Source organism: Talpa occidentalis, unplaced genomic scaffold, assembly GCF_014898055.3.
Source record: "Talpa occidentalis isolate TD23 unplaced genomic scaffold, MPIMG_talOcc4v2.1 talOcc4.3, whole genome shotgun sequence".
Taxonomy (NCBI): Eukaryota; Metazoa; Chordata; class Mammalia; order Eulipotyphla; family Talpidae; genus Talpa; species Talpa occidentalis.
The window spans coordinates 54643854-54765749 of NW_023603184.1; the positions used below are offsets into that span (position 1 = coordinate 54643854).

At 52.2% G+C, this 121896-nt stretch overlaps 3 protein-coding genes across 6 annotated transcripts; 2 read left to right on the top strand and 1 right to left on the bottom strand.

The window, feature by feature from the left end:
• Positions 1 to 6597: 6597 nt before the first annotated feature.
• On the top strand, positions 6598 to 92974 carry MYO7B (myosin VIIB). Of its 4 annotated transcripts, none has more exons than XM_037523132.2 (48): positions 6598 to 6699; positions 16463 to 16504; positions 24598 to 24711; positions 25775 to 25927; positions 27352 to 27536; positions 37098 to 37219; positions 39840 to 39982; positions 41672 to 41785; positions 42561 to 42714; positions 43683 to 43759; positions 44860 to 44979; positions 45254 to 45396; positions 47777 to 47987; positions 48501 to 48636; positions 51583 to 51746; positions 53286 to 53423; positions 56689 to 56841; positions 57410 to 57508; positions 59191 to 59285; positions 63825 to 63909; positions 65222 to 65440; positions 66524 to 66694; positions 67552 to 67770; positions 67912 to 68079; positions 70078 to 70149; positions 70284 to 70411; positions 74785 to 74911; positions 76180 to 76299; positions 76539 to 76712; positions 77366 to 77593; positions 78545 to 78712; positions 81157 to 81274; positions 81371 to 81497; positions 82328 to 82494; positions 83489 to 83670; positions 84504 to 84634; positions 84887 to 85041; positions 85237 to 85390; positions 85824 to 85979; positions 86945 to 87050; positions 88155 to 88268; positions 88536 to 88623; positions 89227 to 89333; positions 89852 to 90037; positions 90278 to 90394; positions 90585 to 90668; positions 90856 to 90975; positions 91323 to 92972. In XM_037523132.2, exons 2-48 carry the CDS (start codon positions 16487 to 16489, stop codon positions 91416 to 91418), a joined length of 6426 nt encoding a protein of 2141 aa, XP_037379029.1. In that variant the 5' UTR covers positions 6598 to 6699; positions 16463 to 16486; the 3' UTR covers positions 91419 to 92972. The 4 variants fall into 4 exon arrangements, with proteins under 4 accessions (XP_037379029.1, XP_054555586.1, XP_054555585.1 ...); XM_054699611.1 differs by lacking the exon at positions 6598 to 6699 and adding an exon at positions 8191 to 8215; XM_054699610.1 differs by lacking the exon at positions 6598 to 6699 and adding an exon at positions 8247 to 8430.
• On the bottom strand, positions 92091 to 118272 carry LIMS2 (LIM zinc finger domain containing 2). The gene is made up of 10 exons (XM_037523130.2): positions 118222 to 118272; positions 107143 to 107302; positions 104920 to 104986; positions 104601 to 104721; positions 95603 to 95752; positions 94824 to 94974; positions 94320 to 94412; positions 93658 to 93706; positions 93428 to 93503; positions 92091 to 93295 (listed from the first exon to the last, which is right to left on the bottom strand). The coding sequence occupies exons 1-10, from the start codon at positions 118230 to 118232 to the stop codon at positions 93148 to 93150; spliced, it is 1026 nt and encodes a 341-aa protein (XP_037379027.1). The 5' UTR covers positions 118233 to 118272; the 3' UTR covers positions 92091 to 93147.
• On the top strand, positions 100937 to 102257 carry GPR17 (G protein-coupled receptor 17). Its single transcript, XM_037523131.1, has 2 exons — positions 100937 to 100942; positions 101058 to 102257. Exon 2 carries the CDS (start codon positions 101090 to 101092, stop codon positions 102107 to 102109), a length of 1020 nt encoding a protein of 339 aa, XP_037379028.1. The 5' UTR covers positions 100937 to 100942; positions 101058 to 101089; the 3' UTR covers positions 102110 to 102257.
• Positions 118273 to 121896: the final 3624 nt, after the last annotated feature.

Here is a 121896-nt window from a genome sequence, read left to right on the forward strand (position 1 = left end):
TGGGGGTGGAGTCCACAAAGCCTGTGTGGAGTTTGCTCAGGACACCCTTTCCCTCTAACAATTCCCCCCTTTTACATCTGTGCCACCATAGATATGGTGGAATAAAAAATTAAAAGGGGGGATTGTAACAGGGTGGTCCCCAGGAAAGGGGTTGGTTCCAGGTTCCCTGCCCCACCTAAATGGAGGGTGGAGCTGAGCAGGGAGAGGAGAAGCTGCAGAGGACACTGAGGAAGGAAGGAGCAGGATGGAGCCAGAAGGAGACCTGGAGGAGGCGCATGGAGCCGAGAGACACGTGAAGAAACTGCACTTGTCTTTTGGTCGTGGACTGGGTGACACAGATGTGGGTGAGACCCGTGGGGCGGTGACAATGGCAGCTTTTACCTTGATTTTGATTTTGCTCTTTTCCTTCCTGGCTTGTCTGGTTGTTTCTGACCCTTTTCTGTGGGTCCCCACTGGAAGATGCTTTGGACTTGTGGCAGGCTTTGGGGCCTTGCTCTGGGTCAATCCTGCTTGAGTGGACTTTTACCCATGAGGGGACGGGTAACATTGGGGGCCTGATTTAGAAACTACATTCTTTGCCTTTCCTGTATTGTTTCCTAATTGTATTAAAGTTCCTTTCCATTAAAGTCTCATGTTTTGTGTTGATGCGGCAGATGGCAGAACCCATTTAGAGCAGGCAGGTTTGCGGGTTTGGGCTGCCCCTCTCCCTGCCCTGTAACAGAAGCAGCTACAGAAAATGGACCTCCTCCCTTCAACTCCCCAAAAGATTTTGGGCCGGATATGGTCAGGGGGGGAATGATGGAGGACAAGAATAGAAAAAACTAAACGAGGTGCACAAGACTAGAAACCTGGCTCACACAAGGAGGTGGGGGCAGAAGAGATTAGCATAGCCATCAGTACTAGTATCCCAGCAGGCAGTGACACTAGCATCCCAGGCATGGTCTAAAGATATGGAGATTGAGCCCAACAGTCCCCAAGGTAAAGATATGGAGATTGAGCCCACTGTAGAATCTCGGTTCCCTTTCAAATTCTACAGTTATCCAAAATTAGCAACCAACTGACAGCTCACAAGGAGTGACCCCTCCCAAACAGAAGGACACTACATCAGTGCAGTCTCTATATGGGCTGGGGCAGCACTCCCACTGCCCATCTGTGCCTATGCAGGTGCCTGTTTTCACCAACTCTGTCCCTCTGCAGGGCAGCAGCCTCCTGCCTGCCCATGACCTGCCAAGGCTGCCTGCCAGCAACCATGCAGGCCTCTCAGCAAACCTGTCCCTTTGGGGAGGCTCTTCCTACCCGCTTGTATCATCCAAATGTCTTTAACTGTTTTATCCCTTCCCTAATAAACTTGCACTTTAAATATAATGACTGTCTCTGTCTCGTGGAGAAACTCGCCTGGGAAACTCACTGCGTGTCTCTGAAATGGGAACTCTGGGGATACCTTTCCAGAATGAACCCCAAGGACTCGCACTCCAAACCCACTGACTCCAAAAATGACAACAGCTGCTGCTCTTTCTTCTTTCTTCAGGGGCCAAGAAGAGTTTTTCCCTTTTTTTTTGGAGGTTGGAACAAAGTCTTCTTCTTTCTTTGGAGGCTGGAACAGTGCCCCCTCAACTCCCTCAAGCCCTGCCTTATATCCTCTTTCGGAGTGCCCCATCTACAAGTCTGGCTGGACAGTTTTTCAATTCTGTAGCTGATTGTACCATTTAGCACTAATAAGCTCAGAGCTCATACCTGATAGGTACATTTTATCATCCTGGCACCACGTATTAAAAAGGAGGTTGCTGGGGTCTGAGGAACTGTTACAGGGCAGGCAGAGGGGCACAGATGGCTCTGTCCTAAATTTCATTGGGTGCCAAATCTGTTACAGGGCAGGGAGAGGGGCACCCCAGACCCCGCAGGGAGAGGAGCACCCCAGACCCCCAAACCTGCCTGCTCTAAATAGGTTCTGCCATCTGTTGCATCAACACAAAACATATGAGACTTTAATGAAAAGGAACTTTAACACAATTAGGAAACAATGCAGGAAAGGCAAAGAATCTAGTTTCTAAATCAAGCACCCAAAGTAACCCGTCCCCTCATGGGCAAAAGTCCACTCATGCAGGATTGGCCCAGAGCAAGGCCCAAAAGCTGCCCCAAGTCCAAAGCACCTTCCAGTGGGGACCCACAGAAGAGGGTCAGAAACAACCAGACAAGTCTAGGAGGAAAAGAGAAAAATCAAAATCAAGGTAAAAGCTGCCATCGTCACCTCCCCATGGGTCTCTCACCCACATCTGTGTCACCCAGTCCACGACCAAAGGGCAAGTGCAGTTTCTTCACGTGTCTCTCGGCTCCATGTGTCTCCTCCAGGTCTCCTTCTGGCTCCATCCTGCTCCTTCCTTCTCAGTCTCCTCTGCAGCTTCTATCTCTCCCTGCTTAGCTCCACCCTCCATTTGGGTGGGGCAGGGAGCCTAGAACCTCCCCCTTTCTTGAGGACCACCCTGTTACAGAACCACAGCCGGAACCAACCTGTGCAGCAGCAGGATGAGAGACCACCTATTGGTGCTGCAGTTCCTGCTGCTGAGGCAGGGTTCTGGTTTCATTAAGACTGTGTATATCCCTTTAAATTAGTGTTTTTGCACCTTTTGGATAAACACTAAGGAATGAAATTGCTACAACCTATGGTAGAACTATTTTTAGTATTTTTGAGGGAACTTTTACTGTTTTTTCCATCAGGGCTGCACCAGTAGAGTAAGAGGGCTCTTTTTCTTCACACCTTCACCAACATTTGTTGATTCTGCTCTTCTTGATATGAGCCATTCTTTTCTTTTTTTTTTTTTAAGATTTATTTATTTATTTTATTTTAATTTTAATTTTTTTTAATTTTTATATTTCCCATACAATTGCACCCCCCTTACTTGGCCCCAATCCCTCCTTTCCCCACCCCCCCATAGTGTGTCTCTGGTTTATAGTTGTTTGTTGATTTTGATTTTTTCTTTCTTATAGTTATTCTTTTTCCTGGTCCCTTATTTAGGTTTTCTAAGTTCCTGCTGTGAGTGAGATCATCTGGTATTTTTCTTTTTCTTTTTCTTTCTGGCTTATTTTGCTGAGCATGATCCCTTCCAGCGCCATCCATGTTGCTGCAAAGTGCATGAGTTTATCTTTTTTGATTGCTGAGTAATATTCCATGGTGTATATGTACCACATCTTCTTGATCCAGTCATCTATTTTTGGGCATTTGGGTTGTTTCCAAAGCTTAGCTATTGTAAACAGTGCTGCTATAAACATAGGGGTGCAGGTGCCCCTATGGAATTAATGTTTCTGTATCCTTTGGGTAAATACCTAGGAGTGGAATTGCTGGATCATATGGAAGCTCTATCTTTAGTAGGTTGAGGAATCTCCACACAGCTCTCCATAGTGGTTGGACCAGTTTGCACTCCCACCAACAGTGCACAAGAGTTCCTTTGTCTCCACATCCTCGCCAACATTTGTTGTTGCTAGTTTTTTTAATATGTGCCATTCTCACTGGTGTCAGGTGGTATCTCATTGTAGTTTTGATTTGCATTTCCCTGATTACAAGTGATGTTGAACATTTTTCATATGCCTGTTGGCCATTTGCATTTCCTCTTCAGAGAAGTGTCTTTTTAGCTTGTCTGCCCATTTTTTGACGGGATTATTTTCTTTGTTTTTGTTGAGTCTTATCAGCTCTTTGTAGGTTTTTGTGATCAGTCCTTTATCATTAGTGTTGTGTGCAAAAATGTTCTCCCAGTCAGTGGGGTTTCTCTTTGTTTTTGTTATTGTCTCTTTTGCTGTGCAGAAGCTCTCTAATTTGATGTAGTCCCAGCTGTTTATCTTTGCCTTCACTATCACTGCTTTGGGTGATGTGTCTGTAAAGATGTCTTTGAGGTGCATGTCATGTAGTGCATATGAGCCATTCTTAAGGGAATGAAGTGATATATCATTGTGGTTTTGATTTGCATTTCCCTCATGCTAAGTGATGAATGTCTTCTTTGGAAAAGTACCTTTTTAGCTCTTCTGCCCATTTTTGGATTGGGCTCTTTGTTTTCTTTTTATTGAGTTGTATGAGTTCTTTGTTCTTTGTAGATGTTGAAAAGTAAGAAACATGTTTTTAATTAGTTAATTTATTTTTAAAGATGTATTTTATTTATTTATGCATACAAGAGCTGGGGTACTGGCCAGAAGTGGGGGGTGAGAAGATTCACCAGTGACAGAGTGGGGAGCAGAGCAGGCAGATTGACTGAAATACACTGCTGAGGGGAGCAGCGGGTGAGTCAAGAGAGGTCTGCTGTGCCAAATGGGTATCTCCCTGGCCAAGGATTGAACTCATACTGCAGTGGCTGCCAATAGCTTCATAGTACTGAGACTTAACCCCTTGAGCCACCAGGAAGGCCCAGAAACATTCTTTAAAGGTTAGCAGAATATTACACCTTGAGAAGGATTGTGACAGTTGACAGTTTTGTTCCCAGGTGTGAAAGAGCCTGCTCTACCTGCCCCCAGCTGTTCTTCCTGACTTCCAAGGTTTGGGATTCCTCAGCAAGCTCCAGGAGGGCTTCCCCTAGGGTATCCCCTCTGGGCCTGCAAACTCATGTCAAACGCTTGCTGTCATATACTGGGAAAGAGGGCTGAATCTGGCGCTTGAAAAGTTAACAACAAAGCATTCATTGCCTCTTGTTTCAATAAGTTCTTTTCCAGAATCTTTCTATATGACATAATATAAACAAAGTTGTGAGCATAGATTTGTTCATTGCAGCGCTATGAGGACAGCACAGGACTTAGTGGATGGTGTCCATCCAGTGGCAATGACAGCAGGAATAAGGAACTTATCTAGGATGGACTGTTGTGCTACCTTTAAAGACTTGGGGCTAATGTTTGGTACTGTGTGAAAAATGCTTACAATTTAAGGTTGAATGTAAAAACAAGTGGGAGATGCGCTTGTCATTATCTAAGATATGTTTCTATTAAAGTCTACTGAACTGGCTCTGGATAGAGAAATCTTAAAAATTGTTTTGTTCTATGTGGATGTTCTATGTGGATGTTATTTTTTTTTTTTTTAAGATTTATTTATTTATTTATACAAGCACTGGGTACAGTCAGAAGCACGGGAGGGTAAGAGGATTCACCAGAGCCAGAGCAGGGAACAGAACAGGCAGACTGACGAAGTACACTGTGAGGGGAGCAGCGGGTGCAGCAGGAGAGGTCTGTCGTGCCATGTGGGACCCTCGCCAGCGGCAGGGGATCGAACCAGCGCTGTAGAGGCTGCAGGCAGCTTCGCAGCCCAGCACTGTGCCACGAGGGGAGGCCTTGTGGCTGGTATTTTGCAGGAGTGCATTGGAAGAGGGCCATGGAGGACCCAGGCTGGTTCGGGAAACCCCAGAGTAGGTGGCTGTTTCTGGGTGCTGCCAGGAGCAGCCGTGGCAACCCTCTAGGAGAGAAATGGCGCATTTCTAAGCCAGAGAAGCCAAGTGACTTTTGAAGTCCCAAAACAAGTGTTGGTTCAGAAACTGCAAGAAATGTTTGGAGGGGCAGAGTTTAGTGGAAGTGGGCAGTGCTGGGGTGAAGGAGGTGAGGTGGGGGTTTCACAGAAAGGCTCAGAACACCTAGCTTCCTTAAAGGGGTGCGGCACTGAATCCAGTCCCAGCTTACTCCCCTGACTTTATCATAGAGGTTTGGTTGTAAGAAACAGGAACTCCAGGCTATCTAGACAAAAGGAGCCACGAGCAGAGGAAGCTGGGGGTTCCCTGGAGCCCACCGCAGGAGGCACAGGAGCTCGGCCTCACTCTGAACTCCATGGGCCCCGTCTCATGCTCCTCTGCCCGTTTCTCTCTCTTGGCTCTCATCTTCCAAAGAGGCCCAAGGCCAGGGTTTCTTCCCCGGCTTAGCCTCAACATTGTCTGAAAGGTGATAGCTGGTTCCCACATTTCTGCTGCCAGGCCCCATGGACCGCCTACATCCTGGGAAAGGGACAGAACCCACTGATTCCTGCTGGACCAACCACAGGATCTCTGAGCCCTCTCTTTGTGTAAGGAAAGGATGTGGCTGAGTAGTATCTCCTATGTACCCATTTCCCCCCACCCATCTTCAAAGCTCTTCATGAATGGGCTTTCCTTGCCCTCATGTTTACCTCCAGGGAACCCCCCTCCAGTGCGGCCTCTCCTAGGGGCTGCGGCCTGCAGCCCCCTCTCCTCCCAGGACCTTACTACCTTCCCATGTGGCTATTAGCTCTGTTACAAGGCTCCCCGACTCCCCTATGTGTCCACTGTGTGTGTGCCCCCAAGTAGGACAGGGGTGCTTTGGAGCTCCCACTATGGGCTTCCCGAGGGTCCCCATGGTGCCTGGGAAGATGCCGGGCTCCCAGCATGCTCAGCTGCTTGTCACCATGGGGGACTGGTGGCCAGCAACATGTGTGTAGAGCACAGACCCTGATGGCCTCTGGGAACTCTCTGCCGAAGAGACTAGGGCTAAAGGTTAGACAGCTGAGGCTCTGCTCACTGGACCCTAAGGAGCAATGCGGGAGTGGATGTGCCTGGAGCCCAAGGCCAAAGTCCCGTAATAAATTACATGGGCCCTGCCTACTCAGCCATTTCCGCTTCCGGCCTTCCGGCCTCTCCTCTCCCTCACTCTCCTACCTCCCAGAGCCTCCTTCCCCTGCTCCTTCAGAGAGGAGGGTGAGGGTGTCAGCAAGACCCCGGTGCTAACAAGGTAAGAGAGCACTGGGGCCTTCTCTGCCCCGCAGATGCCCTGGCCTCCCATCTGACAGCTAGGTGAATGGGCGGAGCCAGCTCCTGCTGGGGAGGAGAGTCGCTGTGCAGAAGGTGGGTTGGGAGGCCCTGAGCTGGGCAGGTGCTGCGGGCTAATCTGGAAAGAAGTAGGGAGAGGCCTGTGACATAGAGAGCTGGAGATCCCCTTCAGGAGCCTGAAAGCCCCAGGGAGAGAATGAGTCCATCAGGCTGTGGCCTGCCTGGGTGCCCCCCACCCTGCTCCCAGAAGGGGAGGGGCGGAGGAGGAGGGGACCAGGCCCTCTGCTGTAGGAGGGCAGACTTACTGCTGGAACTGGGGCTGCAGACCTTTCCTTCAGCAGGTGGATCCTGGGCGGGAGAGCGGCCTGGGTGCTGGCGGCTGGGTGCTTGGTGGGTGTCAGCTGTGTCACATGGCCGTCTGGTGGGCAGCACGCTGCTGTTATTGCCTCCATTGTATGGCCAGGGAAGCAGGACTCCCTGAATGTTGAGGCGCCCACGAGGAAGCAGAGCAGGACTGGACTCCAAAGCGCAGGCTTGCCTGCCTGACCCGCTCACCTGCCGCCTGGCCTCAAAGCCCCTCCTTGGGTTGTTGGGGAAAAGGGTAACAGAGGGGAGAGACACCCCTGTGGTTTGTCAGGTGGCGGACATCTACCTTCACATCACAGAGTAGGGAAATTTGAGACACAGACATGGGGTGGAAGGTGGTACCGGCGAAGGTCAGCAGCAACACTTGTGTTTTTTCCCCAGCTCCCCACTCCCCACCCGCTTTCAATATCCTCTTACCCATTCCTCCTCCACGCCAGTTCAGCGATGCCCCAGGAATGCGTGTTCGTGGTGTGGCCTGGGTAGCCCGCGCAGCACACTGACCGCCAGTGACTCGGTCATGCGGACCCGCCTCAGCACTGGACAAGGGGCCTGAGCTAAGAAGTCAGGTCACCCCCAAGAGGCAGGAACTTGCAAATATCCAAAGGGCTCCCTCTCAGTGGCCTTCCTGGGGTAGGGGAAAGAGTTGCTTCCATCCACCCCACGGCAGGCGGCGTCCATTAACCCACCCATTCCTTCCCCAACTCGTTCAACCCCCACTCGCTCATACACCCACCCATTCATCCCACCCCCTCTCCATGCATCCCGCCCACCCGCTGATCTGCTCACCCACTCACCCATTCAGCACGCATGGCCCGAGACCCTGCTGTGGCAAAGGCACAGCCTCTCTTGAGTTTCCCACAATATGGGGGACACACACAATGGCACATAAAGCAGCTGTGGGTGCTGAGGAAGAAAATTAAAGCCGCATGTGAGGATGTCTGTGCCACTGCCGGTGTGTTTGTTCCTTCCAAACTCATACAAAATCCAGAGACAGTGGGGTAAGAGAGAATTGGGGTATTTCAGGAATGCCTGAAATTCAGGGCCTCCTGGGGCGGGGGCGGGGGTGGGGGGGCTGGTGGTGGAAGAGGTGCCTCAAGAGACATGCTGAAAAGGTAGGCAGGTTATGATCCGGAAGGACTCTGAAAGCCGTAACATGGGGCCTACTCTCCCCTGTGCAGAGCAATGACGTGGAGGTGGTCTTTTCTTTCTCCTCCTTTTTTTTTTTTAATCATTCAGAGATTACATGGTTTGTAGAATGGAGGGTGATTTTTGGAGAGACCAGAAGCAAATCCCTCTGGGAGGCTTCCATTTTCCCTAGGGAAGGAAGGTAAGAGACTAAGGGATGGACAGGAAGGAGAAAATCTCAAGTTTTTCCTTTCTTTTATGTCTTTTATCTGGGTTTGGTAATAGGATAATGCTGGCAACACAGAATGAGTTAGGAAGTGTTCTCTCTGCTTCTGTTTCTCGAAAGATATTATAGAGAATTGGTATCATTTCTTCCTGAAATGTTTGGTAGAATTTACTGGTAAAACTATCTGGGCCTGGTGTTTTCTTTTTGAAAGGTTATTAATTATTGATTCACTTTCTCTAATAGATAAAAGCCCATTTTATTTGTCTATTTTTCCTTTGTGAGTTTTGGTAGATGTTGTCTTCAATTGGTCCATTTCATCTAAGTTACCATATTTGTAAGCGTAGCGTTGTTCTTAATAGTCCGTTATTATCCGTTTAACCGCCATGGTTTCAGATCAATTACGCATGGGATGTCTCTGTTTCATTTTTGATATTAGAAAATTGTGTCTTCTTTCTTTTTTTCTTGACTAGACAGGCTAGAAGTTATTCGTTTTATTTATGTTTTCAAAGAAACAAATGTTGGTTTCATTGATTTCTTTATTGATATCCTGTTTTCAATTTCATTGATTTCTGCTTTAATTTTTATTCTTTTCTTCTTTTTACTTTATGTTTCTATTGTTCTAGTTCCCTGAGGTGGGAGCTTAGATTATTAAGTTTAAATTTTTCTTCTTTTTCATTATAGATATGCAGACACTGTTATAATTTCCCCTCTAGGCACTCTTTTTACTGCATTCCACAAATTTGGAAAGACTGCATTTTCATTTTCATTTTGCTGAAAACACAATTTTTTCTTGAGACTCTGTCTTTGACTCATATGTTATTTAGAAATGTGTTTTTAAATCTCCAAATGCTTTGGGATTTCCCAGCTATTTTGATTTATAATAATTCCTTCATGGTGTGAGAGAAAACATTTTATGATTTCTATTCTTTTAAAGTTGTTCAGATGTGTTATGGCCCCCAATGTGGTCTGTCTTGGTAAATGTTTTATTTGAATTTGAGAAGAATGTATGCTGCTGTTGTTGGATGATGTATTCTGTAACAGTCAGTTAGATCCATTTGATTAATAATGCTGTTGAATTCAACTATGTCCTTACTAATTTTCTGCCTGTCACAGTTGCTGATAGAGGAGTGTTTAAATCTCCAACTATAATAACAGAGTCATCTTTCATCCTGCTAGTCCTACCAGGTTTTGCCTCGTGTATTGTGATGTTCTGTTGTTATATGCATACGTGTTAAGTATTGTTACACATTTTTAAAGAATTGACCCTGTTGTTAATATGCAATGCCCCTCCTTATTCCTAACAATGAGGTTTCTTTTGTCTAAAATTAGGATAAGTACTCCAGCTTCCTCGTGATTAGTGTTATCATGACATAACTTTCTGTATGTCTTAACTTCTAACCTACTTATGTATTTATGTGGTGTTTCATAGACAGCATGTAGTTGGAAACCTCGAATTTTTAATACATAAAATATTCACATTATTTGGAGATGAGATAAGAGGCCGACACAATAATTGCTACTTTCATTCATTAAAATAAACAATGCAAGGAAGGAACTGTTTGGCGATGAGGGAGATGAGTTGCTATAATCACACTGTGTTTGATGTGTCAAAGACACATCTGCTGAAAATATAGAAAGTAATAGACTTTGGTGGGTTTGGAACCCAGGTTAGAAGTGAGGGTTGGATAAATTAAGTTGGGAGTCAGTGGTGCTTTGATCCGGGCAGTGGCCCTGGGGGAAGAGGAGAATGCATAGGGAGAGTATGCAAGCTAAAGAGAATCCTAAGAAGGCTACCAGATAAGTGAGAATCAATTTCAAAGACAGACTCCAAATGGCTTTATTCAAATAAAGTACTAAAAGGCAGAGATAGAATTTCTGTCTTTTGTTTTCTTATCTGCCAACTTCTTTCTCTCATACCAGCTATTTTCAGGACACTAGAACAATAGCCCCCCTGGCAGTTCGGGAATTACATTTCATAAGTTTGAGACTAGAGAAGAAAACCAGTACCAGTCCAATTCAAAGCATTCCAAGGAATGAGTTACACCTTTTGAAGGGAGGATACTCTGTGGACATATTTAAACAGTAACTGATACAGCAAAGGCCCATAGAAGGTCAGAGAGAGTGTGGCTGGAAAGCTTGGTGTGGGGCCGTTCAGGACCCTTCCTCTGCACAGTCCCCTAAGTGCTCACAGGTCTAGGGAAGGTAGAGAGCTGGCACAGCAGAAATGTTGATTTCTCTTCTTTTTGGTGACCCAGGTCATGCAGGTGTTCTGCAGAGTGAGTGGTGTGTGTGTCCATTGAAATAAAGTTGTTTTGTTTTGTTTTGTTTGTTTTGAGAAAGAGCTGAGTGGATCTGAGGAAGGGTCCCTGGGCATTTCTGAAGTCCCAGGGCAGGCGAAGCCTTGAAACTGCCTGGCTTTGGCCAGGTGGCTCCTTTGCATCAGGTCGTGGGGACCATGCCTGTCTATGCTCAGGCTGGGGCTGAATTTCACAAGGTTGGGGAAGGAATGGGTGGGTGAATGGACGCCACTTGCCATGGGGTGGATGGAAACAACTCTTTCCCCTATCCCAGGAAGGCAGGTAAGGCCACTGAGGGGGAGTCCTTGGGATATTTGCAAATTCCTGCCTCTTGGAGGTGACTCAGGCCCCTTATCCAGTGCTGAGGCGGGTCTGTGTGACAGAGTCCCTGGTGGGCAGTATGCTGCGCTGGGTCCCAAGACCACACCACGAACACACACTCCTGGGGCATCGCTGAACTGGAGTGAGAGGGGGAGTGGGCAAGAGGATACTGCATCTGTCAAGTGGAGATGGGGCTCACAAGAGAGTAAGGGACCAGGGGGCCGCGTGCTACATAGCCGATGGTGTTTATTTTTGTATCCCATCGTTGGGCATTCATCCAACCACTTTGTTCATAGTTTCCAAGTTGATTGGGATAGGAATGAAGCTAGGACACAGGCGACAGATGGGGGCGAAATGGAGGGACTGAGGGGTCATGATGAAATGAGGGAACAGTTGCTGATGGGGGACCCTGTGGTGCTGGGCTGGCATGGGGCCATGAGTGGCAGTTGCAGGACATGGCTTCTGGAGAGGAGTAGTTCTGGGACACGGGGAAACCAGGGCCAGCCATGGGGGAATTGGAGGTCACTGGAGTCGGGATGTCAGCAGAGTGGGAGTCCAAGACATGTGACAGGTCACCCCTTGGGACAAGGCAGGACAGTCAAGGGGCATCTAGAGAGGTTGGATATCATGAGTGATGGGGCAGAGCTGGGGACATTGGGTGGCCTTGAATCTCTTCCTGAAGTGGAGAAGCGAGAGGCAGAGACAGGGCGTGCCCCTCTGTCTTTTCCCATCACCGCCTCCCCTGGTTATCTGAGGAGGGAGGTGGACACACTTTGCCTTGAAGAAACTGCCTGGGAGCCAAGATTTTATCAAGGGCTATACTTTGCACTTTTCACAGACTCTTTCCCTTTCCCAGAGCAGAGGAAGGAGGGCAAAGAGCACGGAGTCTGGAGTTAGGCACCAGTCCCTTTTCCATTTCCCAGTGGAATGACTTGGGCAACATCTCAGCATTTCTCAGCTTCCAGAGTCCCACCAAAATGGGGACGGCAGCGTTTTCTGTCAGGATAGTGTCTGCTGCTCAGGAGTCATCCCCCAGCAGTGAGTGAGTTGTTGGATTGTGGAGGCTCCCATCTCAAAAGTGAACAAGCAGATTCCAAAGTCACGCCCAACTGACTCCTCTGGCTGCAGGTATCCTGTGGATGCACAGTCGCCAGGCCTCTTCCCAGAACAGGGGGACCGGAATCTGCCACAGTTCTGTCAGAAGCCTGAGTACCTGGGCATGACAATCCCTTGGGGACCTCAGGGCCAGGAACACCAAACAAACCATTCAGAGGCTCCTGTACGTCTCTGACCTCACAGTGGTCTGACAAAACCCGAGTCATTCCTACTTCAGCCAAGAGCAGGCTAAGTCACCCCAGGCCCTACCCCCGCTCACAGCCATGCCTACTGCGGCCATGCCAGCTGAGGCCTGGTGGCCAGGGCCCCTGATCATCAATGGTGGGGGCTGGGTTGTAGCCTTCAAGAACACCCTTCCGAGAGATCGTCAGACTGTCCCCCATGAGTCCTAGTAAGGGTTCTTCCCACCTGTCTCAGCAAAGCAGCCAGCCAGGAGAGAATATTGTGCTTTTGGGGTTCTAAGCAAGCACGGGGCAGGTTCATTGTGGATTGGGATGGACAGACTAAGGAGTCCTGCGCCCTAGGTGGATTTTCCGGCTTTCATGCTCTCTTGGGGAAGCAGGTGCACAGACACAGCAGGCAGGGGGGCTGCCGAGCAAAGAGGTAGGCACAGGCCAGGCCGGGGGCTGGGAGGCACCTGTGAATCTTTCCTGGTGTCTCTCTGGCGTTCTCTCTTGGTCTTGCCTCTCTGTAGTCACTCGCCCTCTCCTAGCTGTCCTTATAACCCTGGCCTCTAGGCTCATGTGTGCACATTTACACATGTCCACACCCACATTCCAGGTGTCCACAATCAGGCACGCATGCCCTGTGCCCAAGTGCCTTCTGCATTAACACGATCAAGGCCATAGGTGATGGCCACAGAGGCTAGTGGCTCAAAAAGCCTGATTAATTTATTTACCCTACAGAGGTTCAGGAGAAAAATGTAATCTTAGGCGTTAAAAAGGAATCTACAGTCTGATTATTGTTTTTTACATTGTAGGTACTCAACAAATTCTGGGAGATTTAGCTTGTTGGTAAACATACAAATGTCCAAGAACTAAACAGAAACTAGAATGAGAAAATCCTTTATCTAACAGAGCAAGGTGGTAAGAAGATTCTGTCACAGTCACCTGCCATCTACACCCAATCTTCTCTTACCTCCCCTCTTCGTCTGCTCAACCTAAGCATGTTGACCCCAAGACCATTTGCACATTCTCCCCCACCTTTGCTAAAGTGGCAACATGCTTCTTTCCACTGTGCATTCTCACTCACCTGCCAAATCACATCCTTTCCAAGGGCTTATTGTTTCATTGAACAAATATTTATGGGCCCCCGCCCAGGGGCAGGTCCGCATTCTACTCAGGGAGCACAGAAGTGAACCCAATACAGCTGTACCCTCCTCACACTGCTGAGCAATGCAGGGCGGGCAAGGCGCAGTGGCCTGGAACAGGGGACTAAGGCAGGCAGGCGCAGGCATGTGGGTTTCCTACTTTGGGTGGGGCCCTGACCTCCCTCAGCCACTGGCAGCTGATCAGTCCTTCTATATGCTCCCAAAGCCCCCCCCCCCACCCCGAAGCAGCCTGGTGCTGGGGACAGGTTGAAAGGAGGAAGATTCAGATTGGACTTCCCACTGTGCTCATTAACTGGGGCACCTTTCCCACATATGAAGTGGGGGAACACCTGCATTTTGGGGTGCCGTGAGGTCTAGATAAACATGTTCCATGTCTGTACCAGTGAGATTAAATGTGCATTTCTGATGACAAGGACCATGTCTTTTTTTTTTTAAATAATAAATTTTATTTTTATATTCCCCCATACAATTGCAAACCCCCCATTCTGACCCCAATCCCTCCCCTCCCGCCCCCCGCCCCCAAAAAAGTGTCTGGTTCATAGTTTTTGTTGATTTTGATTTTCACTTTCTTATAGTTATTCATTTTCCTGGTCCCTTATTTAAATTTTCTAGATTGCTGCTATGAGTGAGACCATCCGGTATTTTTCTTTTTCTTTCTGGCTTATTTCGCTGAGCATGATCCCTTCCAGCGCCATCCATGTTGCTGCAAATTGCATGTGTTTATCTTTTTTGAATGCTGAGTAATATTCCATGGTATATATGTACCACATCTTCTTGATCCAGTCATCTATTTTTGGGCATTTGGGTTGTTTCCAAAGCTTACCTATTGTAAACAGTGCTGCTATAAACATAGGGGTGCAGGTGTTCTTTGGAATTGATGTTTCTGTGTCCTTTGGGTAAATACCTAGGAGTGGAATTGCTGGATCATATGGAAGCTCTATCTTTAGTAGGTTGAGGAATCTCCACACAGCTCTCCATAGTGGTTGGACCAGTTTGCACTCCCACCAACAGTGCACAAGAGTTCCTTTTTCTCCACACCCTCGCCAACATTTGTTGTTGCTAGTTTTTTTAATATGTGCCATTCTCACTGGTGTAAGATGGTATCTCATGGTAGTTTTGATTTGCATTTCCCTGATTACAAGTGATGTTGAACATTTTTTCATATGCCTGTTGGCCATTTGCATTTCCTCTTCAGAGAAGTTTCTTTTTAGCTCTTCTGCCCATTTTTTGACTGGATTGTTTTCTTTGTTGTTGTTGAGTCTCATCAACTCTTTGCAGATTTTTGTGATCAGTCCTTTATCATTAGTGTTGTGTGCAAAAATGTTCTCCCAATCAGGGGGGCTTTTCTTTGTTTTGGTTATTGTTTCTCTTGCTGTGCAGAAGCTCTTTAATTTGATGTAGTCCCATTTGTTTATCTTTGCCTTCACTGTCACTGCTTTGGGTGATGTGTCTGTAAAGATGTCTTTGATGTGCAAATCACGTAGTGTTTCGCCTATATTTCCTTCTATATATTTTATGGTTTCAGGTCTTATGTCTAGTTCTTTAATCCATTTTGAGTTGATTTTTGTGTATGGTGTGAGGTAGTGGTCAAGCTTCATTCTTTTGCATGTAGCAACCCAGTTTTCCCAGCACCATTTATTGAACAAACTTTCTTTGCTCCAATGCATAGTCTTTGCTCCTTTGTCAAAGATTAGTTGATCATAAATCTGTGGGTTTATTTCTGGATTTTTCATTCAATTCCATTGGTCTGTATGTCTGTTCTTGTTCCAATACCATGCAGTTTTGATGATTATGGCTTTGTAGTAGAGTTTGAAGTCTTCAAGTGTGATGCCTCCATTCCCTTCTTTTTTTTTTTTCAGGAGAGCTTTGGCTATTCGGGGTTTTTTGTGATTCCATATGAATTTCATCAATAATTCTTCTATTTCTTTGAAGAATTACATTGAAATTTTGATTGGAATAGCATTGAATCTGTAGATTGCTTTTGGTAGGATGGCCATTTTAATAATGTTTATTCTTCCAATCCATGAGCAGGGGATGTTTTTCCATTTCTTTGTGTCTTCTTCTATTTCTTTTAACAGTGTTTTATAGTTTTCTTTGTATAGGAAGGACCATGTCTTAAGTGTGTTTGGAACCATCCCTGTTCCCAAAGTTGAGCTCAGTGTATTGAGTGCAAAGGAGTCCATGACAAAAATGACATAGGATGAAAGAAGCTGAGAAAGCATCTTCTCACGCTTGGGATGGGACTGACTCATCTATTCATTCTTTTTTTTTTTAAAGATTTATTCAGGGCCTCCCCTGGTGGTGCAGAGGTTGAGCACTGGGCTGGGAAGCTGCCCGCAGCCTCTATAGTGCCGGTTCGATCGCAGCCACTGGCGAGGGTCCCACATGGCGTGCAGACCTCTCTTGCCGCCTGCTGCTCCCCTCAGCAGTGTACTTCGGTCCTTCTGCCTGCTCTGCTCCCCGCTCTGGCTCTGGTGAATTCTCTCACCCTCCCGCGCTTCTGACTGTACCCAATGCTTGTATAAATAAATAAATAAATCTTTAAAAAAAAAAAGATTTATTCATTTATGCATACAAGAACTGGGGTAAGGCCAGAGGTGCGGGCGTGAGAAGATTCACCAGAGACAGAGTGGGGAACAGAACAGGCAGACTGGCTGAAACACACTGCTGAAGGGAGCGGCGGGTGAGACAGGAGAGGTCTGCTGCACCATGTGGGTTGCTCCCTAGCTGGCCGGGGATCGAACTCGTGCTGCAGAGGCTGCAGATTGCTTCATAGTGCGGTGCTTAACCCCTTGCACTGCCAGGGAGGCCCTATTAATTCTTTAAAGAGTAGTTTCTTGAGCCAGGAACTGTGCTGGGCACTGGGATGTGCACACACATGGCCCTGCCCCAGTGCACCAACTCAAGGCCCCGAGGACTGACCTCTGTTTCTCTCTGCACACAGGTCGTGAGCAGCTGCTGCCTCGAGATGTCAGTCTTCAGGCTGGTAAGAGCTATTTCCACTTAGGGATTATTCCTGGGAACTGCCAAGAGCTGAGTCAAACCACTCCCAAGGAAAGAAGCAATGCTGCTCTACAAGGAAAATACCCGAAATGGGGAGTTTGAGAATAAGACAGGTTAATTATTTAAAGAAAATTAGTTTGGCCAACCTCTGGGCCCTGGCAGAGGGGCAGCACGCTGACAGTCATTCCTCACTTATATTCAGGGATTCAATGTCTCAACAAAGGGATTTCTCCTTTGTCACCTTCTCATGGCAACTGCAGGGAATGCAGCCAGAGAGATTGAGAAGCAGACACTGAGCCCCAACACAGTCTCCCTGCAGCCCAGCAAAAGTCTGTTAAGTGCCTGCTGTGTCTCAGAAGTCTCCCTGTGGGAAGGGAACAGATTCCATTTACTGCTGAGTCAAAAAACACTGGGGTGCTGCTCTGTCCTGCTTGGTGGAGGGGGTGGTCAGGGGCAGAAATCAACTTCTAGGCAACCCAGGTGGTGCATGCATGACAAAGGACAAGCAAAGCTCCAGGGCTGGGGGAGCCCAGGGGTGAACTCTCAAACCAGCTTGGGGTCCTTCCTGCCCTTCCCCTCCAGAATTCCAAGTCAAATGTAAGAAAACCAGACAGCACTGCCAAATCCTCTTTAATATGAAAATGCCCCAAACATTCGTCAATTATTCTATTGTGCAAAACCACAAAGTGACCGTGGTTTCCTTCTGGATCCACTGTGCGGGGTGGTGGGGGTGGGCAGCATCCCCCGATGAGCCAGCACCTTGCCTTGGGCGCTATGAGAGAACCCTCCAAGTATCTGATGTACAGAATGGGCAGCCTGGGTAGGTTTCTCAATTACAGAATTGATTTAAATCTGTTTTAGGCTTTACTAAATCATAAACATTAGAACATGGCACCACTTTGGAGCATGAAGTTTTAAGGTACAACAGGGCTTATTTCACAAGGGAATATACCCATGGGATGCTGTAGCTCCAGGTGTCCTTACCCCACCCCACCCCCCAATGCCAATAACTTTAATCAGAATTTAGAAATCCTTGGGATAATACTACTCTCAGTGGTAACTGCAGGTCTGCTCTAAGCTTGCATGTTTCTTGAGAGGAGACTGATTGCCTTGTTCTTCCGTGAGCTACCCACTGAGTCTGTGCTGGCACTATTCAGGCTCCTCACTTACCCACATCACGTTCCAACTTCATGCCAGCCTGGTGACGGTGCCCCTTTCAGCAGATGAGGCAGCTCACAGAATATACAGTCAGGATTAAAACCGTGGCCTTCTATTAGTCAGCTCAGGCAAAGGCCACAGGCAGGATGGTTTAACCAACAGACATTTATTTTCTCACAGTTTTGGATTTTGGAAGTTGACAATCAAGGTCAGGAGAGCTGGCATGAGGTCTCCTCCTGGCTCGCAAAGGTCCACGTCCTCACTGTGTCCTCTTACTGCCTTCCTTCTGTGCAGAAAGCCCTGTGCCTCTCAGAAGATCAACAGTCCTACCAGATTAGGGCCCACCCATTTGATCTGATCTCATCTTAATTAACACCTTAAAGGCCCTGGCCCCAAAACACTGGGGTTAGGGTTTCAGTATATGAGTTTGGAGGGATACAAGTTGTCACAGGGCAGGGTAAGGGCACTCCAGAACCCCCAAACCTGCCCACTCTGCCATCCACCTCAAGACAAATATATTCTAGTGCATAAGACCTTAATTGGAAAGGAACTTTAATACAATTAGTGTACAACAAGACAAGACAAGGAATAAAGTTTCCAAATCAAGCACCCAAAGTTACCCATCCTCTCATGGGTAAATGCCCAAAGCAGGGCCTCTGAGGCCTGAAAGCTGCCACAGGTCTAAGGCACCTGCTGGTGGGGACCATAGGAAAGGGGAAGAAGGGGCCCGGCATGTCTGGGACAGAAGGAGCAAAATCAAAATACAAGCTGCCATTGTCACTTCCCATGGGTCTCCCCCATATCTGTGTCACCCCGTCCACGACCAAAAGCAAGCAGTTTCTTCACGTGTCTCTCGGCCCCATGCGCCTCCTCCAGGTCTCCTTCTGGCTCCATCCTGCTCCTTCCTTCTCAGTCTCCTCTGCAGCTTCTTCTCTCCCTCCTCAGCTCCACCCTCCCTTGGGTGGGGCAGGGAACCTGGAACCTCCCTTTCCCTGAAGACCACCCTGTTACAGACTTACTTCATAACAGACTTCAATTTTTACTCTAATCTCCATTAAGAAAAATCCAAGTTGTTAAACAAGTACACAAAGGTTTTTTTTTTTTCTTTCAAAGCAATAAACAGAGGACTCTCCTAGGCTAGTGGACTCTTTTAGTGTGATTAAAATTCAATTTGAGTTGGAGAGATTTGATCTTCACACTTCAAAAGTATCAGATGAGCGAAAGGTGGGCGTTTCTCCAGCAACAGCTGAGTGATCCTTTCTCCAAGCAGGAGGCTGACTCTGCCCAGGGAACTCTGCTGCTGCTCACTGTGTGGCCTTGGCCTCTGGACCTCAGTTCTGCATCTGTCCAATGAATAATATGGGGCTGTCCCAAACTTCTCAGCACATAGGGGCATTGTCTTTTCTGACCTTGGGGGAGGTGGGGGGAGTGGGGGGTGGCAGCTACTGCTTCTGAGGTGCAAGGGTCATAAAGTAGCCAGTCCCAGTCAGCTGACACCAACTTTTCCAACCTTCTTCCAGGCTCTTTCCAGCCCTCTCCCCACCACCTCCTGGTGCCAGCCCAACCTTGCTTCAAACCCCCACACTACCACTTACTTCTTCTGGTAAAACAGGAATAGTAATTTTATTCTTATGATGTAACACTGCATTACATATAATCCCAAACTTCAATGCCAGTTTTTAGGACTGCTAGGTATTCCAAAGATGGGGAGAGTGGTTTAATCAAAAGAAACAGCACAGAAAAGCCCAGAGGGAGCCCAATAATGTTTTTTTTTTTTTTTTTATAGAGGCATGTTTATTTATTTATTTATTTATTTGTTTGTTTGTTTTGTTTATACATGCACTGGGTACAGTCAGAAGCGCGGGAGGGTGAGAGAATTCACCAGAGCCAGAGCGGGGAGCAGAGCAGGCAGAAGGACCGAAGTACACTGCTGAGGGGAGCAGCGGGCGGCAGGAGAGGTCTGCGCGCCATGTGGGACCCTCCTCTGGTGGCCGGGGAGCAGCCGGGGATCGAACCGGCACCGCAGAGGCCGCGGGCAGCTTCGCAACCCAGCGCTCAACCGCTGCGCCACCGGGGAGGCCCCCAATAATGGGTTTTGAAAGTGCTAGAGCAGGTGGAAAAATCAGGGCTAACTCTGTCCTAGCCACACTGACAATGCTGATGGTGATGGTCACAAGCACAGGTAGCACTGGGGACACTGGGAACGTGCCGCTCTGAACTGAGGTGTGCGTAAGTCTAAAGCACAAGACAAATCCAAGGACTCAGGATAAAAACAGAATGTAAAATAATCTCTTTGCTGCCTTTTATATTGATGACTTGTTAAAATGATAATATTTGAGTATGTTGGATTTACTTTCAGAATTCATAAAATTAATTTCACCTGTTTCTCTGTTCCTCTTAAAAGTGACCACTAGGTCATTTCAACTGACAGGCGTGTTTTGCATTGTCTTCCTGTTGGGCAGTGCTGGCCTGGACCACACAAAGGCAAGGACATTGTTTACAGAGTCCTTTTGTAGCTGCTCAGGGGGTGGAATGAGTGGACTAGGTGGCTGAGATGAGGGGAGTGGTGCTCCCCAAGAACCACATGAATTAAGAAATAGGAAGAGGGGAGTCCCCAAACAAAAGCTGAGGACTTATACAGAAAGTGAATTGATGCTACATTGATTTCAGCTTTGGGGATCCAATTAAGTGCACACATGCACACAGAGTGGCTACTTTAATGATGAACTGGAAACAGACCTTTCTCTTGCCATGATCACCCCCACCTTCTTCTTGATGGCGGGTGAAAAAAACCTGGGCCTGGTGCTGCCACACATTCTGAGCATCCCATGGCCCTGGAAGAGTGTAATATTTAGTCACTTTCATGAAATCCCATTTTCCTTCCAAATGACAACTATGAATCTGTATGTACCTCTTTGCAGAGGGACTAGGGGCCCTTTAGTTGGTGGAAATATTTTTAAATGCAAACTGCCTCTTTTGGATCAGCACAATCTCCAGCTCATGAAGCCATAAACATGATTTAGCTTATCCTCAATCACCCCTATCCTCAGTCAATCCGTGCCTTACTTGATGGTGAGATGGTCCACCAATCAAGAACTGTGGGTGGCATTCCCGGGAAAAAATACAGTGATATTCATGCCACCTATTCCTCAGAAAGGGAGGGCTTTTGTGGGTCTACTAATGGGCCTGCTTGGACCAGAGGCCCCTGGCAGGGGATTCCTCTGTGGCCCATCAGAGGCGCAGAGCTGTCTCTAGGACTGTTTCTCCTACCAATGAGAGAGGAAGGTATGGCGGGTAGGCATGTTGTTCGGGCCACAGTGCCCACTTCAGCCAGTGGCCAGAAGAACCTGCCCATCTTCGGAGAGGTTGGTGTGAATGTCTCCTGGAAGTGGATTCGTCATTAAGGCTCCTGGCCTCTGGGTTCCCCGTGTCAGGCTGGAGCACTCCCACCTGCTCTCCCCAAGAGTTCCTTCTGCAGCCGGGAAGCAGCCAGTTGTTGGGTGGTCCTTCTCAAGGAAGGCTGCGTAGATCTCTCTGCTTTCTGCAGTTCTGCCTCTGTTTCTTGAATCTCCATGTAGACTTCTTTCTTTGTAGCTGATCATTTCTCTTTCCCTTCTCGTTCTTTTCTTGCTTCTGCATCATCTTCTGCTGATAGAGTTCATGAAGAAGCTCTATTTTCTGCTTCATGCCTTATCTTTTCTTAGTAGAACTTTGACCAGATGTAACGAACAAAATGTTCTGATTTTTATTTATTCCTCATATGGGCCTGACACCTCATCTCTCTGTCTGGATTGGACATGACGTCTCTCTTCTGTCTCTGATTAACATCAGTTTTGCTGGGAGACGCCCAGGTTCTTTTCAATATGGCAATTGGCCAGCTGTTTCACTGCATTCTGCAGTTATCACACTGGAATGTCATCCTTGTAAAAAAGCTTCTCTTAACTCACTGAGGTTTCTGATGGGATTTCATTCATTCACTAAGCACATATTGTTGCTCACACTGGTCTTCTGCATCCTGAAGTAACTGTTCCTTGCTGTTCTTTCTAACTCAACTTTTATTTTTTAAAGTCATATATAGTTTAAAGAATCAGTTTCCCACTCCCTCTTGCTCAACAATGACCACTGTCAACACTTATAGTTGATTCTTTGATATTTCCTGCTGTTAAAGAACATGTTTACAGTGCTACCTGAGCTTTTGGTTTTAGGCATCACCCATGATTGACATCCCACTATCTAAGAAAGGCCTTAGCTCCTCATCTCTAGCCCCCAACTCTCATGCCTATACTATCTGTCTCTTTATCCTCTCAAAATTGTTAAATCCTAGCTTTATCAAACTAAAACCAGAATTTACTTATTTTATCCAAATAACCGCTACTCTCAGTTAAGCCATTGTGCTTTCCTTTGCTAGACTTTGTAATTGCCAAGTTCTCTGCTTAGTTTTCTGTCACATCTTGAACTCCCAGCTTTCTCCTGGGTATGTCAGTCTCCTTTCAAATGTTCTGATTAATTCAGTCTCAGGATGAAATATTCCCAGAGTTGCTGGCCTGTGCTAGTTAGAATGGTGTCTCCTATTTCTGAGACACAGCTGTACATTCTGATTGCCTCTCCTTTGCACTGAATTCTTTTCCTGAACACCAGATCTTTCTTTCTCTCAGTTTACTCCCTTGTTTTGATCCAGTACATCCTGTAATAGCTTCTTGGGTAAGGGTACACAAGAGGTAAATATTTTTTAACAATTTGCATGTCTAAAAATATATTGATTTACACTTGAGGTCAGCTAGGTGTAGGATTCCATGCTAGATATAATTTTCTCTGAGTTGTAAAAACATTTACTCCAGCATTTTAAGACTTTGTGTAAAACTTAGTTTTTTCTCTTTGCCTGCTTTTATGATCTTCTTTTTGTCCCACGTATTTTGAAACTCCATGATCGGGTACGCTGGTGACATCTGTTTTCATTCTTTATATTATTTACTGAAATGCTCCCCTAGTTGTTTTTAACAGAAGCCTTATGGAAATAAAATTGCGTCTTCAAAAATATTTGTTACCTTTATACTGGAATGACAATTTGGTGGGGTAAAAAATTATTGGATTTCCTTTTCTTTTTAAAATTGTGATTAAAAAAAAAGAAACCCCACATAACATTCAATTTACCACCTGAGACATTTTGAAGTGTCTAGTTCATTAGTAAATGTATTTACATTGTTGTATAATAGACCTGAGAACTTTTTCATCTTGCAAAACTGAAACTCTATGTCCATTAAACACTCTTCCTTCCTTCTTCCCTCAGTCCTTTCTGCTTTCTGTTTCTATGATTTTGACTGCTTTTGATCCTTCATAAGCATGAAATCATAACATATTTGTCCTTTTGTGACTGATTTATTTTGCATAGTATAATATGCTTGAGGTCTATCCATGTTACAGCATTATAACATTATAATGTTATAGCATTATTCCATCATGTATATATACTACATTTTGTTGATCTGTTCACCTATTAATGGACATTTAAGTTATTCTTGCCTCTTGGCTGTAGCGAATAATACAGCAATGAACATGGGGGTACAAATAGCTCATCGAGACCCAGTTTTGAATTCCTTTGGATAAATACCCAGAAGTGGAATTGTTGGATCACATGGTAGTTCTATTTTTAATTTTTTGAGGCATCTCCATACTGTTTTGGCAATAGTTGCACCATTTTCCATCCTCAGCAACAGAATACAAGAGTTCAGTTTCTCTACATCTTCACCAAGGCTTCTTTCCCCTCCAGTGATGGGTTTCTCCTTCATTGAGATATTTGTAGCAGTTATTGGACCCTTATATAGGAATTGAATTTGTCCTGAACTTACTCTTAGTAAGCAAACTGATCTTTTTTGTCTACCTAGACCCCCTTCCCAAATCATTTATTCATTTTTGAAGTCCAATAACCTTTACTAGTATATGTCCTGAAGTTGATTTTTCTTTGTTATTATTTCCTGGTACCCAGTATATTTTCAATCTGTAGATTCAAGACTTCATTAATTTCTGGAAAGTGGACTTGAATTGTATCTTTAAATAATTATTCTGTTCTTTTGCTTCTGGTTTTTCTTAGTTGGCCATTCTAATTATTTGTATTCTTGCCTGTCTTCCTTTCATACCTATCCCTTCACCCTTAATCCTGATTTTTAAATTTGTTATTTTTCTTACCTTTCTCTATCATCTTTGCCATGTTTTTAGTTGTTCTTTTGTTGTTGTTTCTAATTTTGCTTTCATTTCTGGTTCTTGCTTATCTCTTTCCCCCATCTATTTCTTGAGTTCTGCCAACTCATCATTTTCATTTGTCTCAACATCTACTTTCTGGGATTTTATGGGGTTTTTGCCTCTGATCTGCATGTCTGTCAATTTTTTAAAATCAGAGTGAAATAATTGGTCACATCACTGCTCTGTTGTGATTTTTTTTTTTTTTTGTATTCATCCTTTTCTTGCTTGGATTTCTGTGTCTTTGTTTATAGACCTGCATTACTCCTCTTTGAGTGGGGTGAGCTTTCTTAGACCAGTAGGAGGGCCTTGTCGGCCAGCGCCACGGTGCACAATAGCGGAAGCCCAGCATGTGAGCATGGCGCCATCACTCTCCCCCACAGATGGGTTGTGGTGCTGTCGAGCTATTCACAAGGCAAAAACTTTTTTTTGCCTCATGTAAAGACAATGTTTCTTGCAAATATGACCTGTCTGTTTCTTAGAACCAAGCTAGACCATGGAAGTCCCTCTGCTGCCTTATCACTGTCCTGCAGGAGCCAGAGAGGGCGGGAGGAGGAGGAGCGTAGGTGGAGGAAGAGGGAAGGGGAGCCCGGCCTGGGGCTCTCATTTTTCAGGGACAGTGAGTCTTGAATAGGAAGGGGAAGGGAGCCGGGACATGAATGCTGCCTTCTCGCTACTCTCCAGGGTGACCACGTGTGGCTGGACACCTCCTCTGCCAGCCAGAACAGCATGGCCATCGGGGGCATCATCAAAGAGACAAAGCCCAGCAGGATCTTGGTCGAAGACGACGAGGGCAAGGTTAGTGAGACTGGACTCTCCTGGGAGGTCGGGCTGCTGCCCACCCAGCCCTTTCCAGGGGCCTGGACACCTTCTCAAGGGCTGTTCCCAGGCACCAGAGTCCCAGAGCCCACGGAGGGCATGTAGCAGCCCAACAGAGGACTTTCATGTGAGTGTGGTGTGTCTCTCAGGGAAGGTTCCTGCAGTGAAAAAGCCAGGAGCGAGCTAGCAGTGGCACACTAGGACAACTAGGAGAGTGGGCGAACTGATGGGGAAGGGGTGCGGCAGAGAGGAGGGAGGGCAGAGAGCCAACCTTCAAGGAGAAGGAGGGTGAGATGGAAGAACAAGAACGTGTGTGAGGAAGCTGCATGCAGGGAAGTGTCCCAGAATGTGAGAATGGAGGGATTAGACTTGGCTCTTGCAGCTAAACAGCTGAGATGAGTAAGAGGGAGGAAGTTGGATTGGCCTTCAGGGGAGCAGCTTGCTGCTTGTGGGGGTAAGGGCATGGGGTGGGGAAGGACATGTGGTCTGAAAGGTCCAGCTGGTCACTTGACTCCACTTCAGGTGCCCTCTTTGCTGAACTAGGTACTACAGGATAGGACAAGTGAAGATATGGCCTCCAAGAAGCTTCTAGACAGTGGCTTAGAATCTCCCTATCACGGAATATCTCCATATTATGGAAGCCAGTAATACAGTAATGATATCTTCAAATCACAATATGATATTCTGCAGTTTGCAAAACACTTTGATTTCCACACTTCTATTCCTACCATCTGTGGAGCCCCAGTCACAAACTGACCCCTATCAACCAAATCTCACTTCTGGCTACAAGCTCCTTTCTCCCTGATCTGAAATTTACCCTTAGCCCCAAGGTACACACAAATCTCTGTCCCTAGTTATGTGGCTGATTCCAGCCACCAAGTGCCCTGCCCATCACAGCTTTTCCTTTGACTTCAAGCACAGACTGACCCAGGTCTGAGATTGCCCCCAGGTCAGCTGAGATGCTGAGAACTGGGAGGAAAGATGCAGAGTGTTGGCCCATGCAGAGGCTGCCCCTCAGAGGAATCTGTACCTCTTATTCCAGGAACACTGGATCTCAACAGAGGACCTTAGCGTGCTCAGCCCCATGCACCCGAACTCAGCCCAGGGTGTGGACGACATGATCCGCTTGGGGGACCTGAATGAGGCAGGCATGGTGCACAACCTCCTCATCCGCTACCAGCAGAACAAGATCTATGTGAGTCCTGGTGTCCAGGTCATGTGTCCCCCTGTCCCCACCTCTTTGCTCAGCCCACACGTGCTGACCTCCTGGCTGGGGATGAAAACCATGCACCTGAGGGTTTGAGCCAGGCACAGTGGCTCAGTCCCCACATCCTTCCTGCGAGGTGGGCCAAATACTCTTTTGAGGCTTTCTCTGCTCCCAAGCCTCAAAAAAAGACAGTGAGGGCCTCCCCTGGTGGCGCAGCATTTGAGTGCTGGGTTGCGAGGCTGCCCGCAGGCTCTGCAGCGCCAGTTCGATCCCCGGCCACCGGCGAGGGTCCCAGAAAAAAAAAAAAAAAAAGACAGGAAAAATACCCTGGAGGCCACAGGAAGCTGACAGGCCACTGGCCAGCCAGGGTCAGCACAGCCTTCTACCCAGCCCCTTTCCAGGCATGTCACAGGGTCACTAGGCAGGAGTGTGCCACCCTCCCTGAGAAGTGAATCCTGCAAGAGGTCCATGCAGGATATAGGTCCTTCCCTCAAAGCCCAGCAGTGACTGGAAGGGTCACCAGGCTTGCATCCCTGTCCCAATGCAGATTGGCCCACAGAGGCAGCCTTCTAAACCCCACAGCCGCCCCCTTGTGCATGAGGAGTAGGGAGGAATGTCTCCCTGCCTGCCTCTCACAGGGAGAGCAGCGAGAGGGGCCTATTTGACTCTAAACAGCCCTTCTTTGTGGGTGCTCAGAGAAATGGGAGAGTGGGCTGGACCTCCCAAACAAAGGAAGGGTTGGGAGAGGAGCCCTGGGGTGGGGACAGGGCAGACAGGCCAGGTGTTTTGAATGGATGCACATCAAAGCTCCTGGGACGGAAACAGCACACGCTCAACTGAGCTGTAACTTCTCCTTTCCAAAGTGCTTATGCTTACGTCCTCTTGTCTGGTTGTCATGGTCCTTGGACACAGAGATTTTTCTCTCCATTCCAAAAATGCAAACCTACATATGGATGCTCACGTGACTTGAGGTGGTTCTTCCTGTCCCACCCCTGAGGGGCCCCATATAAGGGGGTTTGGTTCTGAACTCAAGGACAGATGGAGGGGGCTTAACCTGGGGGCCTTTGTATGGAGGCAGAAGAAGACTTCTTGCACACATTCAGCCCATTTTTCTTAAGCCTCTTCTAAGCATCAGACTGGATGTTAATCGTTCAACAACAATCACCTCATTTAATGCTCCTGTGCCTGGGCCCATCCCTGACAGTTCTCACTGACAGTGAATCCCTCCCTGTTTCCAGAGGAAGAATCTAAGTAGCTGAATGTTTTATCTCCCCACCCCAGAATCAGACCCCACCTCCCCACCAGGGTCAGTGTGTCCTGGTAGCCCTCTGGGGCGGGCCCACGGACAAGGTCTTGGCCCGACAGCACCGGCCCTTGAAGGGGAAGTACTAACCACCTGCTTCCTTTTGCAGACGTACACAGGCTCCATCCTGGTGGCTGTGAACCCGTTCCAGGTGCTGCCCCTGTACACGCTGGAGCAGGTGCAGCTGTACTATAACCGCCACATGGGCGAGATGCCACCTCATGTCTTCGCCATCGCTGACAACTGTTACTTCAACATGAAGAAGAACAAGAAGGACCAATGCTGCATTATCAGGTGGGGCTCAGACTCCCGGGCTCCTGGTGGGGCAGCAAGGCCAGGCGCTGTCTCTGGCCATCATGTGAAGGACAGAGTGTCCCCTCTCCCTGTGCCTGTCCTGACCAGCATGCCAACAAGGCCAGTGTGATTTATGGTTCCTATTACGACTGCAACACCTTCTTCACTCACACACGAGCTTATCTGCCTCAGGCCCTAAAATGTTCTTCCAAGGTTTTTTCCCTTGAGAACCTACTCTTTTGTGGGATCATGAGGACCTGACCACCCCAGCCCCAAGGAAGGAAAGCTGGGGATGGGCTATTTGGAAATGGGACCCAGGATAGTCATTTAGCAGTACAGGGGGTGAACAGGAATGATTTCGTGTACACACACACACACACACACACACACACACATATATATATATATATATATATCTCAAGGTGAGAACAAGAGCAGAGGTGGCTCCAGGGTCCACTCTCAAGTGACCATGATCCCCTCCAGTGCAGGCCCTGACCCTGCTTCAGGCCTGGCCTTGTTCCTGCTTCCTGCACAGGTCCTCCTGGTACTGAGGGAAGGAAAGTCCAAGAGACAGGAAGGAGAGTGGGGATTTGACACCAGGGCCTTATTTGATGCTCTGGCAAAAGCATTCATTCATTCATTCATTTTTTTCAGGCTTTAACTGTGCCCCAACTGTGTGCCCTCGCTGTCTTAACATGAGGACACAACAGCAAATGAGAGGGACTAAAAATCTATGCCTCAAGGAACTTATATTCTAGAAGGGGATGTGGGTAATAAATAGGCAAATGTTTTAGGCAGATGATGAGAGTATTGAAGAAAAGCACTGCAGAGAAAGAGGGAAGAGTGATAGGGCCATGTCTTTAGGTAGGGGGTGGGCAGGCACTGCCTCCTTGAGGAAGGACATTGGGACAGTGACCACAGTGAAGTCCAGTGACATAAGTTATCATGCTGAATGTTCTCAGCACCCGTCAGAAATAGATATTCTCATTCCTGTTTTACTGCTGGGGAAACTTTCTACCAGAGAAGTTGGGGTCCTTTCACAGCAACACATTGCTGTTTATAGGGCATCCAAACCCAGGGCCCTGGCAAAGCAGACAGAGACGTGTCCCAGGGGAACTTCTACTCTCCAAAAGTACTGGGACTCCTGTGCCAGGAAGAGCTGGTGCTTTGTCCCCTCCAGCTTTGTCTGCACAGCATGCAATCAACCTCCCCAGACTGGGAGGACCAGCCTCTCTGCAAGAGGTCACCCAGGGGGGGAGTGAAGTGAGCCCAGCTGGCAGCAGGCCCGCAGGCCAAAGGCTCACAGGGCCCTTACACCTCCAGGACATCCATACCTAGAGAGCAGGACAGGGAACCCTCATCTTGGGCCTCTTCCAAGAACAGAACATGACTCTGGGTCTAGCAAGTCCTGCCCCTGCCTTCCCTTCCCCAGGTCAGGAGCCAGCTACCTTCAGCTCTCTGCCCACAGCCCTGTCTACACAGCAGGCCTGCTGGCTCAGCTCCGGTGTGGGGGCCTCACACAGAGCCTGCTGTCTGAGAGGCATGTCAATCTTACTTTGTTGGCGTAACAATCCCACACATTTGGATAAAAACTTGAAAAACTGATATCTTCAGAGGAAATAATATTTGCCTGGGATTTGCTTCAAAAGAGTACAGAAGGGGAAACAAAACTGGCTATGAGTTGAAGATGGGATTGGGACTGTGGTTGTGGTTGTGGGATTGGGACTGTGGTTGTACAAACTGTGAAGTGGAGGCTCGCCCTTGATGATCTGTGCAAAGGTGGGCGGGGTTGGGAGGCTGCACTTCTGACCAGCTGAAGGTCTGTGCACTATGCTTTTATTAGCCAGATGTTGTACTGGTCTGCCCATTTGTGATGTTTGACATTTTCCACAATTAAAAAAAAGATAGGGCCCCCCCCATCGTGGCGCAGCGGTTGAGCACCGGTTCATTCCCCTGCCGCCAGCGAGGGTCCCACCAAAAAAAAAAAAGATAAAATAGTAACATTTCAGTCTTAATAATAACAGTCCTTTTTAATCATTGCAAACCTGTGTGCAATGAGTCAGACACAAGTATATTTTTAAGCTAATTAAATGCCCTGCATAATTTTTATTTTCATTTATTTATTTATTTATTTGTTTGTTTGTTTGTTTTAAGATTTATTTATTTATACAAGAACAGGGGTACAGGCCAGATGCGCGGGAGGGTGAGAGGATTCACCAGAGCCAGAGCGGGGAGCAGAACAGGCAGACTGACAAAATACGCTGCTGAGGAGAGCAGCGAGAGAGACAGGAGAGGTCTGCCGTGCCATGTGGGACCCTTGCCGGCAGGCTGGGATCGAACCGGCGCTACAGAGGCTGCAGACAGCTTCACAGCGTTGCACTCAATTGCCTGCACCACCAGGGAGGCCCTCTGAGTAATTTTTATTTTTTTTTTTTATTTTTTTTTTTTAAATATTAAATTTTATTTTTATATTCCCCCATACAATTGCAAACGCGCCATTCTGACCCCAATCCTTCCCCTCCCGCCCCCCACCCCCCAAAAGTGTCTCTGGTTCATAGTTTTTTGTTGATTTTGATTTTCACTTTCTTATATTCATTTTCCTGGTCCCTTATTTAAGTTTTCTAGATTCCTGCTATGAGTGAGACCATCCGGTATTTTTCTTTTTCTTTTTGGCTTATTTCGCTGAGCATGATCCCTTCCAGTGCCATCCATGTTGCTGCAAATTGCATGTGTTTATCTTTTTTGAATGCTGAGTAATATTCCATGGTATATATGTACCACATCTTCTTGATCCAGTCATCTATTTTTGGGCATTTGGGTTGTTTCCAAAGCTTAGCTATTGTAAACAGTGCTGCTATAAACATAGGAGTGCAGGTGCTCTTTGGAATTGATGTTTCTGTGTCCTTTGGGTAAATACCTAGGAGTGGAATTGCTGGATCATATGGAAGCTCTATGTTTAGTAGGTCCAGAAATCTCCACACAGCTCTCCATAGTGGTTGGACCAGTTTGCACTCCCACCAACAGTGCACAAGAGTTCCTTTTTCTCCACATCCTCGCCAACATTTGTTGTTGCTAGTTTTTTTAATATGTGCCATTCTCACTGGTGTGAGATGGTATCTCATGGTAGTTTTGATTTGCATTTCCCTGATTACAAGTGATGTTGAACATTTTTTCATATGCCTGTTGGCCATTTGCATTTCCTCTTCAGAGAAGTTTCTTTTTAGCTCTTCTGCCCATTTTTTGACTGGATTATTTTCTTTGTTGTTGCTGAGTCTCATCAGCTCTTTGCAGATTTTTGTGATCAGTCCTTTATCATTAGTGTTGGGTGCAAAAATGTTCTCCCAGTTGGTGGGGTTTCTCTTTGTTTTTGTTATTGTCTCTTTTGCTGTGCAGAAGCTCTTTAATTTGATGTAGTCCCAGCTGTTTATCTTTCTCTTCACTATCACTGCTTTGGGTGATGTGTCTGTAAAGATGTCTTTGATGTGCAAATCCCGTAGTGTTTCGCCTATATTTCCTTCTATGTATTTTATGGTTTCAGGTCTTATGTCTAGTTCTTTAATCCATTTTGAGTTGATTTTTGTGTATGGTGTGAGGTAGTGGTCAAGCTTCATTCTTTTGCATGTAGCGACCCAGTTTTCCCAGCACCATTTATTGAACAAACTTTCTTTGCTCCAATGCATAGTCTTTGCTCCTTTGTCAAAGATTAGTTGACCATAAATCTGTGGGTTTATTTCTGGATTTTCTATTCGATTCCATTGGTCTGTATGTCTGTTCTTGTTCCAATACCATGCAGTTTTGATGATTATGGCTTTGTAGTATAGTTTGAAGTCTGGGAGTGTGATGCCTCCATTTCCTTCTTTTTTTTTCAGTAGAGCTTTGGCTATTCGGGGTTTTTGGTGATTCCATATGAATTTCATCAATAATTGTTCTATTTCTTTGAAGAATGCCATTGAGATTTTGATTGGAATAGCATTGAATCTGTAGATTGCTTTTGGTAGGATGGCCATTTTAATAATGTTTATTCTTCCAATCCATGAGCAGGGGATGTCTTTCCATTTCTTTGTGTCTTCTTCTATTTCTTTTAACAGTGTTTTATAGTTTTCTTTGTATAGGTCCTTTACCTCTTTTGTTAGATTTATTCCCAAATATTTGATTTTTTTTGTTTCGATAATAAAAGGGGTGGTTTTTTTGATTTCTTCTTCTTCAGATTTATTGTTTGTGTATAGGAAGGCTACTGACTTTTGCGTGTTGATTTTGTATCCTGCCACTTTACTGAATTGATTGATGAGTTGAATTAGTTTTTCTGTGGAGATTTTGGGGTTCTCTATGTATATTATCATATCATCTGCAAATAGTGATAGTTTGACTTCTTCTTTTCCTATTTGGATTCCTTGGATGTCTTTCTCTTGTCTTATTGCTCTGGCTAGGACTTCCAGTATTATATTGAAAAGCAGTGGTGAGAGTGGACATCCTTGTCTTGTTCCAGATCTTAATGGAATTGCTTTCAGCTTTTCACCATTGAGAATGATACTGGCTGTTGGCTTGTCATAGATGGCCTTTATGATGTTGAGGTATGTTCCTTGTATCCCAAGAATTTCAAGGGCTTTTATCATGAATGGGTGTTGCACTTTGTCGAAAGCTTTCTCAGCATCTATTGATATTATCATATGGTTTTTATATTTCTTTTTGTTGATGTGTTGGATAACGTTGATTGATTTTCGGATGTTAAACCATCCTTGTGCCCCTGGAATGAATCCAACTTGGTCGTGGTGAATTATCTTATGGATACATTGTTGGATTCTGATAGCTAAAATTTTATTGAGGATTTTTGCATCAGTGTTCATTAGGGAGATTGGCCTATAGTTTTCCTTTTTTGTGTTGTCCTTATTCGGTTTTGGTATTAGTGTAATATTGGCTTCATAAAACGTGTTTGGTATTGTCCCTTCCTTCTCAATTTTTTGGAAGAGTTTGTGAAGGATAGGCACTAATTCGTCTCTGAATGTTTGGTAGAATTCATTTGTAAATCCATCAGGTCCTGGGCTTTTGTTTTTGGGGAGGTTTTTGATTACCATTTCAATTTCGCTGCTTGTAATTGGTCTGTTTAGGTGTTCTATTTCTTCTTTATCTAGCTTTGGGTGATTGTAGAGTTGTAGGAATTTGTCCATCTCCTCTAGATTGTTGAACTTGTTTCCATATAACTGTTCATAGTAGTTACTGATTATTCTTTTGATTTCTGCTGTGTCCGTTGTGATTTCTCCTCTTTCATTTATGATTCTGTGTATTTGTGCTTTCTCCCTTTTTTCCTTTGTGAGCCTGGCTAGGGGTTTGTCTATTTTATTTATTTTTTCAAAGAACCAGCTCTTGGTTTCATTGATCTTTTGGATTGTTTTTTTAGTTTCAATTTCATTTATTTCTGCTTTGGTTTTTATTATTTCTTTTCTTCTACTGGTTCTGGGGTTTTTTTGTTGTTCTTTTTCTAGATCTTTGAGCTTCGAGATTAGGTTGTTTCTTTGAGTTCTTTCTTGTTTTTTGATGTGAGCTTCTATTGCTATATATTTTCCTCTTATTACTGCTTTTGCTGCATCCCATACATTTAGGATATTGGTGTCCTCCTTGTCATTCAATTCAAAGAATTTTTTAATTTCTTCTTTGATCTCCTCGTTAGTCCAGTGGTCTTCCAGTAGTGTGGCTTTTAATCTCCATGAGGTAGGATAGTACCTTGCCTTCTTTTTATGATTTATTTCTAGTTTGATGCCTTCGTGGTCAGAAAAGATGGTTGGTATGATTTCAATCTTGGTGTATCTGTTGATGTTTGTCTTGTGCCCCAGTATGTGATCGATCCTGGAGAATGATCCGTGTGCGCTTGAGAAAAATGTGTACTCCGTTTTTTTTGGGTTTAGTGTTCTATAGATGTCTGTTAAGCCCAAATGCTCTAGGTCCTTATTTAGAGCTTTAGTTTCTTTACTTATTTTTTGTCTTGTTGATCTATCCATTGTTGATAGTGGTGTGTTGAAGTCTCCCACTACATATGTGTTTTCTCTGATGTCTGTTTTCAGAGAGGACAACAGTTGTCTGATATATTTTGGTGCTCTTTCGTTTGGTGAGTATATGTTAATGAGTGTTATTTCTTCTTGAAGTATTGTCCCCTTAATCATAATGTAGTGACCATTGGGGTCTCTTTTTATTTTTTTGAGTTTGAAGTCTGTTTTATCTGATATAAGTATAGCTGTTCCTGCTTTCTTTTTTGGCCCATTTGCTTGTAGGATTGTTTTCCATCCTTTGACTTTGAGCCTATTTTTATCTTTTGTAGCTAAATGTGTTTCCTGGAGACAGCAAAAGGTTGGGTTTTGTTTCTTAATCCAGGCTGCAACTCTGTGTCTTTTTATTGAAGAGTTTAGTCCATTTACATTTAGAGTTAATATTGATATGTTAGCATCTGTATTTGCCATTATGTTTGTCTTTCCTTTGATTTTATTTATTTATTCTTTTAATAACTTTTTTTTTTTGGTCTTCTTTTGTTGTTATTCGTCCCTCTGAGGTTCTGGCTTTAGGATTCCTTGTAGTATTTTTTGGAGTGGGAGTTTAGTCGCAATGAAATTCCGGAGTTTCTCTTTGTCTGGGAAGGTCCATATTCTTTCTTCATGGAGGAAAGAGAGCTTTGCGGGATAGAGTATTCTTGGTTGGCATCTGTTTTCTTGGAGTCTGTTGACTATGTCCCTCCACTCTCTCCTTGCCCGTAGTGTTTCTTCAGAGAAGTCTGATGTCAGCCTGATTGGTTTTCCTTTGAATGTTATCTGTTTCTTCCCTCTTGTCAGCTTCATTATTTTTTCCTTGTCCTGGATTCTTGGGAGCTTTACTATTATGTGTCTTGCTGTGTTTTTCCTTTCGTCGTGGAAGTTTGGTGTTCTTCTTGCTTCTTGTATATCAATTTTCAGCTCCTTCTTCTCATTTGGGAAGTTCTCTTCAATTATATCCATGAATATTTTCTCTGTTCCTACATCTCTCTCCTCTCCTTCTGGAATTCCTATAACTCTTATATTTCCTTTCCTCATGGAGTCAGATAGTTCCCGAAGTCTTTCTTCATTCTTTTTCCTTCGTACTTCTCTTTCCTTTTCTGTTTTGGTTCTTTTTATTTCTGTGTCTTCAAGATTACTTATTCGTTCTTCCATTTCATCTATTCTGCTTTCATTGCTTTTCCCAGAGTTCTTTAGTTCCTCCATTAATTCTTTGATCTCCTGCATTTCTCTTACTTCCCTCTTTAGGGACTCAATTTCCTTCTTCTGATCTATCACTTTTTTAATCATGGCAATTTTAAATTCTCTTTCTGGAAGGCTCAGAAGTTCTTCGAAGTTGCTGTCGTTGCAATCTGGGGAGTGGTTTTCTTTTTGTGGTGTGCTTCTTTCCTGAGGAGTTTTTAGGTTGCGTGTGGTTCTTCTACTCCCTACTGTCTGTTTTCTAATTTGTCGTATGCGTTGGGACACTGTGTTGCTCGGACTGACTGACATCTTGGGTGAACTTCTCCGCTCCCCTCTTGCTCTTCCAGGAGCCATCTCTGTCTTCTGGGGGAGCTTTCTGCTGGTTTTAGGCAGTTTTTACTGAAGAAATGTCCCTGTTCTCAAGTGGCGAAGCGGGATGCAGTCCCTGCGCCTCCGGTTTCAGGCACACTCTTCTGCGCACCCAGTCTGCCCCAGACGGGGGTGCCTGCTCCCTCTGTGGGCTCAGACTGCTGGTCGGAAGGGGCCTGGCGTGGAATAACTTCCCGGCTGGCCACTGGGTCCTCCAGAAACCTTCTGCCCTTTTCAAGCAGTCTTAAGAAATGTCCTGTTTTATAGGGCGTTAGTGACTTTTTTTTTTTCCTGGTCGCTAGGTGGCGCCAGAGATCTCTCCTATTGTCCTTGGGGGGCTGTTTTTCGCCTCCCCCCACCCCCGTGGGACAGAGAACAGAGCGGGAATGGTAGGGTACACCTCAACAGCTTTGGGGTGCTGTGTCTGCCTTGTGCCCCACCATCGTGGAGAAACCACGCCCCGAATTTTCGTGCCCCGGGTCTCAGTTCAAAGCCCTCAGTTCCAGGACGCGGGCTGTAGCCCAGTTCAGTGGCGCGGGAATGGCGCCTTTTGCACAGCTCCCGTGCCTGGGCGCCTGGTTCCTGCTCACTCAGGGAGGGACCTTCACCTCAGTGAGGTCCTCTGCGCGTCTCCCCGCAAGCCTAGGTCGTCTCCCCGCAAGCCTAGGTCGCAGGCGCGGGGACCTGGGCAGCCGCGATCCAGGTCTGCACTTGCTTTTCAAGCTCCCCGAGTGCGCTGCTTTCCCACGCAGGCTTACCGGCAGCCCGGGCTGTGTGCGCGTCTCCCGGGGTCTTTGTTCTTCTCTAATGGCGCCCGGAGCCGTTCGCTCACCGCCGCGGCGGATCCTGCAGGGTTCACCTCAGCTCCCGTTCACGGGGTGTGGTGGCTGCAATAGTTCCTTTCCACTCACAGTCCCGCTTGCTGCGTCGTTTGTTCTTGTGGGCCGTTTTGGTTTGTTGTTTCCTCCTCTCTGCCGGTCGGAGAGTGCCGCCTCTGTGGGCGGGGGAGGGGAGCAGGGTTCTGCGCTTCCCTCCCTTCTAGTCCTCTTTTATGGCCACTTTCTTCTTCGGGCAGTTCGCTGGCGTCACCCGTTTATCTTCCGTGTCCCAGTTCTCACTGGGACCTGCCGCTTTTCCTCCCTATTCACTTTTTTTAATGGGAGATCTTACTGGCAGCGTCTCCTCGCCGCCATGTTGCTCCGCCCCCCCTCCCCTCTGAGTAATTTTTAAAAGCTGGTTTTCATTTCTTACCTCAACGAAGTTAATACATATTCACTGTCAAAATTTTCGAAAACTATTCTCAGAAAAAAATTCTGGATGTTTTTAGAAGAAATGGCTCCCCACGCCCACTTGGTTAAAACTAGCGCCAACACTTGCCGCTGAGCTCAACTAGAGAGCGCTGCCTGTGTTCCTGCAAGCTCCAGGGAAGACTGGTTTTAATGGCTGCATGATGTTTTCTGCCTGAAAGAACCATGACTCATTGCTCCCTTGTATGTTGATTCCAATTTTCCACAATTGCAGTCAATCATTAATGCACTAATAAGCAGAAAGCTTGGTGGAAAAAGCTTTTTCTGATTTGAGGCCAGATTCCCTTAAGCTAAAAGCCAGGTAACCTTTTGATGAATTCTTTTGATACCTGTGGCCAACTGCTTTCCTAAAGGACTGGTGTAATGTCCTCTTCCAGTGTTCATGGGGAGAATGTTCCAACAAGGCTTTGCATCCTTGGTCTCATTCTTCCATCTCACTTACTGAAGCTGGTGCTGGTGATGCCAGAATGAACCAGATTCAACCATGCCTGCAGAGGGCTCATGGCCAAGCAGCGACGAAGACCCACAAGGGACTCCGGGGCGCATATGGTGGGATTACTGCTGGAGGACAGCGCATCACACTCAGCCTGATCAGGAAGGCAGGCCAGGGGTGGGTTTGCAGGAGAGCTGAGAGGTACTGGAAAAGAACAGTTGTTCTGTTGACTGATGCCCCTGCACTCCTTTTACAGCGGTGAGTCTGGGGCCGGGAAGACAGAGACCACCAAGCTCATCCTGCAGTTCCTCGCCACTGTCAGCGGCCAGCACTCCTGGATAGAGCAGCAGGTTTTGGAGGCCAACCCCATTCTGGAGGGTAAGCAGTCACCCTCAGGACTCGCCCTCCTCCCTGGCCCTGTCTGGACTCTTCCTGCCCCGAGGTGCTCATGGCAAGGACGGGACAGGCCATATACCTCCTGAAACTGCTCGGGATTCCCCAGGACAACCACAGGGTGAAAGTGCCCAAGAGGAAACAAATTAGAGGTGCAGGGTGTATCAGTTTGAGTGCTCTGGGAAGAAGTTGCTGAGTTAGGACTGGAGAAGTTTATTGCGGATGAAACCTGCAAAGGAAAATAAGGAGGGCGGAGGCAGAAACGGGCAGGAAAAGTCTTCAGTCTCTCTCTACAGATGTAGATATAGACGTAGATACAGCTATGGATGTGGATACAGGTACGGATATATAAATATCCAGTCATTCCAGCCCTGTTTGTCAAAGACTGTTCTTTCTCGCTGAGTTGCTTTGCACCTTTGTCTAGCAGCAGCTGACCATACGCGTGTGGGTCTATGCCCAGATTCCCGAATCTGTTCCTCTGTGTCTCTCCTTTTCCCAGTACCAGCTGTCTGGATTTCTGTAACTTTTTACTGAGTTTTGCAATCAGCTAACACATTTCCACCAAGTTTGTTTTTCTTTTTCAGACTTAGCTATATTGGGTCCTTTACCTTTCCTTACACATTTTAGAGTCAACTTGCTCATTTCTATCCCAAAAAGCCGGCGCCAGGTTCTTTCTTGACTACCACTGGGCTCAACAATGTTGAGTAGGTTTCCAAGCCTTCTCAGAGCTTCTGCTGTGCTCTGGGCCTCGTCCAGAGAGAGAAAAAGGGCAGTGCTTCCTAAACCTGCTTGACCAAGGAGTCCCTATGCTTTATCTCATGGGACTCATGCTTTACAGTAGTATTTTCCATAAATACTGCCACCCCAGGGTCACGAAGTCACCCCAGGGTCATGAAGTCAATATTTTAGAACAAGTTAAATGGCATGGAATAGAAAATAGCCCACGCAGTCGTGCCTGTTGGTAAGAACCTGTACTGATATTTTCTTTTTATTATGTGAACAGATGTGCACCAGAAACTTTAAAAATGTTTATAGATTTTGACTCAGTAACTACATATAAGGGACTTATCTTAAGGAAATAATTGTATATGAACAAAAATTTTTGTACAAAAATATTAATATGGCATTAAAGATCACAAATATGCACTGCTCTAAAGAATTGCTCATGACAGAATTATAAGTAAGAAAGATGTCCTTAATTTTTTTAATTGAAATAACATGGCTTAAAACACTGGGCCTCCCCGGTGGCGCAGCGGTTGAGCGCTGGGTTGCGAAACTGCCCGCGGCCTCTGCGGCGCCGGTTCGATCCCCGGCTGCTCCCCGGCCATCCGGAGGAGGGTCCCACATGGTGCGCAGACCTCTCCTGCCGCCCGCTGCTCCCCTCAGCAGTGTACTTCGGTCCTTCTGCCTGCTCTGCTCCCCGCTCTGGCTCTGGTGAATTCTCTCGCCCTCCCGCGCTTCTGACTGTGCCCAGTGCATGTACAAACAAACAAACAAATAAATAAATAAGAATACATGCCTCTTTAAAAAAAAAAAAAAAAAAAAAAAAACATTATACAGGTTTTAGGTCTCAGTTTTGTTTTTTTAAAAGATTTTTAAACTTTTATTTATGCATACAAGAACTGGGGTGCAGGCCAGAGGTGAGGGAGGTGAGAGAATTCACCAGAGACAGAGTAGGGAGCAGAACAGGCAGATCTACTGAAATACACTGCTGAGGAGAGCAGTGGCGAGACAGGAGAGGTCTGCTGATCCATGTGGGTAGCACCCTGGCCGGGGTTTGAACTCATGCCGCAGTGGCTGCCGATAGCTTGATTGCACTATGACTTTAACCCCTGTGCCACCAGGGCGGCCTCAAAGGTCTCAATTTTTATTAAGAACAAATATATATATGCAAACATGAATACTGCAGGAAAATACACCAAACTGTCACAGTGACTATCTCTGACATTATAGGTGATTTTTAATTCTATTTTTAAATAAACTTTTGTGAGTTCTCTGTACTGGTGGGGTGTATATGTACTAGGACATAATGCAATGTGTTGTTCCTGCTAGGGGTCACACCAGAAATGTTTCCAGAGCAGCTCTATGAAATGAGCTTTATATCATGCCTCACCTCAATGCCTTCTCTTCTGACCTCTTATCTGTGCCCAGGCCCATGCCAGTTCTTGCCACTATCCTACAAGCGTGCCTACTCTAATCCCGCTTCTTCCCTGTAGCCTACGTGAAAATCTTCCCGCTTACTCCCTCAGAAGCTGTTCTGCCTCCCCCACCACCTGCAGAACTAATTCCAAATATCTTAGTTTGGCATTCAAGTCTCTGTGCTATTTGGCCCCACCTACTAACTAGCTCCATTTCTCATCCTCTGTTTTCCTCCTCTTTGCCATACTCCAGCCAGCCATCCCCCTCTGCAGGCACACCCAAGCCTGACATCTGAACCATTATCTGCACTTGACCTTCCTCTTGCGTACCCTTGGCTTCCCCACTGTCCAGTGTAGCTTGCCAACTTGTCAGTTCCAGACTTGGCCTCCACCTTGGAGAAACCTTCCCAGATCACTGAGCTAAAAATAAATTTTCTTCTCTCTGCTCCCACCCATCCGCCGCGCAGCCTTTGGAAATGCCAGGACAATCCGAAACAACAACTCGAGCCGCTTCGGGAAATACATTGACATCTACTTCAACTCCAGCGGGGTGATTGAGGGTGCGCGCATTGAGCAGTTCCTCCTGGAGAAGTCCCGGGTCTGCCGGCAGGTGAGACCTCCCCCTGAGCACTGGTGCTCCTCATGGCCACCTCCACCAGTCCTGGGGAGGGGAGTCAGGGGGCCACGGGGGCCTCCGTGAGTGGGCCTGCTGCACTCACTCTCACTCCTCCTTTCTTCCCCAAGGGCCTCTCTAGGCTCCCGTGAGCCACAGCTTGCTGCCACTGAGCCCTGGCTTTCCCCTGAGATGGGCAGGCACCCCTAGAATTGGAGCATGATATTCCTTCTCTAGTATTCAAGAAAAGAATGATAGGATTTTCGGTTGCCATCTGTCTGGTGGTTGCCATACCTCCCCTTTGCCAGAAGTGACCTGAGGCCAGCTCAGTCACCCACAGAGGCTGGAGTATTTCCTCTGGTCTGTTGGGGTTCATGGCAGGGGCCGCATGTCAGCGTCTAAAGGCTGCCTGGACAGGGTGAGCGGCCCATGGTCTGTGCTGTCACCTAGAGCCTCCTGCTCAGAAGGGCCTCTTGTTTGATTTAATGCTCTGTTATCACCATCTTGACATCCCTAATAACTGCTAAAACAGGAAAGTTTCCATTTGGCATTGAGCCCCACAAATCATGTATGGAGTCCTAAATGGCAAAGATCTCAAAGTGTGGCACCCACACCAGAAGAATTAATATGACCTTGAGGGGGTGCTCTCAGATGGTATAAGGCCTGACATGCATGTGCATGGGCACACACACACACACACACACACAGAGGCTGGTGGAAGGAGGGAGCTGCGGCTCTGTGTGAGGAGGGGCTGACAACTTTGCACTCTGGAAAGCTAGAGATGGAAGCTCATCTCCCCTGTAGTTCTCCTGTGATCTCTACAACAGTCACGAGAGGGAGGTCACCTTCTCCCCTTCGACACATGAAGATACTGAGTGTGGTACGTTAAGTCTTTTGTCCAGGGTCAGAGTCAGCTTGAGTTGGAGTCTGATTGGTGAATTCATAAAACATGTTACTGAAAGAGGCACCTCAAAACAGAGAGGACACTTCCAAAGCAGGTCAGAATCAAGCCTTATCATGATAAGAACGAGATGGGGAATGATGACACATTTATACTGGGGAGCACAGAGATGAGCAGTTCTGTGGGAGAGCTGCCGAGAGGCATAGAGATGAAATAAAACTGTACAGACAATAAGGAATCATTAATAATGTCTATAAAGGAACACAGACCTTCCATGGTTCTGGGGAGAAAGAAGAGGGGAATTTGAAAGGCAGGAAGGGAGATTAGAAGGGAAAGTTCACCTTTTAACAGTATATGCTTCATGTTTGAATTTTCACACTGGGAATGCGTTCATAAATAGTGTGAAAATACAGAAGGCCTTGGCTAGGCTGACCTGTGGCCATGAGCCTCCAGGCTCATTACAGGTACACTGTAAAGAGCAGGGAGCTCTGAGTCAGCCCCAGTCCAACTCCAGCGTCACTCCCTGGGTTGTGACTCCACAAAGGGCACCTTCAGCAGCTGTGGAGAGGCAGGGAAGCCCTGGGAGCAGAGTGATGTGTTCCCTGGGCACAAAGGCCTTTAGCACAGAGCTGTGGGATGTGCCTGCCTTGGAGGCCCAGGGTGATGACCATGGTCAGGCCAGAGCCCCACCTGGCTGGGAGACCTTGGAGGGAAGCCAGGGCAGGGCTGAGGTCCTGCAGACTGAGGGGTGCTTTTGCAAGCTTTTGCAACACTCTCCCCACCAGGCCCCGGAGGAGCGCAACTACCACATCTTCTACAGCATGCTCATGGGGATGAACACAGAGGAGAAAAAGCTGCTAAGCCTGGGGATGCCCTCCGAGTACCACTACCTGACCATGGTGAGGCTCATGCCGCTCCCCCTCGCCCTGCCCACCCCCCTCCTTCCTGGGCCTTCCCCTCTCCCCATCACCCACCCCCACCGTCCCCTGCCTCCCCCTCCTATCTGCCTGTTCCTTTCCCTGTTACCCTCCTCTGAAAGAAGAGCTGGGGTCACCTCATCCCTTACTTCACAGAAGCCCAAGCTCTAGCCAGGCCCCCGAGATGGGGGCTGTTCCCCCCCTTGTGCCTGTATTTGCCTTACAACTGCCAGAGACTTACCCTTGTCCGATGTGTCCTTATTTCCCACCGAGCCCATGCTTTTTCCCTGAAAACCTCATTTTCTTTTGTCCCAATGGGAAAAGAGGTTCCCCATTGGCCCATGGGTTGTGGACTCATCTCCCATCACCTCAGCTTCCTGGGTTTCAGGACATGTGGTAAACTTTGGAAGGTGCTTGCTAAAGGAATGAACCCATGAATTCCCAGAGAGGGTGCGGCAGGTGACCATGTGGGTGGGTGATAACCTGAAGCTGGCATCCTGGCCAAGGTGATGTGGATGACCCCCGCAGCCCTTGCTGCAAAGCCGGGTATCCCGTGTCTTTAGATCATGATTTGTCTCTGAAAGGACGTTTGTGTATTTTCTGAGTTTGGGCTTCCACATGGCCCTTCAGGGCCCCCCAGAGCCTAGGAAAAATCACTTAGCAGAGCCTTCGGCAGAGGCCCCGAGGCATCTGTCTTGCCGGACTGGGAGCAGGTGGGGTGGGGTGGCCCCGGAAGCTGAGGCGCACCCATCTGCAGGGGAACTGCACCTCCTGCGAGGGCCACAGCGACGCCAAGGACTACGCCCACGTCCGCTCCGCCATGAAGATCCTCACATTCTCCGACTCCGAGAGCTGGGACATCAGCAAGCTGCTCGCGGCCATCCTCCACCTGGGGAACGTGACCTTTATGGGTAACACTGTTTCCACCCCAGGTGCACTTCCTGGGGAGCGAGAGGGGGCGCACTGGCACTGGAGGAGAAAGAAATCTCTGGGGGTTCTCACCTAAGCACCTGCCCAGGTCACAGGGTCTAGCCCTGTCCTGGGAAAAGTCATTGAAAATTCTGGTTATGATCTTGGAGACTTCCTGGGCTTAGGGGAAAGGTGTCAACATTTTGGGCCCTCCAAAGGTGAAGACTTGAATCAGTATTCTTGCCACTCCCCTCCCCCAGGCTTTTATCTGGGACCAAAAAGGTTAGGGACCAACTAGAGTAAACAAGGTCTTTAGGAACTTGAAAACCAGTTTGTAAACATCCAGGATTTGGCAATTAAGTCTCCTGGTCTGTTACTACCCTCAAGACCCTGACAGAAGTTACTGATTTCCCTCTCTAGAAGAAAACATCAACCTAGATTACCAGTTATTTCTTTAAATGGTTCAACTTAAATAGAAAAGTAAATAGAAACAAAGTAATAGAAAATTACTTCAGACAAAAGTAAATAGAAACAAAGAAGGAAGAAACCAGGAGCAAGAACCAACAGAAATAATGGACGATAGAAATAGATCCTCAAAGATTCCAGATGTTGGCATGATTGGACCCAGCAGCCTAGGATGGTTACATGCTCGCCGACCTGAATGAGGCCGGGAGTGCCCAGGTTTCTGTAGATCTCAGAATAGAGCCCCACCTGCCCAGAGCAAGCCCTGGGCTTCTCCCCGCAGAGACGTCTATTGTCTTCAACTTCCCTTGGCGTCCTACCTCTTGCACAGCTCCTGTGCAGAAAATCACAGGGACAGTGGCCCCCTAGGAGGAGCCTTGACACAGGCGGAGCCTCCCCCTTCCACCAACCCTTTCCTCCCATGTGTGGGTGTGCCGGGGCATTACGGGGCCCTCTCTCCCAATCCTCAGAATTCCTTTGCATTCAGAATCACTGCTTCCCTCTGCAGCTTCCGTCATGGCGAACTTGGACTCCTCAGATGTGATGGAGACACCTGCCATTCCCGTCGTGATGAAATTGCTGGAGGTAACTGGCCGCTGCCTGGCAACTTTCACATGGGGGAGGGGCCCTTGGGGCTGGGCTGACAGAGCCTGACCCTGATTCTGATAACTCTCCCCAGGTCCCACCCCTCGACCAGATCTCAGCTCAACTCCTGTGTCCTTGCACATGGCTGGCCCTGAGGGTGGGGATCAGGGTGGGGCCACATGGCTAATCCTTACAAAGGAGAATGAGGCTCAGTTTGGCCTTAGCATCTATTTCTCCCCCTTTTCTGCATCCTCCTTGCCCTTCAGTGGCCGTCACTTGGCATCCTCCACCTGGCCCAGACCCCCGAACTACCCCACTAGGTCGTCCACCTAGTGCTGGGCCTTCCCTGCCTGCCAGCCGTGTGTCCCCTGTGCTTATTCCTATGGTGGAAAAGTGGGAAAGTGCATGGGCCACATCACTAGGCTTCCACATGTGACAGAGACCACATGGAGCCCGGAGGCAGCTTGGCAGGCCTTAGGTGGGGAAGCTCCTTATTCTGGGACATTGTCATGTCTTCCACATCACACCCCATTCACAGTGCTGGAAGGAAGTTAACAGATGCAGAAGAGAAAAAGAAAGCAACACACGGGGCACATTTTTACCGCTGGTGCTCTACGTTTGGTCTAGGGTTCTTAGAAATTTTGAGGTTCTGCTGATGCCATCTTCCTTATAGAGGGAGTAGGCACACCCAGACTCTTCTTTTTCCCGTTGGTGTCCCAGTGGGAGTGACTTCAGTTGGATGCCAAAGGACTGGCTTCAGACCAGTCCCTGCTTATAGTTTGCTAAAATCCACCCAGTGTCACTAGCCCTTCCAGCTACCAGGAGACCAGCACAGGCTGGTCAACTGAGTAGCCAGCAGGCTCTGAGCCCTTCCAGCAATGCCTCTTTCCCAAACCCTCTGATACCCCAGTGTTCAGCCAGGGGCTAGGCCTCCCAGGACACTAGCTCTGGCCCCCGTCTGGCCTGGCCCAAGGTCAGGCCCCTCCAGGTTGGGTGTAGGATATTTGGTCACAAGAGAGAATGACTTATAGGACGGAGGCCAGATAATTGGAGCTGGCCCCGCTCAGCCAGTTGTGATGCCGCCCCCTTTTCTTCCCCAGGTGAAACATCAGGAACTCAGGGATTGTCTGACCAGGCACTCCATCATCATCCGTGGGGAGTTTGTCACCCGGCCCCTGAATATCACCCAGGCTGCTGATCGACGGGATGCCTTAGTCAAGGTGTAGAGCTGCGGGAGAGGGGGCAGTGTGTTTGTTTTTTGAACATGGTTCTTTGCCCCATTGGTCAGCATCCGCCGACAGTTCACCTGGAAAGAGTAGCGGTAGCTGGGCAAGCCCCGCCTCCACCAGTCACCTGCCTGGTGACCACGGGCTGCCCAGTCTCTCCAGCCTGTGTTTCTTGCTATTAAACTAGGTTGTTGAGATCCAGGTGACTTGGAGAAAGGGCAGTCTTCTGACTTCAAAGCTTGTGGGCTTTTGCTCCTTTTCTCTTCAGGGCATCTATGGGCACCTTTTCCTGTGGATTGTCAAGAAGATCAACAGTGTGATTTTCATTCCACCTACTAAAGACCCCAAAAGTGTGCGAACGGCAATCGGCCTCCTGGATATCTTTGGCTTTGAAAATTTCCAGAAAAATAGGTATGAAAGTCTTAGTTCACCTGCTTTCAGAACGTGGAAGATAAGCTCACCCTCTAGTGTGCCCCACTGGTAGCGAGGCCCCACTTCTGCTCCAAGATGCTGGGGAGTCTGCTTAGTCAGAGGCTCTCCACAGCTAGATGGCAGCACATGTCCGCTGGCATCTACAACTCACCTGAGAGCCAGACTAAGGCCCCAAACCATTGTCACGCCTCTCGAGCGATCTGCTGTTCTCATGACTAGTGTGACTTTTCACATGAGGTTAGAGTAAAATGGAAGCAACAGCATTGATCCAACTGGGTCTTCAGGTGGGATATCACACTAGGTAATAGAGGGAAGGGAGGACTATGTGGCCCACCCCTGCCTTATGAGCTTGGCTGGGGTAAGATGAGGCTGGACACCCCTGATGCAGTGCCCCAGTACCCCAGGCTGGGGCTGATGAGCTGTAACTAGGAGGCAGGTCAGAAAAGTGACACCTAGCTGTCACTGTGACGAAGGCCAGGCTGGGGATAGACAAGGATGGCGAAGGGAGCTGGGTAGTAGGTCAAGTAAGGAAGCGAAGGCTCTGGGCCATTCTCAAGTAGCAGGAGGAGGTAAAATGAAGAAAATCAGGACTGTGGATTCTGAAAAGCAGCAGGAAGTGTTCAGGAGGCAACCCAGATTCCAGAGAGACTGGTTCATGCAGGACAGTCTGGGACTGGTTCCTCTGAGCCATGTCAGAGGAGCCCTGGGCTGGCCTGACCTTGGCATGTACCTGCAGAAAGCTCTGTCTCCGAGTTGGAGAAGGCCCCTTGCAGAGCCACAGGTGTCTTAAGACACAAACTATTCCAAATGCAAGAATGCATATACGCTGGGATTGTGGCCTCCCAGATCCAGCTGGGTGGGTGGAGCACAGCGGCGACATGCTTACCATGCCAGGTGGCATGGGGCAGGGCTGGCAGAGCTGAGCCCATGAAATAGGAGTGCTAGGGAGCCGTGAACTCAAATGTGACTCCGATCACTGGTCTCTGGTCTTGAGAGAGAGAGTTGAGCAGATCAAGCATACCCTTGAACACGTTGGAGATGGACGAGTAGTTGGTTGTGGGGGGATCTGGCTGTTATGCAGTCATGAGCCAGATTTGGGGGGCTGTGGTCTGGGGGCTGCTAAGGAGGAGCATGCCACTCAGCAATGGACTGCCCACCCTGTCACCCCCGCCACCAGAGTTCATGGAGCAGCTTTAGGCTGTGTCAGGGGCGGGTAGCACAACAGAACTGTCCCCGCACCTCTCAGGTTAACAGACATAGAACAACCAGCAGGTATGATGAGGTTTTGCATAAATCGGCAACCATTATACCAAGGAAGAAATGCTTACGTGGGACCCACAGTGTGGACAGACTGTGGCGGGTGATGAGGAGAGAAACCAGGGGGCATCCATGTGATGACTGGGAGATCAGAAGGAACTGCCTGAAGTCCAGTGTGACCCAGGCCGCTTCCTGGGGGAGACCAGCAGGCCTTCTGTCGTGTCATTGTCCATCCCAGCTGAAAACCCCAGGGGGGTGGGGCGGATTTGAAGCAAGGCAGCGTGCACTTCAGAGGGCTCCTCCCCACCCCCAACCCCACGGCATGGGCACACTGGTGCATGGTGAGGCTGGAGGCAGGGGGCATGGGCACACTGACACATGGTGAGGCTGGAGGTAGGGGGCGTGGGCACACTGGTGCGTGATGAGGCTGGAGGCGTCATTGGGAGGCCGCTGCAGCACTCAGGTGAGCAGTCAGGTGGTGTGACGAAGGAAACCACAGTGGGAGTGAGACGCAGCAGGCAGGGCAGGGTGCTGCGCTGGAGGCCTCACAGACTGTGCTTTGGCGACTGTCTGTGATTAGGGAGGAGGGGAGAGACGGGTGAGGCATGGCCCCTTGGCTTCTGACTGGAGCCAGAACTGGTGAGTGCAGGGTCATAGCCCAGGCTGGGAACCCAGGAGGACCATGAGGTTTGCAGTTTAGGGGGAGGTAAGGAGGATATGTGGTAATACAGAGGGGGCTGGCTGGACCTCTGGAAGCTTGTTTAATACCAAGGTCACTGACTAGAGATGGGGCTGCTCCTTGGCCCCTGAGGATCATCTCTGGGTCGGAATCAGCAGGCCTGGCGGGAGATCCTGCCGGGCACCCCAAAGAGCCCAAGGCAGAGACGTGACATGCTGGGCCTCTTGGTTCTCTTAGTCTAATTGCTGTGGGGTGGAGGAGGTGATGGCGGTGGAAGCAGAGAGAAGGGTGGTTCTCAGTAAACAGGATGCACATCGTGGTGTGTGTCTGGCCATGTGTGCATGGCCGGCAACCCCTGGTTCCCCCCATGGCTGCTGGGGCTCAGCTAACCCTGTCCTGCACCTGGCGATGACATCTCCACAGCTTCGAGCAGTTCTGCATCAATTTGGCCAATGAGCACCTGCAGCAATTCTTCGTGCATCACGTGTTCACCATGGAGCAGGAGGAGTACCACTCGGAAAACATCCCCTGGGAGTTCATCCACTACACCGACAACCGGCCCACTCTGGACCTGCTGGTCCTCAAGCCCATGAATGTCATCTCCCTCCTGGATGAGGAGAGCCACTTCCCGCAGGTGTGTCAGGGACCCCTCCTGCAGGAAGGCTCCTGAACTGTCCCCACTCCCATTCTCTGGCAGATGACATTCAGTCATTGTTTAGATCAAGAACACACCCCAAGAAAGGATCTGTTAAGCATCTGTGGGCCAAAGGCTGCAGAGGGTATAAAAGAAAGAACCACACTCATTCTTGCCCTGAGGGGACTCTGCCTGTCCTTGGGAGAGAGATTGTCAGATGCAGTCAGAAAAACTGGATCCAGACAAGGGAGAAGCCAGGGTCAGGGCACCTGGACTTTTGTAGAGAGAGCTGGCCATGGACACCAGCAGACCCCGTCACTGCTACCAGCTCAGCCTTCACTCCCTGTGACATGTCACAATTCCTGGGCAGCAGCCTCCTGTCTGTAGAAAGGCCCTCGGTGACTATGAGCCCAGCCAGTTTTCCCCAATGAGAGAGCTTATGAGCCTGGTGAGGATGGCTGCCAGCACTACAGTCCCTGAGGTTCTAGACCCAGGGTATCTGTGCTTTTCCAGGGGACAGATGTCACCATGCTGCAAAAACTGAACAGTGTCCATGGCAAGAACCAGGCCTTCCTGCAGCCCAGGAACATCCACGATACCAGATTTGGCATCGCCCATTTCGCCGGCAAGGTGTACTACCAGGTAGAAGGTAGGCTTGTCTCCTCTCACACTCCCTCCTTCCAAGTCTGCATCATCTTCCAGGGAGGCCAGGCAGGAAGGCTGAGGGGACTAAGTCACTTTCACAGAGCTAGAAAAGGGAAAGGAAATAGAAGGGACCGGGCATATTTGGTCTTCACTCTGGGGTAATGCTGTCACTCTCATTCACATGCCATACCCTTCACCCACTGTGCGTGTGCACTCATGGTTTCTAGGATAGGCAGAGCTGGGTAACTATTGCCATCATTTTATTTTATTTTTTTAAAAGATTTATTTTATTTATGCACACAAGAGCTGGGGTACAGGCCAGAGATGCGGGGGGTGAGAGGATCCATCAGAGACAGAGTGGGGAGCAGAACAGGCAGACTGACCAAAACACACTGCTGAGGGGAGCAGCGGGCGAGTCAGGAGAGGTCTGCTGCGCCATTTGGGTTTCTCCCTGGCCGGCCGGGGATCGAACTTGTGCTGCAGAGGCTGCGGATTGCTTCATGGTGCGGTGCTTAACCCCTTGCACCACCAGGGACGCCCTATTGCCATCATTTTAAAACACTTCATACCCCAAAAGAAACCTCCATCAGCAGTAATTCCTCATTTCCCCGTTAACGAGGCAACCACTAATTTCTGGTCCTCTGGATTTGCACTTCATATAAATGCAAGCGTGTGATGTGTAACCATTGTGACTTCTTAGCATAATGTTTTCAAGTATCATCCTTGTAGCCTGTGTCAGTACTTCATGTACATCATTGTTGGTGAAATGTCTATTCAAATCCTTTGTTCATGTTTTAGCTGGGTTGTCTTTTTATTTTCTAGTTGAATGTGTTCTTTAATATTCCGGATTCTTTAATATTCTGTCAGATATATATTTGCATGTATTTTCTTCCATTCTGCGGGTTATCTTTCCATTTTCCCAAGTGGACTTAAAGCACAAAAGTTTTTAGTTTTGATGAAATTCAACTTATCTACCTTTTCTTCTGTTGCTTATGCTTTCTGTGACATAGCTAAGAAACCGTAGTGTAAGTCAAGGTATGAAGAAGATGCCTATGTTTTCCTCTAAGAGTTCCTTAACATTAGCCTTTACACTGAGGTCTCTGATCCATTGTGAGATAAATTTGTAAATGGTTTGGATCAAAGAAGTAAGGGCTATGGCAACCACCCCACTGGAGTGCTTCAAAAAGGAGGAGGGAGGCCGGTGTATAGTCTTGGAATGGAGGCCCCCAGCCCTAGAAGGACCTCTGAGGCCTCAGGGCAGCTGGTCAGGGACCTTGGAGCCTCAGGCCCTTAGGCCTCCTTACAGACATGCCAACCTGTTCTGTCAAAGCACAGACATGCTTACACTCTCACACCCATGGTCAAACACGTGCTCACACACACCACACACACACACACACACACACACACACGGGTGCTCTTACACCGCCACACTAGGGACATGTGCTCATAGACCCACACATGCTCACATGTGGTTACATGTCCTTGACTGGCCTTGCACTGAGGCCTCAGAGGTCCTACTAGGACTGGGGGCCTCCATTCCAAGACTGAGCCTCCAGAAATCAGGGAGGGGGAGTGTTATATGCTGAGTTGTGTCCCCCTCCACCCATATGTTGAGGTTGTAACACCCAGCACCATGCGCTCACTCTCACCCCCACTCATAGTTGTGCACACCCTTGCTCACACATTATCTCCAAGACCTGTACAGTTTAAACTCATGAACAGTAGACTCATAATTGAAAAGTCACCTCCCAGCCTTGGAACCAGTAAGCCAAGTGACATGTGACCCCTCTCCGTCTTCCATTTTGAGCTTCCATTTTCCTTCCAGGAAAAGCAACAAGGACACCAACCCCTTCTTGGCTCCCCAGGGGACTTTGAAGCAGCTACTCCTGCACACACTGGCCCACGGGGGGAGGGTGGACACACAGCTTCTCCCAGAGCCCGTCTGGGCTCAGGGGTGAGGCGGCAGAGGCCAAGCCTTCCTTCCACATCAGAATCTCCCTGGGCTTTACCAGGCTGCCAGATTTTCAGGAACAAACAAGAATTAATCAGGACTAGTGGGGGAGGTATGTGATGCTCCTTCTTCACTTTCACCTTTTCCCTTTTTTCTCACTGTGGCATGTCTAGACCACACACTGCTGAGTGGACACCCCACCTGCTGTGGGTGCTGGCCAGTTCCTCATGCATTGGGCAGCTACTGTGCCGTTGGACCTAAGGGAGAGTTGCTTTCCTGTCCGCGGTGGGCCTGTACCAGAGGGCTCTGAGGCTGGGTGAGGGGATGAAGTGCAACCTACAAAAAAGGCTGCCAGAGCTGAGAGCCTCCAAAGAATGGCGCTCACCCTGCCAGTGGGCCAGGAGAGCCTCCCGGGATGGATGACACTTGAGCTGGCCTTGAAGAATGATCGGTAGTTAGCCTGGATGGATTAGGAAGAAAGAGCATCCCAGATCAGCTCATGAAAGCTGGAGATAAAGAAAAACACCTGTGGGGTGGGGTTCAGCCCCTATGGAGTAAGGCAGGGCGGGGGCAAGGTGGGGGTGAAGGAGATGAGAAGAAGGCACTCACACGAGAGACAGGAGGGATGAGATAGGGTTCAAGTGGGCATGACACAGAAGGCACATTTTCAGGAAGGCCCCTTGGGCCATGTGGGAGTGTGGGCGTGGGGGAGACAGGGGAGTGGTGGAAGACTTCGAGTAAGGCAGAGGAGTGGCAGCTCAGATAGGGCACGCAATGGTGATGGTGAGTGGGGGTCAGAGGTTTCTACACAACAGGTGACGGGTGCTCTATCTGGGGGCAAGTGACTCTGTTGTCAGGACAGGAAGGCCCAGGTTGGGGTGGGGTGGGTGACTTCAGTGGGTGACCCAGATCCCCTCCCCTCTCGCCTCTCCTGCTCCTTTGGGTCGGCACTAATGTCTGAGGTGAGCCAGTGAACGGACTCTGCTTTCCCCTCAGGCTTCCTGGAGAAGAATCGAGACACGCTGGGTTCAGATATCCTCACCCTGCTTCACGCCTCCAAAAACAAGTTCCTGCAGGAGATATTCAAGCTAGAGTCAGGGGAGACCAAATTGGGCATGGGGACCGTCTTCAAGGCAAAGACTGGGGGCCTGCTCTTCAAGGTGGGTACCCAATGAGTGGCCCTTCCAGCATGTCCCAGTCTCCCAGCTCTCAGGCCCAGGGGTCAGACCAGCATGCATGAGAAAGACTCCATGCCGGGTCTGGGCACAGCGAGTGCAGATGGGTCAGGTGATGCTGTGGCCACGGGGCAGTGGCGAGGGGACAGGTGCGCGTGAACACACCTGCTGGTAAGTGTGGTGGTGTTGCCAGAGCATGTCTGCTTTTGTTAATATCATTGCTATGTTTCTCCATCTGTGTGTGCTATGAGGTATGCCTTTTTGTGTGTGTAGTATGTGTTTGTGTTTTATGTCTGTTAAGTATGTGATTTGTGGTGAGTGTGGTATGGCAGTGGCAGCACTAAAGGCTGCTGGGGGCACAGATCCCCCGGGGCTCTTCAGGGCACCTAGTGTTTCCTACCCACTGCCCACTGCCCATTGCCCACTGCCGTCACCCATTAACTGTGACTATTCCAAAAAAGCCTCACAGATCCCTTAGTGAGGACCGTCTCACCTTAGATTGGGGCAATGAATCTAGCCGAGTGACTGCGGAATTTCAAGAACAGGCAGTGGGAGTGAGTGTGGGGGCATCCTACCCCTGGGTGGGAATCTAGCCCTGGCCACACTGAGGTGCCCTGACCTCCCATCATACTCCCTCCACCCCTGTGGAGCATCAGAGGCCTCCGTGCCCAGGACCCACATGCAGAGCAGGCCCAGGGAGGCACCAAGGAGCCGTGAGGCTGTGCACAAAGTACCCAGGTCTGAAACTGGGTGGGACCAGGCTAAAACTGGATTGGGACCAGAGCCAGGGGCATGTCCCAGGTGATTCAGAACAAGCTGACAGTGCAGGGAAATGCACATTCTTTTACAAACCAGGACAAGGGAATTGTTGTTATAAAATACCAGTGATTGCATCCTCTCCTCAGGGCTGAAAGGGTGCAGACAGGCCAAGGATGCAATTTGACAGATACCGTTGCTCAGGTATATTTGACCTTGGAAAGGTTAGGTCACGAAACCCCCGCCCCAGATCAGCATTGCACAGAGGGCAGCCTGCTCATGGGCAGGCGGGGCTTTCGTTTCCCTCTGGCTTGTGTAATTTTGATAAATCTATTTTTAAAATATAGTACTAATAATGTACTGCATACATTTATTGCAATTCTTACAATATATAGTATGAAACATTTTTAACTATATGAAACCTGTGCAAAAACTGAAAACATAGAAGAATGTGGTAAAAGTGAATGCTGATAACTTTTGACTTTTTTTTTCACCATGAGGTGTCATCTTCTACATCCCACTTGGGAGAGCCCATCCCCAGAGAGAAGTCTTAGCCCCATCTTACTCACCTCTGGGCCCCACTGTCCTGCTGGGGACCTGTACACAGAACATACTTGGGGCTCCTGGGATGGATGAAAGAATGGGCGATTCAGTGAATGCAGCCTGTCTGCCTGCAGGACCTTGGCAGTATCCCCCCATGCTGTGGGTTAGCTGTGCCCTGAGTCATGCTCCCCAGCACCCCGTTGTACCCTGTGCTTCTGCCCACAGTCTGCAGACTCCGGCAAGCGCTCCTCCACCTTGGCAACCCAATTCAAGCAGTCTCTGGACCAGCTGATGAAAATCCTAACCAACTGCCAGCCCTATTTCATCCGCTGCATCAAACCCAATGAGTACAAGAAGCCGCTGGTAATAGGGGCAGGACTGGGCACACACGGGGAGGGTGTGGGCATCTAGGGTCCTGCCACTGCTCCCTTCACCAGAGCCTGGCCGGCATTACAGCTCCATTTATAGGTGGGGACACTGAGGTGACAGTCTTAGCTAGTCTGGTGTCAGCAACCAGCAGGTTCTAGATCATGATTCTCTGAGCCCTTCTTCTTATCTGTGAAGTCAGACTCTGGCCTGACTGCAGCGGGCTGCAAGTATACAATAGGGTATTTGCAGCACATCTACAAGTGTAAGTCCCGTACTTTTAGAGGCTGAAGCCAAGGCCTAGTTACCAAGACCTGAGGCCAAGCAGCCTTTGGAGAGCAGCTGTATGTGTGTGTATGGAGGGCCCTACAGCCTGCATGGACATCTCTGAGCATAAGTTCGGGAATCCCGCCCAGAGGCTGCAAATACAGAAGTACCGAAACTGGTAGATGCCACCTGAATATCAACTGACTCAAAAAAAAAAAAAAAATCTTATAAGGGAAAAAATTTTACATTAAATGAAGTGCCTTCTTGGAAAAAAAAACCAAAAAACTAAATTATATGAAATTGAGGCAGTCACAGGAAATCCAGAATGTCTTCCTTGTAGAACAAATACAGGGATATTAGACAACAGCTGTGCTTCCAGGGACCCTCTGCTCAGCTGCCTCCCCACCTTAGGAGCTGCAGGACAAGTGGGTGGGGCCTGAGGTCAAGGCTCAAGTGCCCCTAGTGGCTGCTGCGTCCATGGAGGGCCAGCCCAGGCCAAGGGCCAAGTAGACTCAGGGTTTGAACCCTGGCTCGGTTACTTAGAAGTGTGATCCTGACCCTCAGGATCACCATTAAATAGGAGCCAAGTACCCCACCACATAAGATTGTTGTAAAGATTAAATGAGAAACACCAGGCCCATAAGAAATACTCCATAAATGGGAAACTAATCTCTATATGACCCTGGGCCCCAGAACTTGCTGCCTCTGTTGTCCTCAGTATTTCCAGGCAGGTAACTTTCTGCCAGCGGACTTGCCAGGTAGAAGGGCTGCCATGATCTGAGGCCCCTGGCTTGGCGGCTGCAGTGGAAGAGGGCTCTCTAGAGGCCAAGCTAGGCAGAATCTTGGGCCCTGACTGGATCCCACATCTGGGTGCAAAGCCTTACACCCAAATTCCTCTCTGCTGGCCATGTCCATCTCTGGGTAGGGAGACACTGAGTTGGCTAGAACATTACCTGGCTTTAAATAGGAAAAGAATTTCTTCTTCCTGGAGGGTGTGGGAGGCCCCCTGGTGCCAAGACTGCTCAACAGAGGCAAGGTGGGGAAGAGGCAATGTCCTTTTGGATCATTGTTTTGGGGTGCTTGAAAACATTTGAGGCACTGCATAACTTTTATATTCATAGCACTTTGTATATCCTGAGCATTTAGTGTTCTTGTGAGATGTTGCTGTTTCTATGTGGTGGACTTTCATCTGTTTGGAAACTCTTTAAGGACTTTTTAGCATCATCAACCAAGCAACTCTCTTCAAAATAGAATTGTATATAGATGTGGTTCATTCATACCACAGAGCACAACATTGTCACAAGAAAGGGTGAAATGCAACCATTTTCACAAAATGGGGGGTGTTTGATAAAATCACATTCAGCAAAGCGAATCAGAACAATAAAAGCAAGTGTTGGACATTCATTTAGCACCCAATTCAACAACACTTTGAGAAAAACCACTGGACATGGAGAAATGCCCCCCGGGCTCTGAGGCTAAGCAGAAGAAGGGAGAGGAAGGGACAAGGGAACAGAGGGAACGGTGGTGGCGCACAAGAAGGAATGGTTTTTTAAAAACACCTTCAAGAAAAAACATGAGTTCTGTGAGAGTTGTCCCAAATCCCAAATCTTGAGAGAGAAAAAAATACACGCGCTAAGAAAGCCATGACAAGGAGTAGTTTCCACAGCAAGTCTGGAGAAAGGAACGACTCACACTTCAGTGAAAACATTTTTTTTTTTATGGTTAGTATATTTTATTTTATATAATTCTTACATCATTTTTCATTTTTGCACAATGTATGCATTTTCATTTTGGTTATATTCCCCATACAATTCCCACTCTCCCTTTTTTGACCCTAATCCCTCCTCTCCTCCCCCCTCCCCTACCGTAGTGTGTCTCTGGTTTACAGTTGCTTGATGATTTTGACTTTTACTTTATTATAATTAGTCTTTTTCCTGGTCCCTTATTTAGGTTTTCTAAGTTCCTGCTGTGAGTGAGACCATCTGGTATTTTTCTTTTTCTTTCTGGCTTATTTTGCTGAGCATGATCCCTTCCAGCTCCATCCATGTTGCTGCAAAGTGCATGAGTTTATCTTTTTTGATTGCTGAGTAATATTCCATGGTATATATGTACCACATCTTCTTGATCCAGTCATCTATTTTTGGGCATTTGGGTTGTTTCCAAAGCTTAGCTATTGTAAACAGTGCTGCTATAAACATAGGGGTGCAGGTGTTCTTTGGAATTAATGTTCCTGTGTCCTTTGGGTAAATACCTAGGAGTGGAGTTGCTGGATCATATGGAAGCTCTATCTTTAGTAGGTTGAGGAATCTCCACACAGCTCTCCATAGTGGTTGGACCAGTTTATGTGGATGCATAGGTCTCACACCAAGAAATCCCAGTTCAGCAAGTCTGTGATATGGTCTGGGGAGCAGGAATTTTTTTTTTCCATATTGCATAGACATTTTTTTTCTGATTTTTAATTTTTTTAATTTTATATATTTTTTACATCATTTTTCATTTTTGCACAATGTATGTATTTCCATTTTGGTTATATCCTCATATAATTCCACCCCCCTTATTTTGACCCTAATCCCTCCTCTCCCCCCCCCCCCGCCCCAGAGGTGTGTCTCTGGTCTACAGTTGCTTGTTAATTTTGATTTTTTCTTTATTGTAATTAGTCTTTTTCCTGGTCCCTTATTTAGGTTTTCTAAATTCCCGCTATGAGTGAGACCATGAGAGATTTTTATTTTTCTTTCTGGCTTATTTCGCTGAGCATGATCCCTTCCAGCGCCATCCATGTTGCTGCAAATGGCATGAGTTTATCTTTTTTGATGGCTGAGTAATATTCCACTGTGTCTATGCACCACATCTTCTTGAAATAGATGACTGGATCAAGAAGACGTAGTAAAAACATGTCTGAACCAGAATTTACGACGCCAGGCCTCTGGGGCGGGGGGAGGCCGGGCAGCCGCCCTGGCCGCGGGAGCTCCCGGCCTCAGCCCGCCTCTCCCCACAGCTCTTCGACCGCGAGCTGTGCCGGCAGCAGCTGCGCTACTCCGGCATGATGGAGACGGTGCGCATCCGCCAGTCGGGCTTCCCGGTGCGCTACACCTTCGAGGAGTTCTCGCACCGCTTCGGCTTCCTGCTGCCCGGCGTCCAGCGCAGGCAGGTGCGCGCCCGGCCGCCCAGGGGCCCCTCGATGCCTGTGCACGGGCCCGGCCCGGCCCCAAGAGGGGCCTGCCGCGACCTTCCGATGCCCAGGGGCCCTTGAGACGACGCCCGCACCCCCATCTCCTGCGCCCCACCCCCACCCCCGCCTCTCGGGGGGACTCCCGGGGACTCGGCCACGGCGCCGGGCTGGGTGGGACCTTTCTCAGAGGCACCTGTGGCTGGAACCCAGGCCAGGGAGATGCTGTCTGGCTAACGCGCTCTCTGGGGGCAGCAAGTCCTTCCTCTTTCTCCTCCCACACTCGGCCGCCCTGAGGTTTCGTCCGCCCAAGTGTCTAACCACCGCTCGGAGGCCCCAGACCTCGAGAGAGAGGTGGCCCTTAGCCAGGGTTGGCCTCCCCTTAGCCCCCCTTTGACCTGAGTTGCCCTGTGCCGTCTTGACCCAGCATCCTGGCGGGGACCCTGGAGGAGGAGGGAACCTCAGGTCTGTGGGAAACCCAGAGGAGGCGCCCTCAGCCTCCAGCCTGGGGCCCCTGCTCCTCCAAGCGGCTCCTGTTTCTCCTTAACAGCTGCGGGACAAGTTCCGCCAGATGAGCCTGCGCATCGCTGAAATGTGGCTGAAGACAGACAAAAACTGGAAAATGGGAAAGACTAAAATTTTCCTGAAGGTGAGACCCCAAGACCAGTCTGCTGCCTGCAGAGCCCTGGAGGCCGGTCCTGCCAATTGGTGGCCACCCTGAGCCATCCATGCTGGGCCCTGCCCTCACTGCAGCTCACCCCCGCCCCACGCACTCCTGTTGCAGAAGAACATGCGAGGTGGGAGGGGCAAGGGGAACATGCCCAGCCTATGGAAGTCCAGGGGCTTCCCAGACAGGGTGTCCAGGGCAAGGCCTGAGGGCGAGGAAGGGCTGTCTCTAAGCCACCAGGTAGCAGCTGGAAGTTCAGGGCAGCTCCAGTTGCACCTGAGAGCAGGCCTCTACCTGCGGGTGCCACGGCCCCCGGAGGTGGCGTCGTCTCACCTAGGGAAGTTCTGCTCCTTCACAAGCAGGAGAACCTGAGCGGCAGGAATCAGTGCTGACGCCCCCTCGCCTCCCACAAGCTCTGGTCTTTGTACAGGCAACACTATCACCCACCTTCCACCTCCCTCTGCACCCCTCAGCACCCCTCAGCTAATAGGGGGGTCTGGGTCACACAGAGGTGCCCTTGTGACCTTCAGACCTTTCCAGGATTGCCAGTGGGTTCAAAGAGCCGCTGTTAGGGTGACCTCCAAGTCACCTAGCCTTGTAAACCTGGGCGTCTGAGCAAAATGAGAGGAGGGGAAGAAAGGAAGATCAGGGCCAGCCCACCCAAGTGCCCCACACTGTCCACACGATGCTGAGCCCTCCATTCTCCCCTCTTTCCCCCAAAGAGCCTTCCCACATGTCTCATCTGTCTTCAGAGCAACCTCCTAGCACTAGCTCTTCAGTCCGTCCCTCTGTCCATCCATCCATGCATTCGTCAGGCTGTGCCAGGTCTCACAGCTGAGATAGGAAGGAAGAAGTGGAGGGACTTCAGATTCTTTTGAGAGAAGTGAGACTGGAAGCCGGTAGACGTCTGGGAAGTCCAGCACGTCCCAGGAACTAGAGGGAAGAAGGTAGAAGTATAGAGGGCAGGATGAGTGTGGGTGGGTGCTTGAGGCAGGCTGCTCTTCAAGGCCACCGTCGGGTCTCGCCCACCTCTGTTCCCGGAGGCCTCCTAGGCATATGAAGAGGCTCGATGGTCACTTGGTGCAAGACTAATGGAAGCAGGAAGGGCCCCGAGCCCCCAGGCTCTCCCCAGCACTCACCAAAGGGCAGTGCTGCTCTGTTCTGGAAGTGCGAGCCGTCTTGCACGGGCCAAGAGGGCAGGCCCAGGGCACACAGGCCCAGGAAGGACCAGAGCAGGCGAGGCAGTGTCCTGAATGGCCACTGCTCATCATCGTGCACTTTGAGTCCCACTCAGAGGCTGAGGGAAACAAGCGTGAGTCTGTAGCAGGTTGTATGTACCTTCCAGGTGCATTTTGGCAAATAAAACACAACTTCAGGGAAATGTCCCCCCTCTTGTGCCTCTTACCCAGAGCGGAAGTGAAACTGGCCAGGTTGAACCAACAGGAAAGCAGAACTTAAGAGGGAAGTGCCTTCCCTGAGGCTGGGAGATGTGTCGGGGCAGCGTGTATCTCTGAGTCACATACACCAGGGTCAATTTGAAGGCCCCTTCCCCCACTTGCCCAGACACGTGGGAAAAGTCTGATAGACACTGGCTGGGAGACAGCCCAGGCTCCGGGATGTGGAGTGGTGGGAGGCGACTGCATGGTGAGCTCTCTCTGCCCCAGGACAACGAGGACACGCTGCTGGAGATTCAGAGGAGCCAGGCCCTGGACCAGGCAGCCATCAACATCCAGAGAGTCCTGAGGGGCTACAAATACAGGTGCCTGCCCTGTCCCAAGCCCCTCCCAGCCCACATGCCTGCTTGTCCTGTAGCCTCAGGGATTGACTTTTTCCCAGTCAGCATAATTCTCTGGTGATTTATGCACATTCTCACCTGCATCACTATTTTGTTCCTTTTTCTTGCTGAGTAGCGTTCCATAGTGTGGATGGAATGCGCCACAAGTTGTTTAATCGCTCACGAGTTAGAGGCCATCTAGGCTGTTTTCAGTGTAGGCTCTTTGCCATAAAGCACTTTGAACATTTGTGTGTGGGTTGTGTGAACATAGCTGTCATTTCTCCAGAATAAATGCCCAGGAGTGCAATGGTTAGGACATGGAATACTTACATTTTCATGGAAAGGTATTTTCAGAGTGGCTTTACCATCTTACATTCTTACTAGCAGTGCAGAAGCCAAGGGGCTTGTCGGCATTTCCTCCAGCATTTCATGTTCTCCCAATTTTTTCATTTTAGTCATTTTGACAGGTGTATAATGGTATCTTTTCATGTGCTTGTTTGTCACCCGTGTATATCCTCTTTTGTAAAATGTCTTCGCCTGTTGTTTGCCTATTTTTTAATTAGAATCCTTGCTGAATTTTGAGCTTTCTTTAAATATTCTAAAATATGAGTCCCTTGTTGGATATGTGGTTTGTAAATATCTTCTCCCAGTCTATAATTGATCATTTTGACCTCTTCAGAGGGTCTTTACAGAGAGCAAACGTCTTTAATCTTGATGAATTACAATTTTATAAATTACACTTTTGATTTTAAGTCTAAGAATTTTAAACCCAAGGATTTTCTCTTATTTACATGTTATAATTAGGTCCATAATCCATTTTCATTTTGAGTTCATTTTTATATAAAGTGTAAGACAGGTCAAGCTTATTTTAAAACCTTTTCCCTGTGAATGTTGCTTCAGCATCATTCATTGGAAAGTCTGTGCTTTCTTCAATGAGCCTTTGCCAAAAATAAGTTAGGTGTATCTGTGGATCTATTTATGCATTCTATATTCTTTACCACTGATCTGTGTGTCCTCTGTTCCAGTGATCTGTGTGCCTGTCCATCTGCCAATGCAACACCACTGTCTTGTTGATTGTAGTTACAGAATGTCTTGAAGCTGTGTGGACATTCCTCCTACCTTTTCCTTTTTCAAAATTGTTTTAATTCTTCTTGGTCCTTGGCCTTTCCAATGTGTTTTAAGAATAATTTTGTCTATAGCTACAAAACTTTTTTGCTAGGATTTTGATAGGAATTTTGTCATATATGAATTTGAGGAGAATTGACTTCTCTACCATTGGAGTCTTCCACTTCATAAATTCCATTTATTTAGATTTCCTTTGATTTCTTTCATCAAGGCTTTATAGTTTTCATTATCCAAGTTCTGTACATGTTGGATTTATACCTAGATTGGTTTGTTAGCTTTTTTTGAAAGGTTGTAAAAAGTACTGTATTTTTATTTTTGGCATTGACATTCATTGCCAAAGAATGTCACAAAGAATGTCATTAGTACACAAAGATATGATTGATTTGTATATGTTGACTTTGTACCCAAGGCCTTGCTGAACTCACTTGCTATAAATTTCTTAGAATTTCCCATGTAGGGGCCTCCCCGGTGGTGCGGCGGGTTGAGCGCATCACTGCGGGGCTGTCCGCAGCCTCTGCAGCATGAGTTCGATCCCCGGCTGACCAGGGAGAAACCCACATGGCACGGCAGACCTCTCCTGTCTCACCTGCTGCTCCCCTCAGCAGTGTATTTTGTCAGTCTGCCTGTTCTGTTCCCCGCTCTGTCTCTGGTGAATCCTCTCACCCTCCGGTGCCTCTCACCTGTATCCCAGCTCTTGTAGAAAAATAAATAAATCTTAAAAAAAAAAAAAGACTTTCCTATGTAGATAATCATACATATAAATTAGGGACAGTTTAATTCTGTCTGCAATTAAGATCACTTTTATTTCTTTCTTTCCCATCTGTATGTTTTTTATTTTCTTTCCCTGTCCATAGCACTGGCATCTTGGTGAACAATGGACCACGTATATGATGGTGTTCCCAGTAGGCTGTATCATATAGCCTAGGTGTGTAAAAGGCTATACCACTTGGGTTGGGTAATAACACTCTGTGTCATCTGCACAACAGCAAAATTGACTAACAATGTATTTTTCAGAATGTATCCCTGTCATTAAGTGATGCATGACTTTATTATGAATGGTGAAAAGAGCCATTTTTGCTTTGTTCCATATTTTAGGAAAAAGCTTTCAGTTTTTAACCATTATGCATAATGATGGCTACAGGTTTTATAGACATTCTTTCTCAAGTTGAGGAAGTTTCCTATATTCCTAGTTTTCTGGGAGTTTTAATTATAAATGGGTGTTGGATCTTGTTCAAAAAAACTTTTTCCACCAGTTAATATGATTATGAGATTTTTCTTCTTTAGCCTATAACATGATGGATTATGTTGATTGAGTTTTTGAATATTGAACCAGCCTTGCATCCCTAGGGTAAATCCCACTTGGTCATCATGTATAATTCTTTTTATATATTGCTGGATGCTACTTGCTAGTATTTTGTAAAAATTTTTGCATCTATATTCATGAGATGTGATTTTCTTCTTTTTGTTTCTCTGTCTAGTTTGGGTATCAGAAAAATGCTGGCTTCATAAAATGAATTATGAAGTGTTTTCATCTGTTCTGGAAGAGATTGCATAGAATTCATGTTTGAATTTTTAAATGTTTGGTAGAAATCTCCAAGAGAACCATCTGGGCCTGGAGACTTCTATACAGTGATATTTTAATTTATAAATACCTTAATAGAAATATCTATTCATTTTGGGTTGTGGAAATTTGTGATTTTTGAGGAATTGGTCCATTTCATCTGAGTTGTCAAATTTATATGTGTAGAATTGTTCCTAGAATTCCATTATCATTTGGATGTCTCCAGCATCTGTAGTGATATCCCCTGTGTCATTCCTGACATCAGAAATTTGTGTCTTTTTTCTTTGTCAGTTTTGCTAAATGTTTGTCAATATCATTTATTTTTTAAAAAAAATCAGCTTTTAGTTTCATTGACTTTTTTTTTAACTGTTTCAATTGCATTGGTTTCTCCTCTTTTTTTATTATTTCCTTCCTTTTCCAACTTCAGATATATTTTACTCTTCTTTTTCTGGATGCTTGAGGTAGGAACTTAGATGATTAAGTCAAATTCTTTCTTCTATTCTAAAGTAAAATGCTATAAATCTCCTCTCGGCACTGCTTTAACTCTGTCTCTTATTTTGATATATTGTATACATTTTTATTCCGTTCATTTTTCATATCTTCCTTTGAGACTTCCTCACTGGTCCATAGATTATTTTGGACATATGTTGTTTAGTTTCCAAGTCTTTGGAGACTTTTCTGTTACCTACCTGTTATTGGTTTCCCATTTCATTCCATTGTAGTCAGAGACATTCTGTGTGAATTAAAATTCTTTTAAATAGGGTGATGTTTCTTTAATGGTTGAGAATATGTAATATCGTGTTGTAAGGGTACTTGAAATGAACAAATATTCTGCTATTGTTGGAAGGAGTGCTCTAAAAATGTCAATTGGGTCCTATTGGTTGAATTCTATATTCTTGCTGATTTTTGTCTAGTTGTTCTAGCATTTATTGAGGGGGTAAGGTTTGAAGTATCCAACTATAAGTATATATTTGCTTATTGTTCATTTCATTTCTATCAGTTTTTGTTTCACATATTTTTCAACTCCGGTGCGTAAAACTTCAGGGTGCACTTCTCAGTGGATTTACCCTCTTATCATCACAAAATGTCCCTCTCTGGTTATTTTCTTTGCTCTAAAGTCTACTTGATCTGATATTAATATAGCCAACCCTGTTTTATTTTGGTAATTCTTTACATGATATACATTTTCCATCCATTTACTTTCAACATATCCCATCTCACCATATTTTAAGTGAGCTTCTTATAGACAGTTATGCTTTTTAATCTAGTCTGCCAGGACTAAAAAGTTGGAAACAGGTTTTATCCCTTCATAGATCTTTGGGAGGAATGGGGAAAATTTTTCTTACTACTCTAAAGGCTGGAATGTCAAAACCTGAGTATTAGCAGTAGATTTTTAGATCCCCAACGTACCTGTCTTCAGTCCATAAAGATTTCTTTCTTTTTTAAAAAAAAAGATTATTTATTTATTTATACAAGCACTGGGTACAGTCAGAAGCATGGGAGGGTGAGAGAATTCACCAGAACCAGAGCGGGCAACAGAACAGGCAGACTGACGAAATACACTGCTGAGGGGAGCAGCGGGCGCAGCAGGAGAGGTCTGCCACGCCTTTTGGGACCCTCGCCAGCAGCCAGGGATCGAACCGGTGCTGCAGAGGCTGCGGGCAGATTTGCAGCCCAGTGCTCAACCACTGCACCACCAGGGGAGGCCCCATAAAGATTTCTAAAACTGAAATACCCTATGTATTCATCCTTCCTGATGTTTCATTATCACTCTTCCCTTCAAAATCAGTTTGTCCCCCAAAGGTTTTACACACCTCTGACTTGCACCTCCCTTTTAGGAAGGACTACCTGAGGCAGAGGCAGGCAGCCCTGGCCCTCCAGGCCTGGTGGAGAGGCTACTACCACAGGCGGAACTTCAAGATGGTAAGAGAGCTCACTTGAGACACTGCACCTGCAGGAGCAGTGGATGCCTGTCCTCCAAAGAACAGAGGTGTGGATTTGTTGTTATGAGTGTGGGCGCTGGAGCTGGGAGCAGAACTCTAGAAGGCAAGCCCCAGGGGCCAGACCCCAGCAACGTGCACACCGTCTTCTCAGGGCACCTCATTTGAGAGCTTTGGAGTTCCTCAGCGGCATTTGGAGTAGCTCCAGAGTTAGACTGAGGTGCCCTGCTCCAAAAATAGATAATGGCTGTCTTCTCCCAATTGGCAGGCAACAAAATAAGTCAATGGATTTATTCTTCTATGTTAAGCCCTTCTTCCTAACATTCTTTTACCACAGGCAATGCTGCTGAGCAGTTTCTCAATAAAGGAAGTGAAGCAGCCTTACCCTTGCCCTGTGGGGCCCAACTGACCGCTGGCCTTTATCACAGCCTCCGGGTCACATGGGCAGGAGTGACTCCAAGCCCATCCATGCTGATGGGATGGAAAGCTGCTTGGGGCCCCCTGGTTTGTGTGTATCATTTTATTTCTGATTAAGCCAACCCTCTACATCAAGGAACTGAGGTGACATAAAGAGATTGATTAGTTTTCCCAAAAAGATGCAGTTAGTAAGCAGTAGAATAGAGTTTGGATGCAGATCTGTGCGGCTTCCTAACCAGTGATGGAGCCTGACCCCACACCGGCACCAGCATCCTGTGCTGTTGTCTGACAAGCCAATTAGACTCATCCAGAGGCTTCAGGGCCTGCCATGGCTGAGACATCCACCGTACAAAAGTGTTTGCTCGTCAGTTTACCATTTCATCTTTGTTTCAAAGATCCCTGAAATATTTGCTTGACAGAGCTGAGCACAGGCCACCAACCAGGTATGCCAGCTCCTGACAAGTTAGCTGGCCTTGGCTGGCAGGTGTGAAAAGCAAGGCCTCTGGAATCCCATCACCCATTTCACATCCAAACCAAATCTGTGTCCCTGGCCCTGGGGAGGTTGCTTTTTTGTTTATGCCATGTAACAAATGTGTATTTAGCACTTATTTGCATGCTAGGCTCTGTCCTAAGTGCTGTACAGGTAATAACCCAATATGCTTGTGCTGGGTGCATAAAATTTTAGTACCAGACCCTTTGCTAAAAAACAGATAACTATAAGCTGAGTTATGTGATCTCCTGGGGAGTACGACATGCCTCTGGCTCTCTGGCTCTCTGGCTCTCTGCCTCCCCTTACCCCCACCCTGCACCGGGGCAGGCCTGCTCTGTGCTCTGTGCCTGTCACCTCCCAGTGAGTACATTTTGCTCTTGCTCCACAGATCCTCTTAGGTTTTCAGCGTCTTCAGGCCATTGCCCGGAGTCACCTGCTGGCCAAGCAGTACCAGGTCATGCGGCAGAAAATGGTTCACCTGCAGGCCCTGTGCAGGGGCTACCTGGTGCGCCAACAAGTTCAGGCCAAAAGGAGGGCACTGGTGGTGATCCAAGCACACACCAGGGGCATGGCTGCCCGGCAGAACTTCCAGCGGCAGAAAGCTAATGTAGGTGGTTACTGCTGTCTTGGGCAGGTGGGGACTGGCTGGGGCCCATGGGAGAAGGACAAGCAGGAAGAGTGAGCAGCAATATGAAATCCCACTAGACATTCCTTTCCCTCCCTGTCCACAGTTATTGCTACAGCAGACCAACATGCCGCTTCGGTCCTCACGTGGGAGCTCCCAGGTGTAGCAGAGGGATCTGTCCCTTCAGCAGGACAGACCTGGACCTGGAACTTGGAAATCAAGCTCTGGGTCTCCTCTCTTTAGCCTCAGGGACAATTTCTCAGCAAGGCCAGACAGTCCCATAGAAGGCAGAGGAAACCAGGGCCAGATGAACAATGGAAGGGCACAGTTCCATGGAGACAAAAGATGCCTGGTCATGAACTGTGGCAATGACAGCTCAAAGACAGATAAATATCAGCCTTCTGGATGAGCAAGGCTGAAGAGCAGGGAGCAGGGAACCTGTACCCGGATACATATCCCTGCAATTTGAAATTTCATCCTTGCACGAAGTTAAGTCCTTCAGGGAACACATAAGACACAACCCCATTCCTCAAAACAGCCTCATTTGGGAACTAAGATAAAGGAAAGGGACAAGGATGATGTTTACCTCCGGTCCATAGAGGAAAATTGGGTCCGCTGAGCAAATGAGTAGCACATGAGCTAGGGCAAGAAGGTAAGAGGCCCTCAGCTACAGCAGCATGCTCCGGGGCCCGCGTGACCCCAGCAGGCCAGGCTCACCGTGCACCAGTTAGCACAGGTCCAGGAACCACTCCTGGCAGAGTCCTGGTGCCCCTCAGAGTGAGGGACAGGGTAAGGCTGAGCAGTGGTTTCGCAGTTCTGGAGTTCTTGGGGGTTCAAGGTGGTACCTCAGGGCCTGTGTGGTCCCTCTCTGGACCTCTGATTCTCTACTGGGAAATGAAAAGCCCAGGCAGGTTGATCTCCAATCACAAGCTATTAAAATCTGGGATTTTCAAGGAAAATTTATTGATTTGGACAAATGGCAGGAGGACATATATTTGGCTTCTGTGAGGGGCCTGCCCCAGCTGGGCCTGTGGGTCACTTTTGCCCTTTGGGGTATGTGTGCAGGGGCCACTGGTCATCTCAGCCAAGGAGCCAAAAAGCCAAAGTTCCCCACCCAGAAAGCGCAAATCAATCTACGACACCATCAACGACACGGAGATGGTGGAGAAAGTGTTCGGCTTCCTCCCTTCCATGATGGGTGGGCAGGAGGGCCAGACCTCACCACCGACCTTCAAGGTAAGACAGGCTCTGTCCTTCAAGCTTCTAAAGTTTGGGGGATGGGAGAGTCCGTCCCAGGCCCTGACCTCAGTCAATCCCCGTGCTCACTGAGAAGCCAGGTGGGCATGCAAAGAAAAGAGGAGCATGGATTTTCTGTGATTAAGCTCTTTCAAATTAAGGTTTCTTGCCTAAAAGACTTCCCGGACCCTTTAATATGGGCTTCCAGTTACACAGCATTTTCCATTTGAGAGGAGTCTCACAGAGCACCTTAGGGGGAGTTTGCTGCTTGCAGAATGTGACCTGGGGCCTGATATGGAGAACTTAGGAGCTGGCAGGAGGAAGTGTTATCTGAGGGGCAGTTCAAAGGGCGGGAGGAAAGGCAAGAGGGGGAAAGGCAGGAGGGGAGAAGCTCCCCAGAACTGTCCTTTTGTTGATTCTTACTACACCCCAGTGGGCATTCCGAGATCCAAAGATCTAGGCACCCTCCCCTAACCCCCAAATGCTCATGCCTCCACACACCCCTGCAAACACACCCTCTGTGCAGGAGAGCTAATTGGGATCACCTTCTTAACCTTCTGAACAAAAGCTAGCAAGTGGGCGGGGGCAGGGGATGTCTGAAGAGTCTGTGTGTGCAGGCCGGGGGCCTGAGAGCGCACTGTCAAGTGGTTGGTACCTTCACAGCAGCCTTGAGGGGGGAGGGGTCCCACTTAGGGTGTGGTCTCCAGCACAAGGGGAAATAGCTAGGGGCTTCTGCATCTGGTAGATAACCATATAGGCCCTTCTTGGTGCTCCTTGGCCCCCAGAGAGGCACAGCCTCTCCCGGCAGCATCCAGAAAGACAGCTGACCCTTGTCCCTCCATCTGTCTGGTGACCAGGATCTAGAAGCAAAAACCTTGAAGCTGCCCGAGGTTGACCTGGACACGGTCCCCATGATGGAAGAATTTGAGAGCCTGGAGGAGGATGTAGATGGTCTGGCTGAGTACACCTTCCCCAAGTTTGCTGCCACCTACTTCCAGAAGTCGGCCAGCCACACACACATCCGGCAGCCCCTGCGCTATCCGCTGCTCTACCATGAGAACGACGATGACTGCTCGGTACCAGGGGTTCTGTGCTCCCTAGGGGTGCAGGCACCCCCAGATCTGCACTGTGGTTCAGAGGGAATGGGGTGGGGTCACTGTGGTCCCCATGTCCACACAAGCTGCATCCAGCCAGGCTCTCTGTCTCCATTTCCCCAGGCTGCCCTAGCCGTGTGGACCGTCATCCTGAGGTTCATGGGAGACCTTCCAGAGCCAGTACTCTTTGCCAAAAACAACCTGCACAGCAGCTCCAAGACCCGGCAGATCCACAATGCCGTGGGCCAGGACAGGGGTGCCCAGCCTCAGAAGCACAGTGGATCTGCACAGGTGCAGCAGGGGGAGGGCAGACACCCCTCAGGCATCCATCAGGTCCAGGCCCTGGGAAGGCCGGCCCAGAAGGGAAGGGAAGACGTGAAATAAGTTGTCACCCTCTAAACCTGGTCTGCGCCAGGGCGCCCGGGCATTCAGTCTTGGAACACAGTGAGGAACTCATAGGGCAGGCATTCCACCCAGAACTTTTTGAATTATACCCTTGCTAATGGAGCTGGGCCTCCAGGCACTGAATATTGGGCTTGACTTGAACAGGATTCAAATGCCTAAACAATAATAATAACAACAACATGCTGTTTTGACTGACAACCTGCCCTGTGCCAGTCCCTTCTCGTGCCTCAGCTACAGGGTGAGCCAGTCCTACAAGGTAGGGGTTGTTATTTCTTTGAGCTCAAGAACCTGAGAAGTGAAATGACTTGCTCCCAAATCACAGTGAATGTGTTTGATAGAACTGGGCTTTGTCATCCAGTCTGCTGACTTTGCACCCAGTTTTCAACCCGTTTTCTACCCTGCCCTGCTGTTGAAGGTTAATTCACATCCATTTTTAGTCAGACATTCTCCCTAAGACCCCGCTTTCACGGTGAAACCCTAGTGGTACTCTCCAGGAACAGTCTACAGGAATTCCACAGTAGACGTGCACTTGGACCCCCAGCAGCTGAGGGCCAGAGCTGGCCTGAACACCCTGTGTGGGCTCACCCCTGAGGGGTGCTGTGTACTGACTCACTGCAGGGAAGGCTCAGGACACCACAGCTCCAGATTCCGGGGCCAGGAATTACATGGAAGCAGCACGAGCCCCGGCAGTCTGCTCCCAGGCTGTGGGTTCCACAGTGTTTTGCTCTCTATCACTGCCTAACAAATTTCCTCCAAAAATCAGCCACTTGAAATAGCACACATTTATTATCTCAGGCAATCTCTGAGGGTCAGGAGCAACACAGTTGGGCAGCTCTGACCCAAGGCCTCTCCTGGGACCACAATCAAACTCTCAACTGCGCTGCCATGGCCCTCTTCCAGGGACCCCTCACATGGCTGTGGCCACGAGGCCTCACTTCCTCCCATGGGACCTGCCCATATGAGCCTTCTCATATTCCCACACAGAAAACCAGCTGGAAGCTGCCATACATACTGGTCACAGAACTGCCCTCGTGGGCAAGATTGTCAGGGGTAGGGTCACTGGGGGCCACCCTGGAGACCAGCACCAGGGGAGCAAGCCTGGGAAGCTGTCCAGCCACCCTGTACTTCTGGTGGGCGAGCATAGGGAAGAGCGTGACTACCCAGAGCCACATCTCCAGTTGGCCTGGACGTGTTTATTAAACACCCACTGCAGGCCCCACACAGGAGCAGTGAGTCGAGTCAGCCCTGCCTACCCTCACTTGATAGCTAATGTGTTTCATATTTGGCTCCTGTGCAGAAAACCAATGTACCCCAACCAGAAGCTGGTGCCCCACGGGGCCCGGGCTGATCCCCACCTAAGCCCAGACCCACACCGAGCTCTCATTTTAACAACCTCTCATGTCACATCTTAATAAGATGCAACTTCTGCCTAAGGAGACCAACAGATCCTCGTGGCTGGGGCCAAGCCCCTGCTTACCCGGCCTTGTTCTCAGAGCTCCCCCTTTTGCAGTGGGCAGGGTGTATTTCAATTGTTCCACCAAATTTTTACTGTCCTTGGCACCTGGGTTCAGATCTAGCCTTCCCTTAGAAGGCGTTCTGGGCCAGAGGTATAGAAGAGAATCAGAAGGGTCCTGGGCCCCTCCTGGGGCTGGTTACAGACTGAGCACCTACCCTTGCTCATCTCCTCACCCTGCAATCATGTACACATATAATGCGATGAGGTGATCTAAGTATTGCAAAGCTCCACCAAGGCGGGGCACTGCGTGGTGCAGAACCAGAAAATGGCTGGGTCAGATGGACACTTGCCCCCCAGGTGACCGTCGGGTCAGCCTCATGAATGTGTTGCCCGGCTCATCCTCCTTTGGGAACTGTCCCCATCCACAGAGGTCCAGCCACAGAGGGACCAAGTCCATCTCCTCCATGAAGCTGAAGCGGTCCTCCCGGATCACGGGCCAGGTGAGCCCAGGACAAGGAGACCTCACCGCCCACCTACTGAGGGGTTCTGGGTCCTTATTTCCTTCCTGGGCACCCGGTTTTCTCCTTTGCAAATGGGAGCCTCGTGGCTGTCCTGATGCCACCCTTGATCTCAGGTGACCAGCCAGCTGAATATTGGCGAGGAGGCGTTTGAGTCAGATGGTCCCATTGCAGACCGGCCCATGTCCAACCTGGAGAAGCTGCACTTCATTGTGGGCTACGCCATCCTGCGACCCAGCCTCAGGTCAGTCCCACTCCCACCTCACCCGCACCCAGACCTTCAGCCCCTCAACTGTTCTCAGCCTGTGGCTCAGTCTCTTCTTCTGCACCCCATGAGACACCCACTCCCTACCTGCACCCTGCCCCGGAGCAGCAGTACGGGTTTCACCACAGAAGACCTCATAAGTGTCAAGGGTTCTTCTCTGTTTGCCCTGCCTTAAAACCCATGGGTTTTAAGAAAAAGGACTGATTATGAACTGGTGATTCATTTTATAATAAGCTTTCATTAAGCAGTGCCTTGGAAATGAACCAGTTTTGTGTTTGTATGTGTTTTGTTTTAGGGACAATTTGCTTTATAAGTATACAAATTTTAAGAACTGTATCTACTGCTTTCAGGGACAAACTACTACATTTTAGGGGTTTGCATATTTGAAATTATTTTTAATCAAATTTGGGGAGTTGTTGGCCATTATTTCTTCAGATATTTTTCCAACTTCATATCCTCTCTCTCTCTCTCTCTCCCTCACTCTCCCTCCCCACCTTTCTCCTTTGAACTCTAATTAAACCCTACATAAGACTTTTGATATTGTCCTTGTCAGGTCCCAAGAATGTTTTTCCCTCCATTCTTTAAATTGAATGATGTCTATTAATTTTTCCCATTCTGCTGTTATACCCATCCTATGATATTTTATTTCAAATATGATAAGTTTCAGTTTTAGACTTTTTACTTAATTTTTTTATTGTTTCTATTTCTCTGCCAAGATTCCCTATTCATTCATTTATTCACCAAGAACATAGTTACCTTGAGCCTAGGTGCAGTAATTTTTAAATCTCTTCTATTAAGTTTAGTATCTGGGTCATCTCGGGGTCAGTGTCTATTGACTGTCTTTGCTGTTGAGAATGGTCATGTTTTCCTGTTTCCTCACATATCCAGTACTTGACTGTCATTTCCTCATAAGTCCAGTACTTCAGGGTTGTATCCTACAGTGAGGATGAATAGAGACAATGGATTCTGTTACATTCTTTCAAAGAATGTGGACTTTTTCTTCGGACAAGAAAACTCTTTCTCCCTCTAATAAGCAGCACCTAGAATGCCTCTTTAGTTATTTTGGCTATGCTGGGCTGCCTAGAGTCTGTCCCATGTGTACCTCAGGGGTCAGGCAGAGGTTTAGGGGTGTGTGTGTGTGTGTGTGTGTGTATATATAAATATCATAAAAATTTTATATAAATATAAAATTTTTATATATAGATTTATAAAATTTTATATATAAATATATAATTTTATATAATTTTTTATATAAATGTATATATATTTTAATATTTATTTTTTATTTCTACAATAGCTGGGGTACAGGCCAGAGGTGCGGGAGGGTGAGAGGATTCACCAGAGACAGAGCAGGGAACAGAACAGGCACAGTCTGCTGTGCCATGTGGGCATCTCCCTGGCGGGCCGGGAATCAAACCTGCACTGCGGAGGCTGCAGGCAGCTTCACAGCGCTGTGCTCAACCTGCTACACCACCAGGGAGGCCCAGTTTAGGTATATTTTATAGGCAAATTTAGGACTCCTTTTCAGGTTCTCTTCATTCCAGGATTTCCCTTCTCATTTTCAACTCTCGGTACCCTAAATTCTACCTCTGGTTCTTCAAGCCAGGATTTCTACCCAAACACTAACTACCTGCACGACATGGACCTAGCAGCTCTTCTAATTTAGTTGGTTCTGTTGGTTTTGTCTCATGGATGAACTCACCGGCCGCCAAACCCTCCAGTGTGGCAGACATGTAAAAACTGTGCCCAAGTGGGCTTCACTGTGGGTTCTTCAGATGCCTCCTTAAGCACTTCCACTCAGTGCGGCTCTCCAACAGGGGCTGCCAATCCCTCGAAAGTCCCTCAAGAATCCCTGAAACCTCTATCCCTTAATAAGCATTAGGAACATACCACAGTCTCGTCCTGCTGGGATCTTCTGGAATGATATACAAGGTCCCATTAAGATACCTGAAGCCCAACTCCTCCCATTGCATCCTCTTGGTCAATAGGCTGCTCATCCATGCCTGCTCCACCAGGTAGCATAAGTGTAATTTCCAGCTCCCGGCTGGTCTCTCTCCATCTTACCCATGATCTCCAGGGGGACATATGTGCTAGTATCTTTGTTCCTGGAGACCCCCAAGTCCAAGGGACACAAGTCAAGCACTTTCAAGAATGATCTTACCAGGGCCTCCCCGGTGGCGCAGCAGTTGAGCGCTGGGTTGCGAGGCTGCCCGCGGCCTCTGCAGCACCAGTTCGATCCCCGGCTGCTCCCCAGCCACCAGAGGAGGGTCCTACATGGCGCGCAGACCTCTCCTGCTGCCCGCTGCTCCCCTCAGCAGTGTACTTCGGTCCTTCTGCCTGCTCTGCTCCCTGCTCTGGATCAGTGAATTCTCTCACCCTCCCACGCTTCTGACTGTACCCAGTGCTTGTATGTATGTATGTATAAATCAATCAATCAATCAATCTTCAAAAAAGAAAAGAATGATCTTACCAGGGTTCATTCTAGTACCTGAGATGGACCAATCAGTTTCTGGGGCTTGGCATGCCTCAGAAGGGGATTGAGGTAAGTTTTGTCTCTGGCAGACATCCTGACCCTTACTCACAACCCTTCTGGGGTCCCCTCAATCTTCTATGATGGGTAAATGATTTCTCTATTCCTATGAAGTCCTTTTCAGGAATCACCTTTCAAATTTCTCATCTTCCCTTATGCTGGAGATGGAATCACAGCCAGACTAGTTCTGCCATCTTTTAGCAAATCCTGTGGGAAAGTATCTCTTTAGAATGCTGGTTTTGGGGCTTCCGCCAAATTCTGAGACAAAGGAAATGTCCCATTGCACATCCAGTCACATATTCAATAAATATTTATTAAGAACCTGCACACCTATGGGTGCAGAGAGGAAGGTGGCACATGTCTGCACTCAAGGAGTTTTGCTCTTTAGATGGGAAGCATGAGAGCTGCAGACACTCAATAGCTGCTTCTGCTAAGATGGGGTCCTCTCAGAGCCCAGTGGAGACACCAAGAAGAAAAAGTCACAATGCCCTCCTGGGTTAGGTGGGGTAAGAATGAGGAGGGACATTCGCCAGACAGAAGAGAGGGAGGGTGAACAGCATCACGGAGACCTCAAACAACCTAAGGATCTGGACTTCCCAGGGGCTCATCACCGCTGGGTCGTGGAAGTTGAATTCAGTTCTAAGAACAGCGGGGAGAAGTTTTAAGCAAGAGACTTTCACGATCATACATAACTTCCAGAAAGTTCTTCCTGGTAATAATAGGGAGGGGTGGCTCCTAAGGGTGGAAGGTCAGGAGAAGGCCACTACAGAGATCCAGAGAGAGAGCTGGGGTGGTCCAGGAAGCAGGATTGAAGAGGAAGGGACAGAGGACAGACACATCCAGGAGACATATGACAGGACACAGTGGCTGATGGCAGGAATCTAGGGTGACTCTCACATTTCCAGATATGGTGGTGCCTATAGAGATACAGAAAGGTGAGGCATGCCAGAGCTGATTGCCAGTCCCCGGGAGCAGGTGGTGCACTTCTCATCCCAGCTCTGTGTTCAGGCACATCATAGTAGTAATTTGAAATGAGCATTGGTGGGAATATTCACACCACAGAAACTGGCAAATGCAATGAATCAAGGTTTTTTCCCTCCTGGGAGAGTTGGTTAGTAGTAGTAGTCCCCACTAGGTATTAGGGGAAAGATGCTGGCCTCGAGATTGTGAGGTTGGAGGGACTCTGGGACACTTTTTTAGGACAGCAGAGCCCTGAGTCAGCGGGAAGGATCCAGGAAAGCTCCCTCCCCAAGAGGCTTCTGAGCCTATGGGAGTGGAACAGATCAAGAGGTGAGGAGTTGAGGGGTTGCCCCATGTCATCCCCACTCTCCTCTCTGTTATAGAAGGAGCAGATCAGGTCATACAAAGAACTAGGCTATTGAGGGTAGGGCTGCTGCTGGAGACCCCTGGATGCCTGACATCTGGAAGCCCAGGCAGCTAGAGCACAAGGGCCAGGGCATATGTGCAGAGTGGCTGAGGGATGTGGCAAAGGCCCAGGGAGAGAGATGACTAATGGAAAGGATGAAGACTGAGGCCTTGATGAGATAGGAAACAAGAGCTGAAGGAATGGGTGTGCACACCCTGGAAAGACAGTGGGGGTGGCACAGTCCCAGGAGGTGACAGGATCCAGGGCAAGCCAGGGATGTGGCGGGAGAAGCCAGCAAAGGCAAAGGGAGGTGAGGAAGCTTGAAAGGTCCCAGTGCTTGAGACCTTGCAGACATGTCCCACCCAATGGTGCAGAAGGAGCCACGTGCCAAGCTTTCTGTCCATTTTCCCCACCACAGCCAGCAACAGCCTGATCCCAGTGGCCTTTGTCTTTCAGGGATGAGATTTACTGCCAGATCTGCAAGCAGCTCTCGGAGAACTTCAAACAGAGCAGCCTGGCCCGTGGCTGGATCCTGCTCAGCCTCTGCCTGGGCTGCTTCCCGCCATCAGAGAGATTCATGAAGGTGTGAGGGTTTGGGATAGATCTCAAGGGGGTAGGTTACACTGCAGAATGGTAGACTCTGGGTCCTAGAGCAGGTCTGGGAAATCCTGGTCATGGCCCAGGCCTCCTACAGGCCAGCATGGGCAGAGGCCGCTGCATTTCACTGAGCCTCTGTTCCCCTGTCTATAAATAGAGCAAAGGACCTAGCTCCTTCCTGCAGAGGACCTTTCGCTTGGACTCGAGCACAGGATGGCTCTTCTGAGGAGAAAGAGAGATGGTAGATGAAATGAAATGTGCATTCAAAAAACAATAGGTGTCCAGGGAATGGACAAAGAATGGAGACTGACTATACCCCTGTCCTTAGAGTTGTAATTGGAGGTGGAGTGTTATAAGGGCATCCAAGTGTGGAAGCCCAATCTCCTCTGCCTTAGCAGACCCTTTGGTTCTGATTATAAAATATGCAGGAAATGCAGAACGTATAAAAAGAAAATGAAATGTTACCCAGAGGTAATTTCTGTTAAAATTTCTGGTCTGTTGTGGTGTCCTAGTGTCACACTTGGGATCACACAGAAAACAGCCTCAGCTCTCTGGTGCTCCTTCAGGGCAGCAGAAAGCATCAGGCTGAACTCTGGGGCTACTCCTGACACCAGGAAGCCCTCCCAGACTGCAGCCCCTTGCAGATTCTCTATGTGAGACAAGATGGTCAACACAGTTTTGTCAAACACATTTTGAACATTGAAACTCCTGCATTTCTCACTTACCTCCATAAGTGTCTTGTCACGGCATAAACTTCCCCAGGCCGGCTTCTTAAGTTCATTTAGGGTTCATCTTGCAGCTGCTCATGACCATAAGCATGACTGTGATGAAAAATATGTAATGATACTTTACCTTTAGGATAAATTTGAATTATTGGGTCAAAGAATATGTACATTTTTAACTATGCACTATTGAAATATACTATCAAATTTCCCCTCAGAAGTATGCCAGTTTATGGCCTTCATAGGATGTCTCAGAACACCCATCTTAACATTCCTGTGCCAACATGAATATTATCATTTTTATTTTTAAATTTTTCTAGCTTTTTTGACATATAATTGATCCATAGCATTAAGTTTAAGGTGTGTAACTTAGTGATTTTATGTATTAGTTAACATATTTTATATATTAGTTAACATATCCATCACCCACATAGTTAAAATTAGTATTCTACTTTTAAGAATGTGTCTGGGAAGTAAACAATGTATTCTCCATTCTAAGTATCTTCCTACCTCTCCCTTCCGCACCCACCAGTACCTGCTGAACTTCATTGATCAAGGGCCAGCTGCCTATGGCCCCTTCTGTGCTGAGCGTCTGAGACGCACCTGTACCAACGGGGTGCGCACAGAGCCCCCCACCTGGCCAGAGTTGCAGGTAGGGACCAGCAGGGCCAGGAGAGGTGGGATGATGCCAGATTCCCCTTCTTTTGTCCTGTCACCTAGCATGTCCTCTGGGCTCCTCCACTCCCTCAGAATGCCCTGTGAGCCCCACTGGTTGGGGAGAGGAGGGAATGCTTGGCCCACCTCCAGCCCCAGGGTTGCAGATGCTCCAGGGCAGGCAACTGAACTCAGGAGCTTCCGGGGCCGAGGACCTGAGTCTTTGTCTGTGCCCAGGCTGTCAAGTCCAAGAAGCACATCCCAATCCATGTCTTCTTGCTCACTGGAGAGACCCTGACCATCATGGTGGACTCTGCCTCTACGTCTCGGGAAGTCTGCCTGCAGATTGCCCGCAAGCAGGGCCTCAGAGACTACCTGGGCTTTTCCCTCCAGGTTACCGTGTATAACAAGGTACTGGCCAGGTATCCCCTGAATCACCCACCTGCCATACCATCACACACCCAGATGGCTCAAGCACCATGCCAGCCTGGACACTGCCCACCCTCCCAGCAGCCAAACACAGACACACACGCACACGCACAGAGAAATGTCTCATTGCCAGACAGCCTGACCTCCTGGCCACTACTCACACACTCAGCCCAGAGACTATACCTCAGTCCCCAAAAGTCATCCGCACCCCCTGTCAGTCAGCTGCTTTGGCTGGACAGCCCACCCACAGACATCAACATGGCCCTCACACATTTTCAAACCCCCACGCAGGGGGCTGCATACTCCTACGCCACAGATATGAGGGTCCAGGCAGCACAGCCCCGCCTGAACCCTGCATCCTCACCTATACAGATGCCATCACTCCAATTCCTGCAGCCTCAGCTCCAGACACATGCCCGCCAGCCTGCCAAAGTGTTAAGACCCCAGTGACGATCTCCCTGCTAAGGAGGCACCAGCAAGGAGGGCCTCAGGCGCCCACCTGGGATCCTGTCCTCCAGGAGCCCAGAGCTGGTAGCCAAGCACAGCCCCGCACACGCCTGTGCTGAATGCAGGCATCCCCGTGGGGCCTGGCACACAGAAGTCGCTCACCCTTGCTGTCCCCATTCTGCCCTCAGTTCTGGTCCCTGGGCAATGGGCGTGACCACGTGATGGACGCCATAGCCCAGTGCGAGCAGCTGACCCGGGAGAGGAGCGAGAATGAGCGCCAGTCACCCTGGCGTATGTACTTCCGGAAGGAGTTCTTCACGCCCTGGCATGACTCCCAGGAGGACCCCATCAGCACTAACCTCATTTACCGCCAAGTCATCCACGGCGTCTGGTCTGGCGAGTATAGCTTCAAGAAGGTGAGGGGAAGCTGGGGCCCACGGGGCCCTGAAGAGGGGCCCATCTGGCAGCCTTGTTCCAGGGCTGGAACTGCGGGCCTGGAGCATGGGCAGGCCTGGGCTGCAGCCAACAGGGAGCACCCCAAAAAGGAGGTGGTCTTCAGGCTCCCTGCCAGGCATGTAACTGTCCCTTCTTGGCCCACCATCGGGTTCCTCCTCCCTGGACCACAGATTTGACCAAGCCTCTGGGCCCCACAGTCCTAAGGCCAAAGGCTGAACAGGGCTTTGGCTGCACAGGGAACACAGGCTCCTTGACACAGGTGGGGCCTCTGGAATGGGCCCCCTGCCTGTGCTCCATGCCTGGTACTTCTGCAGAATTCTTTCCCACTGAGTCCTTGCAGAATCCCCACAGGGTGACCATGGGTCATCCTTGAAAAGTAAGGACGGGTGGGGGGGCATAGGGGGGTGGCCTAGGGGTTAAGTCTCAGTGCTATCACCGCTGCAGCCTGAGTTTGATCCCCGGCTGCTCCCCTCAGCAATGTATTCCAATAGATCGGCCTCTTCTCCCTACTCTTCTCTGGCGAATCCTCTCACGCCTCCACCTCTGGCCTACACCCCAGTTATTCTATGCCAAAAAAGAAAAAAAAAAGAAAGAAAGAAAGAAAAGTGAGGACTGGGTAAAACAAACCAAAAGCCTTGCCCACACTTGCCCCTGCTCAGCAGCAATGTGGGGGTTCCGCCTCACCTCAGGGATCCCTCCCCATACTCACTGGCTCTGCAAAGATGGGGAGGAGCACCCAATCAGGTCACGTGATAGTCCACCAAGTTGGGGGATCTGTGGGTTCTGCCTGGGGGATGAGGCAGGTGAGGTGCCACATACATCCCCACTGCTATCCTGAGGTGAGAGCCAGGCAGGGTGGAGGGTTGCGGGGAGGCTCCCACATGGCCCCAAGGCCCTCTTGTGTGTCCCAGGAGGAAGAGCTGGTAGAGCTGCTGGCCCGGCACTGTTATGTGCAGCTCGGCGCCTCAGCAGGGAGCCAAGCTGTCCTGGAGCTGCTGCCCAGCTGCATCCCCGCTAAGCTGCACAGGACCAAGACCCCAGAAAAGTGGGCTAGCCTCGTCACTGCCGCCCACGCACAGGTCAGCCTCCACGGTGCCCGGGGGTTCTGGGAATGGGAGCTTTCACTTGTCAGTTGGCAAGTTCAGTCTCCAGTTGAAACAATCTCGTTCGGTTCAGCTCTGGACCATGGGCCATGCCGTATCCCCTCTCCCTTTCAAATAGCATTCTAGACAGGTTAGGGCAGCTCATCCCAGCCATACCGGTCTCCCCTGCAACATCTGTCTGGGCCCTGACCTTTTAGCACAAGAGGGCATCCACAGCTGCTGACCATGACGCCACCAAGGAAGGCGCCAGTCCTCCCTTGAGGCCACTCCATCCTGCCTCAGACTCTCAGGGTCCCCTTGCTGGGCCCTAAATGCTTGGTGTAGGCTCTGGACAGCATGGAGGGCTGCCCCTCTTCTACTCCTGCTGGAAGGCCTGCACCACGTGCACATGGGGCTCTCCATGCCTCTACACCCCAGCGCACACTGTCCTGAGGCTCACCCATACCCGTGGAGGCTTCTGCTTTTCCCTGAGCTTCCACTCCAAGGGGGGACATCAGAGACCCTGTCTGATCATTAGCCCCCTGCCTCCCTTCCTCTCCCCACAAAGGAGAGCCCCCGAATCCTCCCCTGTTGCGACAGGGGCTGCCATCTGTCCTCATCTCTTTCCTCCCTGTGGGCTGAGCTCTAGAGTGTGGCCCGAGCACACAAAGGCATCTCTAAGGTGCCCCATGGTGCTGGCATTGAGGACAAAACCATTTGGCCAACACTTCTGTTATCCTCGCGGCGCTCTGGACTGGGAACGGACAGGACAGGGAGCGGGCATGGAGATGACAGTGCCTGGGCTGACCATCCAGGGCAGGGAGATAAATGCCAGGTGAGCGGCTCAGGCAGCAGGTTCAGAGGGCAGTGAGGCCGACCCAGGGATGCAGTCTCCATTCTGCTGCACAAAGTGGGCCCGTGGGCTCGAGTCCTGGGTAGTGCGGGAGCGGCACCCTGCTCTGACCCGGCGCAGGCAGCCGCAGCGCCCGGGCAGCAACGCAGGGCGTGAGGCACCTGGCGGTTGTGCCAGCGTTTCCCACACACGCTTCAGCACAGGGCTTCTGTCCGCAAGCCGTCCTTTCCCTGGCACCCCTGGGGAACACGCCTCGGCAACGAGCATGTGGGGTGAGCAAGCCCTCTTGGTCATGTGTGGTGTTTCCCAGCCCGCTGGTTGCGCTTGGAGGTGCGACCTTGGACTTTGTGGTTCTCACATGAACTCAAACCATCATGAGCAAGAGGCAGCTTGATTTGGGAAGGGGTGTTGGGGTAAGTGGGGGTGGAAGAATTAGGATTTTTTACCTTACCCATATTTCCAAATTGAACATAGTTTCACTGAATTTTTTTAAACACTTAAAAAACATACATTACCCCCCTCAAAAAAAATCAGAAAAGCCACGTACAAAGAAAAAAGTGAAATCACCCATAATATCATAGCGAAAGGTCACTTCTCTTGACATGGGGTGCACAGCCTTCCTCACTGTTAGCATCATAGATACACACAGGGGCAGAAGGAGGACTAGGGAGACGCCACCTTCCTCACAGTGAAAGTAGGCCATTGCACCAAGTCCTCAACTTCCTCTCTCGGCCCTGTCACCTGGGTCCCGACTCCGCGTCCCGGAGCTCCGGTCTGGGTGTTTTCCATGGCGCTTGTCATTGACTGACGCCTCTTGATGAATGTTAACATTGTTCACTATTAGGACGAGGTGAATCACCTTGTAGACCCACTTTTATACCCTTGAAGGCAATTTCTTCAGAATAAATGGATAGAAGCAGGATTTCAGCGTGAATGCACTTTCTAAAGCACTGGCTACTCATCGCTTATTTAGAGCCCTTGTGCGTTCCCAAACCCAGTTCCTGGCCATCGCCCACCCGCTTTTTAAAGTAGGGACGAGAGAGGTCGCTCCGCAAGCAGTAACAAGCGCCTTCGCCAGCTCCGGACACAGCAGCCGGCAGTGAGGGGAGCGGAGAGCCCGGGAGGGAGGGAGGAAAGTCCCAGGCGGGACTAGAGCGGAGCCGCCCTTGCAGAGGCGCCCTGCAAATACGCGGCAAAGACTGAGGGACCAGGTGACAGACCTGGAGCAAGTCGGGCCTCCCCCCCACACACACCCTGCACAGCCCAGCAGAGCAAGGGCAAGCGCGCGTGCAACACAGCCCTTGTGCACATTCGCGTGTGCCACCTCAGCTGCCAGCCTTGCCTGGAGCCCGGGGCGTCCTGACACTGACCAGGAGCCCGCCTCCCTCCCAGAACCGCGCCAGCAGGGGCCCTCCCACCGGGTGGGTGGAGCGAGGTGTTTCTCCTCCCGGCCTTGCTCGCCATCCCCACTTTAGGCAGCAATGCAGCAAACGAGCACCCTGGGTTCTGGGCAGGAAGAGCCTCCTCTCCGGGCAGCCAGGCCGGGCAAGAGGTGCATGTGGGGGTGACACGCCGTGTTCCCGCGCAGGCATCGTACACCCGGAGTCGGGCGACGCCCCAGACTGTGCAGGAGCAGGTGGTGGATGCTGCCCGCCTGCAGTGGCCGCTGCTCTTCTCCCAGCTCTTCGAAGTCACCACACTCTCTGGTAAGGGTTCTCACAGGGTGGGGGCTGCAGGCAGGGGCAGGGGCCGAGGGAGGCAAGAGGGCCCGTCCACCCTTCACACCTGTCTCTTGCGGCCAGGCCCCCGACTGCCCAAAACTCAGCTGGTCTTGGCTGTTAACTGGAAGGGGCTGTACTTCTTGGACCAGAAGGAGAAGTTGCTTCTAGAACTGTCTTTCATGGAGGTCATGAGCCTGGTCACCAACAGGTGGGTGCCAAGAGAAGACACCACAAATCTCTCCTCCCCAGGGCCTCTGGGAGAGAAGAGGGAGTAGGATGCCTGGATATCTGGCCGGGTACAGCATGGGCTGAGTCCACCATGTGGTTGATGGCCTCCAGACATGGACTTGCTGCCCACCGAGTGCTCCGTCTGTGCACCATGCCTCAAGGCTTCTTTTGAACCCCAAGTACTCCTGGCACCTTTTGGGTGTGCATTCATTTACAGCTCTTCCTTTCTCATGGTCACGTGGAAAGTACTGACCGCCTGGGAGAGGGAGCCAGGACCAGGGCCTTGGTGTGTGTGGCCTTAACCAGCCTTAACCAGGCTGGGCCTTGCACACTCTCTTCCCCAGAGTTAAAGCACACACAGTGTGATGTACACACACGCAGGGTGCACACTAGCCACCACAGACAGAGGCTGACCCTGCCGGGCACTTTCTTATATGCCAGGAAGTCCTCCCAGAATACCCATGCCTGCAGATGAGTAACCTGAAGCAATCAGAGGCTCAGCAGCTCACACAGGCCCACCAAGGCTAGCGCTTCATCTCAACTTCAAGATTTTTTGAGGTGTCCCTGGGGTAGCCTGCACCCAAGTAACCTCATTACCTGCTCAGAGCCCACCCTCAAGACTGGCTTGGCACCACACACAGCTGCCAAGGCCTGCATGCTGGGAAGTGGACCAACCCAAGCTCAGACTCAGACCTGTCAGTAGCCTTTATCTGTAATTTAGGAAGGGCATCCCCTCTGCAGCTATGGAGGGACTGGAACAAGGGAGGGTAGAAGAGGCTTCTGGTAATGTTGCACCCCTTGTCCCTTCAGGGAGGCCCGTGGCGGACAGAGACTGGTGCTGTCCACTCTGCATGAAGAGGAGTATGAGTTCGCATCCCCCAGCAGCGTGGCCATCGCCGAGCTGGTGGCCTTGTTTCTGGAGGGCTTGAAGGAAAGGTCCATGTTCGCCATGGCCCTGCAGGACCAGAAGGCCACAGGTGCCCAGTGGGGTGGGGAGGGGGCACGCTGAGGAATTTGCCTCAGAGTGGAAGGGCAGTTGGCTCATCTCCTCTCAGCAGCTCTGTGGCATGGAGCAGGGCTCAGGGACGTGGCAGAGAGGGAAAGCTCTGGGGGGACAACTTCAGGCCCTCCCCTCTATAAAACGAGGGGATTCAAAGAGGTGATCACAAACCCTCCAACAATACCCCAGCTGAGAGTCCTATACGACAGCAGAAGCCGGGGGAAGGGCTGATACCCTCCCCTCAGGGACCAGGCCTCCAGCCTGTGCTTTGCACAGCCTCCTCACAGCCACCCTGCCACCCCATCTTACAGACAAGGAACTGGAGGCTCAGAAGAGGGAAGCAGCTCAGGGGTACGGGGTTTGAGCCCTAGCAGTCTAGTTTTTGGCCACAGCTCCCTTAACACGGGAATTGAGAAGAGCTGAGCAGTCCTGGGAAATTAGGGGAGGCTGTGGACACTGGAGCTTCAGACAGTGCCAGAGGCTCATAGGAATCAGAGGAGGGGACTGGGCCTGGGCGCTTTAGCACTAAGAAAGTCAACCCTTAGACTTTACCCCATGGCCCATTCTGTCCTAAACTTCCCCAGGAGGAAGGGGCTGAGGATGACTCCATTTTACAGATGAGCAAGTCAGTGGTTGAGAGCCCCTGCCTGTGTATCCCAGTTGCTTGTCAACCACTGCTTGCCTTCCACGCCGTGGCTCCTGGTCAGGCCACGAAGCAGGTCTCCCAAAACTGGAGCTTGAGTCAGAAGTCACAGCCTCACCCACTTGGGCTCTGTGGCTATCCAGGCCCTTTAAGGGCCTGAGCTTGGAATCCTACGAGCGCCCACTCTCAGAGTGGCTGTGAGTCTACAGTTGTGTGCCTCAGTTTCTTCATCTGTCGATGGAGACCACCCCTAAAATGCCAGCACCACTTCCGGACTCGGCAAACCCCTGGGTAAATGGGAAATGATGTGTGTGACCTGGAATTGCAGATGACCCCAGCTTCCTCACCTTCAAGAAGGGGGACTTGCTGATCCTGACAAAGAAGAACGAGACGCCAGCCTCTGAGACATGGGTCCTGGGCCAGAACGACAGGACGGGCAAGAAGGGGCTGGTGCCTGTGGCCTGCCTCTATTCCATCCCTACGGTCACCAAGCCCTCGGCGCAGCTGCTGGTAACTCTTGCTCACCTGCCCTCAGCCCAGAGTCCTGTGGGCACATGGAGAAGCATCCTTGGACACCCATCTTCGGTCCTAGCTCAGGGACCTGCACCTCTTCCTTCACAGAGGGCCAGGAGGGCTACTGGGAATCAGGTCAGCTCTGCTGGCTCCACATCCCTCTGGGCTGATTATGACGCAGGTGGTGTTTGTGCAGTGCTCAACATGCTCTGGGCACTACCAGGTGCTACCTGTGCTTTCCTCAGACTCGGCCTCACTGAGATCCTGAGCCAAGGGTACCAAAGCCACCTACCCCCATAAATCACCCCATCCCAAGCCCAAGATGAGCCATACAGAGGGGTGTAGCCACAAGATCCTGACATGATCCTCCATATCCCAAGCCAGCTGTGTACCGGCAGTGCAGGATTGCACAGTCAAGTTCTACCTTCAAGGAACATACAGATGTTTGGGCAAAAGATGAGCTAGTGGCAGATGTGCAAAATGCCACCAAGGAAAAGTGCTGGTTGTCATGGGGGCCAGGAATAGGGTAGGTACTTGTCCTGTCTGGGAAAGTGCCCTGAGGAAGTGACATTTGTGCTGAGATCTGAAGAACGTGGGGGGCAAGACAGGCAGAGTCCAAGATGTCCCTGAGGGTAGGTGCTCTGAGGAAGGGGGCCTGAGAACACTTCTAAGGGAAAGGAATAGGTTCAGAGAAGTTGAGTCACTAGGCCAGAGTCCCACAGCAGGTGATGGTCCACCTCCTCCCAAGCCAGAGACAACCAGGTCAGGAGGAATGAAAGGGAAGGGCCTCAGGCAGTGTCCAAGGAACCCACAGGTCTGCACCCCCACAGAACTTGCTGGCCATGTCACCAGAGAAGCGGAAGCTGGCGGCCCAGGAGGTACGGCCTGCAGAGCCAGTGCCTGAGGAGGAGCCCAAGGAGGCGCCACACACCCTGGAGGAATTCTCTTATGAGCATTTCAGGTGCTCACCCAGTCACCCCTCCTCAGGCCCAGGCTCGACCTACCCCCTCTGTGTTCTTCTGAGGGGTGGGGAGGGCCCAGAGGTGTGCGGGGCCCATCTGGCTTCCCAGGTCAACTTGGGGACCCTGGTCCTCCCACAGCCCTTGGGAGGGCTCTCCCCACTGGGCCCACCTGGTGGGCAGTCAGAGGATCGGGGGAGAGGAGGGACAGAGAAGGCCAGGGGTGGGCCCTCACGCCAGCCTCTGTCCTGCAGGACCCCAGAGAAGGAGACCATCAGCCGAGCCATGCCCCTGGCCAGGACTCGGGGCCACCTGTGGGCCCACTGCTCCGAGCCCCTGCGGCAGCCTCTGCTCAAGCGTGTCCACGCCAATGCTGAGCTGCAGGACGTGGCCTGCCAGATCTTCATCGATATCCTTTCCTGCCAGTCTACCCCTGTGCCACGCCCGCACCTCACAAGCCCCACCACCCCCTGCAAGGGCCTGGACCCCAGGACACAGGGCAGGGGCAACATGCAGCTCCCTGGGAGGCTGGTCAGGGGTCAGTGTGGGGCCCATGTCAGGGTGACAGGCCATCACAACGGCACGTTCTCCTTGACGGCAGCACCCATCCTCAGGTACATGGGTGACTACCCATCTCGGCAGGCCTGGACCTCCCTGGAGCTCACCGACCAGATCTTCACCTTGGCCCTCCAGGACACAGCCCTGCAGGACGAGGTCTACTGCCAGATCCTGAAGCAGCTGACAAACAATACCAAGAGGTGTGCTGGGGTGGGGTGGGTGGACACACCCGCACGCACGCCCTGCCATGCATGTCCATGTCCTGTCCTCATTCCTGCCCTGCCTCTCAGAGGGAGACAGCAGCAGCTCGTGCAGCCTGACCAGTTGGCTTTGGGGGTGGTCAGAGCAGGGAAGGAAACAGCCCTGTTCTGGGCCCTGACTGCTATACCTTTCCTCCTTTGTGACCAGAAGGCCTCTTGAAGCCTCAGTGTCCTCCACAAAATGGGCACAACAGCCCCTGCTCCCCACCTCATAGGGGTGAAAACAAAGACTGCTGTGGCTTTGTTAGTTGGCTAGTAGGCCTCCTTGCCCACGACTGCAGCCAGGCCCAGTGTCTCATCTCTCTTTGGTGCCTGACCTGCCTGGGCCTCCAGGAAGGGTCCTTCCTGGGCTGATGGGCACTGCCACCCCCAGGTACAGTGAAGAGAGGGGCTGGCAACTGCTGTGGCTCTGCACGGGCCTCTTCGCACCCAGCAAGGCACTGCTGCCCCATGCCCAGAAATTCATAGACACTCGGAGGAAGAAGCTGCTGGCCTCCGACTGTGGCCGCCGGATCCAGAGGGTCCTGAGGTGAGACTGCAGCCCCCACACTCCCCAGGAGTGACACCCAGGCCACCTGTATGGAGATTCTGAGGGGACCAGGTGGGCCTCCAGGAGTTGATGGTTCGGTGTAGACACACTAGTGGCCAAACTGTGTTCTATCCAGAAGCTGCTTTCAGTGTGGGGAGGCTGGCCCAGACCCTGCCACTGGGGAGAGATGAGAGGGGTAGTCCCAGGAAGGTCATGGAGAGGCCTGGGTAGTTAATAGAAGCACGTGATAGCCACCATCATAAGCACAAGCTCCCCCCACCCTCACCCAACAGCTGCCAATTGAAAGCACAGAGGGAACTGCCTGGATTCCAGGGGTGACCTCAGGGCTCACACCTCCTGCTACCCACCCCGCCCAGCAGAGAGGGGCTGACATCAGAGACCCATCCCTGCCAGTCTGTGGTGTGTCCCCACCGTGGCCCTGCCTCAGCTGGGTCCTTCTTCCTTGACCCTGTCTTGGTTCTCCTCCATGCTGGCTGCCCCCTGGCTTGGCCTCCTGTGGCTGTAGGAATGGGTAGGTTGGCAGAGTGAGATGCCATGTCAGTGAGTGGTAGCCCTGGTCATGAGGGGGGAGTGGGTATCTTCATAGAGTCCTGCCCACATCCCTGACCCCTGCCTGATACCCCTGGAATGCGAGAAAAGGATCGCAAGACACCCTGCCCACTGGCACCTGACCAAGGTGGCCCTAGCCAGCCCAGCCCCCCCACTTGTGTCCCAGGCTCCTCAGGCCTCCTCAGAACTTCTGGTCACCTGGGAGGTGAGTCCTCTGTCTCCTCCCTGGGCCCGGGTGTGGAGCACCCAGGCAGAGGCGGCTCCTGGAAGCCACCTCAGCAGTGGTCACTGAGGTACTTTTTGTTTTATATCTGGCACATAGTCTAGGGCCTCCTTGGAAGCTGGGCCTGGTGGGTAGCAGGGTGGGACATGAATTAAGTACTGTCTTGCTCTAGGACGGGGCCCCGCAAGCAGCCCCCACACCAGGTGGAGGTGGAGGCCACAGAGCAGAAGGTCTCCCGCATCTGCCACAAGATCTACCTCCCTAATGACACCAGTGAGGTGAGCCCCCAGCCCAAGGGTCTTACCCTCCCAGGCCTGCTTTTAGCCCAGAGCACAGCTCATCCCCACCTGGGTTACCTGAGCAGACTGACAGGGCTATTCCCAGAGTAGAGTGGACACCTCACCTTCACTGCTCTCCTACCACCCCCCCAACCCGAAGCTCCCCCAAGAGACTGCTCGTGCCCTCATTGGTACCTCACAAACATGACCCAAGTGCCCAGGGAGGCTGCTAGTACAGTGGGGAGTCAGGACGGCCCAGAGGGACATTCTAGGCCCAGGCACAGCCAGAAGTGTGGGCAGCAAGGCCAAGTCCCAGCCTGGGAGCTGTAGGGGTTTCTAACCCTGCCTGGGATCCAAGTAGCCAGTGCTGCCATTACTGCGCCTATGGACAGAGCCCCAGGTTGGCTGCCAGGGACAGTGGAGGGGACAGGTGGGAAGTGAGAGACCGCAGGACTCAGCTGTTGTGAGGAGGCCTGTGGTCACATGGTAGCAGTGGAGCATGGGGGCTAACTGCTGTCCTCAAAGTTCTCCCCTGTGGCACCATGCCTTTCCTGTCTTAAAACAGGGCTAGGGCCTCCCCTGGTGGTGCAGGCGGTTGAGCGCTGGGCTGTGAAGCTGTCTGCAGCCTCTGCAGCGCGGGTTTGATTCCCACTGCCCAAGGAGATACCCACATGGGGTGGCAGACCTCTCCTGTCTCGCCCGCTGCTCCCCTCAGCAGTGTGCTTCGTCAGTCTGCCTGTTCTGTTCCCCTCTCTGGCTCTGGTGAATTCTCTCACCCTCCCGCGCATCTGGCCTGTACTCCGGTTCTTGTATAAATAAATATTTTTTTTAAAAAAGGGGGGGGCTAGACCCCAAATAGGAAGTTCCCACAGTCTGGCTGCAGGATGCTCAAAGCAACTTCAAAATGCCGGGCCTCTTGAGCCCTAGAGGGTGAATGCTGTGATGACATGAAAAGTCTGAGCAGTTTTTTCTATATGGGAAGGCTAGTCCCTCTCAGGAAAGGGTATACGCTCTTCAGTCTCATGCAGGAGCTGGTGTCAGGCCATGAGGGGTCGGTCCAGGTTGCCCTCATGCTGGGACACTCACATGTTACCTCTCTGCCAGATGGTGGAGGTGGGTAGCAACACCCGGGTGCGGGACGTGTGCGAGAGCATCAGCGCCCGGCTGCAGCTGGCCTCCTGGGAAGGCTGCAGCCTCTTCATCAAGATCGCAGACAAGGTGTGGCCGGCAAAGCGAGCCAGGAGGGAAGGCGGGCAGGGGTGGGGCAGGCTCTCCCCATGTCGGCCACGCTGCACACAGGCTGGCAGGATGGAGGTGGGTGGTGAGTGGAGCCTCCACAGGCAGCCAACATGGAGACAGGCCCTCAGGTGAGCAAGGGCCCCTCTCTCAGCCCCTAGCTTCCCCAGTCCTGGGCACTCCTTAGCAGGAACCCCCGAAACCCTCCACCTGCCTGCCTCCCAGTGCCTTCCTCTCCATCCACCCCAGGTCATCAGCCAGAAGGAGGGAGACTTCTTCTTCGACTCCTTGCGGGAGGTAGCTGACTGGGTGAAGAAGAGCAAACCCCAGAAAGAAGGTTAGGCGGTCTCTGGGCGGGGGTGGGGGACAAGGAAAGCGGGAAGGAGATGGCTGGGAGGGAAGGGCGAGGGCCAGGACCGGCTGTTTCCCCAGCCAGGTCCGAAGGCTCTTCTGGCCCCTCCCGCCCAGCCCCTGCCCAATCCTTCATGCTTGTATAGCCTTCCACGTGCCCTGGGTTATGGTGCAGCCAGACCTGGGAGCGAGCTGTGAGCACCCTGCCCAGGGAGCTCACCCGGTTTGGCAGGGGCAGGATATGAGGACCAGCCAGGGCAGGCGGCATAGCTGCAGGGTGATGAAGGCCGCGTGGGGCTGGGAGGACCAATGCCCCTAGGGAGGACCAGGCACCTTTCTGGAGAATACGGCCTCTGCGCTAGTCTCGGAGGCTGAGGAGGAGCTGGGGCAGGGCACAGAAAGCTGGGCAGGCAGCCAAAGCACACACAGCAGTGACCTGAGGGGTGCCAAGGAGCATATCCTGCAGGGTGCAGGAAGGTGCCTTGGGGCCGGGAAATGGATTGGGTGGGGAGCACAGACATGGAGCTGGGGTGGCCTTGGAGGGAACAGGGCCACAAGACAGGCTTGGTGCTCACTACTGCCCCTGCAGGGGCCCCCGTGCTGCTTCCCTATCAGGTGTACTTCATGCGGAAGCTGTGGCTTGCTGTGACCCCAGGGAAGGATGTGAAAGCAGACACTGTACTCCATTACCACCAGGTGCCCACCCAGTGCCCTCCTCCCTGTGGGTGTGCAGGCCCTGCTCACTCCATCCCACACCTGCCCTCAGAGGTGGAAGAGGTAGCAAGTCAGTTCTTGCCTTGTCCCAGGGCACCTAGCCTAGGCCTAGGCTTCTGAAGGCCCTTGGTGGTCCCCCTAAACCCCTGAAGTTTCTGGGCTAAGAGCAGAGGGATAGCAGTGACTCTACCAGCATCAACAGCAGACAGAAGAAGGGGGGGGTGGCAGGGAAGCAACGGAGGACAAAGGCTTGTGCAGCCAACATAGCATAAACCTTGCTCTGAGGGACCGGCACTATATGTCAGGGTAGAGCTGGTCACCCCCACGAGATGGAATAAGCCCTACCCACTCATGGTCGTCCCCCTCTTGGAAATTCTACTCCAAGGGCCTTAGCTGTTTTCTGGCTCAGATCTCCTGGATGGGATGGCTAACACCCTAGGCCCCTACCCCCACCACAAAACGAGTGCCTACCCCTGAGGCCCAGTGTGTCCATCACCCAGGAGCTGCCCAAGTACCTGCGTGGGTTCCACAAGTGCTCACGGGAGGATGCTGTCCACCTGGCAGGCCTCATCTACAAGGCCCAGTTTAACAATGACCAGTCCCACCTGGCTAGTATCCCCAAGATCCTGAGGGAACTGGTGCCTGAGAACCTCACACGCCTGATGTCTTCAGAAGAATGGAAAAAGGTGTTTGGCAGGGGCTGTGGAGGGGTCCTGGAGGGGTGGTCTGGCCTGGGCCCTCCCTGTGTGTGGAGGGAGGCCTGTGCCTTCCCACACTCTCTGCAGCATTTGGGAGACGCTTTTGCCTCCTCGGGACAGAGAGCACCTGGGCGCGGAGGGCCAGGCTGGTCTGCCGGCGCTGCTGGGCTGGGGCCCAGGAGGACAGAGCAGTCCCGCTCAGGCTCTGGCTGGTCCCCATGCCCCTAGAGCATCCTTCTGGCCTTTGACAAGCATAAAGACAAGACAGTGGAGGAGGCCAAAGTGGCCTTCCTGAAGAGGATCTGCCGGTGGCCCACCTTTGGGTCAGCCTTCTTCGAGGTGAAGGTAAGCCTCACCCACCAGGCCCAGCCAGCTGCCCCCCGCCAGCCTGAGCTTCTCCTCAAACACTCATCTTGGGGTGGGCTGGCATGAGGCTAGGAGCAGTGTGTCTGCTCGCGACTTGCATGCATGTACCTCAGGGAGGTGGTATCTGGCCCCCCAGGCAGGGCCGTGACCACTGTGCTCCCCTCCCCAGCAAACCTCAGAGCCCTCCTATCCGGATATCATCCTCATCGCCATCAACCGACAAGGGGTTCTGCTTATCCACCCGAAGACAAAGGTAGCGCCAGGGCCCCGGCAGGCTAGGGAGGCCCCCAGGGTCCCGGGAGCCCTGTGTAGGCAGGGCTGAGGTCCCCCAAACTCCCCTGGGCTCTGGAGGACCTGGCAGCAGCCACTCAAGCTCAGGGCCCCAGTCCCCAGACGCCTGGGCTGGCCAGCTCCTAAGCCCGCTCCCCCTCTGCCCTCAGGAGCAGCTCACTTCCTACCCCTTCACCAAGATTGCCAACTGGAGCAGCGGCAGCACCTACTTCCACATGGTGCTGGGGAGCCTGGGCCGAGGCGGTCGTTTGCTGTGTGAGACCTCTCTGGTGAGCCCGCCCCTCCTCCCTCCTCCTGTCTACACAGCTGAGAGGCACCAGGCAGCGGGTTTCCCCCACTCTCACGCCCACTGCCACCAGATCACTTGCTCACTCTGAGGGCCTAGCCGCCAGTGCCAGGGGGTGGACAAGGCCAGGGGGCAGCAGCGGCCTAGGGGGAGGCTGCACAAGGGAAGGGCTGGGGTGCCCAGTGCTCTTGCCCCACTCTGAGGAGGGAGGGGCCTTAGGACCCAGCACCCCCTGCCCAGAGTGTCCTGACACACTCTGAGTACCCAGGGGCTCTCCCCTCTCCCCATACCTGTACTCCCAGACTCCAACCCCACCCTTCCCCTGTCCAGGGCTACAAAATGGATGACCTGATGACCTCCTACGTGCAACACCTCCTGAATACCATGAACAAGCAGCGGGGCTCTCGGGCACTAGCTGATCCTTAGCAGGGGAGCCCACGTTTCTGCCGTCAGGAGTGGGGATCCTAGAGGGACTTCCCAAGGGCCCTGCCCGTCCGGGGCCTGCCCCCTGCAGGCCATCTTTCACAGTCCCTCTTCCCAAACACAGCCCATGCCCCTCAGCCCCCCAGCTGGGCCCCTCTCTCAGGGACTGAGCCCGGAGGCCAAAGGAGGGAGCCCAGGGCAAGGCTGGGCGGTCGGGCCTGCAGGCCCACGCCTGAGTGGCTCAAGAGATGTTCAATAAAAGCCCATGGAGCACCGGGAGGTGTACCAGTGAGAGGACATGGTGGGGCTCAGGTGGCCGAGGCCATGGAGGCAGAGGCCGGCAAGAGAAGGATCTCTTCCAGGAGGAGCAAAACGCATGTGACCCTGCAGGACACCAGGATGACAGCTCCACTTGCAGGAAATGCTTCCATTCATTCCTCTTGTCTCATTTCCTCTCCGCCTCCCTTCTTGTTTCTCAGACTGGAGAGTTTTCCTACTTAAGCCCCACCAGCCTCTCCTCCTTGTCTGCAGGCCCTGCCGGCGGGCTGGTGGAGGTGCAGGCCAAGCTGCCTGCTCTCAGCCACTGGTTCCACCCAACGGCCAGCCTCTCCCAGCTAGGAGCAGGCTTGGGTTTGCCCTGCCATGCTGACAGGCCCTGGGGAGCCTGCCCCTGCCCTCAGCCCAGGGCCAGCCCTTGTGGACTATGGGTTTCTAGCTGGTCTTATCTCCTCTGATGGCAGAGGGGCTGGGAACAGGCCCCACCTGACAAGTCCTGCCTGCCCTGATCCTTAATGTCCGGCAGCCCCCACATCCGTGTCTACAGGGCGCTCCCCACCACCCTCCGCACCACAAACCACGCAGCCTGTGTGACAGTGTTAGTAAGCCTTCATTCACTGTGCATCCCGGCGGCAGGTCTCGCGTGGCCAGGAAGGAAGACTCCTTCCTGGAGGAAAGAAATGAGCCACCTACCCGTCCTCCCTGCTCCTGGCTGCCCCCCAAAACTCAGTGTGTGCCCTGAGGGGGCTGTGGGGGGTCACAGAGAGACTTGGGGGAGCCATAGCATTCCCAAGCCCAGGGTGGAACTGCCAAGGCAGGATATCAGGAAGGAACCCTAAGTGCTGGGGGAGTAGGGTTTGTGTATGTCTGCAAATTTGTGGGGTGCAATGGTAGGACTTGCTGCCCAGCATGGGCACAGGGATCCTCCTTAGATGAGCGAGCCTGTGGCCAAGAGATGGCATTCCTGTGGCCAAGGAATGGCCCTGGGCCATTCCCAGGGCACCTGGTCCTGGGGCTGGGGCAGCGGCTGACTAGGGCTGCCCGGAGGCTCTGTGCACACCGTGGGGTCGCTGGTCAAGCTCTCACAGTAGGCCCCTGCGGTGCTGGGACAGCTGGAATGGGCAAGGCTTGGAGCTGCAGCCCACCTTTGGGGCCAGGTGACACCAGGTCCCAATTTGCTCCTGTCCCTGCAGGACTTCGGACACTGGCCCCTTACACACTCACAAGCTCCAGTGCCCCTCAGTCCTGCTCACCACGCAGAAGAGAGGAGGCGGGCGGGGGAAGGCAGAGGGGGAGACAGCAGAGAGAAGATGGAGGGGAGAATCCTGCGTGGAGAAAGGGAGGTAGGAGATGGGAGAGGGGGCAGGCAAAGAGATGAGACAAGGCTCAAAGCAGCAGAGGGGCAGGAAGCCACCAGGCAGGAGGAGGAGAAAGGCGGCAGGCAGCAGCAGGCCTCTCAAGCGGAGTTGAGGCCCACGGACTTGGGGTGGGCCTTGCGGGAGGCCAGCTCTGACAGTTTCTTCAGTCGCTTCTTCAGTTCCAGTGGGAATTTCTCGTAGCACTTCTTACACACAGGCTTCATGTCGAACTCCACAAACTTGTTCCTGAGGAGGACGTCAGCCTTCAGGGGTGTGTGCCCCACCCACTCGGGCCAAGAAGGATCCCAGGTCCCCAGGACCAGCAGAGGCAGAGGAGTGGGCTGCCCTGGCCCTCTGCCTCCCCACCCCCTTACTTACTTCAGGGTGAGCTTGCTGTTGCAGGTGGAACAGGAGAAGCAGTTCACACACCAGGCCTTGTTGAGCGCTGACACCACTATGAGGGGCAGACAGGGGGCCTTAGCCAGCCTCACCCAGCCCAGTCACAGGCCCAGTTGTGCAAAGTGAGGACCAGCTGGGCCTACAGCTGCAGGCACCCCCACCCAGAGGGGAAGTGGGGGATGGGGGGCACAGGGACAGAGGAGCCTTACCATCACCCTCGATCACGTGACTGCAGTTGTAGCAGACATCCCCGAATAGCTGTGCACAAAGGCAGGTGTCAGAGGGGCTGCAGGCAGCTGGGTTGCCCGTCCAGGGCAAGGGGTGCAGCCTGGTCCCAGTCCCTCCCAACTCCAGGCATCAGCCTATCGGGACACAGCCTCAGGCAATGAGATGAAGGCAACCTGACTCATCACAATCCTCCCCAGGTAGGACGACTGGGTGAACAGGGTCAGCATTCCCCCCAGGAGGCTGGCCCAGGGCAGTGTCCAGGTGGCGGATGGGGGCAGATGAGCCCAGATCCCACACCGTCCTCTCTCAGCCCTCGCAACGGGCGCGGGCCACAGAGTGCATTCTCACTAGCGGTCACTGAGGCCAGGTCCCCAGAGTGCAGGCACACAGGCCTGGCCTCAGCGCCCACAGTGGGCACTGACACCACTGTGAGGGGCAGACAGGGGGCCTTAGCCAGCCTCGCCCAGCCCAGTCACAGGCCCAGTTGTGCAAAGTGAGGACCAGCTGGGAACTGGCACACACCTCCCCAGTCCACCTCCCTACCGGCTTCTTCCCTCAGCCCCACAGCCAGGCAGCCTCTCCTGTAGCTCCCGTCCAGACTTGAGGCAGGCCTGCCCACCACCCTCTTACAACTAGGCCTCACCTGGTTGTAGTGGGTCTCACAGTAGGCCAGGCCCTTCTTCTCGTAATGTCGGTGCCCCAGGAACGGCTTCTCACACTTGGCACAGACAAAATGCTGGGGGGAGAGGTGCCAGGACTGAGTAGTGACCCAGGAGACCGAGAGGAAATCAGGGCCAGCAGCAGGGAGGCCAGCATGGCGCGGGGCTAACATCTCCATGGACTAGCCCTGGGCCAGCAGACCCTGTTCCTCCCCACTACAGGGTGACCCTGATATCCCCATCCTTACCCTGCCTGTGCTCCCCCAGCCCAAGCGTCACTTGGGCCCTCCAGGGAGGGCCGCTCCCTGGAGGCTGCGGGTCTGGCGCCCACCGGCCTCTCCTACAAGCCCAGCGTCACTGAGCAGTCTTCCCATTCAGTGAGGTTTGCTGTGCTGAGATTCCCCTCCCCAAGGGACCCCATCAAGGCCGTCCAAGGCAGAGCCGTGGGGACACACTTGCCAGGGCATTGGGGCTGCAGCCTCCCTCACCTCCACGTGCCACTGCTTGCCCAGTGCATTGACCACACGGCCCTCGATGGGCCGGCGGCAGGCCCCACAGATGGGGACGCCCATCTTGTCATGGCAAGGCAGGCAGTAGAGCTCCCCCTTCAGCTCTCGGGCCTCGGCAGTCAACTCCTTCCTGGAAGACAGAGCAGAGTCCCCAGTGAAGTCCCTGCCCTTTGCACAGGGCACCCGGGCAGGGGTCACGCCAGCCCCTCCCGCCTCCGGGAAGCTGCATCCTGAGAGGCCCCCTCTGTCCTAGCCGGGCTCCCAAGCAGCAGCTCTTTGATCTCCATCTCTTTGGGGAGGACTTCCTGTGTTCCAGACGGCCCCCAGGCACGGGACTCCCGCACAGCCCCCTCAGAAGGCAGCTTGTGTCCTACACCACCAGGGCTGCTGAGAAGCAGGTCTGTTCTCTGGACTCTCCCGACACGCCACCAGGGCGTCTGGAAGGGCGCAAGGGGATGTCCTGTAGCCCCTTCCTCCCTCCCTTCTCCCTTCTCCAACACCAGCGCCAAGCCCTCCCCCTGGCTCTCCAAGCCTCTGACTCCTTCCTCCCAACAGGCCCAGGGCCCTGGCCCTCCCTCATCCCTCACTGCCACAGTCCTAGAGAGAGGACTTTCCTGCAGCCCCGGGCTCTGTTCTAATCCACCCAGCTCCCCACTGTCTGCAGCGCCCTCGCCCACCTGGGGCCTCTTGCTCCATCACTGCCCCAGGCAGTGGTCCCAGCCCATCCGCCCCTTCTCAGGGCCTGGCAGAGCACATACCCGCAGTTGGTGCAGTTGAAGTGGTCAGGGTGGTAGGCGTCATTCTTGAACATCAGGGGCTGCTCGTCCATGACCTGGTGGCACCGCTGACAGATGTACTTGCCCAGGCCCTTGGCCTTCTCACGGTTGTGGCAAGGCCGGCACAGGTGCCTGTGGGGAGTGGGGTGGGGATCAGCAGACCACCACTCAGCCTCGGCCTCCCAGCAGCCCAGCCACCGCCTGGATGGGAGCGCCCCCGAACCTGGCCTGGGGCTGTAAGGAACACCTGTCAGCCTCAGGGGCCTAGGAGAGCCGCAAGCCAATCCTGGAAGACCACAGGTGTGCCCCCTAGAAGGAAGCCGCTGCACAGGAAAAAGACTAGAAGGAAGCACCCTGCATGGTGGTGCCAGCCATCTTTTCTTCCGCCTACTTTTTCTGAGCCTAGATCATCATGTGGAACAGAGTAGGCATTTCTCTGACATCCGCGAAAATGTTTTATTTTTCAAATGACTTTTCACACGTGTGAATAATCTTATAGTGATAATCCGCCTGAAGCCCCACAGCCAGCAGAGAGGCTGAGGAGTGTGGGTACACCAGGCCTGTTCACCCCTTCTTTTAGGGTCTGCCGGACAAAGAGCGACCTAAACCTCCACAGGCTCTTTCTGTCTCCGAAAACAAGCATGGCTGTGTCAGACGGAGGCCCCAAACCCAGGAACTGTCTTCACAGAGTCCTTTTTGTGAGGACCTCAGAGCAGTTTCTGATGCTGCTCCCTGCCTTGGGCAACAGCCATGGTCTCTACCGAGAGAAATCAACATGGTTTCTGTTTCCTTGGGCTGCAGAGGTGGCAGGAATCTAGATTCAAGGTCCCCAGGCAAAGACGGACAGAATCCCCAATCCATTGTTCCCTCCCACCCCAATCCACCAATATTCCTAATGCACCCTCCAATGCACAGGGAAACTTTCCAGCCCTCACCAGCCTCTCCGGCAACCCGATACCAGTGTGGGGCTCCTTTCCAGGCGGGTCAGGGAGTTAGATTAACTCTCAAAGTCAGAATCCTCCAACCAGGTGGGATGGGCAGATCCTAAAGGCAGGGCAGGCCAACTCGGTGCCTGTGCCCTTTACCACAGTGCCCATCACCTGTGTATCACACTGCTCTCTGCTCGGGTTAGGTGCCCCTTAGCTACTCAGCACATGTGAAGGGCTGGGGCCCGTGGGAGCACGCAGTAAGCACTTACTAAGCCACTGGCTCCCAGCTGTGTCCACCAGACTTCATGCTCCCCACACAGGATGAGTCTGTGGTGCGGGAGCGAATGGATGGGAAGGAGAAGAAGGGAGGAAGGTGGCCAGCGCTCCCCTATCACCACATGACCCGGTCGGGACTGGAAGCCAGTCTCCTGGCCCAGAGCCCTGGCTCTCCCTACATCATGGGCTGCAGATGTGGCCTGTGTCTATAGTTTTCAACTCTGTGACAAAGGCCATGTCCCTTTCAGAGCTGCAGGGCTTTCTCCACCCAACTCTCACCTAGGCACCCTGTCCCCCCCGGGCCCAGCCCAGCACACCAGCCATAGCAGGCCTGGGGAGGAGCCGCTCCCCCTCGTCACCCACAGTGGCCAGCTCTGGCCAGCCCACAGCCGCGGCTGGCCGTGTCTGCCAAGGACACAGCATTTATCCCACCGCCCCAGTTTTGGTGACTCCTCCCTAGGAGGCCACATTCAATCCACATGAAATAACTTTCATTTCAAAAATACAGAAATTAGCTCAAATCCCCAGGTACAATGCCCTAAAACCACTATCAGCAATCACCCCAATAGCAGAAGTGGCCTGCTCAGGGCCAGTCAGCCCCCTTGTTTCAGGCCAGCATGAGCCAGCTCTTGCAGACAACAACTCACAGAGCAGTGTGGAGGGGGCGCTGTGTGCATGCCCCTGAGCCCCAGGCAAAATGGAATTGAGGAGTCCCCCTGTCTTGAGTAAACAAACCCCAGGTGAAGATGGCTTTCTGCACAGGCCTGATCCCAGCCCCAGATCTAGAGGCAGCGTGCTGATTTCTCCCCCAGGTGAATGAAAATGGAACCTAAGACTTCTACCCTCAGTGAACAAAACACACAAACACACAAAGCAAGAGTCTTGAAGTGACCCGTGTTGGGGTTCAAATCTGTCTCTGCCACTTCCTGGTGATTTGTCTACAGCATGTTATGTCACCTTTCTGAGCCTCAGTTTCCTCATCCGAAAAATGGGCAAAAATCCCAGCTGCACAGGATAGTGGGGAAAGACAAATACACTTTTCTATGTTTTAACTAAAAACACTGTAAAAGACTTTTGAAATCAGCAGTGGTGGTTCAGATCTCCGTTGCTGGGTGTATCATTTTTAGAAAAACAGGGAGAAACGAGCTTTGCTCGAATGGTCTCAAGAGCAGCCACGTGCTACATCCAATTACCCCCCAGCCTGAACGCCAACCTCAGGAGGAGACCTGGGGGCCACAGGCCAGCGAGACACAGCAGCCCTCTTCCTGGGCCTCCTGTCCAGAGGAGGAGCCCCGCAAGGGCCAGGGCCAGGCCTGCCGGCTGCATTGCATCCCCCCAGGCCCAGACAGCGCCCCATTATGAGGCGGCCTGCAGCTGTGCCCCATTCAAGATAAAGGCCATGATTTATCCCACAGGCCCAAATGGAGCCTAATTATACAGGGCAGGACACAAGGACCCTACAGCAAGTGTCCTGAAAGAGTCCCCTCTCATTCGACCAAGACTCCTCAGCCTCCCCCTCCCCATTCACAAGACCCCTCTACTGTGAGTGGTGTGCAGGCTTGGGAGCCCAGGCCTGTTGCCCTGGCAGCCAGCCCCTCCCTGCCCCCCCATTGGTAGGAAATTATCCTGGTCTGAAACGTCCGGTTGTGTCAGTCCCAGCCAGTCCCCCACACAGCCCGTGCCCACTCCAGGTCTTCCAGGACAGTCACACACTCAGCCTCTGTGACGCTCTGTGGCCAAGCTGGGCTGGGGGGTGCCCCGGCCGGGACACTGGAATATTCACGACGCGGTGGCAGCAGAGACAGCCGTAGGAGTGGCCCACCACACAAGGGACCCTTGGGAATGAAGCAGCCTTTCAGGGCCAGAGGGACTGCTGCCTCCCCTCCACTCCTTAAATAGCCACCCTTCTACCACAAGGGCACGGAGCCCCGCCAGCGCGCTGCCACCACTGCTGCAGCCCACCTGCCCCTTCCGCCAGAACCAGCAGTGAGAGGTAAGGGCAGGGCTGGGTGGGGGCAGGCAGGGAGCTCAGAGGCCAACTCAGACAGGGGCAGGGACAGTGGGCCCCAGTCCCCGGGGCGCCTCTCTGTGATAAGGGGATGCCCTATCAGTGACAGTTGGAATCGGTACCCACGCACCTCTCCACTCAGCCCCGTGGCACAGGGAGGAAACTGTCACCACGAGCCCCCATTACAGCCCTGCCCACCCAGCCAGTCCCTCCACGGAGGCCCGAAACCTGACCCTGACCCACCGCCCCAGGCCACCCACACTGTCCAGACCCAGACGGAGCTGAACAGAGCTAACCTTCCAGAAGCCACAGCACAGGCTGAGGCTCCGGGTCCCAAGGGGATGCGTGGAGAGGTGGCAAGGAAAGCATTTCAGACCACACTGCAAAAGTCAATATCCCAAAATGGGGGAGAGTAACAAAACCTCAACAAATCAGAAGCAAGTCTGAAAGAGATGGAGACTTGCTCCCTGAGAGAGCACTGTGCATATGGCCTTTAGCCGCACGCTGAAGGGTGGGGGCTGGGGGCTGCCAGGCAGGACAGAAAAAGCCAGTGCTGGCTCACCCACCCCTGATACCCTGATAGGGGCTACCCCTCCTCAGACAGGGGCCCCACGCTCAGGGTACTGCTCTGTTGTCACCATCTTGAATTTCTACCTTTTGAACTAGGGGCTACATTTCCATTTCTCATTGGGTCCCCAAATTCATGCCACCACTCCTGGGACTAGGCCCTGAGGAGCGAGGCTCGACCAAGGATAAGGAGCCCCCTCAACAGCCCCTGCTTTCCCCCACGACTGCAACTTGTGTCCCTACCCCGGACGCTGGGCTGCTGGCTTCTCTTTTGCCCCTTTGCAGCCCAGACACGAGCAGGCGTGTGGGTGCTGGAAGACAGGGCTTCCAGGGAGCCCCGAAGCTTCGCTGCAGATGAGGGTCCACATGGTAGACCCATTAAGCAGCCCAGCACACGAAAAGCAGGAGTTGGCGAGGTCTCCCTGGCCCCACCTCAGGGCTGTCGGCTGTGGGGTGTTGGGAGCAAGTTTGCTCTGGCCCTGCTGTCCTGCCCCCTTCTGCCCACACCTCCCACCCCCAGGCCTGGAGAGGGAGGAAGGGTGTGTGGACCTTTCCTCTCCTTTTTGGAGCACTTGAATTCACTAAAATCAAAACAGGAATCTGTTACTCTGTCAGGGAGGCGTAGAGGAGGGTGGGGAGTACCTATCCAGAACTGAGGTTCACCAGATAACAACGGCTTGTCACCGAGGCGGGCAGGGCTGTGACCTGGACCCCTCAGGAGTTGGGGTGAGAGAGGCCAGAGACAGGTGGCCTCTCTGGGACAGCAGACATTGGCCAAGAAAGTCTGGACAGTGTCTCTACCTGCCCTCTCCTGAAGAAAACCTGCTTTCTGGAAGTTTAACTACCCCAGCTAGTAAAATACCCCCGCTGGCCTGAGGCCCAAGTGCAGGGTTCTAAATTATAGGTCTCCAACCAAAATGGAATTGGTGGGCTGAGTCCAGAACGCTCGAGAGACCTTGGGACCTGGCCCAGCTGGCCTTCGGGCGGCAGCAGAGAAAGCAGGCCTCTGACCTCCTAGCATATTGTACCCCTGGTGGGGTATCCCTAGGAGGCAAGTGCAGGGAGGTTGGGGTGGAAGCTGCAGTCATGGGAAAACCACAAAGGACACCAGTCAGGGAGGGCCAAGGGACTACAGGGTCAGTAGGGATCACCCAGCAAGTGCAGGCTGCAGAAGAGCTGGTGGGTACAGTGCTCTCAGGATCAGGGCCTGTCCGCAGCCTCATGCCCCACCCCTGCTAATCAGAGAATACTCCTGGGGAGCAGGAGGGTCCAGTTGCTCTCCCCATGGTGCTGACTCCATCCCTCTGGTCCAAAAGAGTGGACTCTGGGACACCCTGCCCTAGGCCTCCATTGCTGGGGAGGAGCACAATGGAAGCTGGTCCAGCCACAGCCTGGCTAACTCCAAGCCCTGGTTTGGTTTTAGCTTTATACTGAAATGCAGAGACCCTCTGACATGTGCCCACCCACAGGTACACACAGGAGCTGCCCCCAGGAGTCCCTGACAAGTGCTAAGCACAGAGCAGTGCCCTCCTCAATTTAAAGGTCAGTTGGGACTGAAGGCTTCGGAGGGCTCACTTATCTGCACAGTAGCCACTCGCCACTTGTGCCCACTCACCAGTCCCAGGGTCCCTGGGACCCGTCTGCTTGTTCCCTCCAGGCTCATCTCCTTGCTGTGCTCCCGGCTGCAGCATGAATGGCCTTGCAGTGGCCCCCCCAGGTCTGATTGCCAACTCCTCCCTGGCCAGCAGCGAGCAATGCAGCCAGGAGACACCAGTGGAGAACGTTCTCTTCGCCTCCTTCTACCTCCTGGACTTCATCCTGGCTTTTGTTGGCAATGCCCTGGCCTTGTGGCTTTTCATCCGGGACCACAAGTCAGGTACCCCAGCCAACGTGTTCCTGATGCATCTGGCCGTGGCCGACTTGTCCTGTGTACTGGTCCTGCCCACACGCCTGGTCTACCACTTCTCTGGGAACCACTGGCCATTCGGAGAAATCCCATGCCGACTCACCGGCTTCCTCTTCTACCTCAACATGTACGCCAGCATCTACTTCCTCACCTGCATCAGCGCTGACCGCTTCCTGGCCATCGTGCACCCGGTCAAGTCCCTCAAGCTCCGCCGGCCTCTCTATGCCCACTTGGCCTGCGCCTTCCTCTGGGTGGTAGTGGCCGTGGCCATGGCCCCGCTGCTGGTGAGCCCGCAGACGGTGCAGACCAACCACACGGTCATCTGCCTGCAGCTGTACCGGGAAAAGGCCTCCCACCATGCCCTCGTGTCCCTGGCCGTGGCCTTCACCTTCCCGTTTGTTACCACGGTCACCTGCTACCTGCTGATCATCCGTAGCCTGCGGCAAGGGCCTCGTGTGGAGAAGCGTCTCAAGAACAAGGCGGTGCGCATGATCGCCATGGTGCTGGCCATCTTCCTGGTGTGCTTCGTGCCCTACCACATCAACCGCTCCGTGTACGTGCTGCACTACCAGGGCAGCGGCACCTCCTGCGCCACGCAGCGCATCCTGGCCCTGGGAAACCGCATCACCTCCTGCCTCACCAGCCTCAATGGGGCGCTCGACCCCATCATGTACTTCTTTGTGGCTGAGAAGTTCCGAGACGCCCTTTGCAACTTACTCTGTGGCAAGAGGTTCTCGGGCCCAGCCCCCAGCTTTGAAGGGAAAACCAACGAGAGTTCCCTGAGTGCCAGATCAGAGCTGTGAGCCCCAGGCGTCCCCACCAGCCGCAGCCAGTCACAGCAGGCCAGCTCCCGCTCAGACTCATCCAGGGGAAGTCCACCTTCTCCCCAGTAGGCCCTGAGGAAAGAACCCGAAATTGCAGCAGGTCGCTGCCACTCCCTCAGTGCAGACCCCTAAGAACAGAGACTTCCTGCCCCTGCAGGAGGCGTGGGCCCTGCTCACTGTCAGCAGCTGAGATTCTCTGACTTCACCCAGCAGCAGGGGCACAAGGGGCCAGAGGCACAATTCCTGAACAATGAGAGTCTTTCTTTCCCAAGTGCTGCCTGCTGGACTCCCAGACTCCCTTCTGCTGCAGACACGCAGCATGGAGCCCTGCAGAAGGAGCCCCAGATGCAGCTACAAATGCCCCGGGAGAAGAGCCGAAGAGTGGGCCTCGGCGAAGGAAGGAAGGGTGTCCAAATAGCTCCTTTGAACACCGTTGTGGTGCCTTTGCAGAAGACCTCTGGGTGTAGGGAGCATGCACTCCACATCACAGCTCAACACAGTAAATGTATTTCAGGATGGTCACCAGGTGACACCCAGAAAACGGAGTCCATGGGGCGCATCAATGCACGGCTGCATTCGCCGACCCTCCTGCTATAAACCCCATGCAAACCTGCTCTGGTGGAAGCATCCCCAGAGCGTCTGAGCCCTGACCGGAGTCCTCTGGGCGTCGGATGGGCAAGCAGCCTGGCGGACAGTAATGGGGAGCCGAGATCTGTCACCACCTCAGGAAGCCTGAACTGGGGCACAGGGCCTGGCAGACTCAACCGGGTCCTCACCCCACCCCTCCTAAGAGGCCTCTGCCAGCCTCACTGGCCAAGCTGGGAGCTGCTTCACTTCCTGGTGGGGTCACAGAATAGCTGCCCCCTTTTTGCACTTGACAGGACAGATCATAAACAAAACCGGACTTTGAGACTCTGCGGGCCACTGTGTTTGGTGAACACAACACCCTTCCCAGCAGCTCTCCCTTCACCCCAAGACCGGTAACATGGATGAGAAAGCCGCAGCTCTGATGGCCTGGAGCACACCTGCCCAGGGCACTCTGAGTTTCTGCAAGGGGGGCTGCAGAGCTCCCCTCGGCTGGCGGGGAGGGACCTCTAAAGGACCTGTGTCAGGTTTCACTTTCTTGAGTGCCTCCAGGCAACCCCCACACTGTCTGCACCCATAGCCTCTCATTTAAGCAACTGCCACACGGACTCCTGCTGAGTGCCCTGAAGAGCCAAGACAGACACAAGGCCAGGAGGGCCAGGCAAAGGGACGCCATCACCGTGGCTGCATCAGGAAGGAGCGAGGGGCACAGCAGAGCAGGACGGCGGGTGCCCCGATAGGAGAGGGTGCGGGACTCAGACAGTAACAAGGGTGTTCCCAGGGAGACCGGCAGTGCAGTCAGGGGAACGGGGTGTCAGGTGGGGCCAGCTGCATCTGAGACGCCAGGGGGCGCTGGGCAGAGATGGCAGGTGGGCAGAGGCATGTCCTGAGCGGGAAGCCTGGCTCAGCCAGCTCAGACATGCCCTCCAGGCCCCTGGGACCCTGGACAGGCACAAAGGCAGCGGAGGGATGTTTGGGGAAGCTAAGCCTGAAGAGAAGAGGGACAGGGACGGCCAGGAGGCAGGAGGAAAGCGCGAGAACACAGGGTCCTGGTCCCTGGAGAGGAGACACTGCAGTAAAGAGGAGACGCCATGGAAAGCTGCTGAGAGGTCAGGGGAGTATCTAGCAGTGACCGTTGGGCCCGGCATGTGGGGGTCATGGGATCCTGAGCAGACTGGGCTGGGGGTTGCCAGCAGGTATGCCTGATGCGAGGTCACAGAGAATCACTGGGAGGAAGGCCTGAACCCTCCGGCCCTGGAGGAAGGAGAAGGAGCCCAGAAGCAGCACAGCCTGGCTCCAGGAGTTGGCAGGGTGAGCAGGGATGCAGCCCCGTGGCAGAGGCTGGGGCTGGAATGGGGGCAGGGAGTGGCAGGGGAGGTCATCCCTGTGGGGGCTGGGGTGTAGATCAAGGGGAGTAGGAAGAGTGAGGAGAAAAGAGCAGGTCTTCTAGGAAGGTAGGAATGTACCCTAGTCAGGAACTGGGCACTAAGTGCCAGGAGGGCCGCGCCCCTGAATTGAAGAGTGTATTGGGGGCCTGGTTAAGTGATTTCTTTCCAGGGCATTCAGCCGGGCTGCGAGGAGAGAGGTGGCTGCTGGGGTCAGCAGTGTGGCGCGGCTGGCTTGCGTGCAAGCTCCTTATCCAGGGCATCTAAGGGCTTCCGTTCCTCTGCCCCCCTCCATGCTGTCTGCCTGCTCCTGGGAGCATCCACAGCCTGGGGTGGGCCCTGGCTCATCACCCCTTCTCCCTGCACCCTCATTCCTCACCCAATGACAGGCTGGGGTTCTGCCTGCTTGCAGGGACGTGGCATTGGCCCCAAAGCCCAAGGGACCTGCACTCAGAGAATGCATCTGCGGCGAGGGCTCTCCTCCCCGTGGGCCACCTCACCTGCCCGCGTTCCTTACAAAGCCCAGGTCAGCCAGCTCTGCATCACACAGCTCGCAGCGGAAGCATCCGGGGTGCCAGTTGTTGTTCATGGCCTTGATGACACGGCCAATGATGAATTCACCTGGAAGAGAGAGACCTGCTCGCCTGAGGGGGGCCGGCGCCCCCTCCCCGTGCCACCCACACTGATGCTCCCTGGCCCGGGGCCTCTCCCATAGCTGGGCAAGCACTGCCTGCAGGGGTCTGAGGCTGGTGTTCAGAGACACCGGGTGCCATGCCCTCTTTCCCCGGGCGCGGAGGCTGTGCAGGCACCAGTCCTTACCGCAGGATCCACAGCACGGAGCGAACAGCATCTGGAAGTCGTGTTCACAGTACTTCCGGCCTTCGAACTGCAAATGGACTCAGCAGAGGAAGGTTTCAAGTCACACATCATAAGGCTGCCCGCTGCTGCCACACTGCTCTTTGTGGAGTCAGGCTCTGCCCTCAGGGAGGCCAGACATACACTCTACTTGGAGCAACTGTTATTGCCACCAGAGAGGCACACCTCCACCCTCCCTCCAGAGAGGGCTTCCTGGAGGAGGCGAAAGGAGGAGCAAGGCAGCACGGGCGAGGTCCCGAGAGAGGGTACTCCAGACAGGAGCAGCAGGTGCGAGTTCTGGAGACGGGAGGGAACTGACCCATCTGACCTGGGGACAGTGTCAAGTGAGGGCCTGAACTGAAGCTGGGCGCTCGGCAAGGCCAGCCGCTGTTTGCAGGAGCTCATGGCCCTGCTGGTTCCAGAAGCAAGTCAATTGCTGAGGCCGGGGACTTAGGCGGGATCAAGTCTGGATTACACGAGTCCCTCCGCCCTGCTTCCTGTTTCTGCTCTGAGAAGTCCACTTCCCCTCAGACACCACACAAGACCGGGGGAAGGGAGACAGAAGGGGGGCACAAACGGTGTGGGGGACCCTCAGGGAGGGCACCAGTCCTATGGTCAGCAGGAGCCAGTGTGGACACCAGTCGGGCAGTAGCTGCGCCTTCTGTCTGGGCAATAATGGGCCTCGACTGGCCAAAGTGTGACCCAAGCCTGCCTTTATTCTTTGCCTTTGACAATGTTTATTTTATTTTTAAAAATGTGGTTTTCCCCTGTAAAATGCAATTTTTTTAGGCTTAACGGATACAGTCCTACCCAATGGCCCATAGAGACAGGGGTTTAAATTCATTCAGCAGTGAGTATTTCCTGAGTACCTACTGTGTGCCAGCATTTGTCTGGACACCTCTGGGCCTGCCCACTGCCTCCAGGTGGGGCAGCATTCGCCAGGAGGCACCCCAAGGAGCACTTGCTCCGAATACTCAGTCAGATCCCACTCCCACCAGCCAGCAGCTACTGCCAGCAGCTCCACCTTTGAAGTCTACAATCACCACCAGACCAGCCACTAGGGCTGTGCCCTACAAGCGGCTCCTGGTGGGGAGGGGCTGGCTTGCAGCATCTGCCAATCTCTACAACAGCATGAATTCTCCCACATGACAACAGCAATGGGCTTGAGAAGAGACTGAGGGAGCCACCACTTGCATTTTCCACCCCTAAGGTACGATGAATAGAAGAAACCTCAAGGGCATAGATAACAGTAACATGTAGTGAAATAAATAGGCAGTGAGAGGTTTGAGCATTTGTTACCGTTGTTTGAATAAAGTTTTACCTCTTTGTATGTTTATATCATCTACTTTACAGCAGCTCTCTTAACAACCAACTTGGGAGTGTGAAAACTATGTGCTTGTGAGTGTGGGTCAACCTCGGCCCCTTCACCTTCACTGCAATCATCCGGCTTCCAGACCCACCTGTTCCCCTAGCTCTGTCTTGGTCTCCTATCCCCACCTACTGTCCCCTCAGCACAGCAACCGAATGCTCCTGTTCAAATGTGACTACGATCCGTGCCCCGCCACACCTCCCAGCGTGAAAACCTAAGGCCCGACACGGGCCCACTGAGTCCAACAAAGTTCCCTTAGGCTGCCCCTCTCCTGTCGCTCCCCTTCCACCACTCCTGCCTCAGCTGCTCCTCAAATTGCCCACACAACCTCACCTCAGGGCCTTCGCACTTGCTGTGCCCTCTCCTAAGAGTTTGTCCTGCAGACACAAACATGCCCTATGCATATCCTTCAGGTCTGCTCAGAAGTTACTCCCCTCATGCCCTCCTCCTTGCAGAGTCCTTATAACCAGGGTCCTTAGCACCAGCCCACAACCCACAAGTTCATTGTGTCTACTGTGTGATCCCCTGAGAGGGAGTCATCAGGGCTGAGTCTTTGGGCCCCAGGACCTCCCAGAATCCACCCAGAGGAGACCAGATGACCAGTGACCCCCACTTCAGCACCACAGCCAGCAGAGGAGCCCCTCTTATCTCACAGGAGAGGGACAGGCCAAGGTTCTGAGCTGGCAGGAGCAGAACTCAGCTCAAGGCCTGGCATGACTGCCCCATCAGGGCGCAGGCTCCTAGAGGTAGACGCTGGGCCGGCTCAGAAGCTTGGGCTCCAAGAAGGCAGCCAGCAAGGGCCCTGGCAGCACACTTACCTCGTAGAAGAGTCCCTCTGGGAACGGCCGGAAGCACTGGGCACACACAAAGCAGTGCTCATGGTACAGCTCCCCATTGCTGTTGACTATCCGCTCGGCGGGGGTGAAGCGGGCCTGGCAGCGCTGGCAGACGGCGTTGGCCAAGGCATTGGACATGTTGCTGGTGGGGGAGAAGGAAGGGGAAGGTCAAGATGGGGCAGTGCTGAACAGACACAGCTACTCCCTTAAGATTAACATGTTTTCCATGGTAAGGAAAATCACTCTCCTCACCCCATGACCACCTTGGCACCAAGCTATGTGACACCAGCTCAGGTGACCTGCAAAGCTGCTTCCAAGTGCCAGTGCATGCCAAGGCTGCAGGTGCATTTCCACATGGCAAAACCCACCATGTATCTCCACTTTACAGATGGACAAGGCAAGGCCTGGAGAGGGATGACCTTCCCGAGGACTACAGTGGGCAGAGGCAAAGCCTCAGTTAGAAAGTAGCATCCCCACCCCCCGACTCTGAAGCCCTGTTATTCCAGAGCACTCTTCCCTGGAGGTCTCAGACAGGTGAGGGCCATGCAGGACTGACCCTTTCCCTCCAGGCCCAAGCTCCTCACTGCAGGAAGGACCATAATCATGGCTATGGTGACAGGTCACAGGTGGGCTGGATGAAGGACACACGAAAGCACTGGGTACACACCCACAAGGACAGCGTTGTGCTTGTCAATGATTTGGCTCCCAGGCTGCTCAGCCTTCACTGGGCCGAGCTATACCTTGAGGGTTGGTAGTTGTCTTAGCGCCTTCTCGTGTCTCCCAACACCCCTTCTCAGAGACTAGAGTCTCGGGTACAGAGATATCCAGGCATAGGTGAGCAAGTCTGGATCCACTCTTAGGCACTCCGCACCCCTGCCTTCTAGGTGAGAGCAGGGCTCAGAGTGCTGGAGTAATTTGCCCAAGCCCACACAGCAGATAACAGAATCCAGGTTGGACCCAGATGGGTCAGACTTCAGTGGCTCTTTCCTCTCCATCATGAAGGAGTTTCAAAATCACCTGTCCCCCAAAAAAGATGCAGCACCTTATCATGGAGGAGGTGGGAGTGAATCTTTGGGATGAGAGCAGGGTGTGGAGCAAATTTCCTTACCCATGGTGGAAGACTGCTGTCCCTGGGGTAAGGGTGGCCCTTCTAGAAGGAGCAGAATCCAAATAGAACAACTGCACGAAATTATCCACACTGACCAGACTGGCACCCCTGCAGCCCAGGATCCTGAGGCCTGGCCCAGAGAAGTTGGGTCGGGTATCTTTTTAGCCTGTTCTGTCCCCCCGCCCCCCGGAATTGAATCCCATCCCTCCCTCACTGCGGGGGCATGAGGAGTGAACAAGGCTCCTGGAGGATTGCTGGTGTCACAAGCAGGACGAGCCAGGGGCAGGAGAGGGCTCTGTGTCTCTGGGCCTAGGCAGAGGTGTGGGGGTGCTCTAAGGGGGCGTTGCTGCTGCATGGAGACAGACTGGAAGCTGGGCAGGGGCATGATGGCAAGAATTCCTCCACACCCTCCTGGGGGCTGCATGTGGCAGGGCCCGAGCCCCAAGGCTTTTCAGTGAGTCTTACCCGGCCTGCTAGACTTCTGCAAGGCCCAACTTGATCTCAGGCAGCTTTAGGACCAAAGCCCTTCCCCCTTCCAGCCCATGTGTCCGTGCAGGAGAAAGGAAGCAGGAGACAGGCAGAAGGGACAGGGATAGCCCAACACAGAAGGGGGCTCTGCACAGCGGCCCCACCTGCCCCTGTCCAGCCCCGCTCCCACTTGTCTGCACAAGAAGGGCCAGCAAGGATGGAGGACTGGCCCCCGAGCTGCCCGCCATACTCAGCTGGGTGGGGCTTGTCCACACAGTCATGGTTTCCTGCCAGAGAACAGAACGACCTGGAGGCCCTTTCCTTGCAAGGCACACGCCCACCCGGAGTGGGGAGGAAGTTCACTGAGGCGGGAGCCGCCCCGCCAGGCCGGGAGGCACCAGAAGTCAAAAGGAAATCCTGTGACTCTAGGCCTGGAATTCCCCATCCAAAGGACCTGGAAAGTGAAGCCAGAACAAGGATTCAAGTCCAGCCCCAGGCTTTTGGATTGTTTCCGAGACCCAGGCCTCCGGCCCCTGGCCAAGGGAGCTTACTGCACGCCCACCTGCCGGCACCCTGTCTTTGCCAGTGTTCGGGGGTGCAGCCACAGCCCCCGTGTCCTCTGGCGGTCAGTTGGGCTGATCCAACCCTCTCGGCTGCCACTGGTGGGTTGCACCCTCTACCAAAGTGTCCCTCCCTGTGGCCCTCCACCTCCGCATCCACTCCCAGCTTCGTGCACAGACTATTGCACTCGCCTGAGTTTCTCTGCTCGAAGTTACCACGTTTTCCTGCTGGGACCAGGACAAGCACTACCCCACGGCAGCCCTGCCACACCCCTTTCCTCCTCTGCCTGCTTGTCTCCCGTGGTCACCACAGCAACCAGCCCCTGAGGACCAGAGCCGGTCTGTGTCCAGTTCCCTGACTGGGTCCCTGGGGTATCAGGTCGAAGACTTCGCCGTCCATCCCCACATAGCTCACGCAGCCCTGGACCGGGCAGGTGAGGGTGACCACCTACCTCCCACCCCTTCTGACCCTCCCCCCCCCAGCTCCTCCTGACACTGCCGACCCCTGACACTGTTCCTCCTGGCCACACCTCAGGTCCCTGGGCTGTGGTGGGCACCGAACAGGTCAATGTGGGCCTTTTTGTGCAGTGGAGTAGAACTCCTTGGGCAGCTGAACCCCCAGCTCTTCTCCGAGCCGCTTCTCCGAGGAACACAACCACTTGGACTCACTGGGACAGGCAAGTAAAAGTGCTCAGCCACTGACCCACAACCCCAGCAGGGACAGGCCACTGTCTCCTGCAGGGGAGGCAGTAAGAGAAACTGGGGGTCTCAGCTCACACTCCACATTAGAATCCCGAGAGGCCCTGTCATCAGCTGCGGAACCCAGGAAAGAGGTCGGTTTCCCCGGGCCTCGTTTCCTCCACTGCGTGGAGGAGCCCGGGAGCAGCAGCAGCGGCCTCTGGGAGCTGAGATGGAGAGCTCAACACACATGGAGCTCGCGCCTGGGGACAGGCAGGCTGTAGGCTGAATAAAGAGCTGTTGTTTTCCCACAACTCTGGAACCTTCCAGAATGCTTCCACCGCAGTACAGTCCAGGACAAGTCAATAGGCTGCCTGTGCTCCCTGGAGAGCGCAAAGCTAGGAGACAAGGACATTCCACACCCTCCTTCACACATTCCAGCCAAGAGTAGGGAGCACAGAGCCTGCCCAGCTGCTCTGCAGAGGTACCCCACCGCCCAGCCAGACACACACACCGCCAAGGGCAGGCCCAGCTTCCTAGAAGCCAAACCCCAGAGCCAGGGGAGCGCATACCACCTGTGCCCCACCCCACCCTACCCCAAATGCTCTGTCTTCATAGTCAACACAAGTCAATTTGTTGCAAGATGTCACTGAGCCAAAAGTTCACAGAAAAACTAAGGTGATAATCAAGCAGCATATGAACATCTGCACACCCATGCCCGGGACTGTCCCGACACCTGACCTTCCGTCGCAGGCCCACACACTCCTCACCTCCTGGGTGTGCTCCTGCGCGGCATCCTCAACGTGGAATCTCTCCGGCATGGCCTCTGGCCCACCAATACCCTCATCACCGCTCCCTGCACCATACTCACTCCAGAGAGGTCCCGGGTCGCTCAGGGGTCGGCCAGTGAGGGTTCCCACTCAAGAACTGCCACACTCAGGTGAGTTACTTGGCCTCCAGAGCCTCGGGCTCCACACTGAGCAATGAGCCTGTCCGCCCCCACACAGTGCCCAGGGCCATGAGGGGCCTGCAATGCCGTTTGCTAGTTCGTAAGCCAACCTGGAGTACACAAGGTATTGCAGGGGTGCTGCTCTGCAGCCTCTGTTCCCCACTCCCCACTCGACGCCTCCCTCTTTCTCCAGACATCTGCGACAGCCTCAGTCCTCGCTGTCCTGCAGAAGGCTGGGCTGGCCGCCGGCACACGGTGAGTCCAGGGCTGGACGCAGCAGACTCCCTTTCCTCCCTGACTCCTGTGGCTGCTGTTTTCTGTCTCCTCCCCAGCCCCCTATCCCCCGCCAACCTCCTCATCTGGGGACCTCACCTGTCACTTCTCTGCCAGTGATCCTGAACCCGCAGCCCTCACTGCTCTTTTTCCAATGTCCTGCTGGAGCTTTTCGCCCAGAGGCACCCTACGAGAGCGCGACCCACCCCTCCAGCTCCTGAGGTGGGGCGGTGGCAGCACCCCCAGCCACACACCCTCCCCCGCCTCCCCATCCAGGTGAGACAGCCCCGGAGGTGTTCTGACATCCATCCTGAACCCCACAAAGCGTCTCTCCCAGCCCAAAGGAGGCCTCCATCGTTTGCCCACACCGTGGGATAAAACAGTTCAGGCTTCAGGGTGACCCCAGCGCGGGTTCACCTCACAGACAGGCAGTTTGGGGAACCACTGAGATCCAGTAGGCTCCTGGCTCCCTCTGTAAAGTGGTAATAAATGAACCAGTCTGACAGTGCCCCCTGCTCTGTGCCCAAGGACTGTGGGTCACAGGTGACATCAAGCCCTGCCCCTACTGTTTCAGGCCCCCCAGGCTCTGTCCCGGGACCTGAGCTGCTGCTGCTAGGGAAGGACTGGGCAGCTGATCCAGGAAAGGCCTGCAGCTGCCGCCTTCCGGTCATTGTCCCTCTGCCCTCCCCACCCCCTGTCCCTGGCCACCTACCCGGGCGTGGGGGGCGGGGGGCTCTGCCGGTGCTGGCGCCTCCTGTACAGCCCCGAAGCAGCCAGCGCCCCAGACGCGTGGCCATGGCAAAACCGCCTCCTGCTCTCACGGGGCTCCCGCCTGGGGGCGACCACCCCAGCCTTGGAGGACAGAAGTGGCAGGACTGTCAGGTCTCTGGGCAGCACCAGAGCCGACGGGCTGGCCCGCGGTGAGGGGCGCCTCTCCCCACTCTCTCTGGACAGGAGCTCACGTTACACAGACACTCTCCAAAGGGCAGCCCAGTCAACTCCCAATAGAAAGGATATTGTTCCCGCCGCGGGGGCAGCACAGTGAAAGCTGAGGCTGGTGGCACTGGGTCAGGTTGGGGAGGCAACTCTCCAGGAAGATCCCCAACAGTCCTGAGGTGCAGCTGCTAGTGACAGAAAGCCTGGAGGTCTCAGGCCACCAGGAGCCCCCACACACACCCACCCGGCCATGCTGAGAATGGTGCAATCAACTGGGGAGGACAGTAAGGGACTGAGCTAGTTTCAGAATCCTGGAAAGGTTAAGAAGCTGGTAAGGGAGCCCTACACATGCCCACATTCTGCTTTGTTCCCTGCCACCCCAAGGCTGTGGCCACGAAAACCACCTGAGGAGATCCAGTTCAGGTCAGCCCCCACCCCCTAGGGCTGACCAACAAACAGCCAGACACCCAAAAGAAGTCCAAGCTGTCAAAATTCAGAGGACACGTTTGCCAGAGAAAGCAGAAACATCAGAATCAGATGGAAAACTTCCAAGAAGGCACCATTTTACCTGCATTTTCACCTAAAGAGATGGGCAGGGTTATTGTGATCCAAATATAAGCACCCAAGGTCAGTGTCTGAAGAGTGACAGGTCACTGGTGCGAAAATCAGTAAGAAAAGAAGGATCTAGGGGACTCACAGAAATCATTAACCTTGATTCCATTTCCCTGAAATGGTTAGAAAACATGAGTAGTGTCTTCCTCTCCCCTCCAAAAGAAAAAATTAGTAGCCATCATTCTGGCTAGCAGGGCACAGTTCTTCCTACCCTGAGGCAAGGGGAAGCCTTGGAGAAGCTCCACCGGCACTCACATGCCAGGTCCACTCATCAGGAACACACCTCATCCAGCAAAGTGCAACACGGGGAAGTACTCATTAACCACCCCAGGGGCAGACCCCAAACAGTCAGGTGATACAAGCGTTGGGTGCAATATAATTTGAAAAGGCAGCTCAATTCCAAAGGTACTGTGCACTGATCAATACTATAAATATTTTTTTAAAGGTGGCCCCAGGGACTAAAGGGCAGAGAGAAGCTGAGACTGAGAAGGCCACAAAGACAAAGTTCATCTCCCTTGCATCAATGTATTCAGATAAATGAATGCTTCAGAAGCTTCTGCAGAAAGTTTTATGATAGCAGCTTCAAATCAATACCCTAGGACCTCAGCCCCTAAGCTTCTACTCAGCCTCTTTCATGGGGAAATCTTGAATTCTAGACCCCAGAACTCTCCTCCACAGTCGAGTTTCACTTGAGGAGGGACCATTTCTTTGGGGTTCCTCTAATCACAAATAGACCTGAGAAAAAGGATACAGCCACAAATGTTTTGTGCATCATAATTTGTAGATGAAGTTCAAGTCCAAGATTATGAAGCACTAATCAATTCAACAAATTGATTATTAGAAGGGGGCAGCAGAGGCTAGAAACTGAGAGAAGCTTACAGTCTGATTGAGCCCAAATCCTGAACCTTTGCACAGCCTATGCACCTCCCTCCACCATTCTTCAAGGGTGACTTTCAAGGGTGAGGGTCACACTGGCTACTAAACTCCCCAACCTGTACTCTGACTCCAAAGGACACAGTTGCAAAACACAGAAAGAATGATTTCAGTGAAACTCCCAGACTTCAAACTATACTACAAAGCCATAATCATCAAAACTGCATGGTATTGGACCAAGAACAGACACACAGACCAATGGAATCAAAAAGAAAATCCAGAAATAAACCCACAGATTTATGGTCAACTAATCTTTGACAAAGTAACAAAGAATATGCACTAGAGCAAAGAAAGTTTGTTCAATAAATGGTCCTAGGAAAACTGGGTCTCTACATGTAAAAGAATGAAGCTTGACTACTACCTCACACCATGCACAAAAACCAACTCAAAATGGATTAAAGAACTAGACGTAAGACCTGAAACCATAAAATATATAGAAGGAAATATAGGCAAAACACTACATGACATGCACCTCAAAGACATCTTTACAGACACATCACCGAAGCAGTGATAGTGAAGGCAAAGATAAACAGCTGGGACTACATCAAATTAAAGAGCTTCTGCTCAGCAAAAGAGACAATAACCAAAACAAAGAGAAACCCCACCGACTGGGAGAACATTTTTGCACACAACACTAATGATAAAGGACTGATCACAAAAATCAACAAAGAGCTGATGAGACTCAACAAAAAACAAAGAAAATAATCCAGTCAAAAAATGGGCAGAAGAGCTAAAAAGAAACTTCTCTGAAGAGGAAATGCAAATGGCCAACAGGCATATGAAAAAATGTTCAACATCACTTGTAATCAGGGAAATGCAAAAATCAAAACTACCATGAGATACCATCTGACACCAGTGAGAATGGCACATATTAAAAAAACTAGCAACAACAAATGTTGGCGAGGATGTGGAGAAAAAGGAACTCTCCTGCACTGCTGGTGGGAGTGCAAACTGGTCCAACCACTATGGAGAGCTGTGTGGAGATTCCTCAACCTACTAAAGATAGAGCTTCCATATGATCCAGCAATTCCACTCCTAGGGATTTACCCAAAGGACACAGAAACAGTAATTCCAAAGGGCACCTGCCCCTCTCTGTTTATAGCAGCAATATTTACAATAGCTAAGCTATGGAAACAACCCAAATGCTCAAAAATAGATGACTGGATCAAGAAGATGTGGTACATGTACACAATAGAATATTTTTCAGCAATCAAAAAAGATAAACTCATGCAGTTTGCAGCAACATGGATTGAGCTAGAAGGGATCATGCTCAGTGAAATAAGTCAGAAAGAAAAGAAAAATACCGGACACACACTCATAGCAGGAATTTAGGAAACCTAAATAAGGGACCAGGAAAAAGACTAATCAATACAAAGTAATAAATCAAAATCAACAAGATTGGGGAATTTTGTAAACTAGTTCACACCAGATTGAAGTGAGCTAAGGCAGGGGTAGTTAGAGCATGGAGCTGGGCAGATACAAGCCAGGTCCCCCATCCACTGGCCCATCAGTGGGGCATGAGCAACAGAAGCAGAAGAAAGGGGAGGAGTTGCGGGCGGGGGGAGGGCCCAGTCTGATGGTCTGGGCTCAGGGCTCAGCATGCGTCGCAGCCTCGAGCTCTCCTGGGGACTGTGGCCGCCATCCTAGATGTACCTCAGCTGGCGCCTCCACCAAGGGGGCCGCTGGGCATGCTCCAGAAGAAAGCGGGGGCCTGAGGATGTGAGAACAGGAGCCTAGCAGCCTTGCTCTGTACTGTGCAAGCACAGGGTCCAGCCTGTGACCTGGCACGTCGTGGCCTCGTAGGTGACCGTCATGTGGTGTGCCGGACAAACTCTACAGTAGGGAGAGACACCCTCCCCGGTCCCTGTCCCCACCCCCCCACTCCATTTAGAGGAGTATCCCTGCCGGGCTTGGTCCCTGGGTCAGGAGTACAACCTGCCTGGGCCTTCAAGCCCTCCCTGTGGAGCAATGGTGATGTGAAGTCCCTTCAGCTGTGGCAAAAATCTCAGTGTTTTAGGATCCACACTCTATGCACTTCATTCAGGCTCCTCTTCACAAACAGACCCTCTCCTTAGGCAGCCACAGCGACGCTCAAGGGCTACCCCAGGTCGGCCCTCCCCTGAGCTCCAGTCCTCATGTCTTATGCCCGCCCAGCATTTCCCCTTAGACTTACATTGGCACTTCAGATGCCGCATGGCCCACACTAGCTTGGCATCCACGCCCACCCCTGCCACCCAAAACTGGGCATCCTCCTGCATCCATCCTCTGGGTCCGGTCCTGTCCATTCCACCTCCCAGAGCCCTGGGTCTGGCACCTCTTCTCCAGCCCAGCAGAGGAGAAGCTCCTGCTGCTTGTGTTCTCCCCAGCCTTCCCTCAGAAGCCCTATTCTACACAGCACCCACAGGGGTATTTCCAAAGTGCAGGGCTGTGTGGATCCCCCAAGTCACACTGGCCAGGGGTCCCCACTGGCTGCCCCCGTCTTGCTGTTTGTGCCCTGTGGAGAGCTGGCACTCTGCACAGCTGGCGAGAAGCCACTGACAGTATGTGAGGTGTGTGGTGAGGGGGTTGTTTCCAAAGACCAGGCCGGCTCTGGCAGCCGGCATGATGCAGGGAGAACCAGATCAGGCGTGAGAGCTGCCCTGCCGTCTGGTGGGGCCATCGGCACAGCTGGATCAGAATCTTCCAGAGGCTCATTCTGCTCCCAGGGAATAAGGTCTCAGGCTCTGGAGCCCTGCAGCACCCAGGGCAGACTGGTCCTACCCCCACCCCACCTGCCTTGCCTTGCCCCACCCCACCTGCCTCCTCTGCGGGGCTGCAGAAGAGGTGCCAGACCCAGAGCCTGCTGAGCGTGTGGTTTGAAGAGCCACCTCCCATCCGCCTGCGGCGGTCCTAGTCGGCCTTGGTTTCTCCTTCTTCTGCCTTTGCCCTGACGGCGCGAGCGGAGGGGGGGGGGAGCCCGCGGGGAGTGGGATGCCCTTCCCAGAACGTCACCGGGAGGGTGAGCCCTGGCCTTCTGGGAGAGCACGTCCCTCCACGCACAGCACAGGCAGCCGTCTCAGGGGATTTCCAGGTCAGGGGGGCCCCCCTCGGCTTTGCCTGCAGGCTCAGGCTGGAGGAAGGACCAGGGAGTGGGACGCGCATGTATGTGGCACGGAGGACAGGCGCGGGGGATCACGGGTCGGCTGCCCTTTGGCCTAGCCCACCACCCGCCCATCACCCCGTTGGGGGACCACCGCCCTGCCCTCCAGGGCTGCTCCACCTTCCCGGCTGTGCCCGCCACTGGCAGCGCTCCTTTTCCCAGCGAAGCCACAGGGTGTCCTCAGCCCATGAGCCCAGCTCGAGGGATCACGCGGAAAGGCATCCTTCTGCCAGGGCTTGGCTGGAAGGGGGCCCCGGGAGGCCTCAGAGGCCAGCTCCTCCCACCCAGCACTGAGTCACGCACTTGTACCCAGCACGTTCTAGAAAGGACTCAGAGGCCAACACTGACCAGACCCTGACAAGCATGTGACGGGCCTCGACCGTGACTCAGCCGCTGGGACCTCAGTTACCTCATCTACGAAATGGCAACATGCTGAGAGCAGAGGCTGGAGCAGAACTCGAGGGCTCCCTGCCTCGCCCCATGCAGCTGGGGTGCAGCTCTGACTGCTCCCACACAGCCCCTCCACCTTTACCCCTGTCACCACTGGGGGGGGGCGGTGAGCCTCACCCAGGACCCGAGGCAGGGGCAGGAGGCCGGCTGGGGCTTCGCCTGCAGCTGTCAGTGGCCTCGGGAGGGTCCCCCTCCTCTTGGAGCCCAGGTTTCTGGTAATGAAAAATTGCTTGTTCCCACCTTGGGGGGGGGGGGGGGTGTCAGGACCCTTACCCGCCCCTGTGCCCCAGGCGCCAGAGGAGAGAGAAGGGGTACCCCACCTTTTCTTTTTTAGGTATCATGGTACTTTCGGGCGTGGGGAGCAAAGGCCCAGCACCCGCCATGCCGGAGCCCGCAAAGCAGTGGCCCTGCCGGCGCCCACAGCCCTGTCCTCACCAGCAGCCGCGGAGCCGCGGGGAGCCGCCCGGGGGGGGGGGGGGGTTTCGGGGTCCCCTTCCCAGCTTGTTTCCGCAGCTGTAGCCAGCCGGCCGCTGCCCCCCTCCTGCAGTCCGGCGGGGGTTGGGTGTGTGGGCTGCTGCTTTGCCCCTCATTTCCAGACAGTCTGTATCTACAAGCGTTGGGGCACAGCGGGTGGACCGCGCCCTGTTCTGCCCGCGCCCACAGTGACCTCGGGGTCGGGAGAACCCGCTGTTCTCTCAGCGACCCTCAAACACGCCCAGACATCTGCGGCTCAGCCCCCCCCCCGCCCCCCAGCCCCCGCCCCTTCCCCCAGCAGCTGGCGCCCTGCGAGCCCCTCGGCCCTAACGGCAGGAGCTGCTCCCGGGGTGCCGGGACCCTGGGGGCCTGGGCGGCGGGGGGCCCCGGGGGTCCCCACAAGCAGCTCCGCTCCGGCGGGCGCGGGCAGGGGTCGGTCCCAAGCCCGCCCCGGGGGCCTCGGGGTGCCGGGGGCTGTTACCTTCCCGTCATGCTGCTGCGCTGCCCGGGTCCCCGAGTCCTCGGCCCACAGGTCCCGGGCGCAGCCGGAGACGCCCAAAAAAGGCCAGAAGCGGCTCCACCCGCGCCCGGCCCAGCCCGCCGCGGAGGGGGGTAGGGGCTGCCCTCGGCCTTGGGGTGCAGCAGGGCCGGGTCCCGCATGGGGGCCGGGGCGCAGGGTTGAGACTGGACAGCTCGGGGACCCCCTTGGCCTGCCGGCGCGGGGCGCGTCCCCGCCGGCGCTGCCACCTCCCCGGATTCCGGGCATAGTTTTCCTTTTAAAGGGAATGAAGTCGTTGTCCGCGCAAACGACCCCCTGGCCCGCGGGGCGCCGCCCCAGCCCCCCCTCCCTGCCCCGCGCCCTGGAGGCCGCCCTGAAGGGGCGCGGCCCGCGGGGCTCACAGGGAGCCCCGCCCGCACCCGGATTGCCCCCGTGGCGCCAGCAGCGGAGGCACCTGACGCTTCCCTCCCCAGACTGGAGTTTCTGGGTGCCCACCCTTCCTGGGGCACAGGGCCCCCCACGGTAGGCAGGGAGGCGAGGTGGAGGCTCCCCCGATTCTGGGCCGGGCTCTGGGGTGCAGAGGCCGGGCTCCCAGCCCTTCACCACCGCAGAGCAAGCCAGCGTGGGCTCTGGAGGGACAGCCAGGGCCCTGCTCTGGGGGAGCTGCTGATGCCTCGGGGCCCACAGAGGCCCGATGACGCAGAACCCCTCAGGGACCCTCTTCTGAGGAGAGCAGCAACAGCAAGCACAGTCCCTCCACCTACAGGCAGATGTTTCTAGGGGCAGGGGGTGGCTGTCACTGTGAGGCCAGGGGAAAACAGGGGTGCCGTCCACCCGCTGCACCCCCGATTCTTGTAGATACAGACTATCCGGAAATGAGGGGGCAAAGTAACAGCCCGCAAACAAAACAAGCAGGGACTGCAGAAAGGTGGGTGGACAGCCGCAGGCTGGTTGCAGCTGCAGAAACAACCCCAAACCCCCGGCTGGCAGCTGCCAGGTCGGCTCAGCGCTGCTCAGCCGGCTCCGTGTGGCTGCGCTCGGGAAGCACAGATGCGCTCTCGGTTCAGCTGCCTTTTTAGGGAGAAATACTTCGCACAATCGCCTGCGCAGAAGAGTGGACGTCCTGGGCGCTGGGAGCAGAGCACCGGAAACTGTCGGATGCTTCGTTAAATATTGTGGGCCAAAGTGGATGAGAAGTAGAAGGCAGAACAGCAAAGGAAATTGCTCCCCCCTCAAAAACACCTCAGTCCTGCCTGAAAGCCTCCCTTTGTGTGGGTGTAGGCACACAAGGTTCTGTCTGGAACCAAACAGCAGCCCTCTCTCGCACCCCACCCACCCAGCCGTCTCCGGCAGGGTTGGGAAAGCTGGCAAGAGCCCGGTGGTGACCCCAGGGTGTCACGGCCGCCTCCAAGGAGCGGCAGAGGTTGGAGGCGGACTTGCAGAGAAGAGCAGAAGAGGGTTGGTCCACACTTTCCCTCGCTGGTCACCCCTTTGCTTGGGAGGTTTGTGCCACGGAGGAGACTGAGCAAGGACAGACGTAGCGCTGCCGCCGCTGTGGACAACACCCTGAGCATTATCCTGACTGCGAGAAACTTCCCCCAGAAGAGTCCCTGCTGTCAAGTTCTAGAACCACAGGCCCTGGGGAGCACACTCAGGAACGCTGGCCACCCCAGGATGAGGGCCGGGCAGAATTTGGCCAGAAAACAGCCACGAGAGAACTTTCGGCAGCTTGTTCATTATCTTCATGGGAGTTTGCAGCCCACAGGTATATGCATGTGTCAAAACTGCTGGAACATACAGCTGAGATTTGTGTCTTTCACAGTCTGTGACTTTCACTGCAAAAGAAGACTACACCCAGAGTGCACAGTGGTCAGAGGTGTGCACACTGAGGAATTTAGGTAGAATACGGATGCCGTGGCTGACTTTGAAATGCATTTTAAAAATCAAGATGAGGGGCCTCCCCCGGTGGCGCAGCGTTTGAGCGCTGGGCTACAAAGCTGCCCGCAGCCTCTGCAGCACCAGTTCGATCCCTGGCCGCTGGTGAGGGTCCCACATGGCGCCACAGACCTCTCCTGCCACGCCCGCTGCTCCCTTCAGCAGTGTATTTCGTTGGTCTGCCTGTTCTGTTCCCCGCTCTGGCTCTGGTGAATTCTGTCACCCTCCTACACTTCTGACTGTACCCAGTGCTTGTATAAATAAATAAATAAATCTTTAAAAAAAAAAAAAATAAAAAAATAAAAATCAAGATGAATTGATGGGAAGGGTGGAGAGATGAACAAATAGGTTAAATGGGCATGGCACAGGATTAGGCGGAGAATCGAGGTGATGGGCATCAGAGTGTTCAGCATGAAACTGTCCACGCACTGCCCGGGTTTGCTCTGTGTCCCGGCCCTTGGCCTATGGTGGGACAGTGGGGCAGATCCAGGGGGGCTGTCACAGCTCAGCAGTCCTTGCACCTCCCCATGGGAGACGGCCAGCAGGCACCGCAAACCCAGAGCTCAGAGGAGCCAGGTCTCTGGCTACAGGTTGGGTCTGGACAGATGGTCTACCCTGGGCCCAGAGGGTCACAGAGGTGTCTATGCCCGTCCAGGGGTCCTGCCGAGATGGTGGTCAGGGGGAGCAGCAAGGCCAGGGGTGAGGCGTTGGAGAAGCCAGAGGGCACGATTGCTCCCCTGTGCAGGCTACTTTGAGCAAAAGGACAGGGAGGGGTGTGGGCTTGGTGTCCAGAACAGGCCTGTGGGAGTGAGGGAGCCTGAGGCCAGCAGAAGGAAACCTGGCAGTCCCCTGTCAGAATCACCCCTCACTGTGGTCCTGCAGAAGACAGGCATGTCACCCTGGAGTAGGGCACACAGCACCCCAGAAGGACAAGGGAGGGGATAGAGAATGGAGGCAGAGAAGGTCAAGTCCTGCTGGAGGGAGCAGAGAAGTGGGCAGTAGCTCAAGGAGAGAAGATGAGAAGGTGGGGTGCCTGGGCTGCTATTCAGGGGGGTTGCTGGGGGTACTGGAGACCTAATGTGGTGACCCACACCAGAAAGGAAGGGGCTCGGTGATGCCAGGGGTCGTGACTGGGCCACATACTGTGAACCAGGTTTCCATGGGGCGACGTGAGTGCTGTCCTATGTCAGGGAATGGGCAATTTGGGGTCTCCCTGCACAGACCCCAGTACCATCTGGAGCTCAGGGCTGCTGTAGCACTGCCTCACAGGGCTTTCCCTCGATGTCCCACAGCACTCTGTAGCTCCCCACTCCAGCTGACAGCTGGGGTCCAGGGAGCCTTGGGCAGGCAGGGGTGGGGAGTCACAGGATTAAAGGGGGAGCCTGGGTTTCCACTGACAACAGCCTAATCAGCAGCCCGAGGACAGCAGACTCCAGGGTGTCAGGGGGTCTTGAGAGGCCTCCTTCAATAGCTGGAACTGAAGCCCTGCCCCCCACCCTCACGCTCCCCACTACCTAAAGTGGGCACAGAAAAGGCCTTGAGGCGCTAAGGGCCCCCCACTACCACTGCACTGAGGCTGCCTTCCCAGCAGGCAGGCGGGGTGTGGTGCAGTTTACTGGCCGCAATGTGAGGGCACCCCCCACTGCTCTGCCCAGAGGGCCTCCCCCCAACCCCCACCCCTCACCCCACTTCAGGCATTTCCCTCTCAGAGTGGCTGAGAGA

Coding starts and splice junctions, on each gene's coding strand:
- LIMS2 (XM_037523130.2), bottom strand. Junction 104,987..107,142: donor CAGAGGGACTCTTCTACGAG/GTAAGTGTGCTG, acceptor GTCCATTTGCAG/TTCGAAGGCCGGAAGTACTG. Junction 104,722..104,919: donor TCCGTGCTGTGGATCCTGCG/GTAAGGACTGGT, acceptor TCTCTCTTCCAG/GTGAATTCATCATTGGCCGT.
- MYO7B (XM_037523132.2), top strand. Junction 70,150..70,283: donor CCTCCCGGATCACGGGCCAG/GTGAGCCCAGGA, acceptor CCTTGATCTCAG/GTGACCAGCCAGCTGAATAT. Junction 84,635..84,886: donor TTCTCTTATGAGCATTTCAG/GTGCTCACCCAG, acceptor TCTGTCCTGCAG/GACCCCAGAGAAGGAGACCA.
- GPR17 (XM_037523131.1), top strand. CDS start 101,090: ATGAATGGCCTTGCAGTGGCCCCCCCAGGTCTGATTGCCAACTCCTCC.